Here is a 141,946-nt window from a genome sequence, read left to right on the forward strand (position 1 = left end):
AACAGGTGATAACAATTTTACACAGATTATTATTTCTTTTTGCTCCTGTACTCCTGTTCTAATTAAATAGAACAACATTGACATTTAGTTTCTTAAGGAGGAAAGGAAAAGCAAGTCCATGTGTAACTCTGCTTCAAGTGGAATTAAACACAGATCCGTATTCTGAACTACTGGTGGCTTTATTGCCAGTGACAAGAGAATTTTAAGTAGAAAATATTCCTGTAATTAACACTGGTAAGAAAATGTTTTATGGTTTATACATTGTGACCATCTGAACCATGAGGGGTTTCATGTTATAAAAATGTAGCTTACATGATTTAAAATAAACATTTGGATTTAATATTTTCAGTGTCAATTCTACATCACACTCACTCCACGGGAGCCAGGCTGCAGAATCTGAAGAGTAAATATGTGTTTGATGGATTTTCTGAACCACGGATAAAAAAAGACATAAATCACAGGGTTAAAGGTCGAGTTTAAGTAGAGAAGCCAAAGCTCAATGACTGCAAGCGATGCTTCTAAGTGACTTTCAGCTCCAACAGCAAAACAATAATATGGACATGAACAGATAAGAAACACCACTATTACAATACCGAGAGTCCTGGCTGCTTTCATCTCAGATTTCCTTGCTTTTACAGTCTGGGAACGCTCTGTTGTCAAGACTGTAACGTGAGAGCGCATGGCCCGAGCCTGAGACACAGCCACCACAAACACTCTCAAATACAGAATTGCAATGATTAAAATGGGGCCTATTAAGGTCACAACGAGATCAACGATTCCTTCAGCAACATTGAAAGGAACTTCACAGTTTCCATAACAGGGGTAATATTTTTGAGGTTGTATGAAGAAATCTCTCAATATCCAACTGCTGTGTACAAAAGAAAATATCCAACACAGACAAACACAGAGTTTAACTCTGCTCAGAGTGACTCTGGTGGTGTAAAACATGGGGTTACAAATTGCTATATAGCGGTCGACTGATATGAGCACCATGCTTCCCACTGAAATGCTGATAACGAGGAAAGATAGAAAGCAATACACGACACACATTGGATCACCCAGGAGCCAGCAGCCTTGGTTGTGGAGATGACCCGGCATCTCCAGGAGACCCACGAGGAAGTCAGCGACAGCCAGAGAGAGAAGGAGGAGGTTGGTGGTGGTGTGGAGCTGCCTGAAATCAGAGAAAATCAACACTGAAACCATTCATGATACATGTATGATAAATGTTACAACCAGTTATAATACAAGGAGAGCTAGAAGAGCAGATAAGTGCATATACTGCATTTGCTTTGGAGACCTTAATTTCACATTAAGTGTTTTTCTATGCCACATGGAGAAATTGTGACTGTACCTGAAGTGGGAGATAGAGATGATGACCAGCAGGTTAAGAATCACAGTGAGCACAATGATGCAGGACAACACACAGTAAATGAATGTGGTCTCCATGTGAGGACGCCTTGTACTCCTGCAGGAGGTGTTGATGTGGGGAAAACAGATTTCAACTTCCTCCAGAGTCTCCATGTTCAGAGAGAGAGAGAGAGGAGTTGCCGTGCTCTGACAGGTTTGTGACCTAAGGTCTTCATCACACAATTGATTTATCTCTTTTCATGAGATGAGAAAACCCTCCCCTCCCAAAAATGTTTCGCCCTTGGGTCCACAATTTTGCACCTCCAAGCGTGGAAATAACAACAAAACGCATGTTTAGTATCACAGCGTATTTTACGCCGCAGATGACATTTCTCACGCTGAGAAGTGATAAAACTTACCGCATGCAATTTAGTAATCTATGAATTGATGATGCAAAGGCAGATTGCTCTGTGCAGTTCATTCACACAGCTGTCATGAATTAGCAATCTATCAGCCAATCAGAAAATAGCATTTATTGTTGCAGACTCACTTAAATTATGTCACTTAATTTTTGATAATAGCTGCTTATTAAAGTGTAAGTTTGAAGTGTAAAGATTATGAACTTAACGTTTCTTTCTTCAAGGCATCAAAATCTGCCACAGACACTTACAAAACAGCACCATTCATAAGCTAAAATGCATGCTTGCACACACACACAGGCGATGACCAATGCTGTTTAAGGGGACAATTTGGGGCCAAAAAAGGCAAAAATAGGTTTGTCCTTTTTTTTTATTAACACATTATCTTCAAACCCTAACATGAAAATTGTGATACAAACGAGTTCAAAACAATGTAATGGATTACATTGCAGGAATTGTAGTTGAAAACAGATTTTCACATTTTGTGTTCCCAATAGCCATGCAGCAGACAGACTCCACCCTTAGGTGGTGGCCTAAAGTATGTTTGCAGGATTAGCGCGCAGCAGGCTTCTGCCCGGCCGCTATTCTTTTTCACCGTTTTGTTAGGGCCAGTCAGTCCCACCTACTGACGACAGGAAGACACACCTTCAGTATCAAACATTGTTTAATTTACATGAGGTTTTCAGAGGCTCGGAGTCCAGAGAAGCCAGTTGAGGTGGTTTGGGCATCTAGTCGGGATGTCTCCTGGAGGCGTCACCAATGAACCTAATCCCAAATTACAGTGTGTGTATTTGCTACCTTATTGAAAACATTTCCAGCATAGACACTGACTGCTGACTTTGGACTGTAGAAGGAAGCCAGAGGTACCCAGAGAGAATCCACAGGAAGAACATGCAAACCTCAAACAGAGAGGCCCTCAGTTGAAAAATCTACACCTATAGAAGAAATGGGCGAAAAGATGCAAGCATTTATTTCGGTTTGTTGGTCTAACTGGGATTCAAACTGGTACAAACATTCTGTCACTGTTTGGCAATGAAACTCTTAAACCAAGTTTGGTGAGTTTTTGTGCCTGACAAGGCCCTCAGAAGTGCTCTCAAAGAGTAAATAAAAGAAAAGGAAAAAAGAGAATGAAAGCGGACACAACAGGGCCACCCCCCGAGTTGGAGATCGAGCCCAAAATAGATTTGGTGAAAGGACGCCATGTGCTGACTTTCCTCATTAAATGGATTTACATGAGAACCTGGGGAGGTTGTTGTTTTTGGTGGGGGAGGGGGAGGGTGCGGTTGTCTTTTCTCATGAAATGAAATTTGCATATGTGAGACGATGAAGAAGAAAATATATAAATCAGTTGCGTGATGAAGACCTTAGGTCACAATGCTGTCAGAGCACAGCAGAATCTCCTCTCTGTCTGAACATGGGGACTCAGAAGTTGAACTCTGTTTCCCCCACATCAACACCTCCTGCAGGCTTACGAGTCGTCCTCACGTGGAGACCACACTCATTCACTTTGTGTTTTCCTGCGTCATTGTGCTCACTGTGATTCTTAACCTGCTGGTCATCATCTCTATCTCCCACTTCAGGTAGAGTCACAATCTCTCCACGTGGCATAGAAAAACACTTAAACACAAATTCAGATCTCTATTGCAAATGCTGTAAATTAACTTACCTGCACTTCTAGTTCTCCTAGTGTCATAACTGGTTATAAAACAATTTCTGCATTTATGAATGGTTTCAGTGTTGATTTTGTCGAATTTCAGGCAGCTCCACACCACCACCAACCTCCTCCTTCTCTCTCTGTCTGTCGCTGACTTCCTTGTGGGTCTTCTGCAGATGCCGGGTCATCTCCACAACCAAGGCTGCTGGGTCCTGGGTGATCCGATGTGTGCCGTGTATGTCTTTATAGGTTACCTCGTTGTTAGCGTTTCAGTGGGAAGCATGGTGCTCATATCAATGGACCGCTATATAGCAATTTGTAGCCCCATGCTTTACACCACCAGAGTCACTCTGAGCAGAGTTAAACTCTGTGTTTGTCTGTGTTGGATATTTTCTTTTGTCCACAGCATTTGGGTATTAAGGGATTTCGTAATACAACCTCAAATATATTATCCCTGCTATGGAAACTGTGTAGGTTCTGTGGATGTTGCCGAGGGAGCAGTTGATCTTGTTACCACCTTTTTAGGCCCCATTTTAATCATTGCAATTTTGTATTTGAGAGTGTTCGCGGTGGTTGTGTCTCAGGCTCGGGCCATGCGCTCTCACGTTACAGTGGTGTCAACGCAGCGTTCCCAGACTGTAAAAGCTAAGAAATCTGAGATTAAAGCAGCCAGGACTCTGGGTATTGTAATGATTGTGTTCCTAATCTGTTCATGTCCATATTATTGTTTTGCTGTTACAGCTGAGAGTTCACTTGACGCATCAACCGGAGTCTTTGAACTGTGGTTCTTGTTCTTAAACTCGACCTTTAACCCTGTGATTTATGTCTTTTTCTACCCGTGGTTCAGAAAATCCATCAAACAAATTTTTACTCTTCAGATTCTTCAGCCTGGCTCCCGTGGAGTGAGTGTGATGTAGACAGAGACTGTGATGGAGCAAATTACACTGAAGCTGTTGTAAAAATATTAAATATCAAATGTTGGAAAGCCTGATTGTGTTTGTATTTCTGTTCATTAGATATTAACCTGTACAAAAATGTTTTTCAATCATGTACAGAGCTAAACACATATATTAAACCACCACCCAAAGCCACAGCTGCCCTAAATTAACAGCATTGATAATCATCAAAATCCTTTGTTTTGTTTCTGTTAAGGTTAATACACCAGTATAAGTTCTTCAACCATACATAAATGTTTAATGCTAAAATATAAATATTATTCGAATCCATGAATTTTCTAATTCACTGTCTTACAAAACAAAACAGAAAAAGTAGTAAAGCACGTTATTATTTATTCATTAAGATGTCACATTATAGTTATTTACTTGAATTCCTGAATAGAACAAATAGTTTTAGTGGTTGAATGTTATGATTAATTCATTGCTGACTCAAATTTGAGTATAAGAAGGGGATTTCAGTTTGTTATTTGCCAAATAAATAACTTTTTTTAGTTCTTGAAAGATGACACACTTTGTAAAAATGGTTTGATGATATTATAAGTACTATAAAAATGATTCCGTCACAGTTATATAATTTAATGGAAAAAATGTATATTTTCTACCTAAAGCCACCAGTAGATCAAAATATTGTCTTTTATTCCAGTTTAAGCACAGTTGCTTGCACTAGACATTTTTTTCTTGTTTGACAGCAAAAAAACATTACTCAAATAACATTAACAGAGTATAGAAGCAAACAATATTAATAATAATTATTATTATTATAATAAGTAATTTTCAAGTCTGGTGATTGCGCAATGGCGCAGAGAGCTGCCACTGTCTGGTCCAGATACTGAAGGACCCTGACGCGTGAGTATACCAGGGTCCGAGATATGAGGCATGTGCGCGAAATTATAATAGGGCCTTTAGAGATAGGATGAGGAACATGGACAATCGGGACGGGCTCAGAGTCCAGAGAAGCCAGTTGAGGCGTCACCAATGAACCTAATCCCAAATTACAGTGTGCGTGTGTGTATTTGGTACCTTATTGAAAACATTTACAGCATAGACACTGACGGCTGACTTTTGGACTGTGGAAGGAAGCCAGAGGTACCCAGAGAGAATCCACAGGAAGAACATGCAAACCTCAAACAGAGAGGCCCTCAGTCGAAAAATCTAGCCCTAAAAAGAAGACGAGAAAGAATAGAGACGGTGCAGATGCCTGTTGCATTACTTCTTCTTCAAATCACTTTTGGTAAGCTGTACACTGAGAGGTGCAAAGACGACCTCAACAGTTTACAGTTTTTCTCATCCTCAGTGTCATCCTTTCTTCGTCAAAATGCAAAGCTCTTAAACTCAGTACAGAGTTCTCTATCGCAGATCAAAGTTCTCCATCCAACTGCTTTCTTGTCTCTGCAAATACACTACTTGCTATTGTTGCCATTGTAATCTGCATACAGCTCAAAGGTAAGTGAGGGTGCGAGTGTCTGGGTGGAAGTCTGCTGTGTGGATAGTGGGAACACAAAATGTGTTTTTGAAGTATGTATATCTCCAGCAAAATTCATCGGATTGCCCTAAAACTCGGTCAAGTTTCACAGATCCTCACTTGTTCACCAAGTTTGGTGAGTTTTTGTGCCTGACAAGGCCCTCAGAAGTACTCTCATTGAGTAAGTGAAACAAAAGGAAAAAAGAGAATGAAAGTGGACACAACAGGGCCATCCACCTAGTTGGACGTCGGGCCCGAAATAGATTTGGTGAAAGGACACCATGTGCTGTCTTTCCTCATTAACTGTCTTTACATTTATCTGAGACAGTGTAAACTGTCATTACACTGTCTCATTAACTGTCTCTTTGGTGTGTGTGTGTGCGTGTGGGGGGGAGGGTAGTCTTTTCTCATGAAATTACATTTGCATATGTGAGACGATGAGGAAGAAAATATATAAATCAGTCGTGTGATGAAGACCTTCGGTCACAAAGCTGTCAGAGCACAGCAGAATCTCCTCTCTGTCTCTGAACATGGAGACTCTGGAGGAAGTTGAACTCTGTTTCCCCCACATCAACACCTCCTGCAGGATTACGAGTCGTCCTCACATGGAGACCACACTCATTTACTGTGTCTTGTACTGCATCATTGTGCTCACTGTGATTCTTAACCTGCTGGTCATCATCTCTATCTCCCACTTCAGGTAGAGTCACAATCTCCACGTGGCATAGAAAAACTCTTAATGTCAAATTAAGCTCTCCACTGCAAATGCTGTAAATGCACTTAGCTGCCCTTCTGATTCTCCTAGTATTATAATTACTTGTAAAACTATTTCTACATACAACATGAATGGTTTCAGTGTTGATTTTCTCTGATTTCAGGCAGCTCCACACCACCACCAACCTCCTCCTTCTCTCTCTGTCTGTCGCTGACTTCCTCGTGGGTCTCCTGCAGATGCCGGGTCATCTCCACAACCAAGGCTGCTGGCTCCTGGGTGATCCGATGTGTGCCGTGTATGTCTTTATAGGTTACCTCGTTGTTAGCGTTTCAGTGGGAAGCATGGTGCTCATATCAATCGACCGCTATATAGCAATTTGCAGCCCCATGCTTTACACCACCAGAGTCACTCTGAGCAGAGTTAAACTCTGTGTTTGTTTGTGTTGGATCTTTTCTTTTGTCCACAGCATTTGGATATTAAGGGATTTCGTAATACAACCTCATATATATTACCCCTGCTATGGAAACTGTGTAGGTTCTGTGGATGTTGCCGAGGGAGCAGTTGATCTTGTTGCCACCTTTTTAGGCCCCATTTTAATCATTGCAATTCTGTATTTGAGAGTGTTTGCTGTGGTTGTGTCTCAGGCTCGGGCCATGCGCTCTCACGTTACAGTGGTGTCAAAGGAGCGTTCCCAGACTGTAAAAGCTAAGAAATCTGAGATTAAAGCAGCCAGGACTCTGGGTATTGTAATGATTGTGTTCCTAATCTGTTCATGTCCATGTTATTGTTTTGCTGTTACAGCTGAGAGTACACTTGACGCATCAACCGGAGTCTTTGAACTGTGGTTCTTGTTCTTAAACTCGACCTTTAACCCTGTGATTTATGTCTTTTTCTACCCGTGGTTCAGAAAATCCATCAAACACATTTTTACTCTTCAGATTCTTCAGCCTGGCTCCCGTGGAGTGAGTGTGATGTAGACAGAGACTGTGATGGAGCAAATTACACTGAAGCTGTTATATATTAAATATCAAATGTTGGAAAGCCTGATTATGTTTGTATTTCTGTTCATTAGATATTAACCTGTACAAAAATGTTTTTCAATCATGTACAGAGCTTAACACATATATTAAACCACCACCCAAAGCCACAGCTGCCCTAAATTAACAGCATTGATAATCATCAAAATCCTTTGTTTTGTTTCTGTTAAGGTTAATACACCAGTATAAGTTCTTCAACCATACATAAATGTTTAACGCTAAAATATAAATATTCGAATCCATGAATTTTCTAATTCACTGTCTTACAAAACAAAACAGAAAAGGTAGTAAAGCACATTATTATTTCTTGATTAAGATGTCACATTATAGTTATTTACTTGCATTCCTGAATAGAACAAATAGTTTTAGTGGTTGAATGTTATGATTAATTCATTGCTGACTCAAATTTGAGTATAAGAAGGGGATTTCAGTTTATTTGCCAAATAAATAACTTTTTTTAGTTCTTGAAAGATGACACACTTTGTAAAACTGGTTTCATGATATTATAAGTACTATAAAAATAATTCCCAGTCACAGTTATATAATTTAATGAAAAAAAGGAATATTTTCAACCTAAAGCCACCAGTAGATCAGAATATTGTATTTTATTCCAGTTTAAGCACAGTTGCTTGCACTAGACATTTTTTTCTTGTTTGACAGCAAAAAAAAAAACATTACTCAAATAACATTAACTTAGTATAGAAGCAAACAATAATAATATTAATTATTATTATTATAATAAATAATTTTCAAGTCTGGTGATTGCGCAATGGCGCAGAGAGCTGCCACTGTCTGGTCCAGATACTGAAGGACCCTGACGCGTGAGTATACCAGGGTCCGAGATATGAGGCATGTGCGCGAAATTATAATAGGGCCTTTAGAGATAGGATGAGGAACATGGACATTCGGGACGGGCTCAGAGTCCAGAGAAGCCAGTTGAGGCGTCACCAATGAACCTAATCCCAAATTACAGTGTGCGTGTGTGTATTTGGTACCTTATTGAAAACATTTACAGCATAGACACTGACGGCTGACTTTTGGACTGTGGAAGGAAGCCAGAGGTACCCAGAGAGAATCCACAGGAACAACATGCAAACCTCAAACAGAGAGACCCTCAGTTGAAAAATCTAGCCCTAAAAAGAAGACGAGAAAGAATAGAGACGGTGCAGATGCCTGTTGCATTACTTCTTCTTCAAATCACTTTTGGTAAGCTGTACACTGAGAGGTGCAAAGACGACCTCAACAGTTTACAGTTTTTCTCATCCTCAGTGTCATCCTTTCTTCATCACAGTGCAAAGCTCTTAAACTCAGTACGGAGTTCTCTATCGCAGATCAAAGTTCTCCATCCAACTGCTTTCTTGTCTCTGCAAATACACTTCTTGCTATTGTTGCCATTGTAATATGCATACAGCTCAAAGATAAGTGAGGGTGCAAGTGTCTGGGTGGAAGTCTGCTGTGTGGATAGTGGGAACACAAAATGTGTTTTTGAAGTATGTATATCTCCAGCAAAATTCATCGGATTGCCCTAAAACTCGGTCAAGTTTCACAGATCCTCACGTGTTCACCAAGTTTGGTGAGTTTTTGTGCCTGACAAGGCCCTCAGAAGTACTCTCAATGAGTAAGTGAAACAAAAGGAAAAAAGAGAATGAAAGTGGACACAACAGGGCCATCCACCTAGTTGGACGTCGGGCCCGAAATAGATTTGGTGAAAGGACACCATGTGCTGTCTTTCCTCATTAACTGTCTTTACATTTATCTGAGACAGTGTAAACTGTCATTACACTGTCTCATTAACTGTCTCTTTGGTGTGTGCGTGTGCGTGTGGGGGGGAGGGTAGTCTTTTCTCATGAAATTACATTTGCATATGTGAGACGATGAGGAAGAAAATATATAAATCAGTCGTGTGATGAAGACCTTCGGTCACAAAGCTGTCAGAGCACAGCAGAATCTCCTCTCTGTCTCTGAACATGGAGACTCTGGAGGAAGTTGAACTCTGTTTCCCCCACATCAACACCTCCTGCAGGATTACGAGTCGTCCTCACATGGAGACCACACTCATTTACTGTGTCTTGTACTGCATCATTGTGCTCACTGTGATTCTTAACCTGCTGGTCATCATCTCTATCTCCCACTTCAGGTAGAGTCACAATCTCCACGTGGCATAGAAAAACTCTTAATGTCAAATTAAGCTCTCCACTGCAAATGCTGCAAATGCACTTCGCTGCCCTTCTGATTCTCCTAGTATTATAATTACTTGTAAAACTATTTCTACATACAACATGAATGGTTTCAGTGTTGATTTTCTCTGATTTCAGGCAGCTCCACACCACCACCAACCTCCTCCTTTTCTCTCTGTCTGTCGCTGACTTCCTCGTGGGTCTCCTGCAGATGCCGTGTCATCTCCAGAATCAAGGCTGCTGGCTCCTGGGTGATCCGATGTGTGCCGTGTATTGCTTTCTATCTTTCCTCGTTATCAGTGTTTCAGTGGGAAGCATGGTGCTCATATCAATCGACCGCTATATAGCAATTTGTAACCCCATGTTTTACACCACCAGAGTCACTCTGAGCAGAGTTAAACTCTGTGTTTGTCTGTGTTGGATATTTTCTTTTGTCCACAGCATTTGGGTATTAAGGGATTTCGTAATACAACCTCAAATATATTACCCCTGCTATGGAAACTGTGTAGGTTCTGTGGGTGTTGCAGAGGGAGCAGTTGATCTTGTTGCCACCTTTTTAGGCCCCATTTTAATCATTGCAATTCTGTATTTGAGAGTGTTTGCGGTGGTTGTGTCTCAGGCTCGGGCCATGCGCTCTCACGTTACAGTGGTGTCAACGCAGCGTTCCCAGACTGTAAAAGCTAAGAAATCTGAGATTAAAGCAGCCAGGACTCTGGGTATTGTAATGATTGTGTTCCTAATCTGTTCATGTCCATGTTATTGTTTTGCTCTTACAGCTGAGAGTACACTTGACGCATCAACCGGAGTCTTTGAACTGTGGTTCTTGTTCTTAAACTCGACCTTTAACCCTGTGATTTATGTCTTTTTCTACCCGTGGTTCAGAAAATCCATCAAACACATTTTTACTCTTCAGATTCTGCAGCCTGGCTCCCGTGGAGTGAGTGTGATGTAGACAGAGACTGTGATGGAGCAAATTACACTGAAGCTGTTGTAAAAATATTAAATATCAAATGTTGGAAAGCCTGATTATGTTTGTATTTCTGTTCATTAGATATTAACCTGTACAAAAATGTTTTTTAACCATGTACAGAGCTTAACACATATATTAAACCACCACCCAAAGCCACAGCTGCCCTAAATTAACAGCATTGATAATCATCAAAATCCTTTTTTATGTTTCTGTTATGGTTAATACACCAGTATAAGTTCTTCAACCATACATATATGTTTAATGCTAAAATATAAATATTATTCGAATCCATGAATTTTCTAATTCACTGTCTTACAAAACAAAACAGAAAAGGTAGTAAAGCACATTATTATTTCTTGATTAAGATGTCACATTATAGTTATTTACTTGCATTCCTGAATAGAACAAATAGTTTTAGTGGTTGAATGTTATGATTAATTCATTGCTGACTCAAATTTGAGTATAAGAAGGGGATTTCAGTTTGTTATTTGCCAAATAAATGACTTTTTTTTTGTTCTTGAAATATGACACACTTTGTAAAACTGGTTTCACGATATTATAAGTACTATAAAAATAATTCCCAGTCACAGTTATATAATTTAATGAAAATAATTAATATTTTCTACCTAAAGCCACCAGTAGATCAGAATGTTGTGTTTTATTCCAGTTTAAGCGCAGTTGCGTCCACTAGACATTGTTTTTCTTGTTTGACAGCAAAAAACATTACTCAAATAACATTAACAGAGTATAGAAGCAAACAATAATAATAATAATTATTATTATTTTAATAAGTAATTTTCAAGTCTGGTGATTGCGCAATCGCGCAGAGAGCTGCCACTGTCTGGTCCAGATACTGAAGGACCCTGACGCGTGAGTATACCAGGGTCCGAGATATGAGGCATGTGCGCAAAATTATAATAGGGTCTTTAGAGATAGGATGAGGAACATGGACAATCGGGACGGGCTCAGAGTCCAGAGAAGCCAATTGAGGCGTCACCAATGAACCTAATCCCAAATTACAGTGTGCGTGTGTGTATTTGGAACCTTATTGAAAACATTTACAGCATAGACACTGACGGCTGACTTTTGGACTGTGGAAGGAAGCCAGAGGTACCCAGAGAGAATCCACAGGAACAACATGCAAACCTCAAACAGAGAGACCCTCAGTTGAAAAATCTAGCCCTAAAAAGAAGACGAGAAAGAATAGAGACGGTGCGGATGCCTGTTGCATTACTTCTTCTTCAAATCACTTTTGGTAAGCTGTACACTGAGAGGTGCAAAGACGACCTCAACAGTTTACAGTTTTTCTCATCCTCAGTGTCATCCTTTCTTCGTCAAAATGCAAAGCTCTTAAACTCAGTACAGAGTTCTCTATCGCAGATCAAAGTTCTCCATCCAACTGTTTTCTTGTCTCTGCAAATACACTACTTGCTATTGTTGCCATTGTCATCTGCATACAGCTCAAAGGTAAGTGAGGGTGCGAGTGTCTGGGTGGAAGTCTGCTGTGTGGATAGGGGGAACACAAAATGTGTTTTTGAAGTATGTATATCTCCAGCAAAATTCATCGGATTGCCCTAAAACTCGGTCAAGTTTCACAGATCCTCACGTGTTCACCAAGTTTGGTGAGTTTTTGTGCCTGACAAGGCCCTCAGAAGTACTCTCAATGAGTAAGTGAAACAAAAGGAAAAAAGAGAATGAAAGTGGACACAACAGGGCCATCCACCTAGTTGGACGTCGGGCCCGAAATAGATTTGGTGAAAGGACACCATGTGCTGTCTTTCCTCATTAACTGTCTTTACATTTATCTGAGACAGTGTAAACTGTCATTACACTGTCTCATTAACTGTCTCTTTGGTGTGTGCGTGTGCGTGTGGGGGGGAGGGTAGTCTTTTCTCATGAAATTACATTTGCATATGTGAGACGATGAGGAAGAAAATATATAAATCAGTCGTGTGATGAAGACCTTCAGTCACAAAGCTGTCAGAGCACAGCAGAATCTCCTCTCTGTCTCTGAACATGGAGACTCTGGAGGAAGTTGAACTCTGTTTCCCCCACATCAACACCTCCTGCAGGATTACGAGTCGTCCTCACATGGAGACCACACTCATTTACTGTGTCTTGTACTGCATCATTGTGCTCACTGTGATTCTTAACCTGCTGGTCATCATCTCTATCTCCCACTTCAGGTAGAGTCACAATCTCTCCACGTGGCATAGAAAAACACTTAATGTCAAATTAAGCTCTCCACTGCAAATGCTGCAAATGCACTTCGCTGCCCTTCTGATTCTCCTAGTATTATAATTACTTGTAAAACTATTTCTACATACAACATGAATGGTTTCAGTGTTGATTTTCTCTGATTTCAGGCAGCTCCACACCACCACCAACCTCCTCCTTCTCTCTCTGTCTGTCGCTGACTTCCTCGTGGGTCTCCTGCAGATGCCGTGTCATCTCCAGAACCAAGGCTGCTGGCTCCTGGGTGATCCGATGTGTGCCGTGTATTGCTTTCTATCTTTCCTCGTTATCAGTGTTTCAGTGGGAAGCATGGTGCTCATATCAATCGACCGCTATATAGCAATTTGTAACCCCATGTTTTACACCACCAGAGTCACTCTGAGCAGAGTTAAATTCTGTGTTTGTCTGTGTTGGATCTTTTCTTTTGTACACAGCATTTGGATATTAAGGGATTTCGTAATACAACCTCATATATATTACCCCTGCTATGGAAACTGTGTAGGTTCTGTGGGTGTTGCAGAGGGAGCAGTTGATCTTGTTGCCACCTTTTTAGGCCCCATTTTAATCATTGCAATTCTGTATTTGAGAGTGTTTGCGGTGGTTGTGTCTCAGGCTCGGGCCATGCGCTCTCACGTTACAGTTGTGTCAACGGAGCGTTCCCAGACTGTAAAAGCTAAGAAATCTGAGATTAAAGCAGCCAGGACTCTGGGTATTGTAATGATTGTGTTCCTAATCTGTTCATGTCCATATTATTGTTTTGCTGTTACAGCTGAGAGTTCACTTGACGCATCAACTGCAGTCTTTGAAGTGTGGTTCTTGTTCTTAAACTCAACCTTTAACCCTATGATTTATGTCTTTTTCTACCCGTGGTTCAGAAAATCCATCAAACACATTTTTACTCTTCAGATTCTGCAGCCTGGCTCCCGTGGAGTGAGTGTGATGTAGAAAGAGACTGTGATGGAGCAAATTACATTGAAGCTGTTGTAAAAATATTAAATATCAAATGTTGGAAAGCCTGATTGTGTTTGTATTTCTGTTCATTAGATATTAACTTGGTCAAAAAAAAAATTCAATCATGTACAAAGCTTAACAAATGTATTAGACCACCACCCAAAGCCACAGCTTCCCTAAATTAACAGCATTGATAATCATCAAAATCCTTTATGTTTTGTTTTTGTTATGGTTAATACACCAGTATGTATAAGCTGTTCAACTTTAAATGTATGTTTAATGCTAAAATATACATATTATTTTTACAAAACAAAACAGAAAAAGTAGTAAAGCACATTATTACTTCTTGATAAAGATGTCACATTATAGTTATTTACTTGCATTCCTGAATAGAAAAAATAGTTTTAGTGGTTGAATGTTATGATTTATTCATTTCTGACACAAATTTGAGTATAAGAAAGTGATTTCAGTTTGTTATTTGCCAAATAAATAACAATTTTTAGTTTTTGAAAGATGAAAGACATTGTAACATTGGTTTATGATATTATAAGTACTATAACAACATAATTTAATGAACAAAAATGAAAATGTTCTACCTAAAGCCACCAGTAGATCTGAATATTGTGTTTTATTCCAGTTTAAGCACAGTTGCTTGCACTAGACTTTTTTTTTCTTGTTTGACAGCAAAAATATATATAACATTAACAGAGTACAGAAGCAAACATCATGATAATGATAATAATGATTATTACATTATTACTTCTTCTTAATCCTAATCATAAAACTATTATAATGTATTAGTTTAGTGTGAAAATACTTCATAGGGGATGTATATGAACATATACGGAAGCCAAGAACGACCATGGATTTGATTTCTTTTTATTCACTTTTATCTCGTGACTTATTATCTTGTTATCGTCATATAACAGATATTGTTTTCTTGTGATAATGAATTAATTATTTCATCATCTCGACATAACAGAAAGACTTTTGTTTTTGTGTTTTTGCTATTGGCCATATGGAAAAGAGAAATGGACACTCCTTTTGGCGTTAGAAGATGAAAAGGAGGCACTGATGGATAAGTGGGCATGCCGCGGTGATATGAATGCAACGACCTCGCCAGCATACGAACGCAATGACGAAGACAGCAGTGAGAGAAGCGAAGAGGGTGACCAAGGAAGCGAGCACACCAGTACCACCCCACTTGTTCCTATTCACACCCACTCGGCAATCAGACAGGGTACCATAGAGACCGGATGTGGCACCAGCCCCCTTCACCAGCCCCCTCAATGGTCTCAGTCTCAACAACAACCTAATCACGGACTTACTGTCAGTTTCGCTCAGCCTCTAACCCTCACTAGTACACCACGACCACCGAGGTTTCACACAGCGCCTGCTAACACCAGCATGGCACAAGAGAGCACAGTGCAAGCCAGTAACTTTGGTATGAACAGTTCCTTTGCCCGACCCACAGTAAAATTCAAACCAATAAACCTACCCAAGTTCTCTGGAGAGAGAAGGAACTATTGGCACTGGAAAGCTGAATGGGGGGAAAATCCAGGCCCAGGCGGACCCCACAGGATCCCAGGAGGTTAAGAAGCTTCAGCTGTTGGAAAGCATAAGTGAGTCTGTTATAGATGATCTCCAGTTATCGTACTGCCAGGATGTAAGTGATGTCTTCAAAGAACTAGAGAGCTGCTATGGTGACATAGCAGCCGCAGTATATGAAATCATATTGGGATTATGTTCGAGGCCAATTGTGACAGATCCTCAGCCTAGTGATACTTTACAGTTGATCTTGGTATTAGAGAGAGCAGCAAGGGACCTAACAAACCTGGGGTGGGAGGAAGCTATGAATTGGAAAGTCTCCTCGTCAGAAAGAAAGGTCCTAGTAGAAAAAGGTTCCTCTGTAAAAATGTGAGGTGTAAGGACGGTCCGGCAGATCATCACTATCTTCTCTGCCCGAAGGCTACTGCGAAGACGGGGAGACCTTGCGGTTCCGCAGCGGAACAGGAGGCTGCGCTCGCCCAAATAGGATTATCGCCTGACCAGATAGAAAGAGTGCGCAAAGTCTACACAAATATGGTGACAATGACAGTGTGTTCCGACAGGAACCTACTAAAGCTGCATAAAGTCAAGCCAAAATGCCCAATCCTCATGATGCTTATGATCATCACGACATAAAGGGGAGACAGCATTGGAGCTATGCTCGACCTTGCCTCAGACGCGAATTACATAACACACCAAGTTGCAGAGAAACTCGGATTAACTGGTGAACCTGTCCTAATTGCCTTGCATGGAGTAAAGTCATTCAAAGAGATAATACAAACAAAAAGGTATCTTCTAACAATAAAGGTCTGGACTCCGCAAGGGACTTTGAGGCTTCGCCAATTGAACTGCTATGGGTTGGACACCATCGCGAGAGTGGGTCATGTAGTGACATCAGAGCAGTTGGAGAAGTTCTTCTCAGGAGTTGAACTGGGGGAGCTGACTCAACCAGAAAGCATCTATCTACTAATCAGCACTGGAGAAAGTGTAAGAGATCGGTAATTTGGTGTTGTGGGAAGGTCCCCTGGGCAAAACTGTGAGTGGTAGGTCACCCTGGCCTTGTTGAAAAAGTAAGGGTGACTGCACAGTACTTAAGGACGCCTATGTGCAATAAAGAGATCCTCGAATGGCTGAGATGGGACAGCATCGGAGTTGCCTGCAACCCTGCCTGTGGAGGGTGCCGTTGTGGGAAGTGCTCCCTCCTGGTGGGCACTTCCCAGATGTTGGGCACTTCCCAGGAGATGACCCTAGCTGACGAAAAGGAGCTAGAAGTGACAAGGGCAGGCCTAACCTTTAAAGAGAGTGACATCCACAGTAACTTCTCGTGAATCATTGTGGGACACGAGAATATGTGTGACAACTGAGTCATTTGATCTTGTTAAGATGTGAAGAATACTGCACAGTCAAGTAAATCCATCATTTACTCAGATCACACTTAAGATACGTCCCTGAAACCATCATAATGTTAGTAAAACTCAATAAATCAAATATGAATTCACAAATAAGTGTTTTTTCTTGGCAGTGTATGTTTATACACATCCCCTGTAAAGTATTTTAAACTCAGTACAGAGTTCTCTATCACAGATCAAAGTTCTCCATCCAACTGCTTTCTTGTCTCTGTAAACATACTACTTACCATGGTTGCCATTGTAATCTGCATACAGATCAAAGGAGGTGAGGGTTTGACTGTCTGGGTGGAAGTCTGCTGCCTGGATAGTGGGAACACAAAATGTGTTTTTGAAGTATATCTCCTGCATAATTCATCGGATTGCCCTAAAACTCGGTCTAGTTTCACAGATCCTCACATGTTCACCAAGTTTGGTGAGTTTTTGTGCCTGACAAGGCCCTCAGAGGTGCTCTGTTTTTTTGGGGATAGTCTTTTCTCATGAAATGACATTTGCATATGTGAGACAACTGTATATAAATCAGTTGTGTGATGAGGACCATAGGTCACAAAGTGGTAAGAAGAACAGCAGAAACTCCTCCCTCTCTGAAAATGGAGACTCTGGAGGAAGTAGAACTATGTTTTCCCCACATCAACACCTCCTGCAGGAGTACGAGTCGTCCTGATATGGAGACCACACTCATTTACTGTGTTTTGTCCTGCATCATTGTGCTCACTGTGATTCTTAACCTGCTGGTCATCATCTCTATCTCCCATTTCAGGTAGAGTCACAATCTCCACGTGGCATAGAAAAAAACGCTTAATGTCAAATTAAGCTCTCCACTGCAAATGCTGTAAATGCATTTATCTGCTCTTCTCGTTCTCCTAGTATTATAACTGCTTGTAACATGTATCATACATGTATCATGAATGGTTTCAGTGTTGATTTTGTCTGATTTCAGGCAGCTCCACACCACCACCAACCTCCTCCTTCTCTCTCTGTCTGTCGCTGACTTCCTTGTGGGTCTGCTGGAGATGCCGTGTCATCTCCACAACCAAGGCTGCTGGCTCCTGGGTGACCCGATGTGTGCCGTGTATGTCTTTTTAGGTTACCTCATTGTCAGTGTTTCAGTGGGAAGCATGGTTCTCATATCAATTGACCGCTATATAGCAATTTGTAGCCCCATGTTTTACACCACCAGAGTCACTCTGAGCAGAGTTAAACTCTGTGTTTGTCTGTGTTGGATATTTTCTTTTGTCCACAGCATTTGGGTATTAAGGGATTTCATAATACAACCTCATATATATTACCCCTGCTATGGAAACTGTGTAGGGTCTGTGGATGTTGCAGAGGGAGCAGTTGATCTTATTGCCACCTTTTTAGGCCCCATTTTAATCATATCAGTTCTGTATTTGAGAGTGTTTGCGGTGGTTGTGTCTCAGGCTCGGGCCATGCGCTCTCACGTTACAGTTGTGTCAACAGAGCGTTCCCAGACTGTAAAAGCTAAGAAATCTGAAATTAAAGCAGCCAGGACTCTGGGTATTGTAATGATTGTGTTCCTAATCTGTTCATGTCCATATTATTGTTTTGCTGTTACAGCTGAGAGTTCACTTGACGCATCAACTGCAGTCTTTGAACTGTGGTTCTTGTACTTAAACTCGACCTTTAACCCTGTGATTTATGTCTTTTTCTACCCGTGGTTCAGAAAATCCATCAAACACATTTTTACTCTTCAGATTCTGCAGCCTGGCTCCCGTGGAGTGAGTGTGATGTAGAAAGAGACTGTGATGGAGCAAATTACACTGAAGCTGTTGTGAAAGTATTAAATATCAAATGTTGGAAAGCCTGATTGTGTTTGTATTTCTGTTCATTAGATATTAACCTGTACAAAAATGTTTTTCAATCATGTACAGAGCTTAACACATATATTAAACCACCACCCAAACCCACAGCTGCCCTAAATTAACAGCATTGATAATCATAAAAATCCTTTTTTATGTTTCTGTTATGGTTAATACACCAGTATGAGTTCTTCAACCATACATATATGTTTAATACTAAAATATAAATATAATTTGAATCTATGAATTTTACAAAACAAAACAGAAAAAGTAGTAAAGCACGTTATTTTTTATTGATTAAGATGTCACATTATAGTTATTTACTTGCATTCCATAATAGAAAAAATTCAAAAAAGTTTTAGTGGTTGAATGTTATGATTAATTCATTACTGACTCAAATTTGAGTACAAGAAGGTGAATTCAGTCTGTTATTTTACAGAATAATCAACTTCCTTTAGTTCTTGAAAGATGTAAGACTAAGTTATATGATTATATGATATGAGTATAGATGCAAACAATCACAATAACAATAATGATGATTATTATTATTATATTTTTACTTAATCTAATCATAATACTAATCATACAACTATTGTAATGTATTAGTTTAGTGTGAAAATGCTTTATAGTGGATGTGTATGAACATATACAGAAGCCGAGAACGGCCATGGATTTGACTTCTTTTAATGCATTGTTAACCCGTGATAAATACTTATTATCTTGTTAAGATTGTTTTCTTGTGATAACAAATTATTTATTTTTTGACATAACAGACTTTGGTTTTCATATTTGATTCATTGAGTTTTAAATGGATTATACCAGTGTGGCGGAAATTCAGTTTGCGCATGCACTATCCCACTGGTATACCCACTGGTATACTTCTGCGCTCCATGCGCAAAGGGACAAATGGCCTTTAGGGTGCGCTTAGACACCCTGCAGAGAAAACTAATTTTGACCCCTTGGATCTGTGATGTTGTTCTTTCGGTCATTTCCCATAGTTTGTGACCAAAGGTGAGGGTTGGAAAACAGATTGACCCGTAAATCGAAAGCTTGCCTTCTTCCGACTCAGCTCCCTCTTCACCAATACAGACACTGCCCCGATCTGCCTGTCAATCTCTCGCTCCACTCGTGAACAAGACCCCAAGATACTTAAACTCCTCCAATTGGCGAAGTGACTCCCCGCCGACCTAAAGTGGCTAATCCACTATGGTGCTCATTTAGAGGTCCTCATCCCAAACGCTTCACACTAAATCAGTGGTATTCAATTGAATTCCAGAGGTCCAGATAGAGAAAATGTCATAATGCCTCAACATCATGTCTAACAAACAAATGAGGTATAAAAAAGTTGATAAGTCCAATATACTCTATATTTAAATATGTGCATAGGTGTCTGAGTGGAGCAAACAACTGACTTTCACATCAGATTAAGTTTAACCTGTAAAACATCACTCACACCCGTTCCTTGCTTTTGTGATCCACACAATTTCAAAGAGAACATAGAGACTGTTATTGTCACTGTGTTGTCATAGAAATTTTACTATGAGACAAATCCTTGTGAGATTCACGTGATCTTGCTTGGATGTGAAAAATACTGCACAATCAAGTAAATCCATCATTTACACAGACCACAATTAAGATATCACTTCCCTGGAACCATTTTAATGTTAGTAAAACTCAATGAATCAAATATGAATGCACAAATAAGTGCTTTCTAGTTCATTCACATCCCCTGTAAAGTAATAATCATTAATATCATTATTATGATTGTTTGCTTCTGTACCTTTTTGTTTTCTTTATTTTTTGTCATTTTCAGTTGTAAATCATTATAATTTGACATCTTAATCAAGGCAGAATAATGTGCTTTACCACTTTTTCTGTTTTGTTTTGTAAAACAATAAATTAGAAAAGTCATGGATTACAATAAGAATTATATATTTGCATTAAAAATAACTTTACGGTTGAAGAACTTATACTGGTGTATTAACCCTAACATAAACATAAAGGATTTTGATGATTATCAATGTTGTTAATTTAGGGCAGCTGTGGCTTTGGGTGGTGGTCTAATACATTTGTTAAGCTCTGTACAAGTTATTATCTAATGAACAGAAATACAAACACAATCAGGCTTTCCAACATTTGATATTTAATATTTTTACAAAAGCTTCAGTGTAATTTGCTCCATCACAGTCTCTTTCTACATCACACTCACTCCACGGGAGCCAGGCTGCAAAATCTGAAGAGTAAAAATGTGCTTGATGGATTTTCTGAACCACGGGTAGAAAAAGACATAAATCACAGGGTTAAAGGTCGAGTTTAAGTACAAGAACCACAGTTCAACGACTGCGGTTGATGCGTCATATTTACTCTCAGCTGTAACAGCAAAACAATAATATGGACATGAACAGATTAGGAACACAATCATTACAATACCCAGAGTCCTGGCTGCTTTAATCTCAGATTTCTTTGCTTTTACAGTCTGGGAACGTGCCGTTGACACAACTGTAACGTGAGAGCGCATGGCCCGAGCCTGAGACACAACCACCACAAACACTCTCAAATACAGAATTGCAATGATTAAAATGGGGCCTAAAAAGGTGGCAACAAGATCAACTGCTCCCTCTGCAACATCGACAGCAACTACACAGTTTCCATAGCAGGGGTAATATATTTGAGGTTGTATTACGAAATCCCTTAATATCCAAATGCTGTGGACAAAAGAAAAGATCCAACACAGACAAACACAGAGTTTAACTCTGCTCAGAGTGACTCTGGTGGTGTAAAACATGGGGCTACAAATTGCTATATAACGGTCGATTGATATGAGCACCATGCTTCCCACTGAAACGCTGATAACGAGGAAAGATAGAAAGCAATACACGGCACACATCGGGTCACCCAGGAGCCAGCAGCCTTGGTTGTGGAGATGACCTGGCATCTCCAGGAGACCCACGAGGAAGTCAGCGACAGCCAGAGAGAGAAGGAGGAGGTTGGTGGTGGTGTGGAGCTGCCTGAAATCCGACAAAATCAACACTGAAACCATACATGATACATGTATGATAAATGTTACAAGCAGTTATAATACTAGGATAACTAGAAGAGTAGATAAGTGGATTTACACCAGCATATAAAATTATTATTTAAAGATATTTTCATTCCATTTTTTTTCATGCCACGTGGAGAAAATATGACTCTACCTGAAGTGAGAGATAGAGATGATGACCAGCAGGTTAAGAATCACAGTGAGCACAATGATGCAGGACAACCCACAGTAAATGAGTGTGGTCTCCATGTGAGGACGCCTCGTACTCCTGCAGGAGGTGTTGATGTGGGGGAAACAGATTTCAACTTCCTCCAGAGTCTCCATGTTCAGAGAGAGAGAGAGGAGACGCTGCTGTGCTCCAACAAAATACACTTAATTTATCTTTGTCATTCCCACATATGCAAATCCCATCTCATTATGAGGACAGAGCAAAAAAAAAAAAAAACAGTCCCCTGATACTCCTGAATGTAACGGATGATATTTAGATTAGTTAATGTACAGTGAATGAAAAAATATCCAGTCATCCATAATATACAGAACTCAATGCCAGTGTACAACAGTTCCACAGGGGGCAAGTCACCCTTTAACCTTGAGTGATACCAGAGATTTATTTATTTATTTAACAAATGAATTGAGAAATGACATTAAACATTTATTCCAAATGCAATCTTTTAGTCGTTGTTTCAGTTGTTAACCCTGAGGGAATCAACTTGGCCTCAAAGGGAAAAAAAGAGGTTTAGGTTTCAGCATTGTGCAGTGACAAAAGTGGAGCATCAGCCTCTGTGAAATTCTGTCATTCGTCAACTAAATGGTGATCTGGTGATCTTGTTGTGAGGCAACAATGCTTGCCTCTACAGCACCATGTGCACCCTTGTCATTAATATCAGTAATTTGTTTCACACAAACACAACTTAATTCACTGCTACTTAGTTTGACAAACATTTCATGACAGAACACTTGGCTTGGACAACTTAATAAAATGGATATTTCAGGTTTTTCGAGGTGTGGTTGTATGAGATTTTGACACATTATCACTGACTTTGCCACTTTGCCACTCCCTCTCATAAAAACACATTTTAGACAAGGGATTACTTCTGTTACACAGCCTTTTCCTTAAATCATTTTGTTCAGTTGTGCTAAAAAAAAATACTGCATAATCATTTAAATCCATCATTTTGTGTTATTGTTCAGATGCAAGGGCAGGTCACACTAAATACTCCTTTAATATTATATTCTTCTGAAAATGGTGTTATTTTTAATGTACATACATGTTTCCTGTATTTTCTGGATGTGTTGAAGCATATTTATTAATCATTAAAGCTTTGCTAAAACAACAACTAATGGTGGCCTAAGGCTTTTGCAAAGTACTGTATATGAGCATACTGGGTTCAAATTCAAAAAGCAATGCAAAGAAATGTGTTCAGATTCCTTAATATATATCCATACACACATACAAATACTGTAATATAACTGTGTAATATGTTAGAATCGGGGACCGACAACAATATAAGTTTTTTTTTTTTTTATTGTATGCTACTCCTGCTACTCCTGTGCATTCAATTATTCTTGCAGGTTTTAGGCTGCTATATATGTCCATAAACATCCCCTATAGAAATAATTTTAATTTTTTATTATACATAGTATTGCCCATCAGTCATGTACTCATGCGTAATTACTATACCCCACTGAACTACTGTTGACATCAGTGACAATGGCTTTGATTTTAAGAAGAAAATAACTACGGTCTTGTGGCCATTTTGTAAAATTCACAAGATTGAAACTCATCTTTATGTATCTTTGCATCCAGTAATCAGAAATGCTTGACACAATCAATAGAAGGCGTTCAAAAATTTTAATTTAATATTTTCTTCAGAGTCTCTCTCTCCTTCTACATCACACTCACTTCACGGGAGCCAGGCTGCAGAATCTGAAGAGTAAAAATGTGTTTAATGGTTTTTCTGAACCATGGGTAGAAAAAGACATAAATCACAGGGTTAAAAGTCGAGTTTGAGTACATCAACCAAAGCTCAATGCCTGAAGATGACGCCCCTACCTGGTTAGTCTCAGCTGCAACAGTGAAACAATAATATGGACATGAGCAAAGAAGAAAAACTATCATTACAATACCGAGAGTCCTGGCTGCTTTAATCTCAGATTTCATTGCTTTTACAGTCTGGGAACGCTCCACTGTGACGACTGCGACGTGAGAGCGCATGGCCCGAGCCTGAGACACAGCCACCACAAACACTCTCAAATACAGAACTGCTATGATTAAAATGGGGCCTAGAAAGGTGGCAATAATATCAACAAGTGCTTCAGCGAAACTGACCACAACTACACAATTTCCATAGCAGGTGTTATACATGTCAGGCTGTTTTAAGACATCCCTCAATATCCAACTGCCGTGTACACCGGAAAATATCCAACACAGACAAACACAGAGTTTAACTCTGGTCAGAGTGACTCTGGTGGTGTAAAACATGGGGTCACAAATTGCTATATAGCGGTCGACTGATATGAGCACCATGCATCCCACTGAAACGCTGACAACGAGGAAAGCAAAAAAGTAATGCACGACACACATGATGTCGCCCAAGAACCAGCAGCCTTCATTGTTTAGGAGAAGAAGTGGCATCGTCAGGAGACCCACAAGGAAGTCAGCGACAGCCAGAGAGAGAAGGAGGAGGTTGGTGGTGGTGTGGAGCTGCCTGAAATCAGAAAAAAATCAACACTGACAACACTGATGTTCTATGTACAACCTACAATATATAATACTAGGAGAACTGCAAAAGCAGAAAAGTGCATTTATAGCTATAGTAGCAAATCTTTAAGGATTTTTCAAATATGGTTGCATGAGAGACCTAAATTTAATCATAAACTGGAACCATGTGGAGAAATTGTGACTCTACTTGAAGTGTGAGATGGAGATGATGACCAGCAGGTTTAGGATCACGGTGAGTATCGTGATGCAGGACAGCACAGTGTAAGTGAGCATGGTCTCCACGTAAGGACCTGTCGTCTTCCTGCAGGAGGTGTTGATGTGGGGAAAGCAGAGTTCAGCTTCCTCCGGAGCTTCCATGTTCAGAGAGGAGATGCTGCTGAGTGCTCTGACAGCTTTCTGATCCAACATCTTCATCATACAGTTAATTTATCTCTTTCCTTCCTCATCTTACATATGCAAATTCCACCTCATCATAAGGCCAGATTAAAAAAAAAGGTCCCCTGCTACGCCTGAATGTGCAACATCAATTCTAAAAGAGATGAGATGCAGTGACGTGCAGAGACATTTGGAAGGGCATGGGCAAAAATGAAAAGGGTACCTAGAGTGCGGTGGGGCAAGCATTACTAGTACGGCAGGCATGTCCAAAATGCAAACTGGGGCCAAAGGCAGCCCGACACTGAGGACTGAATTGAAATTGAAGATATTATGGATTAATTAAACAAGTTGCGTGTTGTAGCAATGCTTGTAGAACTTTCTAGCAGGCAAAGCTATTTGTCTTTCATTCTATTTATCTGTTTATTGTTGCAATTGGTATCACCATCCTCCACGAGAGGTGGTGGTGTGTTTCGGTAAAGGGCGTCACTGCGTCATCAAGGACAATGTGAAACCTTTATTTGTCATTTGTATCTGTTATTCATATCGTGTGTAATACGTTCATACTCCACGATGTAGCTTTATGTACCCATTTGAAAGGTAAAATTGTGTGTAACCCGTTCGTACCCAGCAATGTAGCCATTTCGAAAGGCAAAATTTGTGGTTGTTGTGGCCTACTTGGATTTAGGAATCAGTAGGCCAAGTGGGAGGTGTAGAACTTTCTAGCAGGCAAAGAGCTAACGGAGCCGTTGAAGGATTAAAGGAAGTGCCGCAGCCGTGAGGAAGGCTGTGAAGATTGCACAAGGAATATAAAGCTCTTCTGGGCGAAGAGCCTCACAGACTGTGACATTGTGACGTCGACAACTGGGGGCGTGGACATTCGTGTGCCATTCGTGGATGTGTCGTTTGCAAAGAACTGAATCCTTTGAACGAGTCATTGGCAACGAACCAGAGAGTCAACTCCAATCAATTCCAATTCCGGAGTGAGTCAGGAGTTCAAATAAGTAAAATGGCAGATGACAAGCCAGATCTGGAAAGCCTACAACGGAGGCTATTAAATGCGCAGCGGAGCTTGACAACACGTTTTAATCGTCTCAAAGTTAACGCTGGCCACCTCGATGAACTGTCAAAAGAGGTGACAGGATTGAAGAGCGATTATGGTGTTTTCGTCGATGCCAGCATTGAATATATTGAAGAACTGGGACAAATAGACCCAACGAACGATAACTGTGAACTGAGCAAGGCCCTAGCAACGAGGGACGCCATAGTGCAAAGGTACCGTGAGACTATGGAAGTGCTGTGATTCAAGGATGCCGAGCCAGATATAAGCACCCTCGTGGAACGGTTCAATTCAGCTTTCGACCAGGCCAAGGTACTCGGAAGAAAAAGTGCACTACAGTGGTGTCAGCGAGAGGCCAGAAGGAAGGGACTGGATCAGGAACTCCATGATCTCAGAGACGCTGTGTATGTTTGGAAAGACTATCGGCCATATGGTAAGGAGAAATGGAGACTCCTTTTAACATTGAAAATTAAAAAGGAGGAACTGATGGATGAGTGGTCATGCTGCCGGGATAACGAACGGGGAAATGGGCATATCCGACCAGTAACCCGTGTTAATACCATCCCACCTGTTCTGCATGGTGGGAGTACTGCATGTGTTACCAGCCCTCCTCCGCAGACCCCCACTAGTATGCCAGGACTTCACGCTACTCCCGTCCACTTCAGTATGGGACGAAGGAGCACTGTGCCCACCAGCAACTTTGGTACAGTCACGGGAGGAGACAGCACTCAGTGGGCGCAACCCAAGAAGGTCACACTGATAAGCTTGCCTAAGCTCTCCGAGAATGAGAAGGCTGATTGGAAGAGTATCCAGACGCAAGCGGGTCCCACAGAGTCCTTTGAAGTGGAGCAGAAGAAACTGAAGGGTCAAGTGACAGAGTTACAGGAAGTAACGGGAGTCATTTTCAAGAAGGTAGAGGAACAGAGTAAACTGAGGGCCGAGATGCCTGAGCTCAGCAGGGAGCTGAGCTCTGAAAAGACCCAAACCGCAGAGCTGCAGGAGACCTTGGTGCAAAGTCAGGAGAATCTCACTGAGCTTCAGTCTGACTTCTACCAGAAAGAGTCAGAAGAAGAAGAGTCTACTCTGCATCAAGACCTCAAGGCACCAGAAGAAAGACTGAGCTTAGCACAGGATGACTTGGCTACCAACACCAGCCAACTCCTGCTAACCACACCACTGCTAACTCCAAACCAGACAGGTTTGGAGGCTCAGACAAAGGAACTGAAGAGAAGCCACAGCTCATTGGAGCCAGAGCTCACTAAACAAGAGCAGAAGCACCTGGTGATACTGTCTTTAGAGAGCAGACTTTCTGAGAAAATGCTAACCCAGTGGCTTGTACAAGTGAGCAGCCCCAAAAACGATGCCTTCCCAGGTAACCATTTCGAGAAGCTCTTATTGTTCCTGAAAGGCCAAAAGTCATTATCCACAAGAGTAGAGCGTTTGAAGTTCAGCGAGCCAATCCCCATTTACATTTCTGAGAGACCCAGCTACCATGAGAAGCCGGTGGACTGGAGGAGGATCCTAGAGGGAGTGGAGAAGATCCTGAAAGCAAGGGGCTTCTAGTTCAAGCCCTGGGTCCGGTCTGGTCAAAGTGGGAGGAAGGACGAGGCAAAGCCTGACCAAATGACTCTCCTTACTGAAGGAGAAGAGGATGTAAAAGCACCGAACCCATTAACTCGTCGCGTCCTGCTGAGCCAGATCACTGGATTGTACGACCCTGTCGATCTAACAACACCTGTGAAGCAAAAAGGTGTGATTCTTGTGAGGAAGGCCTCCCAGGAGGCTGGCAAGTTCACTAAGGACACTTGGGATGAGTCCCTCTCTGACGAACTCAGAGGGAAAGCAATCAAGCTATTCAAGGAGTACATTCGCTTGGGGAGCATCAAGTTCTACAGAAGCCTCACACCCTCCGGTTGGAGGGGCAAGCCCTGGGGAATCACATTCTCTGACGGAAGCTGTGGATCTTACGGCGCTGTACCGTATCTGCGATGGGAAACAGATGGTGCAGTTACCTGGTTGGTGGACCCAAAAGCCAAGTTAACCCCCTTAAACCAGAAAGGCGACACAGTCAAAGCCGAAATCTGTGGGGCTGTCTTTGCCGCACGCCTGAAGGAATACATGCTGAAGCATGGGAGCTTGACTGTGGAAAAGTGGCACCACTTCATGGACAGTCAGAAGGTGCTGGGAGCCATCCAGAGAGACCGTTGCGGATTTCAAACATTCTTTGCAAATAGAGTCGGAGAGATCCAGAGGGCTGGGCCCGTAGCTGATTGGTGGTGGACCCCAGGTGAAGTCAATGTCGCTGATCTCGTCATGAGAGGGTGTTCACCCAAGCGACTAGACGAAAACTCCGCGTGGCAGAAGGGTCCCGAGTTCCTGTCTAGTCCAGTTAAAGATTGGCCTATGAAATCTGCAGCAACAGTGGTGGCTGATGCTACAGAGACAGTGAGTAAAGCTCTCACCAGAACCCAAGCGCAGAAGTTAAATTCCGGTGGTGAAGGCCAGAATTTCCCAGATGGAGTTAACAGGTCTCTAGCAGGGCTCCAATCGGCAGGATATGAGACAAAATCGATCCCTGTTGAGACCAAGAAAGATGAGACACTGTGGGGAGCCGCACTCATAGTCCGAGTGGGTCTGAAAAGGTACAACCCTCTAGCTAAACTCTGTAGAGGGGTCAGTTATGCCCGAAAGGCTGTAAAGAAGTGGGTTGCTCGTATAGGGAGAGCCCCTATTCCAGCAAGTGGGAGGTAGTACTGACAGTGACCGAACTTAAAACTGCAGATCCCCCTACGTCATCCTGCTACGTCATCAGAGACACTGTGAGACGGGGAGTAAAGATGAAAGTCTGGGGTGTGGTATTCAGTTGCATGGCTTCGAGAGCAAAGCATGCTGACATTGTGGAAGATCTGTCGACGGATGGATTCCTAAAGGCGTACCAGCGCTTCACAGCTCTCAGGGGCCACCCAGATCAAGGGACCAACTTCGTGGGCGCCAAGCCAGCTTTAAAGGAGCTCTACGAGTTCCTGAACAACATCGACAAGGATCAGGTCCAGAAGAAAGCAACCGCCGCTGGGACCGACTGGTCGTGGGTGTTTCACCCAGCAGACTCTCCCCATCGAAACGGAGCAGCTGAAGCAGCAGTCCATACACTCAAGAGAGCGTTTAGCAGCATCGGGGTGGAAAGTCACCTGACAGCACTGGAGTTCCAGACCCTCCTCTACCTGGCAGCTAATCTGTCAAACGAAAGACCAATCGGCGCAAGAGTCCAGGTACAAGACGAGACTGTAGGAGTCATCACTCCCAACTCACTTCTGCTTGGCCGTGCTGGGCCTAGTGGGGACTCTCAAGGGTTCGAATACCTGACTTACCCCGTTGCACGCCTAAGAGCGGTCCAGATCGAGGTCGACAAGTTCTGGAAGCGGTGGAGCCAGCTGGCGGGCCCGGGCCTCTTCGTTCGACAGAAGTGGCACGCACCCGCAAGGAACTTCACAGTGGGAGACTTAGTGTGGTTGGCTGACCAGAATGCACTGAGAGGCCAGTTTAGGCTCGGTCGAGTTGTGGAGGCCCATCCTGATGTGAAAGGCGTAGTTCGAGACGTTAAAGTGAGGACGTGCCAAAGTTGTCCGGTTTCCAGTGGACAAAGTGGGAAAGGCAAAGAGAAAGAGAACTGTCCCTCCACCACCATCCTTCACAGAGATGTCAGGAGGCTGGTGGTTCTGTTACCAGTGGAGGAACAGAAATAGATTCCCCGCCATCCTGGTGGTGTGTTTCGGAAAAAGGATCAAGACCCCCTCTCCACCATCCTGGTGGTGTGTTTTGGGAAAAAGGATCAAGACCCCCCCTCCACCACCCTCTACGAGAGGCTGGTGGTGTGTTTCGGTAAAGGGCGCCACTGTGTCATCAAGGACAATGTGTTCATGGACAGTGAAACCTTTATTTGTCATTTGTATCTGTTATTCATTCGTATTGTGTGTAATATGTTCGTACCAAGCGATGTAGCTTTGTGTACCCATTTGAAAGGTAAAATTGTGAGTAATACGTTCGTACCCAGCGATGTAGCTTTATGTACCCATTTTGAAAGGCAAAATTTGTAGTTGTTGTGGCCTACTTGGATTTAGGAATCAGTAGGCCAAGTGGGAGGTGTAGAACTTTCTAGCAGGCAAAGCTATTTGTCTTTGCCACTCCCTGTCACAAACAACATGGCTGCCAACCAGGACGTAAAGGACATTTTAGACAAAGGTTTACTTATCTATACCCTTTACAGTCTGTTATATATGAGTTATTTGTTCATGCATTTATTTTCTTGCTGTTACACAGCCTTTTCTGTATGTATTTGTGTTAAGGTGTACAAAAAAACCTGCATAATCATTTAAATGATTTAAATTTCACCATGACATGTTACTAAAAAAACTGGTTTCCCGTCAACCATGAACTGTTACCGACAATTAAAGTCTCAGGGCTCCATGTCCATTTTTCTTGCATTTTTTGTACAAATTGGCCTTTGGATTTGAATAAAGACTGAAAGTTGGTCTCATGTATTAATGAGTCTTGAATAAACTTGATGTAACGGACCTTTTTCACAACAGATATCGAGAAACAGGGTTGTGTTATTGTTCAAATGTCAGGACAGGTCACAGTAAAAAGTAAAAAAGACATTTTATTTTAAAACTACATACATGTTTCCTGTATTTTCTGGATGTCTGAATGTGTTCAAACAATGTGTTTGAAACATAATTATACTGTATGGTCATTAAAACGTTGCTAAATCAACAACTAATTGTGGCCTATGGATTTTGCACAGTACAGTCTTCTTTGCTTGTGGCTCTCATGCAATTCATATTTTTTATTCTTGCAGTGTTTAGGCTGCTAATGTATGTCCATACACATATTCCTAATTATTTTTTGCTCATCACTCATGTACTTTGTGTAATTACTACACTCCACTAAACTACTGGTGACATCAGTGCCAGTGGCTTTGATTTTAGGAAGAATTTACCTAACAATTTGTGGCCATCAGGATTGAAACACATCAAGATCTTTGCATAAAGTAAACAGACATGATTGACAAAATCAACAGAAGACTTTCACACATTTGAATTTAATATTTTCTTCACAGTCTCTCTCTCCTTCTACATCATACTCACTTCACGGGAGCCAGGCTGCAGAATCTGAAGAGTAAAAATGTGTTTAATGGTTTTTCTGGCCCATGGGTAGAAAAAGACATAAATCACAGGGTTAAAGGTTGAGTTTAAGTAGATTAACCAAATCATAATGACCGAAGATGATGCCCCGACCAAGGTAGTCTCAGCTGCAGCAGCAAAACAATAATATGGACATGAGCAGAGAAGAAAAACTACCAATACAATACCGAGGGTTCTGGCTGCTTTAATCTCAGATTTCATTGCTTTTACAGTCTGGGAACGCTCCACAATTACAACTGCGATGTGAGAGCGCATGGCTCGAGCCTGAGACACAGCCACCACAAACACTCTCAAATACAGAACTACTATGATTAAAATGGGGCCTAAAAATGTGGCAATAATATCAACAAGTCCTTCTGCGAAACCGACCACAACTACACAACTTCCATAGCAGGTGATATACATGTCAGGCTGTTTTAAGACATCCCTGAATATCCAACTGCTTTGCACACCGGAACATATCCAACACAGACAAACACAGAGTTTAACTCTGGTCAGAGTGACTCTGATGGTGTAAAACATGGGGTTACAAATTGCTATATAACGGTCAACTGATATGAGCACCATGGTTCCCACTGAAACGCTGCCAATGAGGCCAGCGAAGAAATAATGCACGACACACATGATGTCGCCCAAGAACCAGCAGCCTTGGTTTTGGAGGAGAAGAAGTGGCATCTGCAGGAAACCCACGAGGAAGTCAGTGACAGCCAGAGAGAGGAGGAGGAGGTTGGTAGTGGTGTGGAGCTGCCTGAAATCAGAGAAAATCAATACTGACAACTGATATTCTATGTACAACCTACAATATAAAAAACTTGAAGAACTACAAGAGCAGAAAAGTGCATTTAAAGCTGCAGTAGCAAATCTTTAAGGGTATGTCAAACATGGTTGCATGAGAAGAGACCTAAATTTAATCGTATGCTGGAACCATGTGGAGAAAATGTAACTCTACTTGAAGTGTGAGATAGAGATGATGACCAGCAGGTTTAGGATCACGGTGAGTATCGTGATGCAGGTCAGCACAGTGTAAGTGAGCATGGTCTCCACGTAAGGACCCGTTGTCCTCCTGCAGGAGGTGTTGATGTGAGGAAAGCAGAGTTCAGCTTCCTCCGGAGCCTCCATGTTCAGAGAGAGAAAGAGAGAGGAGATGCTGCAGAGAGCGCTGACAGCTTTCTGATCCAACGTCTTCATCATACAGTTAATTTATCTCTTTCCTTCCTCACCTTACATATGCTAATTCCACCTCATCATAAGGCTACAGTAAAAAAAAAAACAGTCTCCTGATATGCCTGAATGTGCAACCTCAATTCTAAAACAAATGAGATGCAGTGGCATACAGAGACATTTGGAAGGACAGGGGCAACAATGAAAAGGGCACCTAGTGCGTACCGGTGGGGCTGGCGTTACTTGTACGCTTAAGGCAAGCATGTCCAAAATGTTTAAGCACGTTCAAGTTGCGTTTTGTTGCAAGCCTTGGTATGCTATTGAGGTATACAGGGACATCATTTACATCCCTCATTTCATCTAAGGACACCCTGTGGGACACTGTAATATGGGGGATTTTGTCTTTGGAATTTGGTGCAGGGGAGCGGGCCATTTGACACTGACAATCTTCAGGTTCTAGTCAGAAAATACTGTCCGGAGTACCTGGAGAGAATCTACGTGCACTCGGGGATAGCACGCAAACTCCACACAGAAAGGCTCTTGATCGAACTTGGATTTAAATCTGTAACCGTCTTGCTGTGAGGCAACAATGCTATCCATCATGCTTACATTGTCTTTCAAAAGTGACTCATATGTCAAATCTGCATTTATACTGGTTAACACTTGGGTGGGATAAGCTACTGACCTAAAAAACGTTAGGCCAAAATGGAAGCAAAAGTTATTTTGAGATTTTAAATTCCAATTCCACACCTCAAAGGCTTAAAAGCTATGACAACTCGGCATGAGTCCACTTCCTTGAAGGGACACAGTTCAAAAGGGATTATGTGATCATGGGTCATACCCTTGTGTGTTTATGTCTTACACTACAGTCACGTTTTTAAGGACGAACAAGTTGCATTGGTGGGAATATCTGATCTATCCACTTAAGGCTTTGATATAGTTCAAGCGCACACCCCTCATGCGCCCAAATGCGTGTCGCATATCGTTGACCCTGGTATGCTCGAATGTCAGGCTCCTGTAGTATCTCACTTCACCATCGGTCAGCGGTACAAGTCTGGACAAAGGGAATAGGATGCATTCTGACCAGCGAAGAAGAGAACGATGCTCCAGCTCCCACGGACATGTCTGGTTCGAGCGTCTCACAGTTGAAAAGTGCGTCGGGCAGGGGAGTCGGTGGTCAGTCGGTTCGAGGGTCACCAAGTCAAGGCTCAGATAAATATCCTTGGCGACTACTTCTGTTGTCGAAACGTTTTGTCTGCTTTATTAGTGGGGATTAATACTCCACCTACCGGTGGGGTGGACATTCAGTTAGTGCATGTGTTTTCCACAGGCCCAACGCCCTCTTTGCGCATCCTTTACCACTTTTTCTCCACATGAGGGTCATGGGGGAGCTGTGCCAATCTCAGCTGACTTAGGGTGAACCCTGGACGGACTGCCAGTCCATCACAGGGACACATACTGTCAAACAACCATTCACTCTCTGAATGGCCCAAACAAATGAATTGGATCGGGATGCATAAATCCATCTGCAAACATTTAAGTTTATTAAACTTTAATCAGCAATGAATTATTTCGTAAATTCTTATTGAATATTTCAAAGACCTGCTCAATCCCACTGATACGCCTTCCAATGAGGAATCAGGGTCTGGGGACTTGAGGGTGGGCTCTTCTATCTCTGGGGCTGAGTTTACCCAGGTGGTTAAAAAGTTCCTCTTTGTGGACTTGGAGAAAGTGTTCATGTCCCTTGGAGTCCTGTGGGAAGTGCTCCGGGAGTATAGGGTACCGGAACCCTGAACAAGGGCTAATTTGGTCCCTGTATGGCTGGTGTCAGAGCTTGGTCCACACAAATACATACAGAAAAGGCTGTGTAACAGCAAGAACATACATGCATATATAACAGACTGAAAACTTTGCCACTCCCTGTCACAAACAACATGGCTGCCAACCAGGACGTAAAGGACATTTTAGACAAAGGTTTACTTATCTATACCCTTTACAGTCTGTTATATATGAGTTATTTGTTCATGCATTTATTTTGTGGCTGTTACACAGCCTTTTCTGTATGTGTTTGTGTTAAGGTGTACTAAAAAAAACTGCATAATCATTTAAATGATTTAAATTTCACCATGAAACAAACGTGTTACTAAAAAAACTGGTTTCCCGTTAACCATGAACTGTTACCGACAATTTAAGTCTCAGGGCTCCATGTCCATTTTTTTGTATTTTTTCTACAAATTGGCCTTTGGATTTGAATAAAGACTGAAAGTTGGTCTCATGTATTAATGAGTCTTGAATAAACTTGATGTAACGGACCTTTTTCACAACAGATATAGAGAAACAGGGTTATGTTATTGTTCAAATGTCAGGACAGGTCAAAGTAAAAAGTAAAAAAGACATTTTATTTTAAAACTACATACATGTTTCCTGTATTTTCTGGATGGCTGAATGTGTTCAAATAATGTGTTTGAAACATAATTATGGTCATTAAACCATCGCTAAAACAACAACTAATGGTGACCTAAGGCTTTTGCACAGTACTGTATTTGAGCAAAAAACATAAACACTGTAATATAACTGTGTAATGTTAGAATCAAGAGCAGTTAATATATGAAAGTTTTATTTTTATGAATTTAGGCTGCTAATGTATGTCCATACACATGAATAAAGCATTTAATAATCATTTTAATTCATAATTATTTTTGTTTTTGCTCATCACATCACTCATGCACTTTGTGTAATTACTACATTCCACTGAATTACTGGTGACATCAGTGCCAGGGGCATTGATTTTAGGAAGAATTTACCTAACCTTTTGTGGCCTTTTTTTTTTCTTTAAAATTCACAGGATTAAAACACAAAGATCTTTCCACTCGGTAAACAGACATGCTTGACAAAATCAATAGCTTTCACAAATTTGAATAAAATTTTTTCTTTCTCCTTCTACATCACACTCACTTCACGGGAGCCAGGCTGCAGAATCTGAAGAGTAAAAATGTGTTTGATGGTTTTTCTGACCCACGGGTAGAAAAAGACATAAATCACAGGGTTAAAGGTTGAGTTTAAGTAGATTAGCCAAATCATAATGATCGAAGATGATGCCCCAAGCGAGGTAGTCTCAGCTGCTGCAGCAAAACAATAATATGGACATGAGCAGAGAAGAAAAACTACCAATACAATACCGAGAGTCCTGGCTGCTTTAATCTCAGATTTCATTGCTTTTACAGTCTGGGAACGCTCCACTTTGACGACTGCGACGTGAGAGCGCATGGCCCGAGCCTGAGACACAGCCACCACAAACACTCTCATATACAGAACTGCTATGATTAAAATGGGGCCTAAAAACATGGCAATAATATCAACAATTCCTTCAGCAAAACCGACCACAACTACACAACTTCCATAGCAAGTGATATACATGTCAGGCTGTTTTAAGACATCCCTGAACATCCAACTGCCATGCACACCGCAACATATCCAACACAGAGAAATACAGAGTTTAACTCTGGTCAGAGTGACTCTGGTGGTGTAAAACATGGGGTTACAAATTGCTATATAGCGGTCGACTGATATGAGCACCATGCTTCCCACTGAGACGTTGACAAGGAGGGCAGAGAAGAAATAATGCACGACACACATGATGTCGCCCAAGAACCAGCAGCCTTGGTTTTGGAGGAGTAGAAGTGGCATCTGCAGGAGACCCACAAGGAAGTCAGTGACAGCCAGAGAGAGGAGGAGGAGGTTGGTGTTGGTGTGGAGCTGCCTGAAATTAGAGAAAATCAACACTGACAACTGATGTTCTATGTACAACCAACAAGTGCATTTACAGCAGCATTTAAAGCATTTTTAAAACATGATTGCACGAGAGACCTAAATGGAACCAGTGGAGAAATTGTGACTCTACTTGAAGTGCGAGATAGAGATGATGACCAGCAGGTTTAGGATCACGGTGAGTATTGTGATGCAGGACAGCACAGTGTAAGTGAGCATGGTCTCCACGTAAGGACCCGTCGTCTTCCTGCAGGAGGTATTGATGTGGGGAAAGCAGAGTTCAGCTTCTTCCAGAGCCTCCATGTTCAGAGAGAGAGAGGAGATGCTGCCGAGAGCTCTGACAGCTTTCTGATCCAACATCTTCATCATACAGTTCATTTATCTCTTTCCTTCCTCATCTTACATGTGCAAATTCCACCTCATCATAAGGCCAGACTAAAAAAAAGGTCCCCTGCTACCCCTGAATGTGCAACCTCAATTCTAAAACAAATGAGATGCAGTGACATGCAGAGACATTTGGAAGGGCAGGGGCAAAAATGAAAAGGGCACCTAGCACAAACTATTTAGGCATGCGTTACTAGTACGCTTAAGGCAGGCATGTCCAAAATGCAACCTGGGGCCAAAGGCAGCCCGACACGGGGGACTGAATTGAAGATAGATAGATAGATAGATAGATAGATAGATAGATACTTTATTGATTATGACACCAGGGAGGTACTAATTAGCAGTTCTGCCCCAGCCTCCATCACAATGGAGTTGGGTGTTGGGTCAGCACCCCAACCCTGTAAAACCTAAAAAAAAAATGCTACAGGAACGGCAAATGAAAGTCAAAGATATCGGCATAAGGAAGATGGCAGTGGACAAGATCCTACAGTGACGGACCCTGATGAAAGCCGCAAGGAAGTTATGCCGGATTCTGAGTGCCAAAAGCAAAACGAAGATCTGAACCTGTAATGTAAGAACATTGTACCAGAGTGGGAAGATGGCCCAGTTGCTGAGAGAGTTTGACGAGTACCAACTCAACATCTTAGGAATTAGTGAGATGAGATGGACTGGGAGTGGGAAGTTGTGCAGTGATGGCAAAACAGTCCTCTGCTCTGGACATGAAGACAACAGACAAGGGTTTGACAGTGTGGTTGGACCAACAGCACGGAAGACTAGCAACAATGAGGAACGTCTCCTGCTTTTCTGTAACATCAATAGCCTCAACGTTGGAAATACCTATTTCCAACACAAGATGATACACAAGAAAACATCAAGATCCTCGGCTGGGACAACTTAAAACGAGATTGACTACACCTATATTAGTCAACGCTGGAGGTCTTCACTTCTTGATGTCAGAGTGTTCAGGGGTGCAGACGTAGGTTCAGACCATCACCTGTTGGGTGCAAGGGTGAGGCTGCGTTTGAAGAAGCTCACAGTGAAGAATAAAGTAAAACCCTATGCAAATGAGAAGCTTAAAAATCCTGGTGACAGCCAACAGTCCCAGCTCAAGCTCCAAAACAGATTCCAACTGTTGAAAGAGATGGGGCCAGACTAGGAAGACCAGTGGGCAATCTTCAAGGAAACAGTTACCAAGAGTGCAGAGGAAACCATCGGGAGAAGGCGTGGGTCACGGAAAGAGCAATGGATACAGGAGCCTCCCTGGAAGCTCATTAATGAAAGGAAGATGAAGGGTAACAGAGATAGAGCAAAAAAGAACTAACCATCAGTACCGTTACCTTGACTGCCAAGTTAAGAAGAGTTGCCGTGCAGACAAAAGGCACTGGTTGGAAAAGAAAGGTGCTGAGGCTGAGGAAACAGCCAAGAAAAACGATTCAAGGACGCTGTATCAGTTAGTAAGGGAGCTCTCTGGACACTGGAACAACTCAAATGTGGCAGTAAAGGATAAAAACGGAAGGATACTGGTAACTAGAGAAGAACAAGACCAACGATGGATGGAACACTTCCAGAAAACATTAAACCAGCCAAGCCCAGACACCCTGTATAACTTTGAAACAGAAGAAAGAGCAGAGCCCACAGTGCTCTTGAAGAGACTGAAGAAAACTGTTGAGGGAAGAACAAGCTGGTTTTCGTAGTAATCACTCCTGTACAGAATAGATATTCACTCGAAACATCATTGATCACTGTCTGGAACATCAGACGCCATTAGCACTGAATTTCATTGATTTCAAGAATGCAATCGAGAGCATCCACAGGGAGACTCTCTGGAACATAGCCATGTCATATAAAAGGGCAAACATCCCCTGGGAAGAAGCAAAGATGAGAACTGCCGATAAAAGGACATGCAAACTTGCCGCTCGATGTGCCAGATCAGGCATAGGAGGAACTAAGATCTAAGGTAAAGTCCCGCGTCCCCTGGACTTTAAGGGGATTTAACAATGCCATAAACAAGGATAGATTTTTTGGGGGGAGTGAGTCCTTGGATGAGTGGCAAAATAAGCTACTGACCTACACATTGTTAGGCCAAAATGGGAGCAAAAGTTATTTTGAGATTTTATATTCCATTTCCACACCCCAAAGGCTTAAAAGATATGACACCTCAGTGTGAGTTCACTTCCTTGAAGGGACACTGGTCAAAAGGGATTATGTGGTCATGGGTCATGCCCATGTGTATATATGTCATTGACTACAGCCACTTTTTTAAGGACGTACAAGTTGCATTGTTTGGAATATCTGATCTGCCTTGGTATACTTCCGCGCAGGTGCCGCATGGACCGGACTGTTATACTCATGCGTGAGGGTCCAGTAGTATCTCAATTCACCATCGGGTGGCAGTACAAGTCTGGACGCAAGAAATAGGACACATTCCTACCAAAGAAGAAAAGAACGATGCTACTGCTTCCTTGGACATGTCTGGTTTGAGCGCCTCACAGCTAAAAGGCCAGTCAGGCAGGGGAGTCGGGGTGCCAGCCAGTTCGAGGGTGGCCAGGCTCGGATGAATATTCTAGTGACTACTTCTTCTGTTGTTGAATTTTTTTTCTGCTTGATGAGCGGGGCTTAATGCTCCACCTACTGGGGGGGTGGAGGTTCAGTTTGCACATGCGGTGTACACGCGCAACCAATGCACTCTTTGCGCATCATCTACTTCTTTATCCTCCACATGAGGGTCATGGGGGGAGTTGTGCCAATCTCAGCTGACATAGGGTGAAAAGTGGGGTACACCCTGGACAGACTGCCGGTCCATCACAGGAACACAGTGAGACAAAATAACTATTCACTCTCACACCTACAGTCAATTTAGAGTGTCCAATTTACCTAATCCCTAAATCTGCATGTTTTTGGACTGTGGGAGGAAACGAGTCAACCTGGGGAAAACGCATGCACACATGGGGAGAAGATGCAAACTCCACACAGAAAGATCCTCTGTGGAAGGCAGGATCTGAACCGGGGCCCTTCTTGTTGTGAGGCAACAATTCTTGCCACTGTAGCAACTTGTGACCCTTGTGTGACGGCCCAGAGCCTGTTACTTGTATACTGGTGCTCTGCTCCTTTACCTGCAGTCTCAGGCTGAGCTGATTGAGTAACTGGAAGCACCTGGCCAGGTCTCCCAGCCTATTTAACCCCGCCTCCCCAGAGACCAGCGTGCAATCCCTTCACCAGCACCAGGATGATTTGTTTGTTTAGCTGTTCCTTGGTTGGACACTGACAAAATGCACTACACATTCTTCATAGCATTCATACACCACTGATTCTGAGTTACACACCTCATTGTTTCTATTATGCGCATTTATTTAATAAATATTACTTTTGTCTATACGAAGTTGGTTGTGCATCTCCCACTTTTGTTGTGGCCTTTGAGCCGGTCGTAACACCTTGTCATTAATATTGATACTTTTGTTGATTCAAACACAACTTTTACAGTTTGGGGGGGAAATAATTCACTGCTACTTAAAGTTTTTTTGATCAGTCTGACAAACATTTAATGACAAAACACTGGAGTTGGACAACTTAATAAAAGGGATATTTCAGGTTTTTTCAGGTTCTTTGCCACTTTGCCACTTCCTTTCACGAACAGCATGGCTGCCAACCAGGACCTGAATAAAACACATTTTAGACAAAGGTTTACTTATCTACACCCTTTTAAGTCTGTTATATATCAGTAATATATTCATGTAATTTTGTTCTGGTGTTCTAAAGACATACTACATAATCATTGAAATCCATCATTTTTTCTCTATGAAACAAGTGTGTTACTAAAAAAAAACGTTTTCCGGTCAACCATCAACTGTTATGGACATCTAAAGTCTAAGGGCTCCATGGACATTTTGTTGTATTTGTCAAATTCTGTATTCGGTGGCATTTGGATTGGAATAATGTGACTGAAAGTGGTCTCATGTATTAATGATCATAGAATCATACAACATGTGTATGTAAAGCACAAGCATGTATTAAATAAACCTGATGTAACAGACCTTTTTCACAGCAGATATAGAGAATCAGGGTGGTGTTATTGTTCAAATGTAAGGGCAGGTCACACTAAATATTCTAATAAAACATTTTTCTGAAAATGTTATTTTTAAACTACATGTTTCCTGTATTTTCTGGATGTGTTGAGACTTAATTTACTGTATAGTTAATACAGCACTGCAAAAACAACAAACAATTGTTAATAATGGCTTTTGCACAGTACTGTATATTAGCAAAATGGGTTCAAATTCAAAAAGAAATGCACAGAAATGTGTTCAGATGTCTTAATATATGTCAATACACACATATAAATACTATAATCTAACTGTAATATGTGGAATTAGGGACAGTTAACAATATATAACAGTTTAATTTTAATTGTGTATATATACTCCTGTGCTTTCAGTCTTCTTTGTTGCTTTAATGCAATTCATTATTTTTTTATTCTTGTAGTGTTTAAGCTGCTAATGTATGTCCATACACATCCCCTATAAAGCATTCATTATCATTTTGATTCATATTTGTGTATTTGTGTTATTGCTCATCACTCATGTGTATTTACTACACTTCACTGAACTACTGGTGACATCAGTACCAGTGACCAGTGAAGAATTTCACTGGTTTTTTTTAATTCACAGGATTAAAACACAAAGATCTTTGCATCCAGTAAACAGAAATGCTTGACACAATCAACAGAAGGCTTTCACACATTTGAATTTATTATTTTAGAAAAAGACATATATCACAGGGTAGTAGACTAACCAAAGCATAATGACCGAATATGACGCCCCAAGCGAGGTACTCTCAGCTGCAGCATTGAAACAATAATATGCCCAAAAGTGTGAGATACGCCCCAAGTGTGAGATAGATATGATGACCAGCAGGTTTAGGATCCCGGTGAGTATCGTGATGCAGGACAGCACAGTTTAAGTGAGCATGGTCTTCACGTAAGGACCCGCCATCCTCCTGCAGGAGGTGTTGATGTGGGGAAAGCAGAGTTCAGCTTCCTCCAAAGCCTCCATGTTCAGAGAGAGAGAGAGAGAGGAGATGCTGGCGAGAGCTCTGACAGCTTTCTGATCAGTCTTCATTATGTAGTTCATTTACCTATTTCCTTCCTTATCTTACATATGCAAATTCCACCTCATCATAAGGCCAGAGTAAAAAAACAGTTCCCTGTTACGCCTGAATGTGCAACCTTCTTGAATAAGTCTTGAATAAACTTTAAAGCACAAGCTGGTCTTGAATAAACCTGTAAACCTGTAACAGGTCACAACATATCAGGGTCAGAATCAGGGTCGTGTTATACAATACTGTATGTGAGCAAAATGGCTTCAAATTCAAAAAGCAATGCACAGGATTGTGTTCAGATTTCTTAACATATATATCCATACACATGTATAAATACTGTAATATGTTAGAATCAAGGACAGTTAACAATATATACCAGTTTTATTTGTATTGTATGTTACTTTCAGTATTCTTTTCTTATGACTCTAATGCAATTCATTATTGTTTTTATTCTTGCAGTGTTTAAGCTGCTAATGGGTTAGCTGCTAACCCTAACCCATGTTCATACACATCCCCTATAAAGCATTTAAAAATCATTTTAATTCATAATTATTTGTGTTATTGCTCATCACGCATGTGTGTTTACTGCACTCCACTGAACTAATGGTGACATCAGTGCCAGTAGCTTTGATTTTAGGAAGAATTAAGTTTTGTGGCCTTTTTTTTTTTCTTTTTTAAATTCATAGGATTAAAACAGAAAGATCTTTGCATCCAGGAAACAGACATGCTTGACACAATGAACAGAAGGTTTCATGCATTTGAATTTAATTTTTTTTTTTCACAGTCTCTCTCCTTCTACATCACACTCACTTCACGGGAGCCAGGCTGCAGGATCTGAAGAGTAAAAATGTGTTTAATGGTTTTTCTGGCCCACGGGTAGAAAAAGACATAAATACCAGGATTAAAGGTTGAGTTTAAGTAGGCTAACCAAAGCATAATGAGAGAATATGACGCCCCAAGCAAGGCAGTCTCAGCCGCAAAAGTAAAACAATAATATGGACATACGCAGACGAGAAAAACTAACAATACAATACCGAGAGTCCTGGCTGCTTTAATCTCAGATTTCATTGCTTTTACAGTCTGGGAACGTTCCACTGTGACGACTGCGATGTGAGAGCGCATGGCCCGAGCCTGAGACACAGCCACCACGAACACTCTCAAATACAGAATTGCAATGATTAAAATGGGGCCTAAAAATGTGGCAATAATATCAACAAGTCCTTCAGCGAAACCGATCACAACTACACAACTTCCATAGCAGGTGTTATACATGTCAGGCTGTTTTAAGACATCCCTCAATATCCAACTGGCGTGTACACCAGAAAATATCCAACACAGACAAACACAGAGTTTAACTCTGGTCAGAGTGACTCTGGTGGTGTAAAACATGGGGTTACAAATTGCTATATAGCGGTCGACTGATATGAGCACCATGCTTCCTACTGAAACGTTTAGAAAGAGGCTTGCAAAGAAATAATGCATGACACACATGATGTCGCCCAAGAACCAGCAGCCTTGGTTTTGGAGGAGAAGAAGTGGCATCTGCAGGAAACCCACGAGGAAGTCAGCGACAGCCAGAGAGAGGAGGAGGACGTTGGTGGTGGTGTGGAGCTGCCTGAAATCAAAGAAAATCATCACTGACAACACTGATGTTCTATGTACAACCAACAATATATAATAAGTGATAAGTGCATTTACAGCTACAGTAGCAAATCTTATTTAAAGGATTTTAAAAACATGATTGCATGAGAGACCTAAATTTAATCGTATGCTGGAACCATGTGGAGAAATTGTGACTCTACTTGAAATGTGAAATAGAGATGATGACCAGCAGGTTTAGGATCACAGTGAGTATCGTGATGCAGGACAGCACAGTGTAAGTGAGCATGGTCTCCACGTAAGGACCCGCTGTCCTCCTGCAGGAGGTGTTGATGTGAGGAAAGCAGAGTTCAGCTTCCTCCGGAGCCTCCATGTTCAGAAAGAGAGAGAGGAGATGCTGCCGAGAGCTCTGACAGCTTTCTGATCCAACGTCTTCTTCATACAGTTAATTTATCTCTTTCCTTCCTCATCTTACATGTGCAAATTCCACCTCATCATAAGGCCAGAGTAAAAAAAACAGTCCCCTGCTACACCTGAATGTGCAACCTCAATTCTAAACCAGATGAAATGCAGTGACGTGTAGAGACATTTGGAAGGGCAGGGGCAAAAATGAAAAGGGCACCTCGTGCACACCGGTGGGGCAGGTGTTACTAGTATGTTTAAGGCAGGCATGTCCGCAACGCAACCTGGGGCCAAAGGCACTGGGGACTGAATTAAAATTGAACATGAACATATTATTGCTTAATTGAGCAAGTTGAAGTTGCATTTTGTCGCACTGTTTGTCACCTTTTAAAGTTCTGTGTCTTTGAAGATATGCAAGAGAGCGTTGGTATGTTATTGAAGTATACAGGGACATCATTTACAGCCGTCTTTTCCTCTCGAGACAACTTTTGGCACGCTGTAATATGGAGGATTTTGTTCATGCAATTCGGTGCAGGAGAGTGGGCCATTTGACACTGACGTGCCCTTGGTGATAGCATGCACACTCCACACAGAAAGGCTTTCAGTCAAACTTGGATTCAAATCTGTAATTGTCTTGCTGTGAGGCAGGAATGCTATCCAACGTGCTTACGTTGTTTTCAAAAATGACTCATATGTGAAATCTGCATTTAAACTGGTATTTTGAGATTTTAAATTCCAATTCCACACCCCAAAGGTTTAAAAGATATGTTACCTTGGCGTGAGTAGAGTTCTCAACGGGCCTGAAAATTACAACCCAACCCGAACCAGCATGAATTGTCCGACCTGGCCCAAACCCCACCTCATCCTCGTCCGAGTCTGTCTCTCCGAATTAATTTTCCCATTGATCGAAGCGCGGTGTTTTGTTTGCAGCGGGAGCGGGTGCTGCTGCTGCTGTTGACGTAGTCTCCTGGCTCACGTCATCTGTGTCCTCTGGTACCGGTTGCAGCGCAGTTAACAGGCGGGACTTCACATACTGTTGTACATTTGCCCTTTGGTCAGCTGGCAGAATCCGCAACTGATTGAATTTCGGCCACAGGAATGTTGCAGCTTTGTGGAGATCGGTGATGGACTTGGCCATTTTTTCTCCCAACCAGTGCGCATGCCATTGATGCACGGCTGCCAGCATTGTGCATTGTTCATGCTGAGCATCATAAAATGGTTCCAAAAATGACATGCCCAAAGTGTCGGGGGTTACGCACACAGCGGCGTCAGGTCAGGTCTGCCCCTCTCCATCAAGCAGGCAGCCAGATTTACGCTTCACCAGACGTGAACAGCCATGATTCACAACAAACAACATACAATTTACAACCTGCAAGAAATGTGTTTTTTCTGCTTGATTAGCGGGACTTAATAATCCACCTACCGGTGGGGTGGACATTCAGTTCGCCCATGCCCTGTCCACGTGCACCCAATGCGCTCTTTGCATATCCTCTACCACTTTATCCTCCACAACTAGAGAAACTAGAGAACCTGGGGAAAACCCATGCACATATGGGGAGAACATGCACACTCAACTCAGAAAGACCCTCTGTGGAATACCGTTGCCCTTCTTGGTGTGAGGCAACAAACTATAACAATAATCCACTGCTACTTAAAGTTTTTTCTGATCAGTCTGAAAAACATTTAATGACAGAACACTGGACTTGGACAACTTAATAAAAGGGATATTTATTTAAGGGATTAATAAAGTAAAAGATTTCAGGTTTTTTGAGCTGTAGTTGTATGAGGTTTTGACACATTATCACTGACTTTGCCGCTTTGCCACTTCCTCTCACAAACAACATGGCTGCCAACCAGGATGTAAAGAAAAACACATTTTAGACAAATGTTTACTCATCTACACCCTTTTAATTCTGTTAAATATGACTAACATGTTCATGTAATTTTGTTAAGGTGTAAAAAAAAATAAAAAATACTGCACAATATTTAAATCCATAATTTTTTCACCATGAAAAAAACATGTTACTAAAAAAACTGGTTTCCCAGTGAAGTACATGAACTAAGAAGAACACATGAACACAACTAATGTTTAATACTTAAATGTATTAAAGATTTACATTAATAAGTAAACATGAGACAAGAGGGTCTCTTGGACACATGACAAGTCAGACCATACATTGTACAATAGGCATCCTGTATAGGACAGGAAGCTTGAGGGTCTGTCTTGGATATGGTTAGTTAGGAAAATAGATGTCTCTTGTTTGACTGAATGGTAATATTGTCCAAGGTAAAGATCATGGGACAGTATGGTATATCCGGACCCAACTTGTTTTTCAAGTCGTTGCATTATGGAAACAGGAGAAAGGCGGGGGTCGAAACATCTGATGCCTGCAAGTAAGAAGGCTAGAGAATCTATTTGTTCGGAGATTCGGCAAGAGCATTCTCCCGAGCTGCTGCAGCGGCTTGGTTCTGACGCCTGACTTGTAACTAAATAAAATCCCTTTGTTCGGTACAAGTCCTGTGTCAGTGGGGTCTTTTCCTGCATCATCAACTCATCACCTATCATTCAGAAGAAGAAGGAAGCCAGACAAAAACGACACCAGTTATGGGAACATATTTTTTTTGTACTGTTATGAACATTATATATTAAAATCAAGGACAGTTAACAATATATAACAGTTTTATTTTCATTGTAAATCCTGTGCTTTCAGTCTTCTTTACTTGTGCCTCTAATGCAATTCATATTTTTTTTATTCTTGCAGTGTTTAGGCTGCTAATGTATGTCCATACACATCCCCTATATAGCATTTAATAATAACGTTAATTCATAATTATTTGTGTTATTGCTCATCACTGATGTACTTAGTGTAATTACTACCCTCCACTGAACAACTGGTGACATCAGTGCCAGTGACTTTGATTTTATGAAGAATATACCAACAACAATTTGTGGCCATTTTTTTTCTTTTTAAAATTCACAGGATTAAAACACAAATATCTTTGCATCCAGTAAACATAAATGTTTGACACAATCAACAGAATGCTATCAGATATTTCAATTTAATATTTTCTTCAGAGTCTCTCTCTCCTTCTACATCATGCTCACTTCACGGGAGCCAGGCTGGAGAATCTGAAGAGTAAAAATGTGTTTTATGGTTTTTCTGACCCACGGGTAGAAAAAGACATAAATCACAGGGTTAAAGGTTGAGTTTAAGTAGATTAACCAAATCATAATGACCGAAGATGATGCCCCGACCAAGGTCGTCTCAGCTGCAGCAGCAAAACAATAATATGGACATGTGCAGAGAAGAAAAACTACCAATACAATACCGAGAGTCCTGGCTGCTTTAATCTCAGATTTCATTGCTTTTACAGTCTGGGAACGCTCAACAATGACGACTGCGATGTGAGCGCGCATGGCCTGAGCCTGAGACACAGCCACCACGAACACTCTCAAATACAAAACTGCCATAACTAAAATGGGGCCTAAAAACAAGGCAAACATAGCAACAAGTCCTTCAGCGAAACCAACCACAACTACACAACTTCCATAGCAGGTGTTATACATGTCAGGCTGTTTTAAGACATCCCTCAATATCCAACTGCCATGTACACCGGAAAATATCCAACACAGACAAATACAGAGTTTAACTCTGGTCAGAGTGACTCTGGTGGTGTAAAACAGGGGGTTACAAATTGCTATATAGCGGTCGACTGATATGAGCACCATGCTTCCCACTGAAACGCTAACAACGAGGCCAGCGAAGAAATAATGCACGACACACATTATGTCGCCCAAGAACCAGCAGCCTTCGTTGTGGAGGAGAAGAAGTGGCATCTGCAGGAGACCCACGAGGAAGTCAGCGACAGCCATAGAGAGGAGGAGGAGGTTGGTGGTGGTGTGGAGCTGCCTGAAATCAGAGAAAATTAACTGACAACTGATGCTTGATATACAACCAACAAAATATAATACTTGGAGAACTACAAGAGCAGATACTGTAAGTGCATTTATAGCAACAGTAGCAAATATTTTAGGATTTTTCAAACAGTTGCATGAGAGACCTAAATTTAATCGTATGCTGGAATCATGTGGAGAAATTGTGACTTTACTTGAAGTGCGAGATAGAGATGATGACCAGCAGGTTTAGGATCACAGTGAGTATCGTAATGCAGGACAGCACAGTGTAAGTGAGCATAGTCTCCACGTAAGGACCCGTCGTCCTCCTGCAGGAGGTGTTGATGTGGGGAAAGCAGCGTTCAGCTTCCTCCAGAGCCTCCATATTCAGAAAGAGAGAAAGAGAGAAAGAGAGAGGAAATGCTGCTGAGAGCTCTGACAGCTTTCTGATCCAACATCTTCATCATACAGTTCATTTATCTATTTTCTTCCTCATCTTACATATGCAAATTCCATCTCATCATAAGGCCACAGTTAAAAAAAAACAGTCCCCTGCTACGCCCGAATGTGCAACCTCAATTCCAAAACAGATTAGCTGCAGTGGCGTGCAGAGATATTTTGTAAAGGCAGGGGCAAAAATGAAAAGGGCACCTAATGCGCACCGGTGGGGCAGGTGTTTCTAGTACACTTAAGGCAGGCATGTCAAAAATGCAACCTGGGGTCAGAGGCAGCCCAACACTGGGGACTGAATTGAAATGGAACATCAACATATTATTGCTTAATTAAGCAAGTTCAAGTCGCGTTTTGGGTAATGTATGTCACCTTTCAAGTGCTGTGACTTGCAATAAAGCCTTGGTATGTTATTGAGGTACACAGAGACATCATTTACAGCCCTCATTTTCTCTAAGGACACCTTTTGGGACACTCTCATATAGGGGATTTTGTCTATGGAATTTGGTGCTGGAGAGCGGGCCATTTGCACATTATAACATATGGGTACAAACAAGAGCTACAAGTAAGTAAGTGCTTCAAGTAAGCCAAACTATAAAGTGCTAGTCATAAGTGCGATGTATAAGTAAGTGTTTTTTTTTGTTAGTCGAGAAAGAGTCGAAAGAAATGTGTTTTTGGTCAGTGGTGGAAGATGTGGAGGCTTTCCGCTATCCGGATGTCGATGGGGAGTTCGTTCCACCATTTGGGAACTAGGACAGCGAACAGTCTTAAGTTCTGTGAATGCCTCTGCAATCCAATCAGTGAGGGGGCGGCAAGCCGGTTTGCTAATGCAGAGCGGAGTGGGCGGGCTGGGGTGTAGGATTTGATCATGTCCTGGATGTCGGCTGGACCGGATTTGTTTGTAGCATGGAGCGCAAGCACTAGTCTTAAGGCGGATGCGAGCAGCTACAGGAAGCCAGTGAAGGGAGCAGTGTAGTGTGAGAGAATTTTGGTAAGTTGAAGACCAGTCGAGCTGCTGCATTCTGGATGAGTTGCAGAGGTCGTATGGCACTCTCAGGGAGACCAGCCAGGAGGGAGTTGCAGTAATCCAAGCGTGAGATGACAAGAGCCTGGACCAGAACCTGTGACGCCTTCTGGATTAGAAAAGGCCGTATTCTTCTGATGTTGTGCAACATGTATCTGCAAGATTGAGCTGTTGCAGCAATGTTGGCAGTGAGGGAGAGATGGTCATCAAGTGTCACACCCAGGTTCCTTGTGGTATGAGAAGGAGCTACCACAGAGTTGTCGAGGGTGATAGTCAGATATGGGGTGGGAGAGCCCTTTCCTGGGAGAAAAAGAAACTCGGTCTTGTCGAGATTGAGTTGCAGGTGATGGTCAGACATCCACTGAGAGATGTCGGTCAGACAAGCGGAGATCCGATCTGCTACATGTGTTTCGGAGCTGGGAAAAGAGAGAATGAGTTGGGTGTCATCGGTGTAGCTGTTATGGGAAAAACCATGAGATGAAATGAGATCTTCAGATTAGGAGAGTGGGAGAGAGTAGGATATGAAGAAATGATCAGAGACATGAAGTGGAGTTACCATGAGGTCGGAGGTGGAGCAGTTTTGGTGAAAATGAGGTCAAGGTGGTTGCCAGCTTTGTGAGTTGGTGAAGGAGCAAGTGACAGAGGAAGAGAGGAAAGTAAAGAAGTAAATCGGATGACTTCTCTGACTGGATGTTGAAGTCGCAAAGAAGAACAAGTGGTGGGCCATTTTCTTGGATGTTTGAAACGAGGACATCTAGTTCATCCAAGAAGTGTCCCAATGGGCCTGGTGGACGGTAGATGACAAAAATGATTAGTTTTACTGGGTGAGTTAAAGTTACAGCATGAAATTCAATCGACTGCGAAGAGAAGTGTGGCAGTGGGTAAAGAGTGAAAGTCCAGTTGGGGTTGATGAGAAGACCTGTCCCGCCACCTCTTCCAGTGGATCTGGGTGTGTGGGAGAAAGAGTGGGCGGAGGAGAGAGACGCAGGGGCGGATGTGTTGGAGGGTGTTATCCAAGTCTCAGTGAGAGCAAGGAAGTCCAGGCATTGCTCAGTAGCAAAGCCAGAGATGAACTCAGTCTTCCGGGTAGCTGACTGGCAGTTCCACAGGCTCCCTGCAACAAGGTGTTGGATGTGTGTAGAGTGGGTGGGATAGATAAGTGAGGACAGTTTACGGTGATGCTGTGAGTGAATGTGAGGTTTGTAATATCTACGAGAAAAAACATGGACAGGAATGGAAAAAGTGCACATATGTGAAAGGTAGGAAACAATTGCAGACAGGTACTTAGCCTCATTAGCCTCCTTGTTAGATTCTGGGTTAGACTCCTTTGTCTTTGTCTTCCTGAAGCTGCCGTTTCAAAGTGAATGCTGCTTTTTTAAAAGACACCTGATTATGGGCTGATTGGTAGCCAATGAAACTTCATGAGTGGTGATGGTGATGACTCAATAGAAACTTGGTCAAAACAGCAACAATAACAACTTTCTCTTTGACCTAGCAGACAAAATATTAACAACAAACTTTCACCTTAACTAAACAGACAAGTCAAAAGTCAAGCAACCCAGCTAGATACAATAGCAATTAATGAAAATGCCATAAACGAGGATGGATTTTTTTTTTTGGGAGCGAGCCCTTGGATGAGTGGCAAAATAAGCTACTGACCTAAAAATTGTTAGGCCAAAATGGGAGCAAAAGTTATTTTGAGATTTTAAATTCCAATTCCACACCCCAAAGGCTTAAAAGATATGACACCTCAGTGTGAGTTCACTTCCTTGAAGGGACACTGGGCAAATGGGATTATGTGATCATGGGTCATGCCCATGTGTATCTCATTCACTACAGTCACGTTTTTAAGGACGTACAAGTCGCATTGTTAGGAATATCTAATCTGTCCACTTAAGGCCTTGGTATACTTCCGCGCAGGTGCCGCATGGACCCGGACAGTTATACTCCCCCGGATTTACAAGTCCCATTGTTGGGAATATCTGATCTGTCCACTTAAGGTCTAGGTATACTTCCGTGCACGTGCCACATGGACCCGGAATGGTATACTCATGCGTCAGGGTCCTGTAGTATCTCACTTCACCATCGGATGATGGTACAAGTCTGGATGCAAGAAATAGGACACACTCCTACCAAAGAAGAAGAGAACAATGTTACTGCTCTCTTCAGCCTCACCGCTGAAAGGCCCGTCAGGTAGGGGAGTCAGGGTGTCAGCCATGTTGAGGTTCGCCAGGCTGACGCTCGGATGACTATCCTAGCAACTACTTCTTCTGTTGTCAAAATGTTTTTTCTGCTCGATGAGCAGGGCTTAATGCTCCACCTACCGGGAGAGCGGAGGTTCAGTTTGCACATGCGCTGTCCACGTTCACCCAATGCGCTCTTTGCGCATCATCTACCGCTTTATCCTCCACATGAGGGTCATGGGGTGAGCTGTGCCAATCTCAGCTGACATAGGGTGAAAGGCAGGGTACACAATGGACAGATTGCCCGTCCATCACAGGGACACATTGTGACAAACAACCATTCACCCTCACACCTACAGTCAATTTACAGTGTCCAATTGACCTAATTCCTAAATCTGCATGTTTTGGACCCTGGGAGGAAACTCGAGAACCTGGGTAAAACCCATGCACACATGGGGAGAAAATGCAAACTCCACTCAAAAAGAACCTCTGGGGAATGCAGGATGTGAACCGGGGCCCTTCTTGCTGTGAGGCAACAATGCTTACCACTGCAGCAACGTGTATACCTTGTCATTAATATATGCATTATTTTGGTGATTAGAACACAACTTTTCCACTTTGGGGGGGAAATAATTCACTGGTACTTAAAGTTTTTTCTGATCAGTCTGACAAACATTTAATGACAGAACACTGGACATGGACAACTTTATAAAAGGGATATTTCAGGTTTTCTAAAAAAATACTGCATAATATTGAAATCCATAATTTTTTTTCACAATGAAGTCCTCAACTGTTATAGACATTTCAAGTCTGAGGTCTTCATTCCCATTTTTGTTGTTCTGTAGTCAGTGGCATTTGGATTGGAATGATGTGACTGAAAGTTGGTGTCATGTATTAATGATCAACGAATTATACATGTGTATGTAAAGCACAAGAATGTCTTGAATAAGACCTTTTTTACAGCAGATATAGAGAATCAGAGCTGTGTTATTGTTCAAATGTAAGGGCAGGTCACACTAAATACTTCTTTAAATTTCTTTAATTTTATTATTTTCAAACTGTATACAGTACATGTTTCCTGTATTTTCTGGATGTGTTGAGACTTCATTAATAATGGCTTTTACACAGTACTGTATATTAGCAAAATGGGTTGAAATTCAAAAAGCAATGCACAGAAATGTGTTCAGGTGTCTTAATATATGTCCATACACACATGCAAATACTATAGTAAAACTGTAATATGTTACAATTAGGGACAGTTAACAGTATATAACAGTTTACAGTCTTCTTTGCTTGTGGCTCGAATGCAATTCATAATTTTTTGTATTTGTGCAGTGTTTAGGCTGCTAATGTATGTCCATACACATCCCCTATAAAGCATTTAATAATAATGTTAATTCATAATTATCTGTGTTATTGCTCATCACTCATGTACTTTGTGTAATTGCCACACGACAATGAACTACTGGTGACATCAGTACCAGTGACTTTGATTTTAAGGAAGAATTTACCTAACAATTTGTGGCCATATTTTTTCTTTTTAAAATTCATAGGATTAAACACAAAGATCTTTGCATCCAGTAAAAAGACATGCTTGACACAATCAACAGAAGGTGTTCACACATTTGAATTTAATATTTTCTTCACAGTCTCTCTCCTTCTACATCACACTCACTTCACGGGAGCCAGGCTGCAGAATCTGAAGAGTAAAAATGTGTTTAATGGTTTTTCTAACCCACGGGTAGAAAAAGACATAAATCACAGGGTTAAAGGTTGAGTTTAAGTAGATTAACCAAAGCATAATGACCGAAGATGAAGCCCCAAGCAAGGCAGTCCCAGCTGCAACAGCAAAACAATGATATGGACATGAGCAGAGAAGAAAAACTATCAATACAATACCGAGAGTCCTGGCTGCTTTAATCTCAGATTTCATTGCTTTAACAGTCTGGGAACGCTCAACTGTGACGACTGCCACGTGAGAGCGCATGGCCCGAGCCTGAGACACAGCCACCACAAACACTCTCAAATACAGAACTGCTATGACTAAAATGGGGCCTAAAAACGTGGCAATAATATCAAGAAGTCCTTCAGCGAAACCGATCACAACTACACAACTTCCATAGCACGTGTTATACATGTCAGGCTGTTTTAAGACATCCCTGAATATCCAACTGCCATGTACACCGGAAAATATCCAACACAGAGAAACACAGAGTTTAACTCTGGTCAGAGTGACTCTGGTGGTGTAAAACATGGGGTTACAAATTGCTATATAGCGGTCGACTGATATGAGCACCATGCTTCCCACTGAAACGCTGACAACGAGGGCAGCGAGAAAATAATGCACGACACATATGATGTCGCCCAAGAACCAGCAGCCTTGGTTGTGGAGGAGAAGAAGTGGCATCTGCAGGAGACCAACGAGGAAGTCAGCGACAGCCAGAGAGAGGAGCAGGAGGTTGGTGGTGGTGTGGAGCTGCCTGAAATCAGAGAAAATTAACACTGACAACACTGATGTTCTATGTACAACCAACAATATAAAATACTAGTGTGCAATTAAGTGCACTAGTGTGCAACTAAGTGCATTTATAGCTATTTATAGCTTTTCAAACATGGTTGCTTGAGAGACCTAAATTTAATCGTATGCAAAAACCACGTGGAGAAATTGTGACTCTACTTGAAGTGTGAGATAGAGATGATGACCAGCAGATTTAGGATCACGGTGAGTATTGTGATGCAGGACAGCACAGTGTAAGTGAGCATGGTCTCTACGTAAGGACCCGCCGTTCTCCTGCAGGAGGTGTTGATGTGGGGAAAGCAGAGTTCAGCTTCCTCTGGAGCCTCCATGTTCAGAGAGAGAGAGAGAGGGGATGCTGCAGAGAGCTCTGACAGCTTTCTGATCCAACGTCTCCATTATACAGTTACTTTATCTCTTTCCTTTCTCATCTTACATATGCAAATTCCACCTCATCATAAGGCCAGAGTAAAAAAACAGCCCCCTGCTACGCCTGAATGTGCAACCCGTGCAGAGATATTTTGGAAGGGCAGGGGCAACAATGAAAAGGGCACCTCGTGCGCAGTGGTGGGGCAGGCGTTTCTAGTACGCTTATGGCAGGCATGTCCAAAATGCAACCTGGGGCCAAAGGCAGCCCGACACTGTGGACTGAATTGAAATTGAACATCAACATATTATTGCTTAATTAAGCAAGTTCAAGCTGCGTTTTGTGCAATTGTCTGTCACCTTTTAAAGTGCTGTGTCTTTTAAGATAAGCCTTGGTATGTTATTGAGGTACACAGAGACATCATTTACAGCCCTCCTTTCCTCTAAGCAGTGGTGGGGTGTCAGGGCCAGCAGGGCCTTCTCTGCTGGCCCTGATAATATCAAAAAGTATTTTTTTTTATTATTATTATTATTTTTAATAATCACATTAACATGTGTCTGAACGTGTCTAAATTCAATTAGTTTTTCAGTATGTTATGATTCTATTTCCAGAAAGAATATGGTTATTTTTTGTGAAGCTGAGCTGGATTTTCCATATGTCATTAAGCGCATCATAGCTCTGTGAACCTGCTCTAGTAGTATTGCTGGCCTTTCGTTGAAGCTGCCATTTCCTATTTGGTTATAACTTTGACTGATGTGTGTTGTCAGCCAATCAAAATTTGATGGATAGTGACAGAACGCCCCAGGCCCAGCGATGTGTCTGGCGCTAGCTCCCGCTGTTGTCATCAATGACGTTTGAACTTTTGGCGGGTTTTGAAGTAAGCTATGGCCACTGCATTAACACCACCGATCGATCATGTTTCTGATCTCCTTCGTGTGCAATTTTCACGGCGATCGTTTGGCGAAAAGAAGGAAATTATTTCAAGAGGAAGACCGACACGGAAGAGGTACATCATTTACGGTAGTTGAAGTGTTAATGATACATATATAACATTTTTTAGAAGTGGTGAGGACAAAACTGTTGATCATAAATAGTGCCGGGGACGTGTTTCACCGCGTAGCTGATGCCTATGCTTATGTGGAAGCTTGTTTTTGTGTCATATAGTGGCTTGTGAAATTGCGTCTGCTGAGTGACATAACGGAAGATGTGGTGGTAATGATGCAGTAGCCTAGAGATGCGCAGTGGTGTGTGTGTGTGTGCGCTATGGTGTGTTTTTTTTTACTGAAGGCCCTGACTGAAACCCCACGGTTCGCTACTGCCTCTAAGGACACCTTTTGGGACACTCTCAATTTGGGTATTTTGTCTATGGAATTTGGTGCTGGAGAGTGGGCCATTTGACACTGACAATCTTCAGGTTCTCGCCAGAGAACATGAAGTATAGTCAGTAGAAATACTGTCTACTGACACACTGAAGCCAATATATTTGACGATGCCTGTTATGTGTCAGTGTGCTGACATGTGAGACATCCTCTTTCCTGTGTGTGCTATGTGCTTTTTCAGTCCACTCACTCTGCTTGTTCCACAGGTGCCTCCAATTCAGTAATCAAGCTGTGGATGAGCTGGGATGGTGCGCACTCTCTTTTTGGAGCCATGCAGATAGCCTGTGAGCTTGCGAGCCACTGAGCGATGTTTTGTCTGTGCAGCTTTGGAAACTACGTGTTTACTCCATTCAACAGTTTTTCTTATTAGCAACGGCCAATCAGCTACTTTTTGAGCAGCTCGCTTTAAGTTTGCAAGATGCTATTTCACTGTAAATAAAGTTTTTATATACGGTTATGTTACAGTTTGTCTCTTCCTTTCGTCTTTTAAAATATCCCAAGGTTTTGCTTTTACATTGTTACTCCTGCATCCCCTGGTCTTTAAGGGGACATAACAATGCCATAAACAAAAATAGATTTTTTTTTTTGGGAGCGAGCCCTTGGATGATTGGCAAAATAAGCTACTGACCTAAAAATTGTTAGGCCAAAATGGGAGCAAGCGTTAATTTCAGATTTTATATCCCAATTCCACACCCCAAAGGCTTAGAAGATATGACACCTCAGTGTGAGTCCACTTCCTTGAAGGGACACTGGTCAAAAGGGATTATGTGATCATGGGTCATGCCCATGTGTATATATGTCATTCACTACAGTCACGTTTGTAAGAACGTACAAGTCACATTGTTTGGAATATGTGATCTGTCCACTTAAGGCCTTGATATACTTCCACACACGTGTTGCATGGACCAGGACAAGTATACTCATGCGTCAGGGTCCTGTAGTATGTCACTTCACCATCGAGTGGCAGTACAAGTCCGGAAGCAAGAAATAGGACACACTCCTACCAAAGAAGAAGAGAAAGATGCTACTGCTCCCTTGGACATGTCTGGTTCGAGCGTCTCACAGCTGAAAGACCCGTCAGGCAGGGGAGTTGGGGTGTCAGCCGGTCCGAGGGTGGCCAGGCCGACGCTCGGATGACTATCCTAGCGACCACTTCTTCTGTTGTTGAAATGTTTTTTCTGCTTGATGAACAGGGCTTAATGCTCCACCAACTGGGGGGGCGGAGGTTCAGTTTGCACATACACTGTTCACGCGCACCCAATACGCATCATCTGCTGCTTTATCCTCCACATAAGGGTCATGGGGGGAGCTGTGCCAATCTCAGCTGACATAGGGTGAAAGGCGGGGTACACCCTGGACACATTGCCAGTCCATCACAGGGACACAGTGAGACAAAATAACCATTCACTCTCACACAGACAGTCAATTCAGAGTGTCTAATTTACCTAATTCTCAAAAATGCATGTTTTTGGACTGTGGGAGGAAACTAGAGAACCTGGGGAAAACCCATGCACACATGGGGAGAACATGCAAACTCCACTCATAAAGACCCTCCAGGAAATGTAAGATTTGAACTGGGGCCCTTTTTCTCCGTGGCAACAATGCTTGCCACTGCAGCAATGTGTGACCCTTGTTATTAATATCGATCATTTTGGTGATACAAACACAACTTTTCCACTATAAGGGGGAAATAATTCAATGCTACTTAAAGTTTTTCTAATCAATCTGGCAACTTTTAATGACAAACCACTGGACTTGGACAACTTAATGAAAGGGATATTTCAGGTTTTTTAAGGTTCAAAAGCACAGAAATGTGTTCAGATTTCTTAATACATGTCCATACACACACAACTACGATAATGTAACTGTAATTATAGAATTAGGGTCAGTTTGCAATATATAACAGTTTTATTTTGATTGTCTGTTTGCTTTCAGTCTTCTTTGCTTGTGGCGCTAATGCAATTCATATTTTTTTTATTCTTACAGTTTTTAGGCTACTAATGTATGTACATACACATACTATATATATTTATACATATATAAAGCATTTAATAATATTGTTAATTCATAATTATTTGTGTTATTGCTCATCACTCATTTACATTGTAAAACTACTACACTCCACTAAACTACTGGTGACATCAGAGCCAGTGGCTTTGATTTTAGAAATAATTTACCTAACTTTTTTTGGCCAATCCTTATTTCACAGGATTAAAACACACAAAGATCTTTGCATCCAGTAAACATAAATGCTTGACACAATCAATAGAAGTCTCTCTCCTTCTACATCACACTCACTTCACGGGAGCCAGGCTGCAGAATCTGTAGAGTAAAAATGTGTTTAATGGTTTTTCTGACCCACGGGTAGAAAAAGACATAAATTACAGGGTTAAAGGTTGAATTCAAGTAGACTAACCAAACCATAATTAACGAATATGACGCCCCCCCAAGCGAGGCAGTCTCAGCTGCAGCAGCAAAACAATAATATGGACATGAGCAGAGAAGAAAAACTACCAATACAATACCGAGAGTCCTGGCGGCTTTAATCTCAGATTTCATTGCTTTTACAGTCTGGGAACGCTCCACTGTGACGACTGCAACGTGAGAGCGCATGGCCCGCGCCTGAGACACAGCCACTACAAACACTCTCGAATACAGAACTGATATGATCAAAATGGGGCCTAAAAACGTGGCAATCATAGTAACAAGTCCTTCAGCAAAACCGACCACAACTACACAACTTCCATAGCAGGTGATATACAGGTCAGGCTGTTTTAAGACATCCCTGAATATCCAACTGCCATGCACACCAGGATATATCCAACACAGACAAATACAGAGTTTAACTCTGGTTAGAGTGACTCTGGTGGTGTAAAACATGGGGTTACAAATTGCTATATAGCGGTCGACTGATATGAGCACCATACTTCCCACTGAAACGTTGACAAGGAGGGCAGCGAAGAAATAATGCACGACACACATGATGTCGCCCAAGAACCAGCATCCTTGGTTTTGGAGGAGAACAAGTGGCATCTGCAGGAGACCCACGAGGAAGTCAGCGACAGCCAGAGAGAGGAGGAGGAGGTTGGTGGTGGTGTGGAGCTGCCTGAAATCAGAGAAAATCAACACTGACAACTGATGTCCTATGTACAACCAACAATATAATAAAACTAGAAGAACTACAAGAGTAGATACGTGCATTTATAGCTACAGTATAAAATCATTTAGGATTTTTTAAACAAGGTTTCATGAGAGACCTAAATTTAATCGTATGCTGGAACCATTTGTAGAAATTGTGACTCTACTTGAAGTGTGAGATAGAGATGATGACCAGCAGGTTTAGGATCACTGTGAGTATCGTGATGAAGGACAGCACAGTGTAAGTGAGCATGGTCTCCACATAAGGACCCGTTGTCTTCCTGCAGGAGGTGTTGATGTGGGGAAAGCAGAGTTCAGCTTCCTCCGGACCCTCCATGTTTAGAAAGAGAGAGGAGATGCTGCCGAGAGCTCTGACAGCTTTCTGATCCAACATCTCCTTCATAAATTTAATTTATCTCTTTCCTTCCTCATCTTAAATATGCAAATTCCACCTCATCATAAGGCCAGAGTAAAAAAACAGAATGTGCAACCTCAATTCTAAAACAGATGAGATGCATTGGCGTGCAGAAACATTTGTTATGGCAGGGGCAGGGGCAAAAATTAAAAGGGCACCTAGTGCACACATGTGGGGCAGGTGTTACTTGTACGCTTAAGGCAGGCATATCCAAAATGATTAAGCAAGTTCAAATTCTGTTTTTTTGCACTGTTTGTCACCCTTTAAAGTGCTGTGTCTTTGAAGATGTGCAAGAAAGCCTTGGTATGTTATTGAGGTATACAGGGACATAATTTACAGCCCTCATTTTATCTAAGGACACACTTTGGGACACTGTCATATAGGGTTTTAGAGGTTTTTGACTATGGAATTTGGTGCAGGACAGCGGGACGTTCGTGACAAAAATGAAAAATGTCAGTCCGCTGTGGAACAGACATGCCTGTAAAAACACCCTCCAATCATATTGAAAGGCCTTGGATTGTGATGCATCAATCAAACTGCCATCTACCCCAACCCCCCCTTTTTGTGCACTAATTGCGAATGCAACAAAAAAGTTGCTGCAACATTATGGCAGAAAAGTTGCCAACAACAGGCATTGCAAATTAACATTTTTTGGGAAGGCTACTGCCAAAAAATAGGCTGATGCAGAGTGATCCAAGACCAGAGGGAACAGTGGCATATTTGTTGTGAATTCCTGTGCTCTGGAGGCGTAGCTTTGGAGGGAAGCTCTGAAGAAAGGCGCTAGGAGTTTTGAATTCAAAATGTAGCCTGGTTGAACGTTTTTTTCATTATCTCCAACCCTACCTTTAAGGAAGTTCAAGTTCTGTTTTGTCACCCCTGTTTTGTTTGTCACCTTTTAAAGTGCCATGTCTTTGAAGATATGCAAGAGAGTGTTGGTATGTTATTGAAGTATACAGGGATTTCATTTACAGCCCTCATTTCATCTAAGGACACCTTTATATATAGGGGATTTTGTCTATGGAATTCGGTGCAGGGGAGTGAGCCATTTGACACTGACAATCTTCAGGATTTAGCCAGATAAAACTGTCTGGAGTACCTGGAGAGAATGAATGCGAACTTGGGGATAGCATGCAAACTCCTCACAGAAAAGCTCTCAGTTAAACTGGGATTCAAACCTGTAACCTTATTGCTGTGAGGCAACAATGCTACCCAACGTCCTTAACATTGTCTTTCAAAAGTGACTCATATGTGAAATCTGCATTCACACTGGTTAACAATTTGGTGGGATAAGCTACTGACCTAAAAATTGTTCGGCCAAAATGGAAGCAAAAGTTATTTTAAGATTTTAAACTCCTATTCCACGCTCCAAAGGCTTAAAAATATGAAACCTTGGTGTGAGTCCACTTCCTTGAGGGGACACAGGTCAAAAGGGATTATGTGATCATGGGTCATGCCCATGTGTGTTTATGTCAGTTGCTACAGTCACGTTTTTAAGGACGTACAAGTCGCATTGGTCTTCTTGCTGTGAGGCAACTATCTTGTACTTTATTGTACTTAGTTCTGTAACAAACGGACCCGAGACCAAACCGTGCTTTTTACGTTTTTTCTGAGGCATCATTCCCACAACACAACACTCGCGCATGCGCGATCATTACATATCAAAACCGGCTCACTACGGCAACAATGGTTTCCACTGCAGCAATGTGTGACCCTTGTGTGACGGCCCAGAGCCTGTTACTTGTATACTGGTGCTCTGCTCCTTTACCTGCAGGTCTCAGGCTGAGCTAATTGAGTAACTGGGAGCACCTGGCCAGGCCTCCCAGCCTATTTAACCCCGCCTCACCGGAAACCAGCGTGCAACCCTTCACCGGCATCAGGATGATTTGTTTGTTTAGCTGTTCCTTTGTTCGACACTGACAACATGCACTCCAATCCAAATGCCACTTTTGCAGAAAGTGGCATTTGGATTGGAATGATGTGACTGAAAGTTGGTCTCATGTATTAATGATTAAATAATTATACAACATGTGTATGTAAAGCACAAGCATGTCTTAAAAAAACCTGGGTTATCAGACCTTTTTCACAGCAGATACAGAGACTCAGGGTCGTGTTCTTGTTCAAATGTAAGGGCTGGTCACACTAAATAATTGACCTTTTAATACTTTCTTCTGAAAAGTGTTATTTTTAAAATACATACATGTCTAGATGTATTCCAATAATGTGACTGAGACATAATTACACTGTATGGTCATTAAAGCATTGCTAAAACAAACAGTGGTGGCCTAAGGCTTTTGCACAGTACTGTATATGAGCAAAATGGGTACAAATTAAAAAAAGCAATGCACAGAACTGTGTTCAGATGTCTTAATATATATCCATACACAAATATGAATACTGTAATACTATAATCAAGGACAGTTAACGATATATAATCTTAATGTTACTCCTGTGCGTTTAGTCTTCTTTGCTTGCAGCTCTAATTCAATTCATTATTTCTTTATTCTTGCAGTGTTTAAGCTGCTAATGTATGTCCATATATACATATATATATTAAGCATTTAATAATCATTTTAATTCACGATTATTTGTGTAATTGCTCATCACTCATGTACTTTGTGTAATTACTACACTCCGCTGAACTACTAGTGACATCAGTGGCATTGGCTTTGATTTTAGGAAGTGTTGTGGGCCATTTCTATTGAAACACATAAAAATCTTTGCCTCCACTAAACAGACTTGCCTGACAAAATCAACAGAAGGCGTTCACACATTTGAATTTAATCTTTTCTTCAGCGTCACTCTCTCTTTCTACATCACACTCACTTCACGGGAGCCAGGCTGCAGAATCTGAAGAGTAAAAATGTGTTTGATGGTTTTTCTGACCCATGGGTAGAAAAAGACATAAATCACAGGGTTAAAGGTCGAGTTTAAGTAGAGTAACCAAATCATAATGATCGAATATGAAGCCCCAAGCAAGGCAGCCTCAGCTGCAATAGCAAAACAATGATATGGACATGAACAGAAAAGAAAAACTACCAGTACAATACCGAGAGTCCTGGCTGCTTTAATCTCAGATTTCATTGCTTTTACAGCCTGGGAACGCTCCACAATTACGACTGCGATGTGAGAACGCATGGCCCGAGCCTGAGACACAGCCACCACGAACACTCTCAAATACAGAACTGCTATGACTAAAATGGGGCCTAAAAACGTGGCAATAATATCAACAAGTCCTTCAGCAAAACCGACCACAACTACACAACTTCCATAGCAGGTGTTGTACATGTCAGGCTGTTTTAACACATCCCTCAATATCCAACTGCAATGTACAACAGAAAATATCCAACACAGACAAACACAGAGTTTAACTCTGGTCAGAGTGACTCTGGTGGTGTAAAACATGGGGTTACAAATTGCTATATAGCGGTCGACTGATATGAGCACCATGCATCCCACTGAAACGCTGACAACGAGGCCAGCGAAGAAATAATGCACGACACACATGACGTCGCCCAATAACCAGCAGCCTTCGTTGTTCAGGAGAAGAAGTGGCATCTGCAGGAGACCCACAAGGATGTCAGCGACAGCCAGAGAGAGGAGGAGGAGGTTGGTGGTGGTGTGGAGCTGCCTGAAATCAGAGAAAATCAACACTGACATCTGATGTTCTATGTACAACCAACAATATAAAAAACTAGAAGAACTACAAGAGCACATACGTGCATTTATAGCTACAGTAGAAAATCTTTAAGGATATTTCAAACATGGTTGCATGAGAGACCTAAATTTAATCGTATGCTGGAATCATGTGGAGAAATTGTGACTCTACTTGAAGTGCGAGATAGAGATGATGACCAGCAGGTTTAGGATCACTGTGAGTATCGTGATGCAGGACAGCACAGTGTAAGTGAGCATAGTCTCCACGTAAGGACCCGTCGTTCTCTTGCAGGAGGTGTTGATGTGAGGAAAGCAGAGTTCAGCTTCCTCCGGAGCCTCCATGTTCAGAGAGAGAGAGGAGATGCTGCCGAGAGCTCTGACAGCTTTCTGATCCAACATCTTCATCATACAGTTAATTTATCTCTTTTCTTCCTCATCTTACATATGCAAATTCCACCTCATCATCAGGCCAGAGTAAAAAAACAGTCCCCTGATATGCCTGAATGTGCAACCTCAATTGTAAAACAGATGAGATGGCAGGCATGTCCAAAATGCAACCTGGGGCCAAAGGCAGCCCGACACTGGGGACTAAATTGAGATTGAACATCAACATTGCTTAATTAAGTAAGTTTAAGTTGCGTTTTGTCGCAATGTTTGTCACTTTTTAAAGTGCTGTGTCTTTGAAGATATGCAAGAAAGCCTTGGTATGTTATTGAAGTATACAGGGACATCATTTATAGCCCTCATTTCTTCACTGTCATATAGAGGATTTTGTCTATGGAAAAAATTGACACTGACGATCTTCAGGTTCCAGCCAGAAAATACTGTCTGGAGTATCAGGAGAGAATCGACCTGCAGTCGGGGATAGCATGCAAACTCTACACAGAAACGCTTTTAGTTGAAATGGGATTCAAATCTGTAACTATCTTGCTGTGAGGCAACAGTGCTATGCAACTTCATTTACACTTGTTAACACTTGGGTTGGATAAATACTCCTTTAATAAAAAAAAAAAGTTCAAAATGTTGTTATTTTTAAACTATATACATGTTTCCTGTATTGTCTGGATGTGTTGAGACTTAATTATGTTGTATGGTTAATACAACACTGCTAAAACAACAAACAATGATTAATCAAGAATTTTGCTCAGTACTGTATCAGGGAAAATGGGTTCAAATTCAAAAAGCAAGCACAGAAATGTGTTCAGATTTCTTAATTTATGTCCATACACACATAAATACAATAATGTAACTATAATGTTAGAATTAGGGTCAGTTTGCAATATATAACAGATTCATTTTTATTGTCTGTTACTTCTGTGCTTTCAGTCTTCTTTGGTTGTGGCGCTAATGCAATTCATTATTTTTTTATTCTTACAGTTTTTAGGCTGCTAATGTATGTATATACACATCCTATATATTTATACATATATAAAGCATTTAATAATAATGTTATTATTATTTGTGTTATTGCTAATCACTCATTTACATTGTGCAATTAATAAGCTCCACTAAACTACATCAGTGCCAGTGGCCTTGATTTTAGGAATAATTAACCTAATGTTTTGTAGCTTGTCTTATTTCACATTATTAAAACACACAAAGATCTTTGCATCCAGTAAACAGAAATGCTTGACACAATCAACAGAAGGCTTTCACTCATTTGAATTTAATATTTTCTTCAGAGTCTCTCTCTCCTTTTACATCACACTCACGTCACGGGAGCCAGGCTTCAGAATCTGTAGAGTAAAAATGTGTTTAATGGTTTTTCTGACCCACGGGTAGAAAAAGACATAAATCACAGGGTTAAAGGTCGAATTTAAATACATTAACCAAATCATAATTAACGAATATGACGCCCCAAGCGAGGTAGTCTCAGCTGCAGCAGCAAAACAATAATATGGACATGAGCAGAGAAGAAAAACTACCAATACAATACCGAGAGTCCTGGCTGCTTTAATCTCAGATTTCATTGCTTTTACAGTCTGGGAACGCTCCACTGTGACGACTGTGATGTGAGAGCGCATGGCCCGAGCCTGAGACACAGCCACCACAAACACTCTTGAATATAGAACTGATATGATTAAAATGGGGCCTAAAAACGTGGCAATCATAGTAACAAGTCCTTCAGCAAAACCGATCACAACTACACAACTTCCGTAGCAGGTGATATACATATTAGGCTGTTTTAAGACATCCCTCAATACCCAACTGCCATGCACACCAGGATATATCCAACACAGACAAATACAGAGTTTAACTCTGGTCAGAGTGACTCTTGTGGTGTAAAACATGGGGTTACAAATTGCTATATAGCGGTCGACTGATATGAGCACCATGCTTCCCACTGAAACGTTGACAAGGAGGGCAATAAAGAAATAATTCACGACACACATGATGTCGCCCAAGAACCAGCAGCCTTGGTTTTGGAGGAGAAGAAGTGGCATCTGCAGGAGACCCACGAGGAAGTCAGCGACAGCCAGAGAGAGGAGGAGGAGGTTGGTGGTGGTGTGGAGCTGCCTGAAATCAGAGAAAATCAACACTGACAACTGATGTTATATGTACAACCAACAATATATAATACTAGGAAAACTACAAGAGCAGATAAGGGCATGTATAGCTATAGTAAACATGGTTGCATGAGAGACCTAAATTTAATCATATACTGGAACCATGTGGAGAAATTGTTACTCTACTTGAAGTGTGAGATAGAGATGATGACCAGCAGGTTTAGGATCACAGTGAGTATCGTGATGCAGGACAGCACAGTGTAAGTGAGCATGGTCTCCACATAAGGACCCGTCTTCCTGCAGGAGGTGTTGATGTGGGGAAAGCAGAGTTCAGCTTCCTCTGGAGCCTCCATGTTCAGAAAGAGAGAGAGGAGATGCTGCAGAGACCTCTGACAGCTTTCTGATCCAACATCTTCTTCATACAGTTAATTTATCTCTTTCCTTCCTCATCTTACATATGCAAATTCCACCGGTTCCCCTCTTGCTGTGAGGCAACAATTCTTGCCACTGTAGCAACGTTTGACCCCTAATTTTGGTGATGGAAACAGAACTTTTCCACTTTGGGGGAGACATAATTCACTGCTACTTAAAGTTTTTCTCAGCAGTCATTTAATTACATTTAATGACAGAACACTGGACTTGGGCAACTTAATAAAAGGGATATTTCAGGTTTTTTGAGGTGTAGTTTTATGAGGTTTTCACACATTATCAGTGACTTCGCTGCTTTGCCACTTCCTCTCACAAACAACATGGCTGCCAACCAGGACGTGAAGAAAAACACATTTTAGACAAAGGTTTACTTATCTACACCCTTTTAAGTCTGTTATATATGAGTAATATGTTCAGGTGTTCTAAAAAAAATACTGCACAATATTTAAAGCCATAATTTTTTCACCATGAAAAAAACATGTTACTAATAAAACTGGTTTCCCAGTTATAGGAACATTTGTTTACTGTTATGGACATTTAAAGTCTCAGGGCTCCATGCACATTTTTGTTGTACTAAATTCTGTAGTCAGTGGCATTTGGATTGGAATGATGTGACTGAAAGTTGGTCTCATGTATTAATGATCATAGAATCATACATGTGTATGTAAAGCACAAGCATGTCTTGAATGAACCTGATGTAACAGACCTTTTTCACAGCAGATATAAAGAATCAGGGTGGTGTTATTGTTCAAATGCAAGGGCAGGTCACTCTAAATACTTGACACTTCCGTCCTTTTTTCTGAAAAGTGTGTTTTTTTTAAACTACATACATGTTTCCTGTATTTTCTGCATGTGTTTCATTAATGTGATTGAGACATAATTATACTGTATGGTCATTAAAGCATTGCTTAAACAACTAATGGTGGCCTAAGGCTTTTGCTCAATACTGTGTATATGAGCAAAATAGGTTCAAATTCAAAAAGCAATGCACAGAACTGTGTTTTGATTTCTTAATATATATCTATACACATATACATACTGTAATATAACTGTGTAATATTAGAATCAAGGACAGTTAACAATATATAACAGTTTTATTTTTATTGTATGTAACCCTAGTGCTTTCAGTCTTCTTTGCTTGTGGCTCTAATGCAATTCATATGTTTTATTCTGCAGAGATTAGGCTGTTAATGTGTGTCCATACACATGAATAAAGCATTTAATTATTTTTGGGTTTGCTCATCACTCATGCACTTTGTGTAATTACTACACTCTACTGAACTACTGGTGACATCAGTGCCACTCGCTTTGATTTTAGGGAGAATTTACTTAACGTTTTGTGGCCATTTTTTTTTCTGTAAAATTCACAGGCTTAAAACACACAAAGATCTTTGCATCCAGTAAACAGAAATGCTTCACATAATCGACAGAAGGCTTTCAGACATTTGAATTTATTATTTTCTTCAGATTCTCTCTCCTTCTACATCACACTCACTTCACGGGAGCCAGGCTGCAGAATCTGAAGAGTAAAAATGTGTTTAATGGTTTTTCTGACCCACGGGTAGAAAAAGACATAAATTACAGGGTTAAAGGTCGAATTTAAGTAGACTAACCAAAGCATAATGACCGAATATGACGCCCCAAGCAAGGTAGTCTCAGCTGTAGCAGCAAAACAATAATATGGACATGAGCAGAGAAGAAAAACTACCAATACTATACCGAGAGTCCTGGCTGCTTTAATCTCAGATTTCATTGCTTTTACAGTCTGGGAACGCTCCACTGTGACGACTGCGATGTGAGAGCGTATGGCCCGAGCCTGAGACACAGCCACCACAAACACTCTCAAATACAGAACTGATATGATTAAAATGGGGCCTAAAAACGTGGCAATCATTGTAACAAGTCCTTCAGCAAAACCGACCACAACTACACAACTTCCATAGCAGGTGATATACATGTCAGGCTGTTTTAAGACATCCCTGAATACCCAACTGCCATGTACACCAGGATATATCCAACACAGACAAATACAGAGTTTAACTCTGGTCAGAGTGACTCTGGTGGTGTAAAACATGGGGTTACAAATTGCTATATAGCGGTCGACTGATATGAGCACCATGCTTCCCACTGAAACGTTGACAAGGAGGGCAAGAAAGAAATAATGCACGACACACATGATGTCGCCCAAGAACCAGCAGCCTTGGTTTTGGAGAAGAAGAAGTGGCATCTGCAGGAGACCCACGAGGAAGTCAGCGACAGCCAGAGAGAGGAGGAGGAGGTTGGTGGTGGTGTGGAGCTGCCTGAAATCAGAGAAAATCAGCACTGACAACACTGATGTTCTATGTACAACCAACAATATATAATACTAGGAAAAATACAAGAGCAGATAAGGGCATGTATAGCTATAGTAAACATGGTTGCATGAGAGACCTAAATTTAATCATATACTGGAAACATGTGAAGAAATTGTCACTCTACTTGAAGTGTGAGATAGAGATGATGACGAGCAGGTTTAGGATCACAGTGAGTATCGTGATGCAGGACAGCACAGTGTAAGTGAGCATGGTCTCCATGTAAGGACCTGTCGTCTTCCTGCAGGAGGTGTTGATGTGGGGAAAGCAGAGTTCAGCTTCCTCTGGAGCCTCCATATTCAGAAAGAGAGAGAGGAGATGCTGCAGAGACCTCTGACAGCTTTCTGATCCAACATCTTCTTCAGTTAATTTATCTCTTTCCTTCCTCATCTTACATATGCAAATTCCACCGGTTCCCCTCTTGCTGTGAGGCAACAATTCTTGCCACTGTAGCAACGTTTGACCCTTAATTTTGGTGATGGAAACAGAACTTTTCCACTTTGGGGGAGAAATAATTCACTGCTACTTAAAGTTTTTCTCAGCAGTCATTTAATTACATTTAATGACAGAACACTGGACTTGGGCAACTTAATAAAAGGGATATTTCAGGTTTTTTGAGGTGTAGTTTTATGAGGTTTTCACACATTATCAGTGACTTTGCTGCTTTGCCACTTCCTCTCACAAACAACATGGCTGCCAACCAGCACGTGAAGAAAAACACATTTTAGACAAAGGTTTACTTATCTACACCCTTTTAAGTCTGTTATATATGAGTAATATGTTCAGGTGTTCTAAAAAAATACTGCACAATATTAAAAGCCATCATTTTTTCACCATGAAAAAAATATGTTACTAAAAAAACTGGTTTCCCAGTTATGGGAACATTTGTTTACTGTTATGGACATTTAAAGTCTCAGGGCTCCATGCACATTTTTGTTGTACTAAATTCTGTAGTCAGTGGCATTTGGATTGGAATGATGTGACTGAAAGTTGGTCTCATGTATTAATGATCATAGAATCATACATGTGTATGTAAAGCACAAGCATGTCTTGAATGAACCTGATGTAACAGACCTTTTTCACAGCAGATAAAGAGAATCAGGGTGGTGTTATTGTTCAAATGCAAGGGCAGGTCACTCTAAATACTTGACATTTCCGTCCTTTTTTTCTGAAAAGTGTGTTTTTTTTAAACTACATACATGTTTCCTGTATTTTCTGCATGTGTCTCATTAATGTGATTGAGACATAATTATACTGTATGGTCATTAAAGGATTGCTTAAACAACTAATGGTGGCCTACGGCTTTTGCTCAGTACTGTGTATATGAGCAAAATAGGTTCAAATTCAAAAAGCAATGCACAGAACTGTGTTTTGATTTCTTAATATATATCTATACACATATACATACTGTAATATAACTGTGTAAAATTAGAATCAAGGACAGTTAACAATATTTAACAGTTTTATTTTTATTGTATGTAACTCTTGTGCTTTCAGTCTTCTTTGCTTGTGGCTCTAATGCAATTCATATGTTTTATTCTTGCAGAGTTTAGGCTGCTAATGTATGTCCATACACATGAATAAAGCATTTAATAATCAATTTAATTCATAATTATTTTTGTTTTTGCTCATCACTCAAGCACTTTGTGTAAATACTACCCTCCACTGAACTACTGGTGACATCAGTGCCAATGGCATTGATTTTAGGAAGAATTTACCTAACATTTGTGGCCATTTTTTTTTCTTTAAAATTCGCAGGTTTAAAACAGATAAAGATCGTTGCCTCCAGTAAACAGACACAATTGACAAAATCAACAGAAGGCGTTGACACATTTGAATTTAATATTTTCTTCAGCGTCACTCTCTCTTTCTACATCACGCTCACTTCACGGGAGCCAGGCTGCAGAATCTGAAGAGTAAATATGTGTTTAATGGTTTTTCTGACCCACGGGTAGAAAAAGACATAAATCACAGGGTTAAAGGTTGAGTTTAAGTAGACTAACCAAATCATAATGATCGAATATGAAGCCCCAAGCAAGGCAGCCTCAGCTGCAATAGCAAAACAATGATATGGACATGAGCAGAGAAGAAAAACTACCAGTACAATACCGAGAGTCCTGGCTGCTTTAATCTCAGATTTTATTGCTTTTACAGTCTGGGAACGCTCCACTGTGACGACTGCGATGTGAGAGCGCATGGCCCGAGCCTGAGACACAGCCACCACAAACACTCTCAAATACAGAACTGATATGATTAAAATGGGGCCTAAAAACGTGGCAATAATATCAACAAGTCCTTCAGCAAAACCGATCACAACTACACAACTTCCATAGCAGGTGTTATACATATCAGGCTGTTTTAAGACATCCCTCAATATCCAACTGCAATGAACAACAGAAAATATCCAACACAGACAAACACAGAGTTTAACTCTGGTCAGAGTGACTCTGGTGGTGTAAAACATGGGGTTACAAATTGCTATATAGCGGTCGACTGATATGAGCACCATGCATCCCACTGAAACGCTGACAACGAGGCCAGCGAAGAAATAATGCACGACACACAAGATGTCGCCCAATAACCAGCAGCCTTCGTTGTTTAGGAGAAGAAGTGGCATCTGCAGGAGACCCACGAGGAAGTCAGCGACAGCCAGAGAGAGGAGGAGGAGGTTGGTGGTGGTGTGGAGCTGCCTGAAATCAGAGAAAACCATCACTTACAACCGATGTTCTATGTACAACCAACAATATAAAAAACGAGAAGAACTACAAGAGCACATACGTGAATTTATAGCTACAGTAGAAAATCTTTAAGGATATTTTAAACATGGTTGCATGAGAGACCTAAATTTAATCATATACTGGAACCATGTGGAGAAATTGTCACTCTACTTGAAGTGTGAGATAGAGATGATGACCAGCAGGTTTAGGATCACGGTGAGTATCGTGATGCAGGACAGCACAGTGTAAGTGAGCATGGTCTCCACGTAAGGACCTGTCATCCTTCTGCAGGAGGTGTTGATGTGGGGAAAGCAGAGTTCAACTTCCTCCGGAGTCTCCATGTTCAGAGAGAGAGAGGAGATGCTGCCGAGAGCTCTGACAGCTTTTTGATCCAACATCTTCATCATACAGTTAATATATCTCTTTTCTTCCTCATCTTACATATGCAAATTCCACCTCATCATCAGGCCAGATTAAAAAAAACAGTCCCCTTATACGCCTGAATGTGTAACCTCAATTGTAAAACAGATGAGATGGCAGGCATGTCCAAAATGCAACCTGGGGCCAAAGGCAGCCCGACACTGGGGACTAAATTGAGATTGAACATCAACATTGCTTAATTAAGTAAGTTTAAGTTGCGTTTTGTTGCAATGTTTGTCACTTTTTAAAGTGCTGTGTCTTTGAAGATATGCAAGAAAGCCTTGGTATGTTATTGAAGTATACAGGGACATCATTTATAGCCCTCATTTCTTCACTGTCATATAGAGGATTTTGTCTATGGAAAAAAATGACACTGACGATCTTCAGGTTCTAAAAAAAAAAAGGTTCAGAAAATACTGTCTGGAGTATCTGGAGAGAATCGATGTGCAGTCAGGGATAGCATGCAAACTCTACACAGAAACGCTTTTGGTTGAAATGGGATTCAAATCTGTAACTATCTTGCTGTGAGGCAACAGTGCTATGCCACTTCATTTACACTTGTTAACACTTGGGTTGGATAAGCTACTGACCTAAAAACTGTTAGGCCAAAATGGGACCAAAAGTTATTTTGACATTTTATATTCCAATTCCACACCCCAAAGGCTAAAAAGATATGATACCTCAGTGTGATTCCACTTCCTTGAAGCGACACTGGTCAAAGGGGATTATGTGATCATGGATCATGCACATGTGTATACAGTACATGTCATTCACTACAGTCACTTTTTTAAGGATGTTCAAGTCCCATTGTTAGGAATATCTGATCTGTCCACTTAAGGCCTTGATATACTTCCGTGCACGTGCCACATGGACCCGGACTGGTATACTCCTGCATCAGGGTCCTGTAGTATCTCACTTCACCATCGGGTGGCGGTACAAGTCTGGACGCAAGTAATAGGACACACTTCTACCAAAGAAGAAGAGAACGATGCTACTGCTACCTTGGACATGTCTGATTCGAGTGTCTCACAGCTGAAAGGCCCGTCGGGCAGGGGAGTCAGGGTGTCAGCCGGTTCGAGGGTGGCCAGGCCGAGGCTCGGATGACTATCCTAGCGACTACTTCTTCTGCAGTCGAAATGTTTTTCTGCTTGATGAGCGGGGCTTAAGGTCCACCTACAAGGAGGGTGGAGGTTCAGTTTGCGCATGCACTGTCCACGCTCACCCAATGCGCTCATTGCACATCATCTACTGCTTTATCCTCCACATGAGGGTCATGCGGGGAGCTGTGCCAATCTGAGCTGACATAGGGTGAAAGGCGGGGTACACCCTGGACACATTGCCAGTCCATCACAGGGACACAGTGAGACAAAATAACCATTCACTCTCACACCTACAGTCAATTTAGAGTGTCTAATTTACCTAATCCCCAAATCTGCATGTTTTTGGAGGAAACTAGAGAACCTTTGGAAAACCCATGCACACATGAGGAGAACATGCAAACTCCACTCATAAAGACCCTCTGGGGAATGCAGGATCTGAACCGGGGCCCTTTTTGCTCCGTGGCAACAATGCTTGCCATTGCGGCAATGTGTGACCCTTGTTATTAATGTCGATCATTTTGGTGATGCAAACACAACTTTTCCACTATGAAGGGGAAATAATTCAGTGCTACTTTAAGTTTTTCCTATCAATCTGACAACTTTTAATGACGGAACACTGGACTTAATGGACAACTTAATAAAAGGGATATTTCAGGTTTTTTGAGGTGTAGTTTTATGAGGTATTGATACATTATCAGGGACACACAATATGGCTGCCAAATAGGACGTAAAGAAATACACATTTTAGACAAAGGTTTACTCATATACACCCTTTTAAGTCTGTTATATATGCGTAATATGTTCATGCAATTTTATTCAGGTGTTCTAAAAAATACTACATAATCATTTAAATCCTTCAATTTTTCATCATGAAACAAACATGTTACTAAAAAACTGGTTTCCCGTCAACCATCAACAGTTATGGACATTGAAAGTCTCAGGGCTCCATGCACATTTTTGTTGTACTTCTCAAATTCTTTAGTCAGTGGCATTTGGATTGGAATGATGTGACTGAAAGTTGGTCTCATGTATTAATGATCATAGTATCATACAACATGTGTATGTAAAGCACAAGCAAGTCTTGAATAAACCTGATGTAACAGACCTTTTTCACAGCAGATATAGAGAATCAGGGTTGTGTTATTGTTCAAATGTAAGGGCTACATACATGTTTCCTGTATTGTCGGGATGTGTTGAGACTTAATTATGCTGTATGGTTAATACAACATTGCTAAAACAACAAACAATGATTAATAAAGGCTTTTGCTCAGTACTGTATCAGGGAAAATGGGTTCAAATTCAAAAAGCAAGCACAGAAATGTGTTCAGATTTCTTAATATATGTCCATACACACATAAATACAATAATGTAACTATAATGTTAGAATTAGGGTCAGTTTGCAATATATAACAGATTCATTTTTATTGTCTGTTACTTCTGTGCTTTCAGTCTTCTTTGGTTGTGGCGCTTATACAATTCATTATTTTTTGTATTCTTACAGTTTTTAGGCTGCAAATGTATGTACATACACATACTATATATTTATTCATATATAAAGCATTTAATAAAAATGTTAATTCATAATTATTTGTGTTATTGCTAATCACTCATTTACATTGTGCAATTAATAAGCTCCACTAAACTACATCAGTGCCAGTGGCCTTGATTTTGGGAATAATTTACCTAATGTTTTGTAGCTTGTCTTATTTCATATTATTAAAACACACAAAGATCTTTGTATCCAGTAAACAGAAATGCTTGACACAATCAACAGAAGGCTTTCAGACATTTGAATTTATTATTTTCTTCAGAGTCTCTCTCCTTTTACATCACACTCACTTCACGGGAGCCAGGCTGCAGAATCTGAAGAGTAAATATGTGTTTAATGGTTTTTCTGACCCATGGGTAGAAAAAGACATAAATTACAGGGTTAAAGGTTGAATTTAAGTAGACCAACCAAACCATAATTAACGAATATGATGCCCCAAGCGAGGTAGTCTCAGCAGCAGCAGCAAAACAATAATATGGACATGAGCAGAGAAGAAAAACTACCAATACAATACCGAGAGTCCTGGCTGCTTTAATCTCAGATTTCATTGCTTTTACAGTCTGGGAACGCTCCACTGTGACGACTGCGACGTGAGAGCGCATGGCTCGAGCCTGAGACACAGCCACCACAAACACTCTCAAATACAGAACTGATATGATTAGAATGGGGCCTAAAAACGTGGCAATCATAGTAACAAGTCCTTCAGCAAAACCGACCACAATTACACAACTTCCGTAGCAGGTGATATACATGTCAGGCTGTTTTAAGACATCCCTCAATACCCAACTGCCATGCACACCAGGATATATCCAACACAGACAAATACAGAGTTTAACTCTGGTCAGAGTGACTCTGGTGGTGTAAAACATGGGGTTACAAATTGCTATATAGCGGTCGACTGATATGAGCACCATGCTTCCCACTGAAACGTTGACAAGGAGGGCAAGAAAGAAATAATGCACGACACACATGATGTCGCCCAAGAACCAGCAGCCTTGGTTTTGGAGGAGAAGAAGTGGCATCTGCAGGAGACCCACGAGGAAGTCAGCGACCGCTAGAGAGAGGAGGAGGAGGTTGGTGGTGGTGTGGAGCTGCCTGAAATCAGAGAAAATCAACACTGACAACACTGATGTTCTATGTACAACCAACAATATATAATACTAGGAAAACTACAAGAGCAGATAAGGGCATTTATAGCTATAGTAAAAATGGTTGCAAGAGAGACCTAAATTTAACCATATACTGGAACCATGTGGAGAAATTGTTACTCTACTTGAAGTGTGAGATAGAGATGATGACCAGCAGGTTTAGGATCACAGTGAGTATCGTGATGCAGGACAGCACAGTGTAAGTGAGCATGGTCTCCACATAAGGACCCGTCGTCTTCCTGCAGGAGGTGTTGATGTGGGGAAAGCAGAGTTCAGCTTCCTCTGGAGCCTCCATGTTCAGAAAGAGAGAGAGGAGATGCTGCAGAGACCTCTGACAGCTTTCTGATCCAACATCTTCTTCATACAGTTAATTTATCTCTTTCCTTCCTCATCTTACATATGCAAATTCCACCGGTTCCCCTCTTGCTGTGAGGCAACAATTCTTGCCACTGTAGCAACGTTTGCCCCCTAATTTTGGTGATGGAAACAGAACTTTTCCACTTTGGGGGAGACATAATTCACTGCTACTTAAAGTTTTTCTCAGCAGTCATTTAATTACATTTAATGACAGAACACTGGACTTGGGCAACTTAATAAAAGGGATATTTCAGGTTTTTTGAGGTGTAGTTTTATGAGGTTTTCACACATTATCAGTGACTTCGCCACTTTGCCACTTCCTCTCACAAACAACATGGCTGCCAACCAGGACGTGAAGAAAAACACATTTTAGACAAAGGTTTACTTATCTACACCCTTTTAAGTCTGTTATATATGAGTAATATGTTCAGGTATTCTAAAAAAATACTGCACAATATTTTAAGCTATCATTTTTTCACCATGAAAAAAACATGTTACTAAAAAAACTGGTTTCCCAGTTATGGGAACATTTGTTTACTGTTATGGACATTTAAAGTCTCATTGCTCCATGCGCATTTTTGTTGTACTAAATTCTGTAGTCAGAGGCATTTGGATTGGAATGATGTCACTGAAAGTTGGTCTCATGTATTAATGATCATAGAATCATACATGTGTATGTAAAGCACAAGCATGTCTTGAATGAACCTGATGTAACAGATCTTTTTCACAGCAGATAAAGAGAATCAGGGTGGTGTTATTGCTCAAATGTAGGTCACTCTAAATACTTGACATTTCCGTCCTTTTTTCTGAAAAGTGTGTTTTTTTTTAAACTACATACATGTTTCCTGTATTTTCTGCATGTGTTTCATTAATGTGATTGAGACATAATTATACTGTATGGTCATTAAAGCATTGCTTAAACAACTAATGGTGGCCTAAGGCTTTTGCTCAGTACTGTGTATATGAGCAAAATAGGTTCAAATTCAAAAAGCAATGCACAGAACTGTGTTTTGATTTCTTAATATATATCTATACACATATACATACTGTAATATAACTGTGTAATATTAGAATCAAGGACAGTTAACAATATATAACAGTTTTATTTTTATTGTATGTAACCCTAGTGCTTTCAGTCTTCTTTGCTTGTGGCTCTAATGCAATTCATATGTTTTATTCTGCAGAGATTAGGCTGTTAATGTGTGTCCATACACATGAATAAAGCATTTAATTATTTTTGGGTTTGCTCATCACTCATGCACTTTGTGTAATTACTACACTCTACTGAACTACTGGTGACATCAGTGCCACTCGCTTTGATTTTAGGGAGAATTTACTTAACGTTTTGTGGCCATGTTTTTTTCTGTAAAATTCACAGGCTTAAAACACACAAAGATCTTTGCATCCAGTAAACAGAAATGCTTCACATAATCGACAGAAGGCTTTCAGACATTTGAATTTATTATTTTCTTCAGATTCTCTCTCCTTCTACATCACACTCACTTCACGGGAGCCAGGCTGCAGAATCTGAAGAGTAAAAATGTGTTTAATGGTTTTTCTGACCCACGGGTAGAAAAAGACATAAATTACAGGGTTAAAGGTCGAATTTAAGTAGACTAACCAAAGCATAATGACCGAATATGACGCCCCAAGCAAGGTAGTCTCAGCTGTAGCAGCAAAACAATAATATGGACATGAGCAGAGAAGAAAAACTACCAATACTATACCGAGAGTCCTGGCTGCTTTAATCTCAGATTTCATTGCTTTTACAGTCTGGGAACGCTCCACTGTGACGACTGCGATGTGAGAGCGTATGGCCCGAGCCTGAGACACAGCCACCACAAACACTCTCAAATACAGAACTGATATGATTAAAATGGGGCCTAAAAACGTGGCAATCATTGTAACAAGTCCTTCAGCAAAACCGACCACAACTACACAACTTCCATAGCAGGTGATATACATGTCAGGCTGTTTTAAGACATCCCTGAATACCCAACTGCCATGTACACCAGGATATATCCAACACAGACAAATACAGAGTTTAACTCTGGTCAGAGTGACTCTGGTGGTGTAAAACATGGGGTTACAAATTGCTATATAGCGGTCGACTGATATGAGCACCATGCTTCCCACTGAAACGTTGACAAGGAGGGCAAGAAAGAAATAATGCACGACACACATGATGTCGCCCAAGAACCAGCAGCCTTGGTTTTGGAGAAGAAGAAGTGGCATCTGCAGGAGACCCACGAGGAAGTCAGCGACAGCCAGAGAGAGGAGGAGGAGGTTGGTGGTGGTGTGGAGCTGCCTGAAATCAGAGAAAATCAGCACTGACAACACTGATGTTCTATGTACAACCAACAATATATAATACTAGGAAAAATACAAGAGCAGATAAGGGCATGTATAGCTATAGTAAACATGGTTGCATGAGAGACCTAAATTTAATCATATACTGGAAACATGTGAAGAAATTGTCACTCTACTTGAAGTGTGAGATAGAGATGATGACGAGCAGGTTTAGGATCACAGTGAGTATCGTGATGCAGGACAGCACAGTGTAAGTGAGCATGGTCTCCATGTAAGGACCTGTCGTCTTCCTGCAGGAGGTGTTGATGTGGGGAAAGCAGAGTTCAGCTTCCTCTGGAGCCTCCATATTCAGAAAGAGAGAGAGGAGATGCTGCAGAGACCTCTGACAGCTTTCTGATCCAACATCTTCTTCAGTTAATTTATCTCTTTCCTTCCTCATCTTACATATGCAAATTCCACCGGTTCCCCTCTTGCTGTGAGGCAACAATTCTTGCCACTGTAGCAACGTTTGACCCTTAATTTTGGTGATGGAAACAGAACTTTTCCACTTTGGGGGAGAAATAATTCACTGCTACTTAAAGTTTTTCTCAGCAGTCATTTAATTACATTTAATGACAGAACACTGGACTTGGGCAACTTAATAAAAGGGATATTTCAGTTTTTTTGAGGTGTAGTTTTATGAGGTTTTCACACATTATCAGTGACTTTGCTGCTTTGCCACTTCCTCTCACAAACAACATGGCTGCCAACCAGCACGTGAAGAAAAACACATTTTAGACAAAGGTTTACTTATCTACACCCTTTTAAGTCTGTTATATATGAGTAATATGTTCAGGTGTTCTAAAAAAATACTGCACAATATTAAAAGCCATCATTTTTTCACCATGAAAAAAATATGTTACTAAAAAAACTGGTTTCCCAGTTATGGGAACATTTGTTTACTGTTATGGACATTTAAAGTCTCAGGGCTCCATGCACATTTTTGTTGTACTAAATTCTGTAGTCAGAGGCATTTGGATTGGAATGATGTGACTGAAAGTTGGTCTCATGTATTAATGATCATAGAATCATACATGTGTATGTAAAGCACAAGCATGTCTTGAATGAACCTGATGTAACAGACCTTTTTCACAGCAGATAAAGAGAATCAGGGTGGTGTTATTGTTCAAATGCAAGGGCAGGTCACTCTAAATACTTGACATTTCCGTCCTTTTTTTCTGAAAAGTGTGTTTTTTTTAAACTACATACATGTTTCCTGTATTTTCTGCATGTGTCTCATTAATGTGATTGAGACATAATTATACTGTATGGTCATTAAAGGATTGCTTAAACAACTAATGGTGGCCTACGGCTTTTGCTCAGTACTGTGTATATGAGCAAAATAGGTTCAAATTCAAAAAGCAATGCACAGAACTGTGTTTTGATTTCTTAATATATATCTATACACATATACATACTGTAATATAACTGTGTAAAATTAGAATCAAGGACAGTTAACAATATTTAACAGTTTTATTTTTATTGTATGTAACTCTTGTGCTTTCAGTCTTCTTTGCTTGTGGCTCTAATGCAATTCATATGTTTTATTCTTGCAGAGTTTAGGCTGCTAATGTATGTCCATACACATGAATAAAGCATTTAATAATCAATTTAATTCATAATTATTTTTGTTTTTGCTCATCACTCAAGCACTTTGTGTAAATACTACCCTCCACTGAACTACTGGTGACATCAGTGCCAATGGCATTGATTTTAGGAAGAATTTACCTAACATTTGTGGCCATTTTTTTTTCTTTAAAATTTGCAGGTTTAAAACAGATAAAGATCGTTGCCTCCAGTAAACAGACACAATTGACAAAATCAACAGAAGGCGTTGACACATTTGAATTTAATATTTTCTTCAGCGTCACTCTCTCTTTCTACATCACGCTCACTTCACGGGAGCCAGGCTGCAGAATCTGAAGAGTAAATATGTGTTTAATGGTTTTTCTGACCCACGGGTAGAAAAAGACATAAATCACAGGGTTAAAGGTTGAGTTTAAGTAGACTAACCAAATCATAATGATCGAATATGAAGCCCCAAGCAAGGCAGCCTCAGCTGCAATAGCAAAACAATGATATGGACATGAGCAGAGAAGAAAAACTACCAGTACAATACCGAGAGTCCTGGCTGCTTTAATCTCAGATTTTATTGCTTTTACAGTCTGGGAACGCTCCACTGTGACGACTGCGATGTGAGAGCGCATGGCCCGAGCCTGAGACACAGCCACCACAAACACTCTCAAATACAGAACTGATATGATTAAAATGGGGCCTAAAAACGTGGCAATAATATCAACAAGTCCTTCAGCAAAACCGATCACAACTACACAACTTCCATAGCAGGTGTTATACATATCAGGCTGTTTTAAGACATCCCTCAATATCCAACTGCAATGAACAACAGAAAATATCCAACACAGACAAACACAGAGTTTAACTCTGGTCAGAGTGACTCTGGTGGTGTAAAACATGGGGTTACAAATTGCTATATAGCGGTCGACTGATATGAGCACCATGCATCCCACTGAAACGCTGACAACGAGGCCAGCGAAGAAATAATGCACGACACACAAGATGTCGCCCAATAACCAGCAGCCTTCGTTGTTTAGGAGAAGAAGTGGCATCTGCAGGAGACCCACGAGGAAGTCAGCGACAGCCAGAGAGAGGAGGAGGAGGTTGGTGGTGGTGTGGAGCTGCCTGAAATCAGAGAAAACCATCACTTACAACCGATGTTCTATGTACAACCAACAATATAAAAAACGAGAAGAACTACAAGAGCACATACGTGAATTTATAGCTACAGTAGAAAATCTTTAAGGATATTTTAAACATGGTTGCATGAGAGACCTAAATTTAATCATATACTGGAACCATGTGGAGAAATTGTCACTCTACTTGAAGTGTGAGATAGAGATGATGACCAGCAGGTTTAGGATCACGGTGAGTATCGTGATGCAGGACAGCACAGTGTAAGTGAGCATGGTCTCCACGTAAGGACCTGTCATCCTTCTGCAGGAGGTGTTGATGTGGGGAAAGCAGAGTTCAACTTCCTCCGGAGTCTCCATGTTCAGAGAGAGAGAGGAGATGCTGCCGAGAGCTCTGACAGCTTTTTGATCCAACATCTTCATCATACAGTTAATATATCTCTTTTCTTCCTCATCTTACATATGCAAATTCCACCTCATCATCAGGCCAGAGTAAAAAAAACAGTCCCCTTATACGCCTGAATGTGTAACCTCAATTGTAAAACAGATGAGATGGCAGGCATGTCCAAAATGCAACCTGGGGCCAAAGGCAGCCCGACACTGGGGACTAAATTGAGATTGAACATCAACATTGCTTAATTAAGTAAGTTTAAGTTGCGTTTTGTTGCAATGTTTGTCACTTTTTAAAGTGCTGTGTCTTTGAAGATATGCAAGAAAGCCTTGGTATGTTATTGAAGTATACAGGGACATCATTTATAGCCCTCATTTCTTCACTGTCATATAGAGGATTTTGTCTATGGAAAAAAATGACACTGACGATCTTCAGGTTCTAAAAAAAAAAAGGTTCAGAAAATACTGTCTGGAGTATCTGGAGAGAATCGATGTGCAGTCAGGGATAGCATGCAAACTCTACACAGAAACGCTTTTGGTTGAAATGGGATTCAAATCTGTAACTATCTTGCTGTGAGGCAACAGTGCTATGCCACTTCATTTACACTTGTTAACACTTGGGTTGGATAAGCTACTGACCTAAAAACTGTTAGGCCAAAATGGGACCAAAAGTTATTTTGACATTTTATATTCCAATTCCACACCCCAAAGGCTAAAAAGATATGATACCTCAGTGTGATTCCACTTCCTTGAAGCGACACTGGTCAAAGGGGATTATGTGATCATGGATCATGCACATGTGTATACAGTACATGTCATTCACTACAGTCACTTTTTTAAGGATGTTCAAGTCCCATTGTTAGGAATATCTGATCTGTCCACTTAAGGCCTTGATATACTTCCGTGCACGTGCCACATGGACCCGGACTGGTATACTCCTGCATCAGGGTCCTGTAGTATCTCACTTCACCATCGGGTGGCGGTACAAGTCTGGACGCAAGTAATAGGACACACTTCTACCAAAGAAGAAGAGAACGATGCTACTGCTACCTTGGACATGTCTGATTCGAGTGTCTCACAGCTGAAAGGCCCGTCGGGCAGGGGAGTCAGGGTGTCAGCCGGTTCGAGGGTGGCCAGGCCGAGGCTCGGATGACTATCCTAGCGACTACTTCTTCTGCAGTCGAAATGTTTTTCTGCTTGATGAGCGGGGCTTAAGGTCCACCTACAAGGAGGGTGGAGGTTCAGTTTGCGCATGCACTGTCCACGCTCACCCAATGCGCTCATTGCACATCATCTACTGCTTTATCCTCCACATGAGGGTCATGCGGGGAGCTGTGCCAATCTGAGCTGACATAGGGTGAAAGGCGGGGTACACCCTGGACACATTGCCAGTCCATCACAGGGACATAGTGAGACAAAATAACCATTCACTCTCACACCTACAGTCAATTTAGAGTGTCTAATTTACCTAATCCCCAAATCTGCATGTTTTTGGAGGAAACTAGAGAACCTTTGGAAAACCCATGCACACATGAGGAGAACATGCAAACTCCACTCATAAAGACCCTCTGGGGAATGCAGGATCTGAACCGGGGCCCTTTTTGCTCCGTGGCAACAATGCTTGCCATTGCGGCAATGTGTGACCCTTGTTATTAATGTCGATCATTTTGGTGATGCAAACACAACTTTTCCACTATGAAGGGGAAATAATTCAGTGCTACTTTAAGTTTTTCCTATCAATCTGACAACTTTTAATGACGGAACACTGGACTTAATGGACAACTTAATAAAAGGGATATTTCAGGTTTTTTGAGGTGTAGTTTTATGAGGTTTTGATACATTATCAGGGACACACAATATGGCTGCCAAATAGGACGTAAAGAAATACACATTTTAGACAAAGGTTTACTCATATACAACCTTTTAAGTCTGTTATATATGCGTAATATGTTCATGCAATTTTATTCAGGTGTTCTAAAAAATACTACATAATCATTTAAATCCTTCAATTTTTCATCATGAAACAAACATGTTACTAAAAAACTGGTTTCCCGTCAACCATCAACAGTTATGGACATTGAAAGTCTCAGGGCTCCATGCACATTTTTGTTGTACTTCTCAAATTCTTTAGTCAGTGGCATTTGGATTGGAATGATGTGACTGAAAGTTGGTCTCATGTATTAATGATCATAGTATCATACAACATGTGTATGTAAAGCACAAGCAAGTCTTGAATAAACCTGATGTAACAGACCTTTTTCACAGCAGATATAGAGAATCAGGGTTGTGTTATTGTTCAAATGTAAGGGCTACATACATGTTTCCTGTATTGTCGGGATGTGTTGAGACTTAATTATGCTGTATGGTTAATACAACATTGCTAAAACAACAAACAATGATTAATAAAGGCTTTTGCTCAGTACTGTATCAGGGAAAATGGGTTCAAATTCAAAAAGCAAGCACAGAAATGTGTTCAGATTTCTTAATATATGTCCATACACACATAAATACAATAATGTAACTATAATGTTAGAATTAGGGTCAGTTTGCAATATATAACAGATTCATTTTTATTGTCTGTTACTTCTGTGCTTTCAGTCTTCTTTGGTTGTGGCGCTTATACAATTCATTATTTTTTGTATTCTTACAGTTTTTAGGCTGCGAATGTATGTACATACACATCCTATATATTTATACATATATAAAGCATTTAATAATAATGTTATTATTATTTGTGTTATTGCTAATCACTCATTTACATTGTGCAATTAATAAGCTCCACTAAACTACATCAGTGCCAGTGGCCTTGATTTTGGGAATAATTTACCTAATGTTTTGTAGCTTGTCTTATTTCATATTATTAAAACACACAAAGATCTTTGTATCCAGTAAACAGAAATGCTTGACACAATCAACAGAAGGCTTTCAGACATTTGAATTTATTATTTTCTTCAGAGTCTCTCTCCTTTTACATCACACTCACTTCACGGGAGCCAGGCTGCAGAATCTGAAGAGTAAATATGTGTTTAATGGTTTTTCTGACCCATGGGTAGAAAAAGACATAAATTACAGGGTTAAAGGTTGAATTTAAGTAGACCAACCAAACCATAATTAACGAATATGATGCCCCAAGCGAGGTAGTCTCAGCAGCAGCAGCAAAACAATAATATGGACATGAGCAGAGAAGAAAAACTACCAATACAATACCGAGAGTCCTGGCTGCTTTAATCTCAGATTTCATTGCTTTTACAGTCTGGGAACGCTCCACTGTGACGACTGCGACGTGAGAGCGCATGGCTCGAGCCTGAGACACAGCCACCACAAACACTCTCAAATACAGAACTGATATGATTAGAATGGGGCCTAAAAACGTGGCAATCATAGTAACAAGTCCTTCAGCAAAACCGACCACAATTACACAACTTCCGTAGCAGGTGATATACATGTCAGGCTGTTTTAAGACATCCCTCAATACCCAACTGCCATGCACACCAGGATATATCCAACACAGACAAATACAGAGTTTAACTCTGGTCAGAGTGACTCTGGTGGTGTAAAACATGGGGTTACAAATTGCTATATAGCGGTCGACTGATATGAGCACCATGCTTCCCACTGAAACGTTGACAAGGAGGGCAATAAAGAAATAATGCACGACACACATGATGTCGCCCAAGAACCAGCAGCCTTGGTTTTGGAGGAGAAGAAGTGGCATCTGCAGGAGACCCACGAGGAAGTCAGCGACAGCCAGAGAGAGGAGGAGGAGGTTGGTGGTGGTGTGGAGCTGCCTGAAATCAGAGAAAATCAACACTGACAACACTGATGTTCTATGTACAACCAACAATATATAATACTAGGAAAACTACAAGAGCAGATAAGGGCATTTATAGCTATAGTAAAAATGGTTGCAAGAGAGACCTAAATTTAATCATATACTGGAACCATGTGGAGAAATTGTTACTCTACTTGAAGTGTGAGATAGAGATGATGACCAGCAGGTTTAGGATCACAGTGAGTATCGTGATGCAGGACAGCACAGTGTAAGTGAGCATGGTCTCCACATAAGGACCCGTCGTCTTCCTGCAGGAGGTGTTGATGTGGGGAAAGCAGAGTTCAGCTTCCTCTGGAGCCTCCATGTTCAGAAAGAGAGAGAGGAGATGCTGCCGAGACCTCTGACAGCTTTCTGACCCAACATCTTCTTCATACAGTTCATTTATCTCTTTCCTTCCTCATCTTACATATGCAAATTCCACCGGTTCCCCTCTTGCTGTGAGGCAACAATTCTTGCCACTGTAGCAACGTTTGACCCCTAATTTTGGTGATGGAAACAGAACTTTTCCATTTTGGGGGAGAAATAATTCACTGTTACTTAAAATTTTTCTCAGCAGTCATTTAATTACATTTAATGACAGAACACTGGACTTGGGCAACTTAATAAAAGGGATATTTCAGGTTTTTTGAAGTGTAGTTTTATGCATATATGTTATTTTAGTTATTTGTAATATTTATATTTTTCTTATGTATATTTATACTTTTTTTTCTACAAAAGCATCTCTTTTTCTACTTTATGCTGGTGTTTTGTGAGTGGACAGCAAAGTAAGAATTTCATTGTACAGGGAAACGTGTTTCTTTACTGTGCATATGACAATAAACACTTTGAATCTTGAATCTTGAATCTTGAATGAGGTTTTCACACATTATCAGTGACTTCGCCACTTTGCCACTTCCTCTCACAAACAACATGGCTGCCAACCAGGACGTGAAGAAAAACACATTTTAGACAAAGGTTTACTTATCTACACCCTTTTAAGTCTGTTATATATGAGTAATATGTTCAGGTATTCTAAAAAAATACTGCACAATATTTTAAGCTATCATTTTTTCACCCAGAAAAAAACATGTTACTAAAAAAACTGGTTTCCCAGTTATGGGAACATTTGTTTACTGTTATGGACATTTAAAGTCTCATTGCTCCATGCGCATTTTTGTTGTACTAAATTCTGTAGTCAGAGGCATTTGGATTGGAATGATGTCACTGAAAGTTGGTCTCATGTATTAATGATCATAGAATCATACATGTGTATGTAAAGCACAAGCATGTCTTGAATGAACCTGATGTAACAGATCTTTTTCACAGCAGATAAAGAGAATCAGGGTGGTGTTATTGTTCAAATGTAGGTCACTCTAAATACTTGACATTTCCGTCCTTTTTTCTGAAAAGTGTGTTTTTTTTTAAACTACATACATGTTTCCTGTATTTTCTGCATGTGTTTCATTAATGTGATTGAGACATAATTATACTGTATGGTCATTAAAGCATTGCTTAAACAACTAATGGTGGCCTAAGGCTTTTGCTCAGTACTGTGTATATGAGCAAAATAGGTTCAAATTCAAAAAGCAATGCACAGAACTTTGTTTTGATTTCTTAATATATATCTATACACATATACATACTGTAATATAACTGTGTAATATTAGAATCAAGGACAGTTAACAATATATAACAGTTTTATTTTTATTGTATGTAACCCTAGTGCTTTCAGTCTTCTTTGCTTGTGGCTCTAATGCAATTCATATGTTTTATTCTGCAGAGATTAGGCTGTTAATGTGTGTCCATACACATGAATAAAGCATTTAATTATTTTTGGTTGTGCTCATCACTCATGCACTTTGTGTAATTACTACACTCCACTGAACTACTGGTGTCATCAGTGCAACTGGCTTTGATTTTTGGAAGAATTTACCTAACGTTTTGTGGCCATTTTTTTTTCTGTAAAATTCACAGGTTTAAAACACACAACGATCTTTGCATCCAGTAAACAGAAATGCTTGACACAATCGACAGAAGGCTTTCACACATTTGAATTTATTATTTTCTTCAGAGTCTCTCTCCTTCTACATCACACTCACTTCACGGGAGCCAGGCTGCAGAATCTGAAGAGTAAAAATGTGTTTGATGGTTTTTCTGACCCACGGGTAGAAAAAGACATAAATCACAGGGTTAAAGGTCGAGTTTAAGTAGAGTAACCAAATCATAATGATCGAATATGACGCCCCAAGAAAGGTAGTCTCAGCTGCAGCAGCAAAACAGTAATATGGACATGAGCAGAAAAGAAAAACTACCAATACTATACCGAGAGTCCTGGCTGCTTTAATCTCAGATTTCATTGCTTTTACAGTCTGGGAACGCTCCACTGTGACGACTGCGACGTGAGAGCGCATGGCCCGAGCCTGTGACACAGCCACCACAAACACTCTCAAATACAGAACTGATATTATTAAAATGGGGCCTAAAAATGTGGCAATCATAGTAACAAGTCCTTCAGCAAAACCCACCACAACTACACAACTTCCATAGCAGGTGATGTACATGTCAGGCTGTTTTAAGACATCCCTGAATATCCAACTACCATGCACACCGGGATATATCCAACACAGACAAATACAGAGTTTAACTCTGGTCAGAGTGACTCTGGTGGTGTAAAACATGGGGTTACAAATTGCTATATAGCGGTCGACTGATATGAGCACCATGCTCCCCACTGAAACATTGATAAGGAGGGCAGCGAAGAAATAATGCACGACACACATGATGTCACCCAAAAACCAGCAGCCTTGGTTTTGGAGGAGAAGAAGTGGCATCTGCAGGAGACCCACGAGGAAGTCAGCGACAGCCAAAGAGAGGAGGAGGAGGTTGGTGGTGGTGTGGAGCTGCCTGAAATAAGAGAAAATCAACTCTAAGAACACTGATGTTCTATGAACAACCAACAATATAAAAAATCAGAAGAACTACAAGAGTAGATAAGTGCATTTAAAGCTATAGTAGCAAATCTTTAAGGATTTTTCAAACATGTTGCATGAGAGACCTAAATTTAATCGTATGCTGGAACCATGTGTAGAAATTGTGACTCTACTTGAAGTGTGAGATAGAGATGATGACCAGCAGGTTTAGGATAACAGTGAGTATCGTGATGCAGGAGAGCACAGTGTAAGTGAGCATGGTCTCCACGTAAGGACCCGATGTCCTCCTGCAGGAGGTGTTGATGTGAGGAAAGCAGAGTTCAGCTTCCTCCTGAGCCTCCATGCTCAGAGAGAGAGAGAGGTTAGATGCTGTTGAGAGCTCTGACAGCTTTCTGATCCAACATCTTCATCATACAGTTCATTTATCTCTTTCCTTCCTCATCTTACATATGCAAATTTCACCTCATTATAAGGCTAGAGTAAAAAAAAACTGTTCCCTGCTACACCTGAATGTGCAACCTCAATTCTAAAACAGATGAGATGCAGTGACATACAGAGACATTTGTACGTCCATGCTACAAACTGATCCGGTCCAGCCTACATCCAGGACATGATCAAAACCTACACCGTAGTCCGCCCACTCTGCTCTGCATTGGCAAACCGGCTTGCTGCCCCCTCACTGAGAGGATCGCAGAGGCATTCACAGAACTCGAGACTGTTCACTGTCCGATCTCCCAAATGGTGGAACAAGCTCCCCATCAACATCTGGACAGCGGAAAGCCTCCACATCTTCCGCCGCCGACTAAAAACACATTTATTGCAACTCTACCTTGACTAAGACGACGGCGACAAAAAAAAAACAAAAAAAAAAAATTATACATCGCACTTATACCCTATACTTATACACTTATACCCTAACCCTAACCCATGACTAGCACTTCATAGTTTGGCTTACTTGAAGCTCTTACTTACTTCTAGCTCTTATTTGTACCCAAATGTTTAAATGCAGTTATTGTAAGTTGCTTTGGATAAAAGCGTCTGCTAAATGACATGTAATGTAATGTAATTTGGAAGGGCAGGGGCGAAAATGAAAAGGGCACCTAGTGCTCACCGGTGGGACAGGCGTTACTAGTACGCAGCCCGATCAGAAAAACTATGAGCAGCAGTGAATTATTTTGAAAAAAGCTGGTATCACATGCTCGTCAGGCCTTTGACTACGTCCCGAGGGAGACATTGAGTCCGAATGAGCCATGTTTTGCGCCTCCATTGCTGAGGGGCCTTACTGGAGCTGTCGCTGCAAGGTGGTCATTGCCTGTTGTGGCGTTAAACCCTGAACCCATTGGTGAACGCTGGTGGCAAGGTATGCCGCCAAGCTGAAGAAGAAGCCCTATCTGGCCTTTTTGTCCTGTGGGACTCCAGAGGCAGCTGATGGGTACTGGCAAGCCAAGCAGAATGTTGCTTTGGTGGTCACTAAGGCTAAAACTCAGAGGAGGAGTTTGGTGATACCATGGAAAATTTCCGGATGGCCTCGAGAAGGTTCTGGTCAATTATCCAGCGACTCAGGAGGGGAATGCAGTACACCGTCAACACTGCGTACAGTGGAGATGGAGTGCTGCTGACCTTGACTTGGGACATTGTGGGTCTGTGGCAAGAATCTTTCAAAGACCGCCTCAGTCCCACCGACATGCCTTCCAAAGAGGAAGCAGGGTCTGGGGACTCTGGAGTGGGCTCTCCCATCTATGGGGCTGAGGTTATCGAGGTGGTTAAAAAGCTCCTCCGTGGCAGGGCCCAAGGGGTGGATGAGATCCACCCGGAGTTTTTTAAGGCTCTTGATGTTTTAGGACTGTCTTGGTGAGGGTGTGTTCCAACTAAAGAGGTATCACACTCCGCAGCCTCCCGGGTAAGATATATACAATCAGCACCTTTAAATCAGAGACCATGGTCCTAAAAGAAAACACTGCAGTGCCCTCTTTGGGTTGGGGGTGAGATCCTCCCCCAAGTGGAGGAGTTTAAGTTTCTAGGCCTCTTGTTCATGAGTGAGGGAAAAATGGAGATCACAGCCCTGCAGTAATCCGGGCTCTGCATCGGTCTGCATCGGTCCAACCAAGGCCTTGGAACGCCTTGGGATTCCCCAAAAGAGCTGGACAAAATGGCTGGGGAGAGGGAAGTCTGGGCTTCTCTGCTCAAGCTCGACCTCGGATAAGCGGTAAAAAATGGATGAATCGATGGATCACTGGTATCACTTAAGGTAAAAGTGTGCAGTTTGAGTGATGCATCCTGTTCCAATTAATTTGTTTGGGCAGTTCAATATGATTGGAGGATGTTTTTACAGGTCTTTCCATTCCACAGTTGACTGACTTTTTTTATTTTTTTGACAATGCATACAGAAATGGCTGTGTAACAGAAAGAACATGAATACATAAACATTACTCATATATAACAGACTGAAAACTTTGCGACTGTCTCTCACAAATAACATGACAAAGGTTTACTTATCTATACCCTTTTCAGTCTGTTATATATGAGTAATATGTTCATGCATTTATATTCTTGTTGTTACGCAGCATTTTCTGTTTGTAATTGTGTTGAAGTGTACTAAAAATACCTGCATAATCATTTAAATCAAACATTTTCTCACCTTGAAACAGACGGTTTACTAAAAAAACTGCTTTCCTGTCAACCATGAACTGTTACCGACAATTAAAGTCTCAGGGCTGCATGTCCATTTTTCTTGTACTTTTTGTACAAATTATGTACAGTGTACACTGTACAGTACAAATCCAAAGTCGGTGGCCTTTGGATTTTAATAAAGACTGAAAGTTGGTCTCATGTATTAATGAGTCTTGAATAAAGTCGATGTAATGTGATTTTTCACAACAGATATAGAGAAACAGGGTTGTGGTATTGTTAAAATGTAAGGGCACGTCAAAGTAAAAACTTGATATTTTATTTTTAAACTACATGCATTTTTCCTGTATTTTCTGAATGTGTTCAAATAATGTGATTGAGACGTAATTATACTGTATGGTCATGAAAGCATTGCTAAAACAAAAACTTATGGTGGCCTAAGGCTTTTGCACAGTACTGTATATGAGCAAAATGGGTTCAAATTCAAAAAGCAATGCAGAGAACTGTGTTCAGATTTCTTAATATATATCCATGCACATATAAACACTGTTATATAACTGTGTAATGTTAGAATCAAGGACAGTAAACGATATATAACAATTTTATTTTTATTGTATGTAAGTCTTTCAGTCTTCTTTGCCTGTGGCTCTAATGAAATTCATATTTTTTATTCTTGCAGAGTTTAGGCTGGTAATGTATGTCCATACACATGAATAAAGCATTTAATAATCATTTTAATTAATAATTATTTGTGTTATTGCTCATCACTCATGTACTTTGTGTAATTACTACCCTCCACTGAACTACTGGTGTCATCAGTGTCAGGGGCTTTTCGGAAAGATTATGTTTTGTGGCCATTTATCTTTCTCAGGATTAAAACACATACAAATCTTTGCATTCAGTAAAAATACTTACTTGACACAATAAACAGAAGGCTTTCATATATTTCAATTTAATATTTTCTTCAGAGTCCCTCTTTCTACATCACACTCACTTCACGGGAGCCAGGCTGCAAAATCTGAAGAGTAAAAATGTATTTCATGGTTTTTCTGACCCATGGGTAGAAAAAGACATAAATCACAGGGTTAAAGGTTGAGTTTAAGTAGACTAACCAAACCATAATGACCGAAGATGATGCCCCAAGCGAGGCAGTCTCAGCTGCAATAGCAAAACAATGATATGGACATGAGCAGAGAAAAAAAACTACCAATACAATACCAAGAGTCCTGGCTGCTTTAATCTCAGATTTCATTGCTTTTACAGTCTGGGAACGCTGCACTGTGACGACTGCGACGTGAGAGCGCATGGCCCGAGCCTGAGACACAGCCACCACAAACACTCTCAAATACAGAACTGCTATGACTAAAATGGGGCCTAAAAACGTGGTAATAATATCAACAAGTCCTTCAGCGAAACCGATCACAATTACACAACTTCCATAGCAGGTGTTATATATGTCAGGCTGTTTTAAGACATCCCTGAATATCCAACTGCCATGCACACCAGACAATATCCAACACAGACAAACAGAGAGTTTAACTCTGGTCAGAGTGACTCTGGTGGTGTAAAACATGGGGTTACAAATTGCTATATAGCGGTCGACTGATATGAGCACCATGCATCCCACTGAAACGCTGACAACAAGGAAAGCGAATAAGTAATGCACGACACACATGACGTCGCCCAAGAACCAGCAGCCTTCGTTGTTTAGGAGAAGAAGTGGCATCTGCAGAAGACCCACAAGAAAGTCACTGACAGCCAGTGAGAGGAGGAGGAGGTTGGTGGTGGTGTGGAGCTGCCTGAAATCAGAGAAAATCATCACTGAGAACACTGATGTTCTATGTACAACCAACAACATATAATACTAGGAGAACTGCAAGGTCAGATCAGTGCATGTATAGCTACAGTAGCAAATCAAAGATTTTTCAAACATGGTTGCATGAGAGACCTAAATTTAATCGTATGCTGGAACCATGTGCAGAAGTTGTGACTCTACTTGAAGTGTGAGATAGAGATGATGACCAGCAGGTTTAGGATCACGGTGAGAATCGTGATGCAGGACAGCACAGTGTAAGTTAGCATGGTCTCCACGTAAGGACCCGTCGTCCTCCTGCAGGAGGTGTTGATGTGGGGAAAGCAGAGTTCAGCTTCCTCCGGAGCCTCCATGTTCAGAGAGAGAGAGGAGATGCTGCCGAGAGCTCTGACAGCTTTCTGATCTAACATCTTCATCATACAGTTAATTTATCTCTTTGCTTCCTCATCTTACATATGCAAATTCCACCTCATCATAAGGACAGAGTAAAAAAACAGTCCCCTGCTTCGCCTGAATGTGCAACCTCAATTCCAAAGATTAGATGCAGTGGTGTGCAGAGATATTTTGGAAGGGCAGGGGCAAAAAGGAAAAGGGCACCTAGTGTGCACTGGTTGGGCAGGCGTTTCTAGTACGCTTAAGGCAGGCATGTCCAAAATGCAACCTGGGGACAAAGGTAGCCCGACACTGGGGACTGAATTGAAATTAAACATCAACATATTATTACTTAATTAAGCAAGTTCAAGTTTTGTGCAATGTCTGTCACCTTTTAAAATGCTGTGTCTTTTAAGATATGCAAGAAAGCCTTGGTATGTTATTGATGTATTGAGGTTTACTCCATTCAACCTTTTTTCTTATTGGTAATGGCCAATCAGTTACTTTTTGAGCAGCTCGCTTTAAGTTCACAAGATGCTAATTCACTGTAAATAAACTTTTTATATACTGTTAATTACAGTTTGTCTCTTCCTTTCTTTTTTTTGGGACACTGGGACACCAGAGTTCACCACCGAGCCTCCCGGAGGTGTAGTGGGAGTTAGAAGGCGAAACACAGAAGAAGGGAGGCTCCCACCTGACGACCCCCAGAGACGTCTCAGTAGCCATTGCCCATGGGTAGAGTGAGTGACAGGTGAGGGCCTTAGGCCTTGCAGCAAGCTTTTTTGGTGTTCAGAGGTGCACACTTGCACTAGGGCACCGGTGGAGGTGTGTCAGGCAGCAATGCCCAGCAGGAAAACCAGCAGCCTGTATCTTCAAATTCCTTTCTTCTTTTAAAATATACCGAGGTTTTGCTTTTACATTGTTACTCTACAAAAGTTATTTTGAGATTTTATATCCCAATTCTACACCCCAAAGGCTTAAAAGATATGACACCTCAGTGTGAGTCCACTTCTTTGAAGGGACACTGGTCAAAAGGGATTATGTGATCATGGGTCATGCCCATGTGTATGTCATTCACTACAGTCACATTTTTAAGGACGTACAAGTCACATTGTTTGGAATATCTGATCTGTCCACTTAAGGCCTTGATATACTTCCACGCACGTGCTGCATGGAGCAGAACTAGTATACTCATGCGTCAGGGTCCTGTAGTATCTCACTTCAACATCGGGTGAGGGTACAAGTCCGGACGCAAGAAATAGGACACACTCCTACCAAAGAAGAAGAGAAAGATGCTACTGCTCCCTTGGACATGTCTAGTTCGAGCGTCTCACAGCTGAAAAGCCCGTCAGGCAGGGGAGTCGGGGTGTCAGCCGGTTCGGGGGTTGCCAGGCCAAGGCTTGGATGACTATCCTAGTGACTACTTCTTCTGTTATAGAAATGTTTTTTTCTGCTTGATGAGCAGGGCTTAATGCTCCACCTACTGGAGGGGTCGGACATTCAGTTTGCACATGCATTGTCTATGCGCACCCATTGCGCTCTTTGCGCATCAACTACCGCTTTATCCTCCACATGAGGGTCATGGGGGGGCTGTGCCAATCTGAGTGACATAGGGTGAAAGGTGGGGTACACCCTGGACAGACTGCCAGTCCATCACAGGGACACAGTGAGACAAAATAACCATTCACTCTCACACCTACGGTCAATTTAGAGTGTCTAATTTACCTAATCCCAAAAGATGCGTGTTTTTGGACTGTGGGAGGAAACTAGAGAACCTGGGGAAAACCCATGCACACATGGGGAGATGCAAACCCCTCAGAAAGACCCTCTGTGGAATGCAGGACCTGAACCGGGGGCCCTTCTTGCTGTGAGGCAACAATGCTTGCCACTGCAGCAACGTGTGACCCTTGTCATTATTATCGATCATTTTGGTGATTCAAACATAACTTTTCCACTATAAGGGGGACATAATTCAATGCTACTTAAAGTTTTTCTGATCAGTCCGACAAACATTTCATGGCAGAACACTGGACTTGGAAAACTTAATAAAAGGGATGTTTCAGGTTTTTTGAGGTGTAGTTTTATGAGGTTTTGACACATTATCACAGACTTTGCTGCTTTGCCACTTCCTCTCACACACAATTTGGCTACCAATTAGGACGTAAAGAAATACACATTTTAGACAAAGGTTCATGCAATTTTATTCAGGTGTTCTAAAAAATACTACATAATCACTTAAATCCTTTATTTTTTTCATCATGAAACAAACATGTTACTAAAAAAACTGGTTTCCCCTCAACCATCAACAGTTATGGACATTGAACGTCTCAGGGCTCCAGGAACATTTTTGTTGTACTTCTCAAATTCTGTAGTCAGTGGCATTTGGATTGGAATGATGTGACTGAAAGTTGGTCTCATGTAATAATGATCATAGTATCATACAACATGTGTATGTAAAGCACAAGCATGTCTTGAATAAACCTGATATAACAGACCTTTTTCACAGCAGATCTAGAGAATGAGGGTCGTGTTAATGTAAGGGCAAGTCACTTGAAATACTCCTTATAATAAAAAAAAAAAGAAAAGTTCAAAATTGACTTAATTATGTTGTATGGTTAATACAGCACTGCTAAAACAACAAACAATGGTTAATAAAGGCTTTTGCTCAGTATATCAGGGAAAATGGGTTCAAATTCAAACAGCAAGCACACAAATGTGTTCAGATTTCTTAATATATGTCCATACAAACATAAATACGATAATGTCACTGTAATGTAAAAATTAGGGTTAGTTAGCAATATATAACAGTTTTATTTTTGTCTGTTACTTCTGTGCTTTCAGTCTTCTTTGCTTGTGGTGCTAATGCAATTCATTTTTTTTCATTCTTACGGTTGTTAGGCTCCTAATGTATGTACATACACATACTATATATATTTATACATATATAAAGCATTTAATACTAATGTTAATTCATAATTATTTATGTTCTTGCTCATCACTCATTTACATTGTGCAATTACTACACTCCACTAAACTACTGGTGACATCAGTACCAGTGGCTTTGATTTTAGAAAGAATTTACCCAATTTTTTTGGCCAATTTTTCTTATTTCACAGGATTCAAACACACAGAGATCTTTGCATCCAGTAAACAGAAATGTTCGACACAATCGACAGAAGGCTTTCATACATTTGAATTTAATATTTTCTTCAGAGTCTCTCTCCTTTTACATCACACTCACGTCACGGGAGCCAGGCTTCAGAATCTGTAGAGTAAAAATGTGTTTAATGGTTTTTCTGACCCACGGGTAGAAAAATACATAAATCACAGGGTTAAAGGTTGAGTTTATGTAGATTAACCAAAGCATAATGACCGAATATGACGCCCCAAGCGAGGTCTCAGCTGCAGCTGCAAAACAATAATATGGACATGAGCAGAGAAGAAAAACTACCAATACAATACCGAGAGTCCTGGCTGCTTTAATCTCAGATTTCATTGCTTTTACAGTCTGGGAACGCTCCACTGTGACGACTGCAACGTGAGAGCGCATGGCCCGAGCCTGAGACACAGCCACTACAAACACTCTCAAATACAGAACTGCTATGACTAAAATGGGGCCTAAAAACGTGGCAATCATAATAACAAGTCCTTCAGCAAAACCGACCACAACTACACAACTTCCATAGCAGGTGATATACATGTCAGGCTGTTTTAACACATCCCTGAATATCCAACTGCTATGCACACCAGGATATATCCAACACAGACAAATACAGAGTTTAACTCTGGTCAGAGTGACTCTGGTGGTGTAAAACATTGGGTTACAAATTGCTATATAGCGGTCGACTGATATGAGCACCATGCTTCCCACTGAAACGTTGACAAGGAGGGCAGCGAGAAAATAATGCACAACACACATGATGTCGCCCAAGAACCAGCAGCCTTGGTTTTGGAGGAGAAGAAGTGGCATCTGCAGGAGACCAACGAGGAAGTCAGCGACAGCCAGAGAGAGGAGGAGGAGGTTGGTGGTGGTGTGGAGCTGCCTGAAATCAGAAAAAAAACAACACTGACAACACTGATGTTCTATGTACAACCAACAATATATAATACTAGGAGAACTACAAGAGCAGATAAGTGCATTTATAGCTATAGTAGCAAATCTTTAAGGATTTTTCAAACATGGTTGCATGAGAGACCTAAATTCGTATGCTGGAAACATGTGGAGAAATTGTGACTGAACTTGAAGTGTGAGATAGAGATGATGACCAGCAGGTTTAGGATCACGGTGAGTATCGTGATGCAGGACAGCACAGTGTAAGTGAGCATGGACTTCACGTAAGGACCCGATGTTTTCCTGCAGGAGGTGTTGATGTGGGGAAAGCAGAATTCAGCTTCTTCCAGAGCCTCCATGTTCAGAGAGAGAGAAAGGAGATGCTGTTGAGAGCTCTGACAGCTTTCTGATCCAACGTCTTCATATTACAGTTAATTTATCTCTTTCATTCCTCATCTTACATATGCAAATTCCACCTCATTATCTGGCCAGTATAGCAAAAAACAGACCCCTGCTATGCCTGAATGTGAAACCTCTATTCCAAAACAGATGAAATGCAGTGGCGTGCAGAGACATGTGGAAAGACAGGGGCAAAAATGACAAGGGCACCTAGTGCGCACCGGTGGGGCAGGTGTTACTAGTATGCTTAAGGCAGGCATGTCCAAAATGCAACCTGGGGCCAAAGGCAGCCCGACACTGGGGACTGAATTAAAATTGAACATCAACATATTATTGCTTAATTGACCAAGTTGATGTTGCGTTTTGTCGCACTGTTTGTCACCTTTTAAAGTGCTGTGGCTTTGAAGATAGGCAAGAAAGCCTTGGTATTGTATTGAGGTATACAGGGACATCATCTACAGCCCTCATTTCATTTAAGGACACCCTTTGGGACACCGTCATATAGGGGATTTTGTCTATGGAAGTCTGTGCAGGAGAGCGGGCCATTTGACACTGACAATCTTCAGTTTCTAGCCAGAAAATACTGTCTTAAGTACCTGGGGAGAATTGACGTGCACTTGGAGATAGCATGCAAACTCCACACGGAAAGGCTCTCAGTTGAACTGGGATTCAAACCTGTAACCTTTTTGCTGTGAGGCAACAATGCTACCCAACATCCTTTCATTGTCTTTCAAAAATGACTCATTTGGGAAATCTGCATTCAAACTGGTTAACACTTGGCTGGGATAAGCTACTGAATTACAAATTGTTAGGCCAAAATGGAAGCAAAAGTTATTTTGAGATTTTAAATTTCAATTCCTGTCATATTTTTTTGTGGTGCTCTAAAAAAATACTCATTTAAATCGATATTTTTTTCACTATGAAATAAACCTGTTACTAAAAAAAAAAAGTGTTCCCTTTAACCATCAACCATGATGGACATTTAAATTCTCAGGGTTCTATGAACATTTCTGTTGCATTTGTCAAATTCTGTAGTCAGTGGCATTTAGATTGGAATGATGTGACTGAAAGTTGGTCTGATGTATTAATGATCATAGAATCATACAACATGTGTATGTAAAGCACAAGTATGTCTTCAATAAACCTGATGTAACAGACCTTTTTCACAGCAGATATAGAGAATTAGGGTTGTGTTATTGTTCAAATGTAAGGGCAGGTCACACTAAATATTATTTTTTTCAGAAAATGATATTTTTAAACTACCTACATGTTTCCTGTATTTTCTGGATGTGTTGAGACTTAATTATGCTGTATGGTTAACACAGCACTGCAAAAATAACAGACAATGGTTATATGAGAAATATGGGCTGAAATTCAAAAAGCAATGCAGAAAAATTTGTTCAGATTTATTAATATATGTCCATACACACACATAAATACTACAATGTAACTGCAATATGTTAGAATTATGGACAGTTAACAATATATAACAGTTTTATTTTTATTATATATAATTCCTGTGCTTTTTTTTTAAATTCACAGGATTAAAACAGGCAAAGATCTTTGCATCCAGTAAACATAAAGGCTTGCCACAATCAACAGAAGGCTTTTACACATTTGAATTTAATATCATTCAACACACACTCACTTCACGGGAGCCAGGCTGTAGAATCTGAAGAGTTAAAATGTGCTTAATGGTTTTTCTGACCCACGGGTAGAAAAAGACATAAATCACAGGGTTAAAGGTGGAGTTTATGTAGATTAACCAAATTACGATGACCGAAGACGACGCCCCAAGCATTGCAGCCTCTGCTGCAACGGCAAAACAGTGATATGGACATGAGCAGAGTAGAAAAACTATCATTACAATACCGAGAGTCCTGGCTGCTTTAATCTCAGATTTCATTGCTTTTACAGTCTGGGAACGCTCCACTGTGACGACTGCGATGTGAGAGCGCATGGCCCGAGCCTGAGACACAGCCACCACAAACACTCTCAAATACAGAACTGCTATGATTAAAATGGGGCCTAAAAACGAGACAATAATACCAATAATTCCTTCAGCGAAATTGACCACAACTACACAACTTCCATAGCATGTGTTATACCTGTCAGGCTGTTTTAAGACATCCCTCAATATCCAACTGCCATGTACACCAGACAATATCCAACACAGACAAACACAGAGTTTAACTCTGGTCAGAGTGACTCTGGTGGTGTAAAACATGGGGTTACAAATTGCTATATAGCGGTCGACTGATATGAGCACCATGCATCCCACTGAAACGCTGACAACGAGGAAACCTAAAAAGTAATGCATGCCACACATGATGTCCCCCAAGAACCAGCAGCCTTGGTTGTGGAGGAGGAGAAGTGGCATCTGCAGGAAACCCACGAGGAAGTCAGCGACAGCCAGAGAGAGGAGGAGGAGGTTGGTGGTGGTGTGGAGCTGCCTGAAATCAGAGAAAATCATCACTGACAACTGATGGTCTATGTACAACCAACAATATAAAAAACTAGAAGAACTACAAGAGCAGATAAGTGCATTTATAGCTACAGTAGCAAATCCTTAAGGATTTTTCAAACATGGTTGCACGAGAGACCTAAATTTAATCATTTGCTGGAACCATGTGGAGAAATTGTGACTCTACTTGAAGTGTGAGATAGAGATGATGACCAGCAGGTTTAGGATCACGGTGAGAATCGTGATGCAGGACAGCACAGTGTAAGTGAGCATGGTCTCCACGTAAGGACCCGTCATCCTCTTGCAGGAGGTGTTGATGTGGGGAAAGCAAAGTCCAGCTTCCTCCGGAGCCTCCATGTTCAGAGAGAGAGAGGAGATGCTGCCTGGAGCTCTGCCAGCTTTCTGATCCAACGTCTTGATCATACAGTTAATTTATCTCATTCTTCCTCATCTTACATATGCAAATTCCACCTCATCATCATGCTAAAACAGATGAAATGCAGTGGCATACAGAAACATTTGGAAGGGCAGGGGCAAAAATGAAAAGGGCACCTTGTTCACAATGTTGGGGTAGGCGTTACTCGTACGCTTAAGGCAGGCATGTCTGAGATGCAACTTGGGGTCCAAAGGCAGCCCGACACTGGGGACAGAATTGAAATTCAATATCAACATATTTTTGCTTAATTGAGCAAGTTCAAGTTGTGTTTTGTCCCACTTTTTGTCACCCTTTAAAGTGCTGTGCCTTTGAAGATATGCAAGAAAGCCTTGGTATGGTATTGAGGTTTACAGGGACATCATTTACTGCCCTCATTTCATCTAAGGACACCCTTTGGGACACTGTTGAAAAATGTCAGTCAGCTGTGGAATGTGGACAGGCCTTACAAAAAAAAAAAAAACATCTAATCATATTGAAAGTCCCAAACAAATGAATAGGATTGTGATGCATCAATCCAGATACCATCTAATCCAAACCCCGATGGGTGTACCCCTCTTCGTGCACTAATAGCGCATGCAACAAGACCGTTGAGGCAACGTTATGGCAGAAAAGTTGCCAACAAGGGTTGGTTGCAAATTAATGTTTTTTTGGGAAAGCTACTGCCAAGAAAAAGGCTGATGCTGAGCTATCCAACGACCAGAGTGAATAGTGGTGCTGCATTTGAACAGTCGCATATTCGTTATGAATTCCTGTGCTCTGGAGGGGTAGCTTTAGAGGGAAGCTCTGAAAAAAGGGGCTAGGACTTATGAATTCAAAATGTAGCCTGCTTGAACAGTTTTTACAATATCTCCAACCCTACCTTCAAGGAGGTTCAAGTTGTGTTTTGTCAAAGTTTGTCACCTTTTTAGGTGCTATGTCTCTGAAGATATGCAGTGTTGGTATGTTATTGTAGTATACAGGGACATCATTTACAGCCCTCATTTCCTCGTGATATACTTCTGCGCACATGCCGCATGCGCCAAATTGTACATCGCATATCACGTACTGTACTATCTGTACTATCTCACTGTACTATCTCACTTCACCATCGGGTGGTGGTACAAGACTGGACGCAGGGAATAGGACGCATTCCTACCAAAGAAGAAAAAGATGCTACAGCACCCTCGGACATGCCTGGTTCGAGTGTCTCACAGCTAAAAGACCAGTAGGGCAGAGGAGTCGGGTTTTCAGCTGGTTCGAGGGTTGCCAGGTAAAGGCTCAGATAACTATCCTTGGCGACTACTTTTTCCATTGTCAAAATGTTTTTTCTGCTTGGTGAACTGGGCTTAAAGGAGACATATTATACCCTATTTCCCCAAGTTAAAATTATTCCCTGGTGTCCTAATGAACATGTCTGTGACATGCTTTGGTGAAAATACCATAAGGATGAAGCACCATAGCAGTTCAATAACCCTGTCAAAACCGTCCCTTTCAGAACACTCGGTTTGTGCCTGGTCCCTTTATATGCAAATGAGACACAGGCAAACACACACCCACTTCTTCTGGGGGGTTTCTGATTTGTCCTTTTACAGCTCCTGTTCCCTCCACTCCATTCCTCTCCCCCTCCCTCCACTCGTTCTCTGACAATATCAACATGGCAGCTTGCACGGAGAACAGTGAGAGTGCCGTCACAGGAAGAGATGCCGACAAAAGGATCAAGCCGAACAGTGTCGAACTGTAAATCAGTTAAAAAGACTTAGGGACAGCACCACTGATCGCCAGTGGCGAGCTGCATAAACTGCCGCTGTATGTGACTGTATCCAACTGAGTCTGTGCTCCGGTCATGGAGGACGTACTGAACAAATATTTTTAATTAGGACGTGTCGGAATGGTCAGTTATGAGCTCTGTGTGACCTTTTCTTAAAAATGTGTGTGTTTGAACGTCAGTGAAATACGGTCGCTGACTAAATACAGCCACCGCTGGCCGCAGTCTGATGCAAAGTGGTGCGAACACACGAACACACGTTTGCTGACTTTATCCGGCACATTAGCTTCATATATATAATCCTCTGAGGCTGGAAGTTTGTGTAAAACACTGTGCTCCACTGTGCAGCCACGAACAGCACACTTGTCCCTCCGCGTTGACATAATACCACTCCTCCTCCCTCACCTGCACTCTCGCATTTTATAGGGACAAGGTTGAGCTAAGGTGGAGCTCTCGAAGTAAACTTACTGGTGGGGTGGTAACATTCGTGGTGAAATCCGCATGCTGCCGTCATAAGGCGCAGGGAATTCAAAATTGAGTGTTTTATCGCCTATACTTACACTAAGGGGGACCGTGAAAAAAGGACAGAGTATTCTTTTTCCACACTTCGGCAACTGGCAGGGCCTCCAGAGTCTCAAATATGAGTATTAAAATGATTAAAAAGTTGATTTTGCATAATATGTCCCCTTTAATATTCAAACTACCGGTGGGGCGGAGATTTTGTTTGCCCATGCACTGTCCACACACACCCAACAAGCTCTTTGCACATCCTCTACCGCTTTATCCTCCACATGATTGTCATGGGGGGAGCTGTGCTAATCTCAGCTGACATAGGGTGAAAGGTTCGGTACACCCTGGACAGATTGCCAGTCCATCACAGGGACACCTAAAGTCAAGCAACCATTCACTCTCACCACTACGGTCAATTTAGAGTGTCCAATTTCCCTAACCCCCAAATCTGCATGTTTTTGGACTATGGGAGAAAACTAGAGAACCTGGGGAACCCCCTGTGGAATGCAGGATTTGAACTGGGGCCCTTCTTGTTGTGAGGCAACAAGGCTTGCCACTGCAGCAAAATGTGACCCTTGTGATTAATATCGATCATTTTGGAGATGCAAACACATTTTTTCCACTTTTGGAGGAAATAATTCAATGCTACTTGAAGTTTTTCTGATCAGTTTGACAAACATTTCAACAGTTCATGACAGAACACTGGACTTGGACAACTTAATAAAAGGGATATTTCAGGTTTTTTGAGGTGTAGTTTTATGAGGTTTTGACACATTATCACTGAGTTTGTTGCTTTGCCACTTCCTCTCACACACAACATGGCTGCCAACCAGGACGTAAAGAAAAACACATTTTAGACAAAGGTTTACTTATACACCCTTTTAAGTCTGTTATACAGTATATGAGTCATATGTTCATATGATTTTGTTCTGGTGTTCTTAAAAAATACTGCATAATCATTTCAATCCATCGTTTTTTTCACTATGAAACAAAAGTATTATTAAAGAAAATGTTTTCCTGTCAACCATCAACTGTTATGGACATTTAAAGTCACAGGGCTCCATGCTAATTTTTGTTGTACTTTCTGTAGTCAGTGGTATTTGTATTGGAAAGATGTGACTAAAAGTTGGTCTCATGTATTAATGATCAGAGAGTCATACAACATGTGTATGTTAAGCACACGCATGTCTTGATTAAACCTGTTGTTACAGAACTTTTTCATAGAAGTTATTGTCACGAAGCGGCGCTTATGTTAGTTTAGTTGGTGTGGGTAGTTAAGTTTTTCGGTTATGTTACGTCACTTCCTGTTTTATTTTGGTGATGGGTTTCCTCTGTCTGTGTTCACTGTCTCTGTCTTCACCACGCCCCGTTGATTAGTAACCACTTGCACCTGGTGATAATTACCCCTGCACCTTTAAGCTTCACTCACCCCTCGTCAGTTGTCAGTGTGTCACAAATGAGTATTCAGAGAAGACTAAGTTACTGTTTCATTTTTATTTTCTGTGTTTTTGAGGAGTCTTTTGAGCTTGTTTGCTCCCACCCTGAGTTTTGTTTTGACCTCTGGTAAATTGTTCGTTTTGCTTATCCAAGCAAATAAACCTTTTTGAAACCTGCTTCTGTTCTCCTGCAATTGAGTCCAAGAATCCTGACTCCCGTTGCGACAGATATAGAGAATCAGGGTGGTGTTAATGTTCAAATGTAAGGGCAGGTCAAAACTAAATACTCCTTTAATAATATTTTTTCCTGATAATTGTGTTATTTTTAAACTATATACATGTTTCCTGTATATTCTTGATGTGTTAAGATTTAATTAATAATGGCTTTTGCACAGTACAGTATATTAGCAAAATGGGTTCAAATTCAAAAGCAATGCACATAAATGTGGTGAGATGTCTTACTATATGTCCATACACATATATAAATATAATGAAACTGTAATATGTTACAATTAGGGACAGTTAACAATATACAACAGTTTTATTTTTATTGTATGTTACTCCTTGTGCTTTCAGTCTTCTTCTCTAATCATTATTATGATGGTGGAGTGGCTCAGTGTTTAAGACCGGTACCCTGTGTGCGAAAGACATCATGGTCGCAAATTCGACTCCGCCCCTGGCTGATTATACTCAATTCCATTGTAAGTCGCTTTGGATAAAAGCGTCTGCTAAATGACATGTAATGTAATTATTTTTTTATTCTTGCAGTGTTTAAGCTGCTAATGTATGTCCATACACATTCCCTGTAATGCATTTAATAATCATTTTAATTCATAATTATTTGTGTTATTGTTCATAACTCATGTGTATTTACAACACTACACTAAACTACTGGTGACATCAGTGCCAAGGGCTTTGATTTTAGGAAGAATTTACCTAACATTTTGTGGCAATTTTTTTTTAATTCAAAGGATTAAAACACACAAAGATCTTTGCATCCAGTAAACAGAAATGCTTGACACAATCAACATAAGGTTTTCACACATTTCAATTTGATATTTTCTTCAGAGTCTCTCTCTCTCTCCTTCTACATCAGACTCACTTCACGGGAGCCAGGCTGCAGAATCTGAAGAGTAAAAATGTGTTTAATGGTTTTTCTGACCCAAGGGTAGAAAAAGACATAAATCACAGGGTTAAAGGTTGAGTTTAAGTAGATTAACCAAATCATAATGATCGAATATGACGCCCCAAGAGAGGTAGTCCCAGCTGCAGCAGAAAAACAATAATATGGACATGAGCAGAGAAGAAAAACTACCAATACAATACCGAGAGTCCTGGCTGCTTTAATCTCAGATTTCATTGCTTTTACAGTCTGGGAATGCTCTACAGTTACAACTGCCACGTGAGAGCGCATGGCCCGAGCCTGAGACACAGCCACCACAAACACTCTCAAATACAGAACTGATATGACTAAAATGGGGCCTAAAAACGAGACAATAATACTAACGATTCCTTCAGTGAAACCGACCACAACTACACAACTTCCATAGCAGGTGTTATACATGTCAGGCTGTTTAAAGACATCCCTGAATGTCCAACTGCCATGCACACTGGAAAATATCCAACATAGACAAACACAGAGTTTAACTCTGGTCAGAGTGACTCTGGTGGTGTAAAACATGGGGTTACAAATTGCTATATAGCGGTCGACTGATATGAGCACCATGCTTCCCACTGAAACGCTGACAACGAGGGCAGCGAGAAAATAATGCACGACACACATGACGTCGCCCAAGAACCAGCAGCCTTGGTTTTGGAGGAGAACAAGTGGCATCTGCAGGAGACCCACGAGGAAGTCAGCGACAGCCAGAGAGAGGAGGAGGAGGTTGGTGGTGGTGTGGAGCTGCCTGAAATCAGAGAAAATTAACTGACAACACAGATGCTCTATGTACAACCAACAAAATATAATACTAGGAGAAATACAAGAGCAGAAATGTGCATTTATAGCTAATCTTTAATGGTGCATGAGAGACCTAAATGTAATTGTATGCTGGAACCATGTGGATAAATTGTGACTCTACTTGAAGTGTGAGATAGAGATGATGACCAGCAGGTTTAGGATCACAGTGAGTATCGTGATGCAGGACAGCACAGTGTAAGTGAGCATGGTCTCCACGTAAGGACCCGTTGTCCTCCTGCAGGAGGTGTTGATGTGGGGAAAGCAGAGTTCAGCTTCAGCCTCCATGTTCAGAGAGAGAGAGGAGATGCTGCCGAGAGCTCTGACAGCTTTCTGATCCAACGTCTTCATCATATAGTTAATTTATATCTTTCCTTCCTCATCTTACATATGCAAATTCACCTCATCATCAGGCCAGAGTAAAAAAAACAGTCCCCTTCTGTGCCTGAATGTGCATCCTCTATTCTAAAACACATGAAATGCAAGGATGTGTAGAGACATTTGAAAGGGCACCTGGTGCGCACCAGTGGGGCAGGAGTTACTAGTACACTTAAGACAGACACGTCCAAAATGCAACCTGGGCCCAAAGGTTGCCCAGCACTGGGGACTGTATTCAAATTGAACATCAACATACTGAAAATACTGTGTGGAATACCTGGAGAGAATGGACGCAAACTTGGGGATAGCATGTAAACTCCACACATAAAGGCTCTTGGTCGAACTTGCATTCAAAATCTGTAACCGTCTTGCTGTGAGGCAACAATGCTATCCAACATGCTTACGTTGTCTTTCAAAAGTGACTGTGAAATTTGCATTTACACTGGTTAACAATTGGGTGGGAAAAGCTACTGACCTAAAAAACGTTAGGCCAAAATGGAAGCAAAAGTTATTTAGAGATTTTAAATCCCACTTCCACACCCCAAAGGCTTAAAAGATATGATAACTCGATGTGAGTCCACTTCCTTGAAGGGACACAGGTCAAAAGGGATTATGTGATCATGGGTCATGCCCTTGTGTGTTTGTCATTCGCTACAGTCACGTTTTTAAGGATGTACGAGTTTCATTGGTGGGAATATCTGATCTGTCCACCTAAGGCCTTGGTATACTTCTGCACATATGCCTTGCGTGCCAAAGTGCATATCACGGACCCTGGTATACACGTGCCTCAGGGTCCTGTAGTATCTCACTTCATCATCGGGTGGTGGTAAAAGTCTGGGCGCAGGGAATAGGATGCATTCCTACCAAAGAAGAAGAGAACAATCCTACAGGTCCCACGGACATGCCTGGTTCGAGCATCTCACAGCTAAAAGGTCAGTTGGGCAGGGGATTCAGGGTGCCAGCCGGTACAAGGGTCGCCAGGTCGAGGCTCAGATAACTATCCTGGGCGACTACTTCTTCAGTTGTCGAAATGTTTTTTTCTGCTTGGTGAGCAGGGCTTTATACTCCACCTACCAGTGGGGTGGACATTCAGTTAGCGCATGTGTTGTCTACAGGCCCATGCGCTCTTTGCGCACCCTCTACCACTTTATCCTCAACATGAGGTTCATGGGGGGAGCTGTGCCAATCTCAGCTGACATAGGGTGACAACCTGGACAGATAGCCAGTCCATCACATGGACACACTGAGACAAACAATCATTCACTCTCACGCCTATAGTCAAGTTAGAGTGTCCAATTCACCTAATCCCCAAATCTGCATGTTTTTGGACTGTGGGAGGAAACGAGAGAACCAGGGGAAAACCCATGCACACATGTGGAGAAAATGCAACCTCCAATCAGAAAGACCCTCTGTGGAATGCAGGATCTGAACTGGGGTCCTTCTTGTTGTGAGGCAACAATGCTTGCCACTGCAGCAATGTGTGACCCTTGTCACTTTGGGGGGGAAATAATTCACTGCTACTTAAAGTTTTTCTGATCAGTCTGAAAAACATTTAAAGAGGCAATAGTGTGGTCCTATCTCACTTATATGTGAGATATGGAGGTGTACTTACAAACATGAAGTCGTTTTCACAAACAAGATGGCTGCCAACAAGTACGTAAAGAAATACACAATTTAGAAAAAGGTTTACTCATCTACACCCTTTTAAGTCTGTTATATATGAGTAATATGTTCACGTAATTTTATTCAGGTGTTCTAAAAAAAATACTGTATAATCATTTAAATCCTTAATTTTTTCACCATGAAACAAACGTGTTACTAAAAAAACTGATTTCACGTTAACAATCAACTGTTATGGACATTAAAAGTCTCAGGGCTCCATGCAAATTTTTGTTGTACTTATCAAATTCTGTAGTCAATGGCATTGGAATTGAAAAGATGTGACTGAAAGTTGGTCTTATGTATTAATGATCATAGAATCATACAACATGGGTATGCAAAGCACAAGCATGTCTTGATTAAACTCGATGTTACAGAACTTTTTCATAGAGGGCCGTGTTATTCTTCAAATGTAAGGGCAGGTCACAGTAAATACTCTTTTAATAATATTTTTTCCTGATAATTTTGTTATTTTTAACTACATACATGTTCCCAGTATTTTCTTGATGTGTTGAGACTTAATTAATAATGGTTAGAAATGGCTTTTGCACAGTACTGTATATTAGATGAATGGGTAATAAATGGGTTCAAATTCAAAAAGCAATGCACAGAAATGTGTTCGGATGTCTTAATACATATCCATACACACATACAAATACTATAATGAAACTGTAATCTTTTAGAATTAGGGAGAGTTAACAATATATAACATTTTCATTTTTATTGTATGTTACTCCTGTGCCTTCAGTATTCTCCTCTACTGCAATTCATTTTTTTTTTTATTCTTGCAGTGTTTAAGCTGCTAATGTATGTCCATACACATACTATATATATATGTATGTATATATATATATATATATATATATATATATGTATATATATAAACATTTCATTTTAATTCATAGTTATTTGTGTTATTGCTCATCATTCATTTACTACAATCCACTACTGGTGGATTGGTGGAACGACTGGTGACATCAGTGCCAGGGGTTTTTAGGAAAGGTTACCTAACGTTTTGTGGCCAATTGTTTTTTTGTTTTTTTTTATTTCACAGGATTGAAACACACAGAGATCTTTGCGTCCAGTAAACAGAAATGCTTGACACAATCAACAGAAGGCTTTCACACATTTAAATTTAATATTTTCTTCAGAGTCTCTCTCTCCTTCTACATCACACTCACTTCACGGGAGCCAGGCTGCAGAATCTGAAGAGTAAAAATGTGTTTAATGGTTTTTCTGACCCACGGGTAGAAAAAGACATAAATAACAGGGTTAAAGGTTGAGTTCAAGTAGATTAACCAAATCATAATGATCGAATATGACGCCCCAAGCGAGGTAGTCCCAGCTGCAACAGAAAAACAACAATATGGACATGTGCAGAGAAGAAAAACTACCAATACAATACCAAGAGTTCTGGCTGCTTTAATCTCAGATTTCATTGCTTTTACAGTCTGGGAACGCTCCACTGTGACGACTGCGATGTGAGAGCGCATGGCCCGAGCCTGAGACACAGCCACCACAAACACTCTCAAATACAAAACCGCTATGATTAAAATGGGGCCTAAAAACGAGACAATACTACTAACAATTCCTTCAGCGAAACCGACCACAACAACACAACTTCCATAGCAGGTGATATACATGTCAGGCTGTTTTAAGACATCCCTGAATATCCAACTGCTACGCACACCGGAAAATATCCAACACAGACAAACAAAGAGTTTAACTCTGGTCAGAGTGACTCTGGTGGTGTAAAACATGGGGTTACAAATTGCTATATAGCGGTCGACTGATATGAGCACCATGCTTCCCACTGAAACGCTGACAAAGAGGGCAGCGAGAAAATAATGTACAACACACATGATGTCGCCCAAGAACCAGCAGCCTTGGTTTTGGAGGAGAACAAGTGGCATCTGCAGGAGACCTACGAGGAAGTCAGCGACAGCCAGAGAGAGGAGGAGGAGGTTGGTGGTGGTGTGGAGCTGCCTGAAATTAGAGAAAATCATCACTGACAGCTGATGTTCTATGTACAATCAACAATATAAAAAAACTAGAAAAACTACAATAGCAGATAAGTGCATTTATTGCTATAATAGCAAATCTTTAAGGATTATTCAAACATGGTTGCATAAGAGACCTAAATTTAGTCGTATGCTGGAACCATGTGGAGAAATTGTGACTCTACTTAAAGTGTGAGATAGAGATGATGACCAGCAGGTTTAGGATCACGGTGAGTATCATGATGCAGGACAGCACAGTGTAAGTGAGCATGGTCTCCACGTAAGGACCCGTTGTCCTCCTGCAGGAGGTGTTGATGTGGGGAAAGCAGAGTTCAGCTTCCTCCGGAGCCTCCATGTTCAGAGAGAGAGAGAGGAGATGCTGCCGAGAACTCTGACACCTTTCTGATCCAACGTCTTCATCATACAGTTAATTTATATCTTTCTTTCCTCATCTTACATATGCAAATTCACCTAATCATCAGGCCAGAGTAAAAAAACAGTCTCCCGCTGTGCCTGAATGTGCATCCTCAATTCTAAAACACATGAAATGCAATGGTGTGTAGGGACATTTAAAAGGGCAGTGGCAAAAATGAAAAGGGCACCTGGTGCGCACCAGTGGGGCAGGAGTTACTTGTATGCTTAAGATAGACATGTCCAAATGCAACCTGGGGCCAAAGGTTGCCCAGCACTGGGGACTGTATTCAATTTGAACATCAACATATTATCGCTTATTTAAGCAAGTTCAAGTCACCTTTTAAAGTGCTGTGTCTTTGAAGATATTCAAGCGAGCGTTGGTATGCTATTGAAGTATACAGCGACATCATTTACAGCCCTCATTTCCTCTGGGGACACTTTTTGGGACACTGTAATATAGGGGATTTTGTGTATGGAGTTTGGTGCAGGAGAGCCGGCCATTTGACACTGACTATCTTCAGGTTCTAGCCTGAGAATACTGTCTGGAATACCTGGAGAGAATGGACGCAAACTTGGGGGTAGCATGTAAACTCCACACAGAAAGGCTCTTGGTTGAACTTGCTTGTTATACTTCTGCACATATGCCTTGCGCGCCAAAGTGCATATCACAGACCCTGGTATCCACGTGCCTCAGGGTCCTGTAGTATCTCACTTCATCATCGGGTGGTGGTATAAGTCTGGGCGCAGGGAATAGCATGCATTCCTACCAAAGAAGAAGAGAATGATCCTACAGGTCCCACGGACATGCCTGGTTCAAACATCTCACAGCTAAAAGGTCAGTTGGGCAGGGGATTCAGGGTGCCATCCAGTACGAGGGTCGCCAGGTCGAGGCTCAGATAACTATCGTTGGCGACTACTTCTTCCATTGTCGAAATGTTTTTTTCTGCTTGGTGACCAGGGCTTTATACTCCACCTACCGGTGGGGTGGACATTCAGTTAGCGCATGTGTTGTCTATAGGCCCATGCGCTCTTTGCGCACCCTCTACCACTTTATCCTCAACATGAGGTTCATGGGGGGAGCTGTGCCAATCTCAGCTGACATAGGGTGACAACCTGGACAGATAGCCAGTCCATCACAGGGACACACTGAGACAAACAATCATTCACTCTCACGCCTATGGTCAAGTTAGAGTGTCCAATTCACCTAATCCCCATATCTGCATGTTTTTGGACTGTGGGAGGAAACTAGAGAACCAGGGGAAAACCCATGCACACATGTGGAGAAAATGCAACCTCCAATCAGAAAGACGCTCTGTTGAATGCAGGATCTGAACCGGGGCCCTTCTTGTTGTGAGGCAACTATGCTTGCCACTGCAGCAATGTGTGACCCTTGTCATTAATATCGATCATTCCACTTTGGGGGGGAAATAATTCACTGCTACTTAAAGTTTTTCTGAACAGTCTGAAAAACATATAAAGAGGCAATAGTGTGGTCCTATCTCACTTATGTGAGATATGGAGGTGTACTTACAAACATGAAGTCGTTTTCACACACAAGATGGCTGCCAACTAGGACGTGAAGAAATACACAATTTAGAAAAAGCTTTACTCATCTAGACCCTTTTAAGTCTGTTATATATGAGTAATATGTTCATGTAATTTTATTCAGGTCTTCTAAAAAAAATACTGTATAATCATTTAAATCTGTCATTTTTTCACCATGAAACAAACGTGTTTCTAAAAAAAACTGATTTCACGGTAACAATCAACTGTTATGGACATTAAAAGTCTCAGGGCTCCATGCCAATTTTAGTTGTACTTAGGCAGGTCACAGTATATACTCCTTTAATAATATTTTTTTCCTGATACTTTTTTTTATTTTTAAACTACATACATGTTCCCAGTATTTTCTTGATGTGTTGTGACTTAATTAATAATGGTTATAAATGGCTTTTGCACAGTACTGTATATTAGATGAATGGGTAATGAATGGGTTCAAATTCAAAAAGCAATGCACAGAAATGTGTTCAGATGTCTTAATATATATCCACACACACATATAAATACTATAATGAAACTGTAATCTGTTAGAATTAGGGAGAGTTAGCAATATATAACAGTTTTATTTGTATTGTATATTGTTTGCTTTCAGTATTCTCCTCTAATGCAATTCATTTTTTTTAATTCTTGCAGTGTTTCAGTTGCTAATGTATGTCCGTACACAAACTATATGTATATGTATATGTATATATATATATATATATATATATATGTGTTTATATATATATGAAGAATTTAATTATTTCATTTCAATCATTTTAATTCATAGTTATTTGTGTTATTGCTCATCACTCATTTACCACTGAACGACTGCTGACATCAGTGCCAGGGGTTTTTAGGAAAGGTTACCTCACGTTTTGTGGCCAATTTTTATTTTTTTTTTAATTTCACAGGATTGAAACACACAAAGATCTTTGCGTCCAGTAAACAGAAATGCTTGACACAATCAACAGAATGCTTTAACACATTTCAATTTAATATTTTCTCTCTCTCTCTCCTTCTACATCACACTCACTTCACGGGAGCCAGGCTGCAGAATCTGAAGAGTAAAAATGTGTTTAATGGTTTTTCTGACCCACGGGTAGAAAAAGACATAAATCACAGGGTTAAAGGTTGAGTTTAAGTAGATTAACCAAATCACAATGACCGAAGATGACGGCCCAAGCATGGCAGCCTCAGCTGCAGCAGCAAAACAATAATATGGACATGAGCAGAGAAGAAAAACTACCAATACAATACCGAGAGTCCTGGCTGCTTTAATCTCAGATTTCATTGCTTTTACAGTCTGGGAACACTCCACTGTGACGACTGCGACGTGAGAGCGCATGGCCCGAGCCTGAGACACAGCCACCATGAACACTCTCAAATAAAGAACTGCTATGACTAAAATGGGGCCTAAAAACAAAATAATAATACCAACAAGTCCTTCAGTGAAACCGACCACAACTACACAACTTCCATAGCAGGTGATATACATGTCAGGCTGTTTAAAGACATCCCTGTATATCCAACTGCCCTGCACACCGGAAAATGTCCAACACAGACAAATACAGAGTTTAACTCTAGTCAGAGTGACTCTGGTGGTGTAAAACATCGGGTTACAAATTGCTATATAGCGGTCGACTGATATGAGCACCATGCTTCCCACTGAGACGCTGACAACGAGGGCAGCGAAGAAATAATGCACGACACACATGACGTCGCCCAAGAACCAGCAGCCTTGGTTTTGGAGGAGAAGAAGTGGCATCTGCAGGAGACCCACGAGGAAGTCAGCGACAGCCATAGAGAGGAGGAGGAGGTTGGTGGTGGTGTGGAGCTGCCTGAAATCAGAGAAAATCAACACTGAAACCAATCATGTTGTATGTAGAAATTGTGTTACAAACAGTTATAATACTAACATTATGGAGGACTAGAAAAACATCAAGTTGCATTTACAGCCACATATGCCATAAAAAAGTGATGCTGCCTATGTAGCCATGTGAAAAAGTTTTGACTCTGCCTGAAGTGGGAGATAGAGATGATGACCAGCAGGTTAAGAATCACAGTGAGCACAATGATGCAGGACAGCACAGTGTAAGTGAGCATGGTCTCCACGTAAGGACCCATCGTCCTCCTGCAGGAGGTGTTGATGTGGGGAAAGCAGAGTTCAGCTTCTTCCAGAGCCTCCATGTTCAGAGAGAGAGAGGAGATGCTGCTGAGAGCTCTGACAGCTTTCTGATCCAACATCTTCATCATACAGTTCATTTATCTCATTCTTCCTCATCTTACATATGCAAAGTCCACCTCATCATCATGCTAAAACAGATGAAATGCATTGGCGTGCAGAGACATTTGGAAGGGCAGGTGCAAAAATGAAAAGGGCACCTATTTCACATTGGTGGGGCAGGCGTTACTAGTATGCTTAAGGCAGGCATATCCAAAATGCAACCTGGGGTCCAAAGGCACCCTGACACTGGGGACTGAATTGAAATTCAATATCAACATATTATTGCTTAATTGAGCAAGTTCAAATTGTGTTTTGTCGCACTGTCTGTCACCCTTTAAAGTGCTGTGCCTTTGAATATATGCAAAAAAGGCTTGGTATGGTATTGAGGTATGCAGGGACATCATTTACTGCCCTCAGTTTATCTAAGGACACCCTTTGGGAATTTCGTACTGTATAATGACACATTAAAGAAGTATCTCTTTTTATTAAGTTGTCCAGGTCCAGTGTTCTGTCATTAAATGTCCGTCAGACTAATCATGAAAAGTTTAAGCAGCTGTGAATTATTTTGAAAAACCAGTCAGGCCTGGCAGATCGTTCTGTGAGGGTCTATTGGGAGCGTAGAGCAGAGTCCCCTGTTAAAAAGTGTTTCAACTCACACCTCCGGCAGACCTTTGACTATGTCCTGAGTCCATTGTTGAGGCGGCTGACCGGAGCTGTGGCTGCAAGGTGGTCAGTGCCTGTTGTGGTGTTAAACCCCATACCCATTGGTGGACTCTTATGGCAAGGGATGCTGTCAAGCTGAAGAAAAGCCCTATCTGGCCTTATTGTCCTGTGTGACTTCAGAGGCAGCTAATGGGTACCGGGAGGCCAAGCAGAATGTAGCTTTGGTGGTCACTAAGGCAAAGACTCGGGGGAGAAGTTTGGTGATAGCATAGAAAACGATTTCCAGACGGCTTCAAGAAGGTTCTGGTCAATGATCTCAGGAGGGGAATGCAGCACACCATCAACACTGTGTACAGTGGAGATGGAGGGACAGTGCCTCTAGATTGGTAGACCGGGGTGGTGGTTGCCCTCTTTAAGAAGGAGGACAGGAGGGTGTGTTCCAACTACACAGGTATCACACTCCTCAGCATCCCGGTTAATATCCATAGGGGGTCCTGGAGAGCAGAGTCCATCGGAAAATCGAACTACAGATTCAGGAGGAGCAGTGTGTCTTTCGCCCTGGTCAAGGAACGGTGGACCAGCTCTACACTCTCGGCAGGGTCCTGAAGGGTGCATGGGAGTTCGCCCAACCAGTCTACATATGCTTTGTGGACTTGGAGAAGGTGTTCCATCATGTCCCTCGGGAGTGCTCCGGGAGTATAGGGTACCGGAACCCTTAAAAAGGTCCATTCGGTCCCTGTATGACCGGTGTCAAAGCTTGGTCCGCATTGCTGGGAGTAAGTTGGATCTGTTTCCAGTGGGTGTTGGACTCCACTAGGGCCGCCCTTTTTCACAAGTTCTGTTCATAACCTTTATGGACAGAATTTTTAGATGCAGCCAGGGTGTTGAGGGAGTCTGGTTTGGTGGGCTCAGGATTGAGTTTCTGCTTTTTGCAGATGATGTAGTCCTATTTGCTTCATTGGGCCGTGATCTTCAACTCCCACTGGAGCGGTTCGCAGCCGGGTGCGACTGGGATGACAATCAGCACCTCTAAATCAGAGACAATGGTCCTAAACCAGAAAACACTGGAGTGCCCTCTTCGGGTAGGGTGAGATCCTCCCCCAAGTAGAGTAGTTTAAGTATCTCAGGCTCTTGTTCATGAGTGAAGGAAAAATAGAGTGTGAGATTGACAGATGGATCGCTCTGGCGTCTGCAGTAATGCTGGCTCTGCATTGGTCTGTCATGGTGAAGACCATTTACCCGTCAATCTAAGTTCCTATCCTCGTCTATGGTCATGAGCTGTGGGTAGTGACTGAAAGAACTAGATTACAGATACAAGTTGCCAAAATGGGTTTCCTCCACAGGGTGTCTGGGCTCTTCCTTGGAGATACTGTAGGGTGAGAAGTTCTGTCATCTGGGAGAGGCTCAGAGTAGAGTTGCTACTCCTCCACATTGAGAGGAGCCAGGTGAGGTGGCTCAGGCACTTGGTTAGGATGCCCCGTGGACGCCTTCCTGGTGAGGTATTCTGGGCACGTCCCCTGGGGAAGACCCAGGACTTGCTGAAGAGACTCTGTCTCTTGGTTGGCCTAGGAACGCCTTGGGATTCCCCGAAAGAGCTGGACAAAGTGGCTGGGGAGAGGAAAGTATGGGCTTCTCTGCTCAAGCTGCTACCCCTGGGACCCGACCTCGGATAAGCGGTAAAAAATGGATGAATCAATGGATCACTGGTATCACTCAAGGTAAAAGTGTGCAGTTTGATTGATGCATCCCGATCCAATTAATTTGTTCTGGCCGTACTGATTGGAGGATGTTTTTACAGGCCTTTCCATTCCACAGCTGACTGGCATTTTTTATTTTTGTGACAATGCATACAGAAATGGCTGTGTAACATAAAGAACATGAATGCATAAACATTACTCATATATAACAGACTGAAAACTTTGCGACTCTCTCTCACAAATAACATGGCTGCCAACCAGGATGTAAGGATTTCTCACCATGAAACAAACATGTTACTAAAAAAACTACTTTCCCGTCAACCATGAACTGTTACCGACAATTAAAGTCTCAGGGCTCCATGTCCATTTTTCTTGTACTTTTTGTACAAATTCTGTAGTGGATTTGGATTTAAATAAAGACTGAAAGTTGGTCTCATGTATTAATGAATATGCTTGATATAACTGACCTTTTTCACAACAGATATAGAGAATCAGGGCTGTGTTATTGTTCAAATGTAGGGCAGGTCACACTAAAAACGTGTTATTTTATTTTATACTACATGCATGTTTCCTGTATTTTCTGGATGTCTGATTGTGTTCAAATAATGTGATTGAGACATAATTATACTGTATGGTCATTAAAACATTGCTAAAACATAAATAATGCTGACCTAAGGCTGAACTGTGTTCAGATTTCTTAATATATATCCATACACATATAAACACTGTAATATAACTGCGTAATGTTAGAATCAGTTAACAATATCTGACAATTTAATTTTTATTGTGTGTAACTCCTGTGATTTCAGTCTTCTTTGCTTGTGGCCTTAATGCAATTTATATCTTTTTATTCTTGCAGAGTTTAGGCTGCTAATGTATGTCCATACACATGAATAAAGCATTTAATAATAATTTTAATTCATACTTATTTTTGTTTTTGCTCATCACTCGTGTAGTTTGTGTAATTACTACACTCCACTGAACTACTGGTGACATCAGTGCCAATGGCTTTGACTTTAGGAAGAATTTACTTTTCTTTTAAATTCACAGGATTAAAACACATAGATATTTGCATCCAGTAAACAGACATGCTTGACACAATCAACAGAAGGCTTTCACACATTTCAATTTAATATTTTCTTCACAGTCTCTCTCCTTCTACATCACACTCAATTCACGGGAGCCAGGCTGCAGAATCTGAAGAGTAAAAATGTGTTTAATGGTTTTTCTGACCCACGGGTAGAAAAAGACATAAATCACAGGGTTAAAGGTCGAGTTCAAGTAGATTAACCAAAGCATAATGACTGAATATGACGCCCCAAGCGAGGTAGTCCCAGCTGCAGCAGCAAAACAATAATATGGACATGAGCAGAGAAGAAAAACTACCAATACAATACCGAGAGTTCTGGCGGCTTTAATTTCAGATTTCATTGCTTTTACTGTCTGGGAATGCTCTACTGTGACGACTGCGACGTGAGCGCGCATGGCCCGAGCCTGAGACACAGCCACCACAAACACTCTCAAATACAGAACTGATATGATTAAAATGGGGCCTAAAAACGTGGCAATCATAGCAACAAGTCCTTCAGCAAAACCAACCACAACTACACAACTTCCATAGCAAGTGATATACATGTCAGGCTGTTTTAGGACATCCCTGAATATCCAACTGCCATGCACACCGGGATATATCCAACACAGACATATACAGAGTTTAACTCTGGTCAGAGTGACCCTGGTGGTGTAAAACATGGGGTTACAAATTGCTATATAGCGGTCGACTGATATGAGCACCATACTTCCCACTGAAACGTTGACAAGGAGGGCAGCAAAGAAATAATGGACGACACACATGATGTCGCCCAAGAACCAGCAGCCTTGGTTTTGGAGGAGAAGAAGTGGCATCTGCAGGAGACCCACGAGGAAGTCAGCGACAGCCAGAGAGAGGAGGAGGAGGTTGGTGGTGGTGTGGAGCTGCCTGAAATCAGAGAAAATCAACGCTGACAACACTGATGTTATATGTACAACCAACAATATAAAAAAATAGAAGAACTACAAGAACGGATACGTGCATTTATAGCTACAGTAGCAAATCATTTAGGATTTTTTAAACATGGTTTCATGAGAGACCTAAATTTAATTGTATGCTGGAACCATGTGGAGAAATTGTCACTCTACTTGAAGTGTGAGATAGAGATGATGACCAGCAGGTTTAGGATAACAGTGAGTATCGTGATGCAGGACAGCACAGTGTAAGTGAGCATGGTCTCCACATAAGGACCCGTCGTCTTCCTGCAGGAGGTGTTGATGTGGGGAAAGCAGAGTTCAGCTTCCTCTGGAGCCTCCATGTTCAGAAAGAGAGGAGATGCTGCAGAGACCTCTGACAGCTTTCTGATCCAACATCTTCTTCATAAAGTTACTTTATCTCTTTTCTTTCTCATCTTACATATGCAAATTCCACCTCATCATAAGTCCAGAGTAAAAAAAACAGTCCCCTGCTACGCCTGAATGTGCAACCTCAATTCTAAAAGGGATGAGATGCAGTGGTGTGCACAGACAATGGCAGGGGCACAAATAAAAAGGGCACCTAGTGCACACAGGTGGGGCAAGCGTTTCTAGTACGCTTAAGGCAGGCATGTCCAAAATGATTTGTCGTACTGTTTGTCACCCTTTAAAGTGCTTTGTCTTTGAAGATGTGCAAGAAAGCCTTGGTATGTTATTGAGGTATACAGGGACATCATTTACAGCCCTCATTTCATCTAAGGACACCTCATGGGACACTGTTATATAGGGTTTTAGAGGATTTTGTCAATGGAATTTGGTGCAGGATAGCGGGACTTTCGTCACAAAAATGAAAAATGTCAGTCAGCTGTGGAACAGACAGGCCTGCAAAAACACCCTCCAACCATACTGAAAGGTCCAAACAAATTAATTGGATTGTGATGCATGCCAAGAAATAGGCTGATAAAGAGTGATCCAAGAGCAGAGTGAATATTGGTGCTGCATTTGAACAATGGCGTATTTGTTGTGAATTCCGTAGCTTTGGAGGGAAACTCCGAAGAAAGGCGCTAGGACTTGTGAATTCAAAATGTAGCCTGCTTGAACAGTTTTTCCAGTATCTCCAACCCTACCTTTAAGGAAGTTCAAGTTGTGTTTTGTCAAAGTTTGTCACCTTTTAAAGTGCAATGTCTTTGAAGATATACAAGAGAGTGTTGGTATGTTATTGAAGTACACAGGGATTTAATTTACAGCCCTGTCCATGGAATTCAGTGCAGGAGAGCGGGTCATTTGACACTGACAATATTCAGGTTCTAGCCAGAAAATACTGTCCAGAGTACCTGGGGAGAATCGAAGCGCACTTGGGGATAGCATGCAAACTCCACACAGAAAGGCTCTCGGTCGAACTTGCATTCAAATCTGTAACCGTCTTGCTGTGAGGCAACAGTGCTATCCAACGTGCTTATGTTGTCTTTCATAGTGACTCATGTGAAATCTGCATTTACACTGGTTAACACTACGGTGAGATAAGCTACTGACCTAAAGATTGTTCGGCCAAAATGGAAGCAAAAGTTATTTTGACATTTTAAATTCCAGTTACACATCCCAAAGACTTAAAACACGATACATCAGCGTAAATCCACTTCCTTGAAGGGACACAGGTCATTAGGGATTATGTGATCATGGGTCATGCCCATGTGTGTTTATATCATTCAATACAATCACGTTTTTAAGGATGTACGAGTCGAATTGGTGGGACCATCTGATTTGTCCACTTAAGGCTTTGGTATACTCCCGCACAGATGCCGTGAGTGCCGAAGTGCATATCAAAGACTCCGGTATACTCGTGCCTCAGAGTCCTGTAGTATCTGACTTCACCATCGGGTGGCGGTACAAGTCTGGACGCAGGGAATTGGATGCATTCCTACCAAAGAAGAAGAGAACGATCCTACAGTTCCCCCAGACATGTCTGGTTTGAGTGTTTCACATTTGAAAGGCCAGTCGGACAGGGGAGTGGGGGTGTCAGCTGGTTTGAGGGTCGCCAAGTTAAAAGATAACTATCCTTGGCAACTACTTCTTCTGTCTTCTAAATGTTTTTTTCTGCTTGATCAGCGGGGCTTAATACTCCTCCTACCGGTGGAGGTGGACATTTAGTTTGCCCATGCGCTGTCCACGTGCACCCAATGCGCTCTTTGCACGTCCTCTACCGCTTTAACCTCCTAATGAGGGTCATGTGGGGAGCTGTGCCAATCTCAGTTGATATAGGGTAAAAGGCGGGAATACACCCTGGACAGATTGCCAGTCCATCACAGGGACTCATAGAGTCAAACAACCATTCACTCTCACACCTACGGTCAATTTAGAGTGTCCAATTTACCAAATCCCCAAATCTGCATGTTTTTGGACTGTGAGCAGAAACCAGAGAACCTGGGTAAAACTCATGCACACATTGGGAGAACATGCAAACTCCACTCAGAAAGACCCTCTGTGGAATGCAGGGTCTGAACCGGTTCCGCTCTTGCTGTGAGGCAACAAATCTTGCCACTGTAGCAACGTTTGACCCTTAATTTTGGTGATGGAAACAGAACTTTTCCACTTTGGGGGAGAAATAATTCACTGCTACTGAAAGTTTTTCTGATCAGTATGAAAAACATTTAATGACAGAACACTGTACTTAGACAACTTAATAAAAGGGATGTTTCAGGATTTATGAGGTGTAGTTGTATGAGGTTTTGACACATTATCAGTGACTTTGCCGCTTTGCCACTTCCTCTCACAAACAACATGGCTGCCAACCAGGACGTGAAGAAAAACACATTTTAGACAAAGGTTTACTTATCTACACCCTTTTAAGTCTGTTATATATGAGTAATATGTTCAGGTGTTCTAAAAAAAATACTGCACAATATTCAAAGCAATCATTTTTTTCACCATGAAAAAAACGCGTTACTAAAAAACTGGTTTCCCAGTTATTGGAACATTTGTTTACTGTTATGGACATTTAAAGTCTCAGGGCTCCATGCGCATTTTTGTTGTAAATTCTGTAGTCAGTGGCATTTGGATTGGAATGATGTGACTGAAAGTTGGTCTCATGTATTAATGATCATAGAATCATACAAACTGTGTATGTAAAGCACAAGCATGTCTTGAATAAACCTGAGGGCAGGTCACACACAGGTCATTTTTTTCTGAAAAGTGTGTTATTTTTAAACCACATACATGTTTCCTGTATTTTCTGAATGTGTTTCAATAATGTGATTAAGATGTAATTATACTATATGGTCATTTAATCTACTGTGCTTTCAGTCTTCTTTGCTTGTGGCTATAATCGATTTGTCATTTTTTGTGTTGGTGCAGTGTTTAGGCTGTATGTCCATGCATATCCCCTATAAAGCATTTAATAATAATGCTAATTCATAATTATGTGTGTTATTACTCATCACTCATGTACTTTGTGTAATTGCCACAACTATTGAACTACTGGTGACATCAGTACCAGTGACTTTGATTTTAGGAAGAATTACCTAACAATTTGTGGCCATTTTTTTTTCTTTTTAAAATTCACAGGATTAAAACACAAAGATCTTTGCATCCAGTTAACAGAAATGCTTGACACAATCAACAGAATGCTTTCAGACATTTCAATTTAATATTTTCTTCACAGTCTCTCTCTCCTTCTACATCACGCGCACTTCACGGGAACAAGGCTGCAGAATCTGAAGAGTAAAAATGTGTTTAATGGTTTTTCTGACCCACGGGTAGAAAAAGACATAAATCACAGGGTTAAAGGTTGAGTTTAAGTAAAATAACCAAATCACAATGACCGAAGATGATGCCCCGACCAAGGTAGTCTCAGCTACAGCAGCAAAACAATAATATGGACATGTGCAGAGAAGAAAAACTACCAATACAATACCGAGAGTCCTGGCTGCTTTAATCTCAGATTTCATTGCTTTTACAGTCTGGGAACGCTCCACTGTGACGACTGTGACATGAGAACGCATGGCCCGAGCCTGAGACACAGCCACCACAAACACTCTCAAATACAAAACTGATATGATCAAAATGGGGCCTAAAAACGTGGCAATCATAGTAACAAGTCCTTCAGCGAAACCGATTACAACTACACAACTTCCATAGCAGGTGATATACATGTCAGGCTGTTTTAAGACATCCCTGAATATCCAACTGCTTAGCACACCGGGATATATCCAACACAGACAAATACAGAGTTTAACTCTGGTCAGAGTGACTCTGGTGGTGTAAAACATGGGGTTACAAATTGCTATATAGCGGTCGACTGATATGAGCACCATGCATCCCACTGAAACGTTGACAAGGAGGGCAGCGAAGAAATAATGCACGACACACATGACATCACCCAAGAACCAGCAGCCTTGGTTTTGGAGGAGAACAAGTGGCATCTGCAGGAGACCCACAAGGAAGTCAGCGACAGCCAGAGAGAGGAGGAGGAGGTTGGTGGTGGTGTGGAGCTGCCTGAAATCAGAGAAAATTATCACTGACAACTGATGTTCTATGTACAACCAACAATATATAATACTAGGAGAACTACAAGAGCAGATAAGTGCATTTATAGCTATAGTAGCAAATCTTTAAGGATTTTTCAAACATGGTTGCATGAGAGACCTAAATTTAATCGTATGCTGGAACCATGTGCAGAAGTTGTGACTCTACTTGAAGTGTGAGATAGAGATGATGACCAGCAGGTTTAGGATCACTGTGAGTATCGTGATGCAGGACAGCACAGTGTAAGTGAGCATGGTCTCCACGTAAGGACCAGTCGTCTTCCTGCAGGAGGTGTTGATGTGGGGAAAGCAGAGTTCAGCTTCCTCCAGAGCCTCCATGTTCAGAGAGAGAGAGGAGATGCTGCCGAGAGCTCTGACAGCTTTCTGATCCAACGTCTTCATCATACAGTTCATTTATCTCTTTCCTTCCTCATCTTACATGTGCAAATTCCACCTCATTATCAGGCCAGAGTAAAAAAAAAAACAGTCCCCTGCTACGCCTGAATGTGCAACCTCAATTCTAAAACAGATGAAATGCAGTGGTGTGCCGAGACATGTGGAAAGACAGGGGCAAAAATGACGAGGGCACCGAGTGCGCACCAGTGGGGCAGGTGTTACTAGAATGCTTAAAGCAGGCATGTCCAAAATGCAACCTGGGGCCAAAGGCTGCCCAACCCTGGGGACTGAATTAAAATTGAACATCAACATATTATTGCTTAAATGAGCAAGTTGATGTTGCGTTTTGTCACACTGTTTGTCACCTTTTAAAGTGCTGTGTCTTTGAAGATATGCAAGAAAGCCTTGGTATTGTATTGATGTATACAGGGACACCAATTACAGCCCTCATTTCATTTAAGGACACCCTTTGGGACCCTGTTTTGTCCACGGAATTTGGTGGTTTTTTTGGAGTGTGAGAGGAAACTAGAAAACCTGGGGAAAACCCATGCACACATGGGGGGAACATGCAAACTCCACTCAGAAAGACCCTCTGTGTTATGCAGGATCTGAACCGGGGCCCTTCTTGCTGTGAGGCAACAATTCTTGCCACTGTAACAATGTGTGATCCTTAATTTTGGTGATTCAAACACAATTTTTCCAGTTTGGGGGTGGAATAATTCACTGCTACTTAAAGTTTTTCTAGTCAGTCTGAAAAACATTTATTGACAATAAACTGGACAACTTAATAAAAGGGATATTTCAGGTTTTTTGAGGTGTAGTTGTATGAGGTTTTGACACATTATCAGTGACTTTGCCCCTTTGCCACTTACTCTCACAAACAACATGGCTGCCAACCAGGACTTAAAGAAAAACAGAGTTTTGGCAAATGTTTACTTATCTACACCCTTTTAAGCATGTTTTATATATGAATAATATTCAATTCAATTCAATTCAATCTGTATAGTGCCAAATCATGAAATACATTATCTCAAGGCACTGTACATATACACCATTAAGGAGAGCGGAGAACCCAACAGTTCACACAATGAGCAAGCACTAGGCATCAGTGGATAGAAAAAACTCCCTCTTAACAGGAAGATAACTTTGACAGAACCAGGCTCAGATGTGCAGCCATCTGCCTCGACCAGTTGGGGTGAAAGGAAAATGGGGGACAGAGGAGAGATGGGGGACAGAAAGGGACAAGAGGGAGATGAGGTAGAGACAGGAGAGAGGGAGAGACCACGAGTAGATATACAACAAGTTTATACAGCCAATGATTACATGATGTTTATAACAATACAATGTAATTTATATAAGCAGCAGCAGAGAGTGTTGATAAAAATTATACTCATATTGACTTTTTATTATAGCATAATAATAATGGTGATGATATGTATGATAGCAATAGCCTCGGAAAACTGGATCTGGATCCTGCAACCTGCAAGTTGAGAATACAGAGAGAGAGAGAGTCAGGAAAGGAAGGAAAGACACAAACTAGGGAGAGAAAGAGACTAGGTCAATGACATGATGGGGGGGTGGAGTGGCTCAGTGGTTAAGACTGGTACCCTGTGTGCAAAAGACTTCATGGTCCCAACTTCAACTCCACCCCTGGCATTTTGTAGTCAATAACCTTTTAAGTCGCTTTGGATAAAAGTGTCTGCTATATGACATGTAATGTAATGACATATAAAAAGTCATATTCATACCCTGAGTGTGAGAGAGTGTGTGTGAGTACACCACAGGAAGTTCCCCCAGCAGTCTAGGTTTATAGCAGCATAACTAAGAGATAGTCCAGGTTTCCCTGAACCAGCTTTAATTATAAGCTTCATCAAAAAGGAAAGTTTTAAGTCTAACTTTAAATAGAGAGAGAGTGTCCGGCCTCCCAAACCATCATTGGGAGCTGGTTCCACTGGAGAGGAGCCTGGTAACTGAAGGCTTTGCCTCCAATTTGGCTCTTACAGACTCTGTAAACCACAAGTAAAAGTCATATCTCATGTAATTTTGTTCAGGTCTTCTAAACAAATACTGCATAATATTTAAATCCATGTTTTTTTTCACAAGGAAGCCTTCAACTGTTAAGGACATTTAAAATCTCAGGGCTCCATGCCCATAAGTTCAGTAGTCAGTGGCATTTGGACTGGAATGATGTAACTGAAAGTAGGTCTCATGTATTAAAGATCAGAGAATCATACAACATATGTATGTAAAGCACAAGCATGTCTTGTATAAACCTGATGTAAATGACCTTTTCATCAGATATAGAGAGTCAGGGTCATGTTATTGTTCAAATGTAAGGGCAGGTCACTCTAAATACTTGACATTTCAATCCTTTTTTCTGAAAAGTGTGTTATTTTTAAACTACATAGATGTTTCCTGTATTTTTTGGATGTCTGCATGTGTTCCAATAATTTGATTGACACATAATTATACTGTATGGTCATTAAAGCATTGCTAAAACAAAAACTAATGGTGACCTAAGGCATTTGCACAGTACTGTATATGAGCAAAATGGGTTGAAATTCAAAAAGCAATGCACAGAACTGTGTACAGATTTCTTAAATTAATACAAATACTGTAATATAACTGTGTACTATTAGAATCAAGGACAGTTAACAATATACAACAGCTAATGTATGTCCATACACATCCCCTGTAAAGCATTTAATAATCATTTAATTCATAATTATTTATGTTATTGCTCATCACTCATCTACTTTGTGTAATTACTACACTCCTCCAAACTGCTGGTGAAATCAGTGGCAATGGCTTTGATTTTAGGAAAAATTTACCTAAAGTTTTGTGGCATTTTTTTTTTATTCACAGGATTAAAACACAAAGATCTTTGCATCCAGTAAACAGGAATGCTTGACAAAATCAACAGAATGCTTTCAAACATTTTAATTTAATATTTTCTTCAGAGTCTCTCTCTCCTTCTACATCACACTCACTTCACTGGAGCCAGGCTGCAGAATCTGAAGAGTAAAAATGTGTTTAATGGTTTTTCTGACCCACGGGTAGAAAAAGACATAAATCACAGGGTTAAAGGTTGAGTTCAAGTAGATTAACCAAATCATAATGATCGAATATGATGCCCCAAGCGAGGTAGTCCCAGCTGCAACAGAAAAACAACAATATGGACATATGCAGAGAAGAAAAACTACCAATACAATACCGAGAGTCCTGGCTGCTTTAATTTCAGATTTCATTGCTGTTACAGTCTGGGAACACTCTACTGTGACGACTGCAACGTGAGAGCGCATGGCCCGAGCCTGAGACACAGCCACCACGAACACTCTCAAATACAGAATTGCAATGATTAAAATGGGGCCTAAAAATATGGCAATAATATCAACAAGTCCTTCAGCGAAACCGATCACAATTACACAACTTCCATGGCAGGTGTTATACATGTCAGGCTGTTTTAAGACATCCCTCAATATCCAACTGCCATGTACACCGGAAAATATCCAACACAGACAAACAGAGAGTTTAACTCTGGTCAGAGTGACTCTGGTGGTGTAAAACATGGGGTTACAAATTGCTATATAGCGGTCGACTGATATGAGCACCATGCATCCCACTGAAACGTTGACAAGGAGGGCAGCGAAGAAATAATGCACGACACACATGACATCACCCAAGAACCAGCAGCCTTGGTTTTGGAGGAGAACAAGTGGCATCTGCAGGAGACCCACAAGGAAGTCAGCGACAGCCAGAGAGAGGAGGAGGAGGTTGGTGGTGGTGTGGAGCTGCCTGAAATCAGAGAAAATTATCACTGACAACTGATGTTCTATGTACAACCAACAATATATAATACTAGGAGAACTACAAGAGCAGATAAGTGCATTTATAGCTATAGTAGCAAATCTTTAAGGATTTTTCAAACATGGTTGCATGAGAGACCTAAATTTAATCGTATGCTGGAACCATGTGCAGAAGTTGTGACTCTACTTGAAGTGTGAGATAGAGATGATGACCAGCAGGTTTAGGATCACTGTGAGTATCGTGATGCAGGACAGCACAGTGTAAGTGAGCATGGTCTCCACGTAAGGACCAGTCGTCTTCCTGCAGGAGGTGTTGATGTGGGGAAAGCAGAGTTCAGCTTCCTCCAGAGCCTCCATGTTCAGAGAGAGAGAGGAGATGCTGCCGAGAGCTCTGACAGCTTTCTGATCCAACGTCTTCATCATACAGTTCATTTATCTCTTTCCTTCCTCATCTTACATGTGCAAATTCCACCTCATTATCAGGCCAGAGTAAAAAAAAAAACAGTCCCCTGCTACGCCTGAATGTGCAACCTCAATTCTAAAACAGATGAAATGCAGTGGTGTGCCGAGACATGTGGAAAGACAGGGGCAAAAATGACGAGGGCACCGAGTGCGCACCAGTGGGGCAGGTGTTACTAGAATGCTTAAAGCAGGCATGTCCAAAATGCAACCTGGGGCCAAAGGCTGCCCAACACTGGGGACTGAATTAAAATTGAACATCAACATATTATTGCTTAAATGAGCAAGTTGATGTTGCGTTTTGTCACACTGTTTGTCACCTTTTAAAGTGCTGTGTCTTTGAAGATATGCAAGAAAGCCTTGGTATTGTATTGATGTATACAGGGACACCAATTACAGCCCTCATTTCATTTAAGGACACCCTTTGGGACCCTGTTTTGTCCACGGAATTTGGTGGTTTTTTTGGAGTGTGAGAGGAAACTAGAAAACCTGGGGAAAACCCATGCACACATGGGGGGAACATGCAAACTCCACTCAGAAAGACCCTCTGTGTTATGCAGGATCTGAACCGGGGCCCTTCTTGCTGTGAGGCAACAATTCTTGCCACTGTAACAATGTGTGATCCTTAATTTTGGTGATTCAAACACAATTTTTCCAGTTTGGGGGTGGAATAATTCACTGCTACTTAAAGTTTTTCTAGTCAGTCTGAAAAACATTTATTGACAATAAACTGGACAACTTAATAAAAGGGATATTTCAGGTTTTTTGAGGTGTAGTTGTATGAGGTTTTGACACATTATCAGTGACTTTGCCCCTTTGCCACTTACTCTCACAAACAACATGGCTGCCAACCAGGACTTAAAGAAAAACAGAGTTTTGGCAAATGTTTACTTATCTACACCCTTTTAAGCATGTTTTATATATGAATAATATTCAATTCAATTCAATTCAATCTGTATAGTGCCAAATCATGAAATACATTATCTCAAGGCACTGTACATATACAACATTAAGGAGAGCGGAGACACCCAACAGTTCACACAATGAGCAAGCACTAGGCATCAGTGGATAGAAAAAACTCCCTCTTAACAGGAAGAAAACTTTGACAGAACCAGGCTCAGATGTGCAGCCATCTGCCTCGCCCAGTTGGGGTGAAAGGAAAATGGGGGACAGAGGAGAGATGGGGGACAGAAAGGGACAAGAGGGAGATGAGGTAGAGACAGAAGAGAGAGAGAGAGAGACCAGGAGCAGATATACAACACTATCAAGTTGAAGTTTATACAGCCAATGATGACATGATGTTTATAACAATACAATGCAATTTATATAAGCAGCAGCAGAGAGTGTTGATAAAAATTATACTTATATTGACTTTTTATTATAGCATAATAATAATGGTGATGAGATGTATGATAGCAATAGCCTCGGAAAACTGGATCTGGATCCTGCAACCTGCAAGTTGAGAATACAGAGAGAGAGAGAGTCAGGAAAGGAAGGAAAGACACAAACTAGGGAGAGAAAGAGACTAGGTCAATGACATGATGGGGGGGTGGAGTGGCTCAGTGGTTAAGACTGGTACCCTGTGTGCAAAAGACTTCATGGTCGCAACTTCAACTCCACCCCTGGCATTTTGTAGTCAATAACCTTTTAAGTCGCTTTGGATAAAAGTGTCTGCTATATGACATGTAATGTAATGACATATAAAAAGTGATATTCATACCCTGAGTGTTGCGTCCAGGTTTCCCTGAACCAGCTTTAATTATAAGCTTTATCAAAAAGGAAAGTTTTAAGTCTAACTTTAAATACAGAGAGAGTGTCCGCCTCCTGAACCATCATTGGGAGCTGGTTCCACAGGAGAGGAGCCTGGTAACTGAAGGCTTTGCCTCCAATTTGGCTCTTACAGACTCTGGGAACCACAAATAAAAGTCATATCTGATGTAATTTTGTTCAGGTCTTCTAAACAAATACTGCATAATATTTAAATCCATGTTTTTGGTTTTTTTTTCACAAGGAGGCCTTCAACTGTTAAGGACATTTAAAGTCTCAGGGCTCCATGCCCACAAGTTCTGTAGTCAGTGGCATTTGGACTGGAATGATGTAACTGAAAGTAGGTCTCATGTATTAAAGATCAGAGAATCATACAACATATGCATGTAAAGCACAAGCATGTCTTGTATAAACCTGATGTAACTGACATTTTCATCAGATATAGAGAATCAGGGTCATGTTATTGTTCAAATGTAAGGGCAGGTCACTCTAACTACTTGACATTTCAATCCTTTCTTCTGAAAAGTGTGTTATTTTTAAACTACATACATGTTTCCTGTATTTTCTGGATGTCTGCATGTGTTCCAATAATTTGATTGACAGATAATTATACTGTATGGTCATTAAAGCATTGCTAAAACAAAAACTAATGGTGACCTAAGGCATTTGCACAGTACTTTATATGAGCAAAATGGGTTGAAATTCAAAAAGCAATGCACAGAACTGTGTACAGATTTCTCAAATTAATACACATACTGTAATATAACTGTGTACTATTGGGGGCAGTTAACAATATACAACAGCTAATGTATGTCCATACACATCCCCTGTAAAGCATTTAATAATCATTTAATTCATAATTATTTATGTTATTGCTCATCACTCATCTACTTTGTGTAATTACTACACTCCTCCAAACTGCTGGTGAAATCAGTGGGAATGGCTTTGATTTTAGGAAAAATTTACCTAAAGTTTTGTGGCATTTTTTTTTTATTCTCAGGATTAAAACACAAAGATCTTTGCATCCAGTAAACAGAAATACTTGACAAAATCAACAGAATGTATTCAAACATTTTAATTTGATATTTTCTTCAGATTCTCTCTCTCCTTCTACATCACACTCACTTCACTGGAGCCAGGCTGCAGAATCTGAAGAGTAAAAATGTGTTTAATGGTTTTTCTGACCCAAGGGTAGAAAAAGACATAAATCACAGGGTTAAAGGTTGAGTTCAAGTAGATTAACCAAATCATAATGATCGAATATGACGCCCCAAGCGAGGTAGTCCCAGCTGCAGCAGAAAAACAACAATATGGACATATGCAGAGAAGAAAAACTACCAATACAATACCGAGAGTCCTGGCTGCTTTAATTTCAGATTTCATTGCTGTTACAGTCTGGGAACGCTCTACTGTGACGACTGCAACGTGAGAGCGCATGGCCCGAGCCTGAGACACAGCCACCACAAACACTCTCAAATACAAAACCGCTATAATTAAAATGGGGCCTAAAAACGAGACAATAATACTAACAATTCCTTCAGCGACACCGACCACAACTACACAACTTCCATAGCAAGTGATATGCATGTCAGGCTGTTTAAAGACATCCCTAAATGTCCAACTGCTTTGCACACCGGAACACATCCAACACAGAAAAACAGAGAGTTTAACTCTGGTCAGAGTGACTCTGGTGGTGTAAAACATGGGGTTACAAATTGCTATATAGCGGTCGACTGATATGAGCACCATGCTTCCCACTGAAACACTGACAACGAGGGCAGCAAGAAAATAATGCACGACACACATGATGTCGCCCAAGAACCAGCAGCCTTGGTTTTGGAGGAGAACAAGTGGCATCTGCAGGAGACCAACGAGGAAGTCAGCGACAGCCAGAGAGAGGAGGAGGAGGTTGGTGGTGGTGTGGAGCTGCCTGAAATAAGAGAAAATTATCACTGACAACTGATGTTCTATGTACAACCAACAATATATAATACGAGGAGAAATACAACAGCAGAAAAGTGCATTTATAGCTAAAGTAGCAAATCTTTAATGATTTTTCAAACATGGTTGCATGAGAGACCTAAATTTAATTGTATGCTGGAAACATGTGGAGAAATTGCGACTCTACTTGAAGTGTGAGATAGAGATGATGACCAGCAGGTTTAGGATCACAGTGAGTATCGTGATGCAGGACAGCACAGTGTAAGTGAGCATGGTCTCCACGTAAGGACCCGTCGTCCTCCTGCAGGAGGTGTTGATGTGGGGAAAGCAGAGTTCAGCTTCCTCTGGAGCCTCCATGTTCAGAAAGAGAGAGAGGAGATGCTGCCGAGAGCTTTGACAGCTTTCTGATCCAAAGTCTTCATCATTCAGTTAATTTATCTCTTTCCTTCCTCATCTGACATATGCAAATTCACCTCATCATATGGCTAGAGTGAAAAAAAACAGTCCCCTGCTACGCCTGAATGTGCATCCTCAATTCTAAAACACATGAAATGCAATGGTGCGTAGAGACATGTCCAAAATGCAACCTGGGGCCAAAGGTTGCACAGCACTGGGAACTGTATTCAAATTGAACATCAACATATTATTGATAAATTAAGCAAGTTCAAGTTGCATTTTGTCGCGATGTTTGTCACCTTTTAAAGTGCTGTGTCGTTGAAGATATTCAAGAGTGTTGGTATGTTATTGAAGTATACAGGGACATCTTTTACAGCCCTCATTTCCTCTGGGGACACCTTTTGGGACACTGTAATATGGGGGATTTTGTCAATGGAGTTTGGTGCAGGAGAGCCGGCCATTTGACACTGACTATCTTCAGGTTCTTGGCAGAAAATACTGTCTGGAGTACCTGGGGAGAATGGACGCAAACTTTGGGATAGCATGTAAACTCCACACAGAAAGGCTCTCGGTCGAACTTGCATTCAATTCTGTAACCGTCTTGCTGTGAGGCAACGATGCTATCCAACATGCTTACGTTGTCTTTCAAAAGTGACTCATATGTGAAATCTGCATTTACACTGGTTAACACTTGGGTTAAAGTTATTTTGAGATGTTAAAATCCAATCACGCATCCCAAAGACTTAAAAGATATGATATGTCGGCGTAAATCCACTTCCTTGAAGGGACACAGGTCAAAAGGGATTATGTGATCATGGGTCATGCCCATGTGTGTTTATGTCATTCAATACAGTCACGTTTTTAAGGATGTACAATTCGCATTGGTGGGACCGTCTGATTTGTCCACTTAAGGCTTTGGTATACTTCCGCATACATGCCGTTCGTGCCGAAGTGCATATCAAAGACTTTGGTATACTCAGATATAGAGAATCAGGGTCATGTTATTGTTCAAATGTAAGGGCAGGTCACTCTAAATACTTGACATTTCAATCCTTTTTTCTGAAAAGTGTGTTATTTTTAAACTACATAGATGTTTCCTGTATTTTCTGGATGTATGCATGTGTTCCAATAATTTGATTGACACATAATTATACTGTATGGTCATTAAAGCATTGCTAAACAAAAAATAATGGTGACCTAAGGCTTTTGCACAGTACTGTATGAGAGCAAAATGGGTTCAAATTTGAAAAGCAATGCACAGAACTGTGTTCAGATTTCTTAAATTAATACACATACTGTAATATAACTGTGTAATATTAGAATCAAGGACAGTTAACAATATACAACAGCTAATGCATGTCCATACACGTCCCCTGTAAAGCAATTAATAATCATTTAATTAATAAATATTTATGTTATTGCTCATCACTCATCGACTTTGTGTAATTACTACACTCCTCCAAACTACTGGTGACATCAGTGGCAATGGCTTTGATTTTAGGAAAAATTTACCTAACGTTTTGTGGCAATTTTTTTTTATTTCACAGGATTAAAACACAAAGATCTTTGCATCCAGTAAACAGGAATGCTTGACAAAATCAACAGAATGCTTTCAAACGTTTTAATTTATATTTGTTTTATATTTTTTTTAATTAATATTTTCTTCAGAGTCTCTCTCTCCTTCTACATCACACTCACTTCACTGGAGCCAGGCAGCAGAATCTGAAGAGTAAAAATGTATTTAATGGTTTTTCTGACCCACGGGTAGAAAAAGACATAAATCACAGGGTTAAAGGTTGAGTTCAAGTAGATTAACCAAAGCATAATGATCGAATATGACGCCCCAAGCGAGGTAGTCCCAGTTGCAACAGAAAAACAACAATATGGACATATGCAGAGAAGAAAAACTACCAATACAATACCGAGAGTCCTGGCTGCTTTAATCTCAGATTTCATTGCTTTTACAGTCTGGGAACGCTCCACTGTGACGACTGCAACGTGAGAGCGCATGGCCCGAGCCTGAGACACAGCCACCACAAACACTCTCAAATACAAAACCGCTATGATTAAAATGGGGCCTAAACACGAGACAATAATACTAACAATTCCTTCAGCGACACCGACCACAACTACACACCTTCCATAGCAAGTGATAGGCATGTCAGGCTGTTTAAAGACATCCCTGAATGTCCAACTGCTTTGCACACCGGAACACATCCAACACAGAAAAACAGAGAGTTTAACTCTGGTCAGAGTGACTCTGGTGGTGTAAAACATGGGGTTACAAATTGCTATATAGCGGTCGACTGATATGAGCACCATGCTTCCCACTGAAACACTGACAACGAGGGCAGCAAGAAAATAATGCACGACACACATGATGTCGCCCAAGAACCAGCAGCCTTGGTTTTGGAGGAGAACAAGTGGCATCTGCAGGAGACCAACGAGGAAGTCAGCGACAGCCAGAGAGAGGAGGAGGAGGTTGGTGGTGGTGTGGAGCTGCCTGAAATCAGAGAAAATTATCACTGACAACTGATGTTCTATGTACAACCAACAATATATAATACGAGGAGAAATACAACAGCAGAAAAGTGCATTTATAGCTAAAGTAGCAAATCTTTAATGATTTTTCAAACATGGTTGCATGAGAGACCTAAATTTAATTGTATGCTGGAAACATGTGGAGAAATTGCGGCTCTACTTGAAGTGTGAGATAGAGATGATGACCAGCAGGTTTAGGATCACAGTGAGTATCGTGATGCAGGACAGCACAGTGTAAGTGAGCATGGTGTCCATGTAAGGACCCGTCGTCCTCCTGCAGGAGGTGTTGATGTGGGGAAAGCAGAGTTCAGCTTCCTCTGGAGCCTCCATGTTCAGAAAGAGAGAGAGGAGATGCTGCCGAGAGCTTTGACAGCTTTCTGATCCAAAGTTTTCATCATTCAGTTAATTTATCTCTTTCCTTCCTCATCTGACATATTCAAATTCACCTCATCATATTGCTAGAGTGAAAAAAAACAGTCCCCTGCTACGCCTGAATGTGCATCCTCAATTCTAAAACACATGAAATGCAATGGTGCGTAGAGACATGTCCAAAATGCAACCTGGGGCCAAAGGTTGCACAGCACTGGGAACTGTATTCAAATTGAACATCAACATATTATTGATAAATTAAGCAAGTTCAAGTTGCATTTTGTCGCGATGTTTGTCACCGTTTAAAGTGCTGTGTCGTTGAAGATGTTCAAGAGAGTGTTGGTATGTTATTGAAGTATACAGGGTCATCTTTTACAGCCCTCATTTCCTCTGGGGACACCTTTTGGGACACTGTAATATGGGGGATTTTGTCAATGGAGTTTGGTGCAGGAGAGCCGGCCATTTGACACTGACTATCTTCAGGTTCTTGGCAGAAAATACTGTCTGGAATACCTGGGGAGAATGGACGCAAACTTTGGGATAGCATGTAAACTCCACACAGAAAGGCTCTCGGTCGAACTTGCATTCAATTCTGTAACCGTCTTGCTGTGAGGCAACGATGCTATCCAACATGCTTACGTTGTCTTTCAAAAGTGACACATATGTGAAATCTGCATTTACACTGGTTAACACTTGGGTTAAAGTTAATTTGAGATGTTAAATTCCAATTACACATCCCAAAAAAATATGATATGTCGGTGTAAATCCACTTCCTTGAAGGGACACAGGTCAAAAGGGATTATGTGATCAAGGGTCATGCCCATGTGTGTTTATGTCATTCAATACAGTCACGTTTTTAAGGATGTACAAGTCGCATTGGTGGGACCATCTGATTTGTCCACTTAAGGCTTTGGTATACTTCCGCATACATGCCGTTCGTGCCAAAGTGCATATCAAAGACTCTGGTATACTCTTGCCTCAGGGTCCTGTAGAATCTCACTTCACCATCGGGTGGCGGTACAAGTCTGGAGGCAGGGAATAGGATGCATTCCTACCAAAGAAGAAGAGAACGATCCTACAGTTCCCCCGGACATGTCTGGTTTGAGTGTCTCACAGTTGAAAGGCCAGTTGGACAGGGGAGTCGGGGTGTCAGCTGTTTTGAGGGTCGCCAAGTTAAAAGATAACTATCCTTGGCAACTACTTCTTCTGTCATCTAAATGTTTTTTCTGCTTGATCAGTGGGGCTTAATACTCCTCCTACAGGTGGAGGTGGACATTCAGTTTGCCCGTGCACTGTCCACGTGCACCCAATGCGCTCTTCGCACGTCCTCTAACGCTTCATCCTCCTAATGAGGGTCATGGGGGGAGCTGTGCCAATCTCAGTTGACATAGGGTGAAAGGCGGGAATACACCCTGGACAGATTGCCAGTCCATCACAGGGACACATAGAGTCAAACAACCATTCACTCTCACACCTACGGTCAATTTAGAGTGTCCAATTTACCAAATCCCCAAATCTGCATGTTTTTGGACTGTGAGCAGAAACCAGAGAACCTGGGGAAAACTCATGCACACATTGGGAGAACATGCAAACTCCACTCAGAAAGAACCTCTGTGGAATGCAGGGTCTGAACCGGTTCCGCTCCTACTGTGAGGCAACAAATCTTGCCACTGTAGCAACGTTTGACCCTTAATGTTGGTGATGGAAACTGAACTTTTCCACTTTGGGGGAGAAATAATTCACTGCTACTGAAAGTTTTTCTGATCAGTCTGAAGAAATTTTAATGACAGAACACTGGTCTTTGACAACTTAGTAAAAGGGATATTTCAGGTTTTTTGAGGAGTAGTTGTATGAGGTTTTGACACATTATCAGTGACTTTGCCACTTCTTCTCACAAACAACATGGCTGCCAACCAGGACGTAAAGAAAAACACATTTTAGACACAGGTTTAGTTATCTACACCCTTTTAAGTCTGTTACATAGGCGTAATATGTTCAGGTGTTCTAAGAAAGTACTGCACAATATTTAAAGCCATAATTTTTTCACCATGAAAAAAACATGTGACTAAAAAACCTGGTTTCCCAGTTATGGTAACATTTTACTGTTATGGACATTTAAAGTCTCAGGGCTCCATGCACATTTTTGTTCTGTAGTCAGTGGCATTTGGATTGGAATGATGTGACTGAAAGTTGGTCTCACGTATTAATGATCATAGAATCATACAAAATGTGTATGTAAAGCACAAGCATGTCTTGAATAAACCTGATGTAACAGACCTTTTTCACAGCAGATATAGAGAATCAGGGTTGTGTTCTTGTTCAAATCTAAGGGCATGCCTACATATATGTTTCCTGTATTTTCTGAATGTGTTTCATTAATGTGATTGAGACATAATTATACTGTATGGTCATTTAAGCATTGCTAAACTAAAACTAATGATGGTCTAAGGCTTTTGCACAGTACTGTGTATATGAGCAAAATGGGTTCAAATTCAAAAAGGAATTTGCAGAACTGTGTTGAGATTTCATAATATATATATATCCATACACACATATACATACTGTAATATAACTGTTTAATGTTAGAATCAAGGACAGTTAACAATATATAAAAGTTTTATTTTTATTGTATGTAACTCCTGTGCTTTCAGTCTTCTTTGCTTGTGGCTCTAATGCAATTTATATTTCTTCATTCTTCCAGCGTTTGTTTTTGCTCATCACTCATGCACTTTGTGTAATTACTACACTCCACTGAACTACTGGTGACATCAGTGCCAGAAGCTTTGATTTTAGGAAGAATTTACCTAACGTTTTGTGGCCTTTTTTTTCTTGAAAATGCACAGGTTTAAAACACATAAAGTTTTTTGCCTCCAATAAAGAAAAAATGCTTGATACAATCAACAGAAGGCGTTCACACAATTGAATTTTTCTTCACAGTCTCTCTTTTTCTACATCACACTCACTTCACGGGAGCCAGGCTGCAGAATCTGAAAAGTAAAAATGTGTTTGATGGTTTTTCTGACCCACGGATAGAAAAAGACATAAATCACAGGGTTAAAGGTCGAGTTTAAGTAGAGTAACCAAATCATAATTATCGAATATGACGCCCCAAGCGAGGTAGTCCCAGCTGCAGCAGCAAAACAATAATATGGACATGTGCAGAGAAGAAAAACTACCAATACAATACCGAGAGTCCTGGCTGCTTTAATCTCAGATTTCATTGCTTTTACAGTCTGGGAACGCTCCACTTTGACGACTGCCACGTGAGAGCGCATGGCCCGAGCCTGAGACACAGCCACCACAAACACTCTCAAATACAAAACTGATATGACTAAAATGGGGCCTAAAAACGTGGCAATCATAGTAAGAAATCCTTCAGCGAAACCGACCACAACTACACAACTTCCATAGCAGGTGATATACATGTCAGGCTGTTTTAAGACGTCCCTGAATATCCAACTGCTTTGCACACCGGAACATATCCAACACAGACAAACACAGAGTTTAACTCTGGTCAGAGTGACTCTGGTGGTGTAAAACATGGGGTTACAAATTGCTATATAGCGGTCGACTGATATGAGCACCATGCTTCCCACTGAAACATTGATAAGGAGGGCAGCGAAGAAATAATTCACAACACACATAACGTCGCCCAAGAACCAGCAGCCTTGGTTTTGGAGGAGAAGAAGTGGCATCTGCAGGAGACCCACGAGGAAGTCAGTGACAGCCAGAGAGAGGAGGAGGAGGTTGGTGGTGGTGTGGAGCTGCCTGAAATCAGAGAAAATCAACACTGACAACACTGATGTTCTATGTACAACCCACAACATAAAATACTAGGAGAACTACAAGAGCAGATAAGTGCATTTACAGCTGCAGTAGAAAATCTTTAAGGATTTTTCAAACGTGGTTGCATGAGAGACCTAAATTTAATCGTATGCAAAACCACGTGGAGAAATTGTGACTCTACTTGAAGTGCGAGATAGAGATGATGACCAGCAGGTTTAGGATTACGGTGAGTATCGTGATGCAGGACAGCACAGTGTAAGTGAGCATGGTCTCCACGTAAGGACTCGTTGTCCTCCGACAGGAGGTGTTGATGTGGGGAAAGCAGAGTTCAGCTTCCTCCGGAGCCACCATGCTCAGAGAGAGAGAGAGAGAGACAGCGAGCAGATGCTGCCGAGAGCTCTGACAGCTTTCTGATCCAACATCTTCATCATACAGTTCATTTATCTATTTCCTTCCTCATCTTAAATATGCAAATTCCACCTCATTATCAGGCCAGAGTAAAAGTCAGGCCAACATGTCTCTGTGAGGGGCAAAAATTACACCGGTTGGGCAGGTGTTACTAGTATGCTAAAGGTAGGCATGTCAAAAATGCAACCTGGGGCCAAAGGCAGCCCAACACTGGGGACTGAATTAAAATTGAACATCAACATATTATTGCTTAACTGAGCAAGTTGAAGTTGCATTTCGTTGCACTGTTTGTCACCTATTAATTTGCTGTGTCTTTGAAGATATGCAAGAAAGCCTTGGTATTGTATTGAGGTATACAGGGATATCATTTACAGCCCTCATTTCATCTAAGGACATCCTTTGGGACACTGACATAAAAGGGAATTTTGTCTATGGAATTTGGTGCAGGAGAGCGGGCTGTAGGTCACAAAAATTAAAAATGTCAGTCAGCTGTTGAATGGACAGGCCTGTAAAAAAAACTATCCAATCATATTGAAAGGCCCAAACAAATGAATTGGATTGTGATGCATCAATCAAACTGCCATCTACTTCAACCCCCTATGGGCGTACCCCGCTTCGTGCACAAATTCTCACCTACAGTCAGTTTAGAGTGTCCAATTTACCGAATCCCCACATCTGCATGTTTTTGGAGTGTGAGAGGAAACTAGAAAACCTGGGGAAAACCCATGCACACATGGGGGGGGACATGCAATCTCCACTCAGAAAGACCCTCTGTGGAATGCAGGATCTGAACCGGGGCCCTTCTTGCTGTGAGGCAACAATTCTTGCCACTGTAGCAATGTGTGACCCTTAATTTTGGTGATTCAAACTCAATTTTTCCACTTTGGGGGTGAAATAATTCACTGCTACTTAATTTTTTTTCTGATCAGTTTGAAAAACATTTAATGACAGAAAACTGGACTTGGACAACTTAATAAAAGGGATATTTCAGGTTTTTTGAGGTGTAGTTGTATGAGGTATTGACACATTATCAGTGACTTTGCCCCTTTGCCACTTACTCTCACAAACACATGGCTGCCAACCAGTACTTAAAGAAAAACACATTTTTGGCAAATGTTTACTTATCTACACCTTTTTAAGCACATTTTATATATGAGTAATATTCAATTCAATTAAATTACATTTTATTTGTATTGTGCCAAATCATAAAATACATTACCTCAAGGCACTGTACATATGCAACATCAAGGAGAGTGGAGAAACCCAACCGTTCACACAATGAGCAAGCACTAGGCATCAGTGGATAGAAAAAACTCCCTCTTAACAGGAAGAAAACTTTGACAGAACCAGGCTCAGATGTACAGCCATCTGCCTCGACCAGTTGGGGTGAAAGGAAAATTGGGGAGAGAGGAGAGATGGGGGACAGAAAGGGGGGAGAAAAAGGACAAGAGGGAGATGAGGTAGAGACAGAAGAGAGAGAGAGACCAGGAGCCGATACACAACACTATCAAGTTGAAGTTTATACAGCCAATGATTACATGATGTTTATAACAATACAATGTAATTTATATACGCAGCAGCAGCAGAGAGTGTTGATAAAAATTATACTGATATTGACTTTTTATTATAGCATTATAATAATAGTGATGATATGTATGATAGCAATAGCCTCGGAAAACTGGATCTGGATCCTGCAACCTGCAAGTTGAGGATACAGAGAGAGAGAGAGACAGGAAAGGAAGGAAAGACACAAACTAGGGAGAGAGAGAGACTAGGTCAATGACATGATGGGGGGTGGAGTGGCTCAGTGGTTAAGACTGGTACCCTGTGTGCAAAAGACTTCATGGTCGCAACTTCAACTCCACCCCTGGCAGGTTGTACTCAATTCCCTTGTAAGTCGCTTTCGATAAAAGTGTCTGCTATGACATGTAATGTAATGACATATAAAAAGTCATATTCATACCCTGAGTGTGAAAGAGTGCGTGTGAGTGCACCACAGGAAATTCCCCCAGCAGTCTAGGTTTATAGCAGCATAACTAAGAGATGGTTCAGCTCTAATTAGAGATGAACCAGCTCTAATTGTAAGCTTTATCAAAAAGGAAAGTTTTAAGTCTAACTTTAAATAGAGAGAGAGTGTCCGCCTCCCGAACCATCATTGGGAGTTGGTTCTACAGGAGAGAAGCCTGGTAACTGAAGGCTTTGCCTCCAATTCTGCTCTTACAGACTCTGGGAACCGGGGCCAGAGCCTGAGGCTTTTGCACAGTACCGTATGAGCAAAATGGGTTCAAATTCAAAAAGCAATGCACAGAACTGTGTTCAGATTTCTTAAATTAATACACATACATGTTAGAATCAAGGACAGTTAACAGCATAACAGTTTTATTTGTATTGTATGTAACTCAATAAAGGCTGCTAATGTATGTCCATACACATCCGCTATAAAGAATTTATTATTATTATTATTATTATTATTATTATTATTATTATTAATAATAATAATAATAATAATAATAATAATAATAATAATAATAATAATAACAACAACAACAACAACAACAACAATAATAATAATAATGTTAATCCATGACTATTTGTGTTATTACTCATCACTCACATACTTTCTTTAATTGCCACACTCCACTGAACTACTGAAGTACTGGTGACATCAGTGCCAGTGATGTCATCATCACTTAACCTAACAGTTTGTGGCCGTTTTTTTTTCTTTTTAAAATTCACAGAATTAAAACACAAAGATCTTTGCATCCAGTAAACAGAAATGTTTGACACAATCAGCAGAATGCTTTCAGACATTTCAATTTAATATTTTCTTCACAGTCTCTCTTTCCTTCTACGTCACACTCACTTCACGGGAGCCAGGCTGCATAATTTGAAGAGTAAAAATATGTTTAATGGTTTTTCTGACCCACGGGTAGAAAAAGACATAAATCACAGGGTTAAAGGTTGAGTTTAAGTAAAATAACCAAATCACAATGACCGAAGATGATGCCCCGACCAAGGTAGTCTCAGCTGCAGCAGCAAAACAATAATATGGACATGTGCAGAGAAGAAAAACTACCAATACGATACCGAGGGTTCTGGCTGCTTTAATCTCAGATTTCATTGTTTTTACAGTCTGGGAACGCTCCACTGTGACAACTGCCACGTGAGCGCGCATGGCCCGAGCCTGAGACACAGCCACCACAAATACTCTCAAATACAGAACTGATATGACTAAAATGGGGCCTAAAAATGTGGCAATCATAGTAACAAATCCTTCAGCGAAACCGACTACAACTACACAACTTCCATAGCAGGTGATATACATGTCAGGCTGTTTTAAGACATCCCTGAATATCCAACTGCTTTGCACAGTGGAACATAGCCAACACAGACAAACACAGAGTTTAACTCTGGTCAGAGTGACTCTAGTGGTGTAAAACATGGGGTTACAAATTGCTATATAACGGTCGACTGATATGAGCACCATGCTTCCCACTGAAATGTTGACAAGGAGGGCAGCGAAGAAGTAATGCACGACACACATGATGTCGCCCAAGAACCAGCAGCCTTGGTTTTGCAGGAGAACAAGTGGCATCTGCAGGAGACCCACGAGGAAGTCAGCGACAGCCAGAGAGAGGAGGAGGAGGTTGGTGGTGGTGTGGAGCTGCCTGAAATCAGAGAAAATCATCACTGACAACACTGATGTTCTATGTACAACCAACAATATATAATAAGTGATGAGTGCATTCACAGCTACAGTAACAAATCTTATTTAAAGGATTTTTCAAACAAGGTTGCAAGAGAGACCTAAATTTAATCGTATGCTGGAACCACATGGATAAATTGTGACTCTACTTGAAGTGTGAGATAGAGATGATGA

At 41.2% G+C, this 141,946-nt stretch overlaps 15 protein-coding genes and 1 long non-coding RNA gene across 21 annotated transcripts in view; 2 read left to right on the forward strand and 14 right to left on the reverse strand.

Moving 5' to 3' along the window:
* Positions 1-656: 656 nt before the first annotated feature.
* Positions 657-1,542, reverse strand: LOC122764445 (trace amine-associated receptor 13c-like). Its single transcript, XM_044018583.1, has 3 exons — positions 1,352-1,542; positions 965-1,171; positions 657-690 (listed from the first exon to the last, which is right to left on the reverse strand). The coding sequence occupies exons 1-3, from the start codon at positions 1,519-1,521 to the stop codon at positions 657-659; spliced, it is 411 nt and encodes a 136-aa protein (XP_043874518.1). The 5' UTR covers positions 1,522-1,542.
* An 11,180-nt stretch (positions 1,543-12,722) lies between these two features.
* On the forward strand, positions 12,723-13,983 carry LOC122765416 (trace amine-associated receptor 13c-like). Its single transcript, XM_044019661.1, has 2 exons — positions 12,723-12,923; positions 13,104-13,983. Exons 1-2 carry the CDS (start codon positions 12,754-12,756, stop codon positions 13,915-13,917), a joined length of 984 nt encoding a protein of 327 aa, XP_043875596.1. The 5' UTR covers positions 12,723-12,753; the 3' UTR covers positions 13,918-13,983.
* A 3,467-nt stretch (positions 13,984-17,450) lies between these two features.
* Positions 17,451-18,742, forward strand: LOC122765472 (trace amine-associated receptor 13c-like). Its single transcript, XM_044019730.1, has 2 exons — positions 17,451-17,637; positions 17,818-18,742. The coding sequence occupies exons 1-2, from the start codon at positions 17,468-17,470 to the stop codon at positions 18,629-18,631; spliced, it is 984 nt and encodes a 327-aa protein (XP_043875665.1). The 5' UTR covers positions 17,451-17,467; the 3' UTR covers positions 18,632-18,742.
* A 2,065-nt stretch (positions 18,743-20,807) lies between these two features.
* LOC122783757 (trace amine-associated receptor 13c-like) lies at positions 20,808-24,870 on the reverse strand. 2 transcript variants are annotated; one of them, XM_044048594.1, is made up of 3 exons: positions 24,710-24,870; positions 21,892-21,954; positions 20,808-21,705 (listed from the first exon to the last, which is right to left on the reverse strand). In XM_044048594.1, exons 1-3 carry the CDS (start codon positions 24,865-24,867, stop codon positions 20,892-20,894), a joined length of 1,035 nt encoding a protein of 344 aa, XP_043904529.1. In that variant the 5' UTR covers positions 24,868-24,870; the 3' UTR covers positions 20,808-20,891. The 2 variants fall into 2 exon arrangements, with proteins under 2 accessions (XP_043904529.1, XP_043904519.1); XM_044048584.1 differs by lacking the exons at positions 20,808-21,705; positions 21,892-21,954 and adding an exon at positions 23,626-24,445 and having other exon boundaries at positions 24,647-24,870.
* Positions 24,871-31,020: 6,150 nt separating this feature from the next.
* LOC122764557 (trace amine-associated receptor 13c-like) lies at positions 31,021-33,992 on the reverse strand. The gene is made up of 3 exons (XM_044018616.1): positions 33,856-33,992; positions 32,042-32,200; positions 31,021-31,840 (listed from the first exon to the last, which is right to left on the reverse strand). Exons 1-3 carry the CDS (start codon positions 33,990-33,992, stop codon positions 31,021-31,023), a joined length of 1,116 nt encoding a protein of 371 aa, XP_043874551.1.
* A 1,201-nt stretch (positions 33,993-35,193) lies between these two features.
* Positions 35,194-36,324, reverse strand: LOC122783788 (trace amine-associated receptor 13c-like). The gene is made up of 2 exons (XM_044048632.1): positions 36,155-36,324; positions 35,194-36,013 (listed from the first exon to the last, which is right to left on the reverse strand). Exons 1-2 carry the CDS (start codon positions 36,322-36,324, stop codon positions 35,194-35,196), a joined length of 990 nt encoding a protein of 329 aa, XP_043904567.1.
* A 16,388-nt stretch (positions 36,325-52,712) lies between these two features.
* LOC122783772 (trace amine-associated receptor 8a-like) lies at positions 52,713-53,875 on the reverse strand. The gene is made up of 2 exons (XM_044048606.1): positions 53,730-53,875; positions 52,713-53,532 (listed from the first exon to the last, which is right to left on the reverse strand). Exons 1-2 carry the CDS (start codon positions 53,813-53,815, stop codon positions 52,713-52,715), a joined length of 906 nt encoding a protein of 301 aa, XP_043904541.1. The 5' UTR covers positions 53,816-53,875.
* A 7,799-nt stretch (positions 53,876-61,674) lies between these two features.
* LOC122783781 (trace amine-associated receptor 13c-like) lies at positions 61,675-62,862 on the reverse strand. Its single transcript, XM_044048618.1, has 2 exons — positions 62,693-62,862; positions 61,675-62,494 (listed from the first exon to the last, which is right to left on the reverse strand). Exons 1-2 carry the CDS (start codon positions 62,860-62,862, stop codon positions 61,675-61,677), a joined length of 990 nt encoding a protein of 329 aa, XP_043904553.1.
* Positions 62,863-69,677: 6,815 nt separating this feature from the next.
* Positions 69,678-70,896, reverse strand: LOC122765418 (trace amine-associated receptor 13c-like). 2 transcript variants are annotated; one of them, XM_044019666.1, is made up of 2 exons: positions 70,696-70,896; positions 69,678-70,497 (listed from the first exon to the last, which is right to left on the reverse strand). In XM_044019666.1, the coding sequence occupies exons 1-2, from the start codon at positions 70,863-70,865 to the stop codon at positions 69,678-69,680; spliced, it is 990 nt and encodes a 329-aa protein (XP_043875601.1). In that variant the 5' UTR covers positions 70,866-70,896. The 2 variants fall into 2 exon arrangements, with proteins under 2 accessions (XP_043875601.1, XP_043875602.1); XM_044019667.1 differs by lacking the exon at positions 70,696-70,896 and adding an exon at positions 70,586-70,667.
* Positions 70,897-73,868: 2,972 nt separating this feature from the next.
* On the reverse strand, positions 73,869-75,028 carry LOC122765376 (trace amine-associated receptor 13c-like). Its single transcript, XM_044019610.1, has 2 exons — positions 74,867-75,028; positions 73,869-74,688 (listed from the first exon to the last, which is right to left on the reverse strand). The coding sequence occupies exons 1-2, from the start codon at positions 74,950-74,952 to the stop codon at positions 73,869-73,871; spliced, it is 906 nt and encodes a 301-aa protein (XP_043875545.1). The 5' UTR covers positions 74,953-75,028.
* A 4,299-nt stretch (positions 75,029-79,327) lies between these two features.
* LOC122765464 (trace amine-associated receptor 13c-like) lies at positions 79,328-80,546 on the reverse strand. 2 transcript variants are annotated; one of them, XM_044019718.1, is made up of 2 exons: positions 80,346-80,546; positions 79,328-80,147 (listed from the first exon to the last, which is right to left on the reverse strand). In XM_044019718.1, exons 1-2 carry the CDS (start codon positions 80,513-80,515, stop codon positions 79,328-79,330), a joined length of 990 nt encoding a protein of 329 aa, XP_043875653.1. In that variant the 5' UTR covers positions 80,516-80,546. The 2 variants fall into 2 exon arrangements, with proteins under 2 accessions (XP_043875653.1, XP_043875654.1); XM_044019719.1 differs by lacking the exon at positions 80,346-80,546 and adding an exon at positions 80,236-80,317.
* Positions 80,547-90,506: 9,960 nt separating this feature from the next.
* On the reverse strand, positions 90,507-92,070 carry LOC122765325 (trace amine-associated receptor 13c-like). The gene has a single exon (XM_044019515.1). The coding sequence runs from the start codon at positions 91,770-91,772 to the stop codon at positions 90,894-90,896; it is 879 nt and encodes a 292-aa protein (XP_043875450.1). The 5' UTR covers positions 91,773-92,070; the 3' UTR covers positions 90,507-90,893.
* A 3,207-nt stretch (positions 92,071-95,277) lies between these two features.
* On the reverse strand, positions 95,278-96,095 carry LOC122765278. Its single transcript, XR_006359950.1, has 2 exons — positions 96,017-96,095; positions 95,278-95,364 (listed from the first exon to the last, which is right to left on the reverse strand). It is a non-coding gene; the product is annotated as an uncharacterized LOC122765278 (long non-coding RNA).
* A 1,858-nt stretch (positions 96,096-97,953) lies between these two features.
* LOC122765220 (trace amine-associated receptor 13c-like) lies at positions 97,954-99,401 on the reverse strand. Of its 2 annotated transcripts, none has more exons than XM_044019365.1 (2): positions 99,201-99,401; positions 97,954-99,002 (listed from the first exon to the last, which is right to left on the reverse strand). In XM_044019365.1, the coding sequence occupies exons 1-2, from the start codon at positions 99,368-99,370 to the stop codon at positions 98,183-98,185; spliced, it is 990 nt and encodes a 329-aa protein (XP_043875300.1). In that variant the 5' UTR covers positions 99,371-99,401; the 3' UTR covers positions 97,954-98,182. The 2 variants fall into 2 exon arrangements, with proteins under 2 accessions (XP_043875300.1, XP_043875301.1); XM_044019366.1 differs by having other exon boundaries at positions 99,153-99,268.
* Positions 99,402-104,226: 4,825 nt separating this feature from the next.
* On the reverse strand, positions 104,227-105,366 carry LOC122765221 (trace amine-associated receptor 1-like). The gene is made up of 2 exons (XM_044019367.1): positions 105,221-105,366; positions 104,227-105,046 (listed from the first exon to the last, which is right to left on the reverse strand). The coding sequence occupies exons 1-2, from the start codon at positions 105,304-105,306 to the stop codon at positions 104,227-104,229; spliced, it is 906 nt and encodes a 301-aa protein (XP_043875302.1). The 5' UTR covers positions 105,307-105,366.
* Positions 105,367-140,620: 35,254 nt separating this feature from the next.
* LOC122765389 (trace amine-associated receptor 13c-like) overlaps positions 140,621-141,946 on the reverse strand; it is a 1,500-nt gene continuing 174 nt past the window's right edge. The window contains exons 1-2 of one of the 2 annotated variants that reach the window (XM_044019626.1): positions 141,922-141,946; positions 140,621-141,734 (exon numbers count right to left, since the gene is read on the reverse strand). The exon at positions 141,922-141,946 is cut by the window's right edge and continues 174 nt beyond it. In XM_044019626.1, the coding sequence (XP_043875561.1) occupies positions 140,915-141,734; positions 141,922-141,946 (845 nt within the window). In that variant the 3' untranslated portion in view covers positions 140,621-140,914. Of the gene's footprint in view, positions 141,735-141,873 lie in introns of both variants that reach the window. The other variant, XM_044019627.1, reaches the window with a different exon arrangement.

This window comes from Solea senegalensis, linkage group LG2 (assembly GCF_019176455.1).
Source record: "Solea senegalensis isolate Sse05_10M linkage group LG2, IFAPA_SoseM_1, whole genome shotgun sequence".
NCBI classification, from domain to species: domain Eukaryota; kingdom Metazoa; phylum Chordata; class Actinopteri; order Pleuronectiformes; family Soleidae; genus Solea; species Solea senegalensis.

Excerpts from the sequence above, each read along its gene's own strand:
- LOC122764445 (XM_044018583.1), bottom strand. The coding sequence starts at position 1,521 with ATGGAGACTCTGGAGGAAGTTGAAATCTGTTTTCCCCACATCAACACC. Across the intron at positions 1,172-1,351 it reads ATCTCTATCTCCCACTTCAG|GCAGCTCCACACCACCACCA; the intron begins GTACAGTCACAA and ends CTCTGATTTCAG. Across the intron at positions 691-964 it reads ATATCAGTCGACCGCTATAT|GCTCGGGCCATGCGCTCTCA; the intron begins AGCAATTTGTAA and ends GCTGTGTCTCAG.
- LOC122765416 (XM_044019661.1), top strand. The coding sequence starts at position 12,754 with ATGGAGACTCTGGAGGAAGTTGAACTCTGTTTCCCCCACATCAACACC. Across the intron at positions 12,924-13,103 it reads ATCTCTATCTCCCACTTCAG|GCAGCTCCACACCACCACCA; the intron begins GTAGAGTCACAA and ends CTCTGATTTCAG.
- LOC122765472 (XM_044019730.1), top strand. The coding sequence starts at position 17,468 with ATGGAGACTCTGGAGGAAGTAGAACTATGTTTTCCCCACATCAACACC. Across the intron at positions 17,638-17,817 it reads ATCTCTATCTCCCATTTCAG|GCAGCTCCACACCACCACCA; the intron begins GTAGAGTCACAA and ends GTCTGATTTCAG.
- LOC122783757 (XM_044048584.1), bottom strand. The coding sequence starts at position 24,867 with ATGTTGGATCAGAAAGCTGTCAGAGCACTCAGCAGCATCTCCTCTCTG. Across the intron at positions 24,446-24,646 it reads ATCTCCATCTCACACTTCAA|GCAGCTCCACACCACCACCA; the intron begins GTAGAGTCACAA and ends TTCTGATTTCAG.
- LOC122764557 (XM_044018616.1), bottom strand. The coding sequence starts at position 33,992 with ATGAACACTTTCTCCAAGTCCACAAAGAGGAACTTTTTAACCACCTGG. Across the intron at positions 32,201-33,855 it reads GTATCAGTGGGATTGAGCAG|GGAGGAAGCTGAACTCTGCT; the intron begins GTCTTTGAAATA and ends CATGGAGGCTCC. Across the intron at positions 31,841-32,041 it reads ATCTCTATCTCACACTTCAA|GCAGCTCCACACCACTACCA; the intron begins GTAGAGTTACAT and ends CTCTGATTTCAG.
- LOC122783788 (XM_044048632.1), bottom strand. The coding sequence starts at position 36,324 with ATGGAGGCTCTGGAAGAAGCTGAACTCTGCTTTCCCCACATCAATACC. Across the intron at positions 36,014-36,154 it reads ATCTCTATCTCGCACTTCAA|GCAGCTCCACACCAACACCA; the intron begins GTAGAGTCACAA and ends CTCTAATTTCAG.
- LOC122783772 (XM_044048606.1), bottom strand. The coding sequence starts at position 53,815 with ATGCTCACTTACACTGTGCTGTCCTGCATCACAATACTCACCGTGATC. Across the intron at positions 53,533-53,729 it reads ATCTCTATCTCACACTTCAA|GCAGCTCCACACCACCACCA; the intron begins GTAGAGTCACAA and ends CTCTGATTTCAG.
- LOC122783781 (XM_044048618.1), bottom strand. The coding sequence starts at position 62,862 with ATGGAGGCTCCGGAGGAAGCTGAACTCTGCTTTCCTCACATCAACACC. Across the intron at positions 62,495-62,692 it reads ATCTCTATCTCGCACTTCAA|GCAGCTCCACACCACCACCA; the intron begins GTAGAGTCACAA and ends CTCTGATTTCAG.
- LOC122765418 (XM_044019666.1), bottom strand. The coding sequence starts at position 70,865 with ATGGAGACTCCGGAGGAAGTTGAACTCTGCTTTCCCCACATCAACACC. Across the intron at positions 70,498-70,695 it reads ATCTCTATCTCACACTTCAA|GCAGCTCCACACCACCACCA; the intron begins GTAGAGTGACAA and ends CTCTGATTTCAG.
- LOC122765376 (XM_044019610.1), bottom strand. The coding sequence starts at position 74,952 with ATGCTCACTTACACTGTGCTGTCCTGCATCACGATACTCACTGTGATC. Across the intron at positions 74,689-74,866 it reads ATCTCTATCTCACACTTCAA|GCAGCTCCACACCACCACCA; the intron begins GTAGAGTAACAA and ends CTCTGATTTCAG.
- LOC122765464 (XM_044019718.1), bottom strand. The coding sequence starts at position 80,515 with ATGGAGACTCCGGAGGAAGTTGAACTCTGCTTTCCCCACATCAACACC. Across the intron at positions 80,148-80,345 it reads ATCTCTATCTCACACTTCAA|GCAGCTCCACACCACCACCA; the intron begins GTAGAGTGACAA and ends CTCTGATTTCAG.
- LOC122765325 (XM_044019515.1), bottom strand. The coding sequence starts at position 91,772 with ATGTTGTTGGTTGTACATAGAACATCAGTGTTCTCAGTGATGATTTTC.
- LOC122765220 (XM_044019365.1), bottom strand. The coding sequence starts at position 99,370 with ATGGAGGCTCCGGAGGAAGCTGGACTTTGCTTTCCCCACATCAACACC. Across the intron at positions 99,003-99,200 it reads ATCTCTATCTCACACTTCAA|GCAGCTCCACACCACCACCA; the intron begins GTAGAGTCACAA and ends CTCTGATTTCAG.
- LOC122765221 (XM_044019367.1), bottom strand. The coding sequence starts at position 105,306 with ATGCTCACTTACACTGTGCTGTCCTGCATCACGATACTCACTGTGATC. Across the intron at positions 105,047-105,220 it reads ATCTCTATCTCACACTTCAA|GCAGCTCCACACCACCACCA; the intron begins GTAGAGTCACAA and ends CTCTGATTTCAG.